Source organism: Tinamus guttatus, unplaced genomic scaffold (assembly GCF_059628265.1).
Source record: "Tinamus guttatus ecotype Peru unplaced genomic scaffold, ASM5962826v1 Tinamus_guttatus_pri_ptg000171l, whole genome shotgun sequence".
Taxonomy (NCBI): domain Eukaryota; kingdom Metazoa; phylum Chordata; class Aves; order Tinamiformes; family Tinamidae; genus Tinamus; species Tinamus guttatus.
The window spans coordinates 2,965,937-3,067,378 of record NW_028288705.1 but is presented as its reverse complement, the minus strand read 5'-3'; the positions used below and the strand labels follow the sequence as shown (position 1 = coordinate 3,067,378).

At 44.9% G+C, this 101,442-nt stretch overlaps 1 protein-coding gene across 2 annotated transcripts; it reads left to right on the top strand.

Moving 5' to 3' along the window:
- The first annotated feature begins 14,816 nt into the window (after positions 1 to 14,816).
- RASSF3 (Ras association domain family member 3) lies at positions 14,817 to 89,160 on the top strand. Of its 2 annotated transcripts, XM_088522976.1 has the most exons (6): positions 14,817 to 14,937; positions 29,758 to 29,882; positions 84,852 to 84,959; positions 85,810 to 86,077; positions 87,119 to 87,234; positions 88,289 to 89,160. In XM_088522976.1, the coding sequence occupies exons 1-6, from the start codon at positions 14,817 to 14,819 to the stop codon at positions 88,436 to 88,438; spliced, it is 888 nt and encodes a 295-aa protein (XP_088379102.1). In that variant the 3' UTR covers positions 88,439 to 89,160. The 2 variants fall into 2 exon arrangements, with proteins under 2 accessions (XP_088379102.1, XP_088379103.1); XM_088522977.1 differs by lacking the exons at positions 14,817 to 14,937; positions 29,758 to 29,882 and adding an exon at positions 49,603 to 49,779.
- The last annotated feature ends 12,282 nt before the right edge of the window (positions 89,161 to 101,442 follow it).

Genomic DNA, 101,442 nt, shown 5'->3' with positions numbered 1-101,442 from the left:
AGTAGTCGGTAAACTGGATGGCATCATGTTTCAGTGCTAAGGGATAGTAGAAAAATCAAATCCAGATCTTGTGTGGGTGTGAAGAGAGATCCCAAGGGCTTCTGACTTAGGACTGAGATACTAAATGGATGGAGGGTTCAGGGGGAAGGATTGGGTTGTGTGATTAGGTTGGAGAAATGGAGGATGAAACAGTCTGCTCCAAAGTATAGGAGAGTTAACAAGAACAGGAAAACAAACACACACTCAAAAATATAATCCCCCAGAACACCCTCCATGTCATGTTGAGTGCCACAGCTGTTTTTATCTTTGTTTAAAGTATAGAGCATACAAGTATTGCAGGACGCATTTAATATTCTTGTTCTTTCTGTGTGGAAACTAGGCCACGGATGCTCTCTGTGGTATCCAAGTAGCCCTGCTAATTGCTGCGCTGCACCTGTGGGAAGAGCTGCTTCCAGGATGGATAGAATTTTCCATAATTAATGGTGAGACTTCTACATGGAACTTAAGGAGTGGTAACCTTTGACTTAGTTCTGTGATTTTAGTCCATGCTTATCTGTTCGCAAAATACAAAACACATCCTATGTATTTCAAAAAAAATGTAAATGGAAACTTGTACGTAAATAGAAATTTGTACTTGGTTTTTGTATTGCGAAAAGATGAGGATACTTAGTGCCTCGGCGTCTCTGATAGCTGCGTTCCAGAGTTCTGGAGGAGGATGAAATATTAAAAGGAAATTTAGGCATTTGTGTGATGAACTTTTTTTAAAGAGGGGAAAGAAAAGGCTAGCTATGCAAAACTAATTCTGATGCATGTTCTTCCTTGGTTAGCCATGGCATTCTTTAATTATTTGCTTTAAAATACCTGAATTATGTCTACCTGGAATGTATTAATGCCTGGCTATACATTCATTCACCTGCGTCTGTAGTCTCACTGAGTGTCAGCAAAACAGATGCATAGCTGTTCAAAAATGGGCTTTTACTGTACATAAATCTTAAGGTTTTTTTGAACATAGTTCTGTAAAAAAATGTTATTTCAAAGGTTAATTTTGAAAAAAAATATTAGTTGAAATATATGATTTTCAAATTCCTTTATACTGAAGCAGTTTGAAAGGGCAAGTGGATTGTATTAGCAATATATCTGAAGTATGTACTGGCATTTTTTTATATGTTTGAAAATGTTTTATATTACTTTATATTATGTTCATTTTAAGCAGTGCTGGTTTTAATGTTGTCAAATACACCAGTGATCTTAACCTTGTTAAAGTTACTTTTTCTAAAGTAATTCTAACTAAGCATTGGTTAAGGAGCTTGAAGTGATCAGTTGCAAATCTACTGGTTACCTTCTTACGAAACAAATACATTACTCACATAGAAGCGTGAAGTGTTTTGTACTATGCAGCTCGTTCAAGTAAGTGTCCTGGTATTGTCAGTCATTCTGCTGGAAAAAAAAAAAGTAATAGAAAGTAATATATGGTCCGTCCTCCTGAAGCTGGTTTACTTGTTCTGGGGGGTTAGATTAGTATATTAATTATCTGTTACTTGAACAATCCTGTCTTTGTGTGAATTGTGAAAATGCATGAGTGAATGACTTAATTACATAAATACATCATCAATCACTTACTCTAGGATGTGTGCTTAGTTCTTTTAAGTCTTTTTGTAAGTTTGCTTTTTTCTTATTTTCCCTGTAGCTTTATAATTTTTATTTCTCCACAAATTCTCACAAAATATAAAGTCTGAAAACAGAAGGAGCAAATTGCTATTTAGCTTTCTGTAGTCAGTTGTACAGGTGTCCCCTACAATGGAAACATTAACATAGGCTATATACGGTAGAGCCACTAATCCTTTTTACTCTTGTTGTGTTTCAACCCGGTGCCAAATCGAGCTCTCATCCAAGTTAGTTCTAACAGTGATAAAATTCCTAGTCCCTGCTCTGTGTGAATCATTTCACTGGAAGAGTTGAATCAGTGCTAATTTCCTGCCCGTAGAAGGGGTAATCACAGAATAATTTTGGATATAGCGCTATGACGAGGATTAAAGAAGAGGCTGGGGAGAAGGGATTTTTTTTTTAACTTGACATGTATAAGGGGAGGATGAGAAGATGGGGATTACATAGACTTCTTTGGGTAAAATTAAACCTAGAATTATTACTGAGCAGCTGCAGAGCTTGCTGGGGAATCCTTCCTTTCTAGGAAGGGCACAGACGGGGCTTTGGGCAGCTGGGTTCAGTGACGGCTCCTAGCCAAGGAGCTGGGAAGGGGCGGCTTGGAATTGCACCGTGGTCTCTGCAGAGGAAAACGCAGGTTCCTCCGTCACCAGCACAGGCCTGGGGAGCAGCACAGGGACCTGCAGCGCTTTCAAAGGGGCCTGTTCATAAAGATTGGAAAGATCCTGGCTGCTTGATGCTAGTCTAAGGAAGAGAGTTCCCATCAGGTTGCAGGTGATGGCACTTCTGTTTAGGCACCAGAAGCATTTCTGGGCTACTTGCTTTGGGTAATCTAAGAAGCTCATGTTAATCAAAATCTACTGAAGACAGCTCAGCATCTCCTGTCAGTGCCCCAGTGTGTCAGCACGGTGGTTCCTCCTGCATCCTTGAACAGATCTGTGCTGTGTATCATGGATGTACGCAGAGCCACGCGGGTCTCGCAGCACCCGGGCCGGCACGGCCACCCGTGGCCGCCTTGGCCGTAGCAGGAGGAGCTCCGCGGCGGTCCCGGAGGAGCGCAGCTTGCAATCGGGGGGAAACACTGGGTGTTTCTCTGCCCCTTCGTGCCTTGGTACCGTGTGAATGTGCAGGTGAACCGCTCATAAATCCTTTATCTCCAAATCCTGAAAGCTTCTTGCAACAACACTAGCCTAGTTCCCGCAAGCTATTTTTATGCCATTTTAAGTTTTCTGAAAGGCTGCATTAAAATGGGCATTTCTAATGCCTGCGACGCGTGACAGTCACGTCCCAGTGAGCTCCCGGGCACTTGTCTGGAAGCGCAGGTTTGATAACGCTGGGCTGTGCGCGGGGTGGGGGCTTGGCTGCAGCTTTGCTAGGAAAAGCGCTGCAGCTCAGTGGTGTGGAAGCTGCGACGCGGGATGCTCCCAGCCCCGCTCCCGCCACCGCTGCCCGGAGCTCTCGGGGCGCGGGGATCGCCAGGTACCCGGCGGGCACCCGGCACGGCCGCTGCTGCGCCCTGAGCGCGGCTCTCCTCTCTGCGAGGTAAGGGATTTTCCTGAAAGCTTCCTGCGGGAAAAAAAAATAAAAGAGAAAGAAAGAAAAAGGAAAAGTAGAGGTTTAGTAAACTGGATCTTTGTAATTCTATCTCGCAACGTTCCTGCCGAAGTCCCGTGCTTGGTAAACGCGCTGAGAGGGGAGGCGTAAGCGCCGGCTGAGCCGGACCTGCTGCCGCGGGCCGGCTCAGCGCGCCCCGGGCTCGTTTCCTCCCCGACACGGCCGGTGCTGGGGCCGCTCCGCAGGGGAGCGGCGACTGCGGCAGCCCCGAGCGGCCGTTACGGGCGGGGCGGCGGCAGCAGCCGGAGCGGGGGGGGCCGTCCTGGGCGCTCCCCCGTTCCCGCCGCCGCCAGAGCCCCCGGGAGGCGCCGGGGAAGGGACGGGAGGAGCGCGCCGAGCTCCCGGCCGCGGCTCCCCGCGCATGGCGGCCGCGCACAGGGGCAGCCGCCCCGCCGGCTCCCCGCGCCCCGCGCGCGCCCGCCGCCGCCCGGCGCCGCCGCGGCCCCGCCATGTCCGGACCATCTTCCAGGCGGCGGCGGCGGCCGAGGAGGCGGCGGCGGCGCCGGGGCACGGGCACCGCTTCAGCCCGGCCGCGGCGGCAACGTGGTGCGACCTCTGCTGCCGCTTCGTCCTCTCGCAGGGCCTGCGCTGCGCGGGTGAGCGGCCGCTGCGTGTCGGGGCGGCGCGGCCGGGGCGTGTGGGCGAGGGGAGGAGGTCTGGGCACCCCGTTTGCAGCCGTGTTCACCGGCCTTAAGGAGAGCCTGTGTATGTGTTTGTTTGTTTGTTTATTTATCCACCCCCTTCAAATTAAAAAGTTGGCGCGCAGTGGCTTGTCGATTTGCCCAGTGCTGTTGAGCCCTGAGGAGGCCCCGTGTGGCCAAGGTGTAACCCGTGAGGAGGGAGGCACAGGCGAGGGGTAACCTGCAGGGAAGGAGGCGACAGCAAGGTGTAACGGGCGAGGAGGGAGGCACAGGCGAGGTGTAACCCCTGAGGAGGGAGGCACTGCGTGTGTGCGGCCTCAAGGTGCAGCCCCATGTGCTGGAGGGCTTCGTGCGGCTTGGCAGGTTTAGTTTTTACCTGCACGCAGCTTACTCAGCCTTGGGATACTCAGTGCTGCAAGCAGGTACTGTGTGCCACCATCTGAGTATCTTTTGGGGCTTTCGGGTTTGATTTGTAGTAGTTCAGATTCATAGTTTGATTTGGCTTTTTCTTCGCTGCATGGAAAAGTTGAGTTTTCTGCTTGTTTTGGCAGTTTTCCGGTCACTGAAATGCTCCAAGATGCAGTGATTTCACTCACCTGCTGGCTCCTTATAGCAAGGAAATATAATCTAGGCCTGGTAAATGATAATGCTCACTTGTCACCCCGCAGCTTTAAAAGCGTTTGGCCCCATTCGTGGTCATCTGGGGGTGAATTTCCCTGTGCTGCCCAGCAGGCTCATCCCCATCTGCAGCTGAACCGCCTTCTTTAAACCCTCATGCTCAGGATGATGCTGTCCCGCCGGTGGAACTGAGTGAGGTCCTGGTATTTTTACCAGTAAGTTGAGTAATATTTTTTTTCCTCAAGGCCATCAACTCAAAAATCATGAGGAGTAACCCCTGCAGTCTAGTGCTCGAGCTCTGTGTGCTGGGACCAAAGTGGTATTTCCATTACTGGGAAACTGTAGAGAAAAAGGCTCATGCAGAGACGAGCTGAGCTCACAACAAGGGCAGCAAATGGCTCTGTATCCATCAAGTACCTCTGCTGTTACTGCTTTTGTAGCACTTAAAAACATTATGCAACCTTCTCAGTGCTTTTATAAAATGTATTGAGGGAGAAAGATTATCCCCCATTAAGAACTCCAAGACCCATTCTTAATAGTTTCAGTTAAAAAAAAATATTATGTTGTTAAGGATAAACTAGTGCTGTCCTTAGTGGAGTGACACATTAAGTTGTGCGATTCGCTCTGGATCTATGTCACTAAACCTTCGTTTAGTAGATGATATTTGAAACCCAAGGAAGGACAGAAAGGTCAATCTTCTTTCTGACTGTTTTGTTGTGGCTTAAGGAGATGTAGTAACCTCACATTTTCCTCTCCTGGCATATGAGTTTTCTCTTAGGGTATTGTGCTGTTTTCACTGTTACGCCCCTCTTCTATAGCTCTGCCTTTGCAGGTTCCTAGCTGCAATGCAAATACTTTGGCTGTGAGAGTAGTGTGATTTGTATTTGTAGTTTAAGTTAGTGCAAAGTTTGTTCCGAGAGGGCACATAATATGCTTATATGGAAATAGACCTTAAAATCATGATTTTGCTTTTAAGATCAATTTTTCAAGTGGCAAGAATTTCAAATTTCATGTTAGATTATACATTATACAGTAACATTTTCTCAGAACAATTACAGTTTGTAGCATTTTTCATTCTTTTCCACAACAGCTCCATTTTCATGAGCACTTCAAGCTACACTGAATTAGGAGCGTTCAGCATTTCTAACCCAGCATGAATACAACATTTAAAAGCAACGGAGCCCTATGGAGATGAAAGGAAACAGTAGCTGCAATGCACAAAGATCACGACAAGGAACTCAGGTTTTCCTGGTTTGCAGGCACAGCAGTGAGCAGACTGGTGAAAAATTGGCTCAGGGCAACAAAACCAGTAGCCTTATCAGGACAGCCGTGTGGCTTGGGGGAACAAGGAGCTCCGTGTCCTTGCGATCTGCAGTTGCCAACTCAATGCTGCGGCCAGATGTCAATCTACACCCTTAGTCACAGGCCTTTGTGTGAGTGTTTGAATACAGAAGATCATAGAATCATAGAATCATAGAATGCTTAGGGTTGGAAAGGACCTCTAGAGATCATCTAGTCCAACCCCCCTGCATACGCAGGGACACCTAGAGCACGTGGCACAGGACTGCATCCAAGCGGGTTTTGAAGATCTCCAGAGAAGGAGACTCTACAACCTCTCTGGGCAGCTTGTTCCAGTGCTCTGTCACCCTCACTGTTAAGAAATTTTTCCTTAAGTTCCTATGGAATTTTTGATGTTTCAGTTTCCGGCCATTTCCTCTAGTCCTATCAGTGGCCACCACTGAAAAGAGACCATCCCCGTCCTCTGCACTCCCTCCCTTGAGGTATTTATATACACTGATTAGATCCCCTCTCAGCCTTCTCTTCTCCAGGCTGAACAGGCCCAGCTCCCTCAGCCTCTCCTCATAGGGCAGATGTTCCGGGCCCCTGATCATCCTTGTAGCCCTGCGCTGGACTCTCTCCAGCAGCTCCACATCCCTCTTGTACTGTGGAGCCCAGAACTGGACACAGTACTCCAGATGTGGCCTCACCAGGGCTGAGTAGAGGGGCAGGATCACCTCCCTCGACCTGCTAGAGATGCTCTTCTTAATGCACCCCAGGATCCCATTGGCCTTCTTGGCCACGAGGGCACACTGCTGCCTCATGGTCAACTTGTCGTCCACCATGACACCCAGGTCTTTCTCCGCAGAGCTGCTCTCCAGAAGGTCGGTCCCCAGCCTGTACTGGTGTCTGGGGTTATTCCTCCCCAGGTGCAGGACCTTGCACTTGGCCTTGTTGAATTGCATGAGGTTTTTCACCGGCCAGTTGTCCAGTCTGTCCAGGTCCCTCTGGATGGCAGCGCAGCCCTCTGGGGTATCGGCTACTCCTCCCAGTTTGGTATCATCAGCAAACTTGCTGAGGGAGCACTCTGTGCCTTCATTCAGGTCATTGGTGAATAAATTGAACGGGACTGGACCAAGGACTGACCCCTGGGGGACACCGATAGCCACAGGCCTCCAACTAGACTCCGCACCGCTGATCACCACTCTCTGGGCCCTGCCATCCAGCCAGTTCCTAATCCACCTCACTGTCCACTCATCTATCCCACACTTCCAGAGCTTGCCCAGGAGGATGTTGTGAGGGATGGTGTCAAAAGCCTTGGTGAAGTCGAGATAGACGACATCCACCGCTCTCCCCTCGTCTATCCAGCCGGTCATTTCATCATAGAAGGCTATCAGATTAGTCAAGCAAGATTTCCCCTTGGTGAATCCATGCTGACTACTCTTGAGCACCTTCTTGTCCTCCGTGTGCTTGGAGACAATGGCCAGTATGAGCCGTTCCATCACTTTCCGGGGACGGAGGTGAGGCTCACTGGCCTGTAGCTGCCTGGGTCCTCCTTCTTGCCTTTTTGGAAGACTGGCGTGACATTGGCCTTCTTCCAGTCTTCTGGCACCTCCCCTGTTCTCCAGGATCTTTCAAAGATGATGGAGAGCAGCTTAGCTATGGCATCTGCCAGCTCCCGCAGCACTCTGGGGTGCATCCCATCAGGGCCCATGGATTTGTGGGTATCGAGGTTCCTTAGGTGCTCTCTGACCCAATCTTCCTCTACCCAGGGCAAGTCTTCCTCTCCACCAGCTTCTTCTCTTGTCTCTAGGGCCTGGGGCTCTAAAGGGCTGCCCTTGGTAAACACCGAAGCAAAGAAGGCATTCAGCAACTCTGCTTTTTCTGTGTTATTTGTAACCAAGGTGCCCATCCCGTCCTCCAGCGGACCCACGTTTTCCCTGATCTTCCTTTTGCTGTTAATGTATTTGAAGAATTTTTTTTTGTTATTTTTAACGTCCCTTGCCAGCTTGCCTTCCAGACGTGCCTTAGCTTTCCTTGTCGCATCTCTGCACTCCCTGACTACGTTCATGTATTTCTCCCAGGGGGCCTGTCCTTTTTTCCACATTCTGTATACCGCTGCCTTCTGCTTGAGCATTGCCACAAGCTCCCGGCTCATCCACGCAGGTCTCCTGCCCCCTCTGCCTGACTTCTTACACACAGGGATGCACTGTTGCTGGACGTGGAGGAAGTGCCGCTTGAAAACTAACCAGCTCTCTTGGGCCCCCCTTCCTTCTAGAGCACTAGCCCATGGGATTCTACCGAGGAGGCCCCTGAAGAGGCTAAAGTTGGCCCTCCTGAAGTCCATCGTCGCAAGGCTACTTACAGCCCTGCCTCCTCCTCGTTGAATCCTGAACTCCACCAACTCATGGTCACTGCAGCCGAGGCTACCCCCCACCTTCACATCTCCTACTAGGCCCTCCTATTTGATAGCACGAGGTCCAGTAGCCCACCTCTCCTCGTCGGCTCCTCCACAACCTGCGTCAAAAAGTTATCGTCGACGCTCTGCAGGAACCTCCAGGACTGCTTGTGCCTGGCTGTGTTGTCCTTCCAGTTGATGTCGGGGTAGTTGAAGTCCCCCATGAGAACCAGGGCCTGTGACTGTGAGGCAACATCCAGCTGCCTATAGAAGGCCTCATCAACCTCCTCGTCTTGGTCAGGTGGCCTGTAGCAGACACCCACCACAGTGTCTCCCACATTAGCCTGCCCTCTAATCCTTACCCACAAGCTCTCAACTCGCTCATCCTCGACTCCCAGGTTGAGCTCCATGCATTCCAGTTGCTCTCTCACATAAAGAGCAACTCCACCACCTCGCCTTCCCAGCCTGTCCTTCCTAAAGAGCACATAGCCTTCCATGGCAGCGCTCCAGTTGTGCGAGCTATCCCACCACGTCTCTGTGATTCCGATGAGATCATGACGCTGGGACCGCACACAGATCTCCAGTTCATCCTGCTTATTCCCCATGCTTCGCGCATTGGTGTGCAGGCATTTCAGGGAAGCAACAGAGGCCACAGGTTTCCCAGGAGGGGTGAAAGAGGACACTCCGGGATCATTTCCTACCCTCACTTCCCCACTACCATACTCCCGCTGGACGCCATCTGACCTGGGCTGTGCGGTACTGCTTGCCGTGTCAGTGTGCCACTCCCCTTCCCCCTTCTTGCCTAGTTTAAAGCCCTCCTAACCAGGTTGGCCAGCCTTTTTGCAAAGAGACGTGTGCCCCTCTTGCTAAGATGAGTCCCATCATTCCCCACTAGCTGTTGGTCATCAAACAGAGACCCATGGTCATGTATCTGAGCTTTTGCTGGATTCCGGAGTTCTTGCTGCCAGGTTTTGGATTGCAGTTTGTTAACAGTTTTATTTTCCACATGATCTGGTCAATAGACTAGATTTACGCTGGTGGCAGGGACAGTGAATGACTTAATGAATTTATTTGCCCCTGAATTTTGAGACTACTATTTTTTTAGATGCACTTTTTCTGTGGAACCAAATAGAAGTGTTACTGCAACTCTTCAGAAGCTTAACCCATGCTGTGTGTTATTTTGTATGTCTACATATAAAGCACGTATACCTACAACAATTTTTAGGCCAGTGTAAAATTCTCTCGCATGAATATAGAGAAATTACAGAAATTCATGTCTTTCAGTTTAAGCTTTCTAAGGATCCTTAATCAGATGACATTTAGAGAAGGAGAGAAGCCCAGGTTAGTGGATATGGTGGCAAGTTCCCTCTTCACCCCCAGTCTGACACTCCTGTTGTCTCAGCTTTGCTCAGTGAACCATCTCTTACATCTTTTTAACCATTTTTTCCCGCTTCTTTTTCTAGACAGCTTTCCTTTATTGTAGAGGGCATAGCAGTTTCAGGGATTATCCAGGGCCTTCTGATTTTCTTCTGTCAGAAATGGGTGTTTTGGAATTTCAGGACAGCCTTTGTTAAGGGGCCTCATTTCATTTTAAAAAATACTCTTTTGATACTGGTCCTGAATATTCAGTAGGTGACTGCTACTTTAGTGCAGTTAAAGGACTGAGGGGTCCTGTTTTAGTGTATGGGATGTATCTACCACAAGAGGACTTTTTTTTTTTTTTTCCAAAATATAATTAAAAACAGCCCTTGGGACAAATCAACATGTTATCTAAATGCATTCCAATTAGCAGCAACATTAAAGAAAAATATTCCTCTTTACAGAAATGAAGGTAAAATGCAGAGGAGTTGGGAAGAGATAGGGTTTAATGAGGTTTTTTTTTCCTTCAGAAGGATATATTTTGATGTTATTTAGAAAGTGGATAGACTTTATCAGCTATGTCTGCAGTAGGAAGGTGTTTATATTTAATGACGTGTAATGAAGGGATTCAATTACTAGAACTACATCTCGAGTTACTGCTTCAGTTACCAAAACCATTCAAGCTCCAGGAGTGTCTCTGGTTTTTCGCTTAGGAGGGAGGACAGTGCATCAGGTTAGGAACAGCAGGGCTGAGAGTCCTCCTCTCCAAAGAGATGTCTTAGGATACACAGCTTTCAAACCTGCATTTGTTTTGTTTTAAATCCCAGGTTTCCCAAATGGGTTGGATCTGCAGGGGCTGGACGGCCAGGGGCCCGGGCTGGGCTGGCAGCCGTGGAGCCCCCGTCCCGAACGGCTCCGCGGAGGAGCCCGGGGAGCTGCTGCCCGCGCAGGCGCCGTTGCCAGGCCCCGTCTCGCGCTCTGTGCTTAGCTCCAGCTGCAGGCAGGCCGGGACCGTGCGGCCGCGTTCCGGGTAAACGCTAGCTGGGAGCTGCTATGGCGGTAGAAAGGAGGCTGCTGACGAAGTAGTGGTGAAATAGATGTTTCTGCAGGCAGCGTGCATACCTGGCTTCGAGTTGTGTAATGAAACATCAAAGCAGAGATCTATTTACGAAAGCAAGAAGAGCTTAGTGGTAGAAATGTTACTCTTAGTCACCAGTGTGGTACCTTCTGCTTGCTGAGAGAGCCTTGGGGGAGCGCAGAAGGCCTCGTCGCTTGCCAGCCTTGCAGAACTTGCTGTATCTTGAAGTCAGTTTTATGTATCTAATATTGCCATGCTCAGAGTTCAACATGTGCTTAGTGGTGCTTGTCCAGGAGTTTTATGGGAATTAACAGTGCTCGTGCTTCTAAAATACTGGGCAAAAAGATAAAGTTGAAGTTTTCCCTGATCGGTGCATTTTTGGATGAATTGATGAAATAGTTTCTTGCTGGAATATTTGCTATTGTATTTCATTTTTTGCGTTATGGTAGCAATAGGATCTCTCAGCCCAACCCTGGGAGACCCTGGGAGGCAGTGTGCCTGCACAGTAAGAAGCAGACGTTACTTGGAGGTGCTGGGGGCGAAGCAGCCGCGGATGAGAGCACGCGGAGGTGAAATGACTTTTTTCAAGGTTATCTAGGAGGTCACTGGCCAAGCCGGAATTAGAACTCACTTCTCGTCCAGTGATCCTGGTCATCTCTTCCTTCTGTTGCTAAGTAGCATTGACCAGAAAACTCCAGTGTGATTGGATGGATTTCCTTTTCCAGACAGTTAAATGCAGGTCAGCAGTGTGCACGACATAAAGAAAAAAAAATAGTGATGCTGTTTTTGGCTGGATGGCATTATGAGCTGCTAGACATGTCTGTTTTCTCTGCACTGTACCGAATAGTGACAAATGCCTTTTTGATTTTGCTCAGTGGAGTATCAGAAGAGCGCTCGTCTACAGCGTCTTGGGCACAGGCGCCTGACAGCCAGTGTAGGAGCTTAGTAGGAGCTTAGGAGAAGCTTAAAAGCTACAATGAAAGGTGAGCTCTGCAATGCCTCTCTTGTGCATTTTTCTCTTACACTTCAGATCTAAATATTATCTTCCACCTCATAACTGCCATGATGAAAATAAAGCATGGGGAGGAGGGGGCAAAAAAATGACTTTTGCTCCCCTAGGGAAAATAAACATGCAAGGTGCACCCTTGTTAATCTCAAGTGTGTAATCACTCTCATGGCATTCAGAGCTCTAAAGAAGGATGTCCCTGCTTTATTGTATCCTGAAGAAAGATCAGGTTATTTTTGTCTTAAACAGGTTAAATTAGGGTGACCAAACTGATTGTTTTAGCAACACACTTAACACCTTTCCTTGTTTTTCTGCCCCGACCCGATTTCCTTTATAGATAGTTCCGTGCAAACTCCCAGTGAGAAATCTACTAATTTTGGCACAAAGTCACCCAAAGCCCACAGGCAAGTTGGTCTGTCATCCGCTGAGTCAAACTCTTTGTGTCAAACTGTGTTACAAGGCAACTCAGTATCTTCTCTCTACTTTTAGACTTGAGGTTTTTTTTCTCTATTCTAAAGTATATACAAAACTGATTTTCCTAAAGACCATTGAATCATTTTTTTTCATAATTTTATTGCTACAAGTATAATACCTCTCTCGAGCCTGAGACAGAATCCACTCTCATGTACAATTAACAGGATTGAAGCTCGTGTTTATTTCCAGCTAAATACATTTCACACAGGAAATGATGTCCACTGCATAGATACAGTATTTTTCTGCAAAACCCAGTCCGAGGTTACTCATCTTCTTAAAATCCTTTGGTCTGTTTCAATGCTCTTGGGCAAAGACTGAAGAGACACGGTCCATGGGGATCACAAGGCAATCGAGGAGCGCAAGCGAGGCTCCCACCACACCGAAGGGCCTTCTGCTGCCTCGGAGAGCGGCCCGGCCCAGTCCGGCCTGCCATGGGGCAGGTTGAGCCTGGTGTTACACCCGCTAAACACAGAGAATCTCCAGCTTTCTGTCACCCTCCATGCAGCGTAAGCAGAGCTGCCTCAGGAGGGGCTGCGCGAGCTCTGCTTCGCCCGGCCGATCGGAGCTGATGCAGGCTGACAAGCGGCCCCTTACTGGGGCACGTGTTCCAAAGCGAAAAGTTGAGCTTAGCAGGAACCACTGCAGTCATCACGGTGCCCTGATGTGATGACCGGGGCAATACAAGCTCTGGAGTATCATCCGTCCATTCAGCATTTTGGTTTGACTAGAGCCTAAAAGCTTAAAAGTGATGGAGGACTCATGAAATTATTGCAAGGTTAACCACGTTGCTGTTCAGTTCAGCCTGAATTCAGGTTTGTATTCTTGTGCATGTTAGCTCGTTTACTGTGTAGTGTCATTATCAGATTTAACTGACATTTTTATATATAGATTGGGTTCTGTCTGTGTTAAAATAATATACAGTGTGGTATGCTCTTGCATATGTTTTGTTCCTATAAGGCACTAGACATTGTAAGATATAAGCCTCCTTGGGTTTATTGTTCTCATCAGAAAGCTCAGTTTACCATTTTAAAATGTTAAATTCTGGTGTGTTTTGTTGATTAGTCTTTAATCCCTGTAAAATGCTACTGTAGCAAAAATACCCTTCTATTTAGGAAGCAAAATCTTCCTGTGCACTTTCTATCTTTAAAGGTAATAGTGGCGTTCCACTGCTGAGATTTTAAAAAGTTTATAACTGTGTGGGTTCTTCATAAAACTAAGTATGCAAATGTATTCATTTTTAGTCTGAAATATCAAGTGTTCTTCTACATGTCCCCTTTATTTTCCTTACACTTTCTTATGTATAGTTTTTAGTGATATCTTTGTTATTTGATTCAGTAATTGGTAGATGCTGTTAAATCATTGAAAACTGTGTCATTTCCTCAAAGCAGCGAGTCAGCTGTTGGGTTTTACCTCTGTTCCTTGCCCTTGCTGAAGTGGGTGACAGACCTCCTCCCTGTGCTAAAACTGTCACTTTGCTGCTAGCTGCCTGCTGGTGCCGTGGGCTGGAGCTGGAGGAAGGGACGTGGCTGGCCGTTTAAGTCCTGACTTCTGCTTTTTAACTGGCACTGACTAGAGAATTGTAGCAGATCGAGTGGAAATGGAAATGTTTATTTTGTTTTCAGAGAAATATTGACTGGGGGAAATGCAATCTATCCAGTGTAGTCCTGAGAAGTGGCAGTGTGTTAAAAATGTCTGATGTATAAAATGGGGTTAAATATTTCACATATTTTAATGTAGAAAAATACATTGTGAATGCTGGAAGAGTTATTAACTGTGCACTGTGAATGTGGCTAGTGTAACAAAGCCCTTACTTACTGTAGTTTAAAGGTTGATATAAAAGATCTTTGTTTAATAATGCCATTAGTCTTGATTTTCAGTATTCTCTACCATCCATATTCAGCAGAAGAAAAAAGTTGAATAAGCTATAGAGAAACTTGTGGCATAGTTGAGATCATACAGAGCTTGGGAAATGATTAAATCGCGTTGCTGTTAGAAAGTGAATGCTGGAATTCATGATAAATGTTACTTCATAACATCTCTGGATTTATGTTTAAATATATGTTTTGTTTGAAGCATGTCGTCTTGGTACTGAGATAATAATAGTTTCTTTTGATAAGTATTAAGGAAAAGTAGACTTGAATTGTGGCAACAAATAATTTGACCGTTATGTGTGCCTTAAAATCCATTGAAGGTAAAAGTTGCTTTTTAAAAACCCTATTTATCAATAGAAATCTCTGTTAAATTTATTGCTAAGAACCTTCATAAGAAGATCTTTAAGTCTCTCTCTCTCTTTGGATAACATCCCAGTGATTAAAATAGAGCTTTTTTAAGGAGAATTACTCTGTAGGGTTTGAAATGTATTTGTTTTCTGACTGGAAAAGGAAAGGTAGCTGGAGATGAACACCAAGCCTTTCAAAAACCTTTCTGTGGAAAACATTTCTGGTTTTAGCATTACTGGAAATACAGTAGCAGGTCAAGATTCTGAAGCGCTGGTCTTTCTTTAGCCAGAGCATCTATTAATATAGCTGCTCCTCGTAATGAGAGGGGAGGGCTGGAGGCCGCGGGGCTGCGGCCGCGAGGGAGGGGATTTAGGGCTAACAGGTGGCTCGGGCTGCGCGGGCGCCGGGGCCTTGCTGCCGCCGTCGCTGCCGCCGTCGCGGCTCTCGAGGCTGCAGCGCGCCTGGGGTGATGGCCATAAGAAGCGACCTGAGCAAAACCGTGAGGAGGATAGCGCGCTTCTTCTACTGCTTCCCCAAGGCGCTGGGCGGCTCGAGGAGGAGGACGGTGAAACTTCTCTGGAAGGCTGCTGGTAAGTCTGCTGCTGCACCACTTAAGATGCTTTTTCCTCCTCTACAAAGAGATTCACGGGGAAAATAGTTTCTTTCCATTTTGCTGGGTCACTTTTCCAGCCCAGCATTGTTTGAATTATTGCATTTTGTGAGGCTCACTTGAACAAAACTGTAAAGATAATTTGGAAACACAATGGAACATTAGGATTGCTCAGATGAGGAATTCTCTTGCAGCATTGTAATTTATACAAATTAATATTCATTTATGTGATTTGGTGCCCATTTCTACAGACCTGAGATTAATACCCTGTTTTTTCCTTAAGTCTGTACATAGAAGCTCTGATATGATTCAAAGCTCTGCCAGAAAATGGTATGCAATTGCCCTATCTATTAGTTTAGCCAGAAGGCTACGTGCAGCATGAATCGCCTGAAGCCCTTTAATTCGCTGCTGGGTGAGCTTGAGCTCCGTGTTCCTTCAGTGATGAGCAGTTCGGAGGGGCCTGGGGTTTGGCGGCGATGCCCCGCTCCTCATGTCCATTTTATTGGCTGAAGTGCAGTACCAGTCACCTCGCCAGTTAGTAAAATCATTCCTTCTAAAGGCAATTCAGTGTTTTGATCCTTGGCCAGTCCTAGTGGAGAAACGTTTGCCTCTCTAGATATATCTGGAGAGTATATATTTTTTTCGTAAATATCCCTGAAGCTGAAAGACGGCCCTTTGCCTTTAGAAGTGTCCTTTAAGACTGAGGTTGAGGCTTATGAGTATTTGAGTATCAGAGATAGGCTGCAACAACGACCGGGCACTGGACCTCTGCAGATACCTTAGATTTGTGGCTTGCCTTCTGCTTCCGTCTCAGAAATCCTTGTCCTCTCTGAGCTGGTGACAAAATCTGCTGAAGCACAAAATGAGTATTTATGTATAGCAGTGAATTCAGGGCTGTTGTAGGTATGTGTAATCAGAAAGCTGGGTTTGATAATTCTGCTCCAACAAGATCTACCAAAGCATAATTAGGTTTCTGTTGCTGAAAATCTGTAGCTTTACAACCTCTGCTTGGATGGATATGTTGACATTTTTGGCCATGAATTATTGCCTACTGCAGACATACTCCTTTCTAAATAACACTAAACATTGACAAAATTAGGCACAGTTTTCCATATGGGGACATAATTCAAAAAACCTCCTTTAGGAGGTAGATTCTAGGGTGGTTCTCAGTAACTTTTTTGGTGAAATTACTCACTGAAGGAACAAAAGTAGGCTTTAACTGTAGTTCAGATTGTATGAAATGTAGGTCCTAAAATTTCAAGAGCATTTAGTTTAGCCAAGAATATGTAACATTATTTACAAGAGTTCAAACCTGTAGGTTGTATTATTTAAGGTTTTTAGCCTGTATTTCTTTGAAATAGGCTTATGTTTCTTCCTACAACATCTTCTTCCATGGTACAGAGTATAGAAAACAATGATCAAAAAGACAAAATAAATGTAACTCCTGGTCTCTGTTTCATAGCAGTACATTACATAGATGTGACAGTTAACAAACATAGAGCTTTCTTTTATTTCATTCAGCGTATAATTAAATTGTCGGACTTACTACCAGAGGATGCTGCTGAGGTCAGGAATGTAACAAGGTTTAAAGAGGGTCTGGAAGAACAAGAATATTCACTGTTCAATACAGAAAAAGCTTTGGAAGAGTCGAATCTTTTTGCTCCAATGTTTAAACTAATTTTCACGATTAGGGATTAGTCTGAGATAGTTTTGTGGTTAAGGTCCACAAGTGTTGCTGTTTCTTGCGGTTTGTGCAGTTCAGCACTAGCAGAGACAAGCTTGTGATCCACGTTGATTTAAACCTCCAGGACGCTCTTCAGCCTTGTACAGAAGAAAAGCAGATTTTAGACCTGTTCCTCAAAAAAGCATTCCATTATATCATATGGAAAACATAAAAAAGCATAATGCTTGCAATCATTTTTTTACTTGCACTAAAGACGCCCAGTAGTAAACCCTGCTTGCTTTAAAGCTCTTATAATAAATAACTAAGGCAATTTAAAGCAATCTCAGGTGGATCATTTTGCTTGGTCTTGTTTCTCATCAAGTCCTACCAGCACATGAAGAGCTCCCAGCTAGTGAGGGCTTTCGTAACTTGAGCTGCTGCCCCGCTGGATGCGTAGGAATCTGAGTGCAGGTGGGGAGATTTATTGACAAAATCTCAAAACTAGCTGGATCTTTCATGTAATTATAAGTTGGTGATTATGTATCAATCAGTGTTGGTAGGGACTTGGTGTAACTGCTCTAGTGTGTTACTCTTAGTTCTTCTGTAACACTAAAGCTAATAGGTTATTTTTATTGATTTGGAAGAATTTTTGCGCAGATGGTCAAACATCTGCTATAAAATTATGTTTATGTAAAAATGTATGTTTTGAAAAGCCCATGGAAAAGTGCAGAAATGTAGTGCTATCTCTTAATTTGGTTTCCAGCTGAAAGAAAACACATACAGGCTTAAAATTCTCTGCAAGCTGCTCACAGAAAAATACAAGTCAGCTTTTCAGCTGTCTCTCTAAAATGTGTTCAGCCAAAAAAAGAAATCTATAACACGCAGTTATAGAGAATATATAATTATTTGTGTGATATGTCAACTTAAAGAGATTTAGTTTAAAATATTTGTGAATTAATTCCTTATTTTTACATTTGGCCAGTTATTATGGCATAAGTGCATATATTCTTGCATAAACTTTTAAACTATGTTACTCCAGAAGTACATTGGGTGTGTAGAGGTAGCAGATTCTTACCCGGCATTTGTGAGAATACACTACTGGAAAATGAATCAACAGATAATATCACTATATTTCTGTATTCTTACCTAGACACAGTTGCAAAAGTAACTGGAAATCTTTGCAGTTACGGATCTGCTGCACTCCGGAGAAGAGGTGTGGGTGGCGCGGAGAGGCAGCCATGGAGCCAATGGCCACGGTGTCCTGCACTTCATGCTTGCTTTGGGCTTGGGAGGGTGGGGGCAGTTAGTGCCAGTCCTTGCAGAGGAGAGAGCAAGGAGAGCTGCTGCCCAGCCCTGGTGATCAGTGGAGTGAAGGGCTGTTCAGGAACTGTTTCCTTGGGGTGTTTAACCTCAAAGTGGTGGATGAGGTGGTTACCTCCAAGGGAAGATCATTTGAAGGATTGCTTAGCTGTATTGGGAGGGGGAACAGACACACATGTTCAGAGCTTGCTCAGTGGAAACTGGGTTGGATATAGATCAGTTTGGTTGAAACTTAGTGCGAAGCAAACAAGGTGGAGTGACGTGACTGCAGATGGCCCTTCTGTGCCCGACATGCAAAGACCCAAGTTCTTATCTCATAGGGACCTGCTGGGGTAGATGACCAAAACCTGTGATCCAGCTTTTCCCGATTATCTTTTTTTTTTTTTTTTCCTTTCTGAATGTCTAGTTCATGGATCCCAACTATATAATGCCAGAGATGCATTTAATACTTCAACAGACTGGAAGAACAGTGGTCATTTATGCTCATACACTTTTTCTATCTGTAATAGTTAGGTGCAGTCTTTAATGTTAGGGTTGTCCGGCTACTTCAGATAGTTCAGTCCTGTTGATTTGAATGTTCTTAATCATCGAGTAGCATGTATGTCTAATTTTCATTTAAATATACATAGATTATTAACGGAAGTATTTAAAGATCATTTGTGAAAGCATATTTTTAAGTTTCTGGTCTTAAAAAAATAACTATATATGTGCTTTTTCTATTTCTTTTTATTTTAAGGATATGTGTAATTTTTCTTGCATCTTTTGCTTAGAAATGTGCTTGCCTTCTAGAGAAAACTGTGCAAGGATCTATACTGCACAAAATGTATTTATTAATAAGGAGGATAGTTCAGTATATTAGTGTTTGCAGGTCTTCAGGATAGGTTCAAGGTGTTCATCATATATTAAAGAAGTTCATCATACTTAGTGACTGGACAAAGAAACAGAATTAATTCACTATTGATAAATACGAGGTATTGATAAATACAGGGCAGAAACGCTCTGACAGCATGTATGGAGCAGCGGCTTCTAATTTATTTTTTACTACTTGGAAGACTCTGAAGAAAATCATGTCGATGTTCAGAATGAAAACTCAAACCCTTCTTTCACTGTGTAGAACCGTGTTGTGCCTACCCTTCATACAAAGCGTAGTTTAGGTCACCCTATCTTAAAGAAGATACAGAAGAACTGGGAGATACAAAAGAAGGCTTTGGATGACTGAAGAGATGACAGTTCTCACAGAACCAAGGCTTTCCAGCCCGGGTAGGAGGCGGCTGCTGAAGAGCAGCTCCTGGAGGGAGTCGGGCTGCGCGGAGCGTTGAAGGAAGCCGGGTTCCTTGCTGCTGCTCAGAGCACAAGAATGCAGGGACCGGCCGTGAAATGGGCAGACAAGAGGCTTGAAACAAACTGCTCTCACATGCATGCACACACATACACATAATTGAATTGTGGAGCTCATTGACGCAGGATGTTTTGGAGACTAGTAGTATAAATGTATTCAAGAAATGATTAGATAAATTCATGGAGGAAAGAGCCATCAAGGCATATTAAATAAGAAGATGCAGATGCAGCCTCTGGCTCATCTGTTTTAAACTGCAGGGTGGTAAACTCCAGAAGGGTGTAAGGGAGAATGTTATTCGAAATTCCTCCTCTTCTCATACGTTTTCTCTAAGCATCTGCCCGTTGATTCTACCTGAGACAGGATTCTAGCCTAGATGAACCTTTGGTCTAATCCAGTCCACATGTGCCTGTGTTTTTCTAGTGTGTTGCTAGTGGAGACTGGAGCAACCCAAGCCTCTTTCATTGTCACTGATTTTTATGTAATTCTCCACCCATTAATTGTTCAGATTTTCCTTCTATGTTTTCCCATGGGAGGTGGAAAACCGTATCATCAATGCACTGTTTTATTCCACCTCTCAGATAATTAAATGAGTCTAATGTAGCATCCCATTGAACTCCCTTTTCCCTGACTGTAACAATCTTAAGTGCAACAAGGCAAATCTCTTTCCTTTTTCGCAAGGGAAAATCCTAATTTGCATCCTGAGATTTACCAAGATCTTTGTAGCATGTAATAAATGTCAGTTAGAATTCTGTACAGGTGACCATGCAGACCCCCTGCTTGGAGCAGGGTTGCAGATGTGACCATCCTCACCAGGTCCTAGCTCTCAGCATCACCAGTAACTGCTTCCACAACCTGGGCCTCATGTGGATTTACTCTTCTGAACCTTCTCTGCAGAAAGTACTTTGGAAGTTTTAACTCCGCTTTCTGTTTTACTACTACCGCGCTGCTTTGCTTTACCAATGTCAAGCAGTAGAAGCAGCCAAGTGCTCCCTGCTGATTCCGGGGGCTCCCGTGGGCGCTAGTAGGGAGAGAACAGGAGCACGGGAGGACGGAGAGGACGGAGCGCTGCGTATGTTAGATGGAGCAGCTTCCCAGCCTTGTACTTCAAGCTCCGCAGGCAGGGTGGGAATGACGACAGGGCTGCTGAAAGAAAAGCTGTGGATTGGTCACTTATGAAGAGAGACATTAATAAATCAGTAGGACAGAGTTACCTGTTTTACAGGAATAAGGTAACATTATATCCTGATACGTGCAGTTAGCCTAGACTGGCTGGATGCAGCACGCAACGAAGCGCCCAGGACTGGACGGCGCTCGGGATGAGAGATGACTGATCCGTAACACCCTTCTGAGCAAGCACAGGCATCAGCGTCGCTTCGCTTCAGCTGACGGGTGGTGATTCCGCTTCCTCATCTCATGTTTAAACATAGCCAACTCCAGGCTTTATTAGCTGAAAGTTAAAGAATTTAGATGTTATTGAAAGCCATCTTTCAGTTAAAGGCCTGGCTTTTGTCCTACTAGAATATATATTTTTTTTTCTCTGCTAATAGAGTGAGCCTTGGTTCTTCAATAGAGATTTAGAATGAATGCCCAATTTTCGGGTCAGATAGACCAGTTCTGCTCTGAGTTCTCAGGAGGCTTTTCCTTAATCCACTCCAACTGCAAATGTTGCCTTTATTGTGCTATTAATTCCACTATAAAAGGGGAATATATTAACGCAAATTTGGTCATTAACTTGTATCTCCTTGACATGCAGGTAGCTAAGGCTAAGCCATACTTTTAATTCCTTTTTTTTTCTTTTTCATTTTTCTTTTTTTTTTCCTTTTCTTTTTTTTCCCTTTCTTTCTGTGCAGATTTCTTCTAGACAAAAGGAAAACTAAAAATATCCATTTTGTGAACTAACTTCATGCTGTTGCAGGTATGCAGCAATAGAGGGCACTGAAGTAAATGCTTTCAAGGTGTTTGTGTTGGATTGGCACGCAGGACCAACAGTTGACTTTTTTTTTCTTTTTTTATGTATAATTTTTTTTCCTCCCTTTAAAAAGTTTTTAAATTGCAAAAAGACTAACAATCAATGAAGGAGAAGTCCTAAAGTGTCGGCATGAGACATAACTGAATTAAGTAATTTGGACCAATTTTTGAACTTCTAAACAGAAATGCTTCCGTTATTTCCAAAGCATTTTGAGTGCAGAAATGTGTATACAGCCTTGTCTTCCTGGGGCAGATGTTCTCCAAACATAAAGTCTTGTGACTTCAGGACTCAAAAGTGGATTTTAAATGCATTTTATGAAACAGCCACAAAAAGACAGGCAGATGTTCAGAGCTGATATTCCCCAGCTCCATTTTATTCAGGTTCTTGGTGGAGAGGGTTTCAGTAGGCAGCTTTTTGTAAGTTTTATATGAAGGTGTAATTTAATTGACAGATGCTCTGGACTGTTTTGGACCTTCCGATGGCACACACAGTGCGATGGGTTTGCAGCTGGGCTCCATGTGCCACGGGCAGGTCTGCGGGGGCAGCTCCCGTTTTCCTGCAGCCGCCCCGCGGTGCCACGTTGGTGCCGGGACGCGGAGCGCACGCGACACCGCGGATCTCCCCAGCTCTTGGGCCCCGCGTGGCGCAGGGGGACGGTTCCTCTCCTCAGCCTCCGTGCGATAGCCTGGGCTTCGCTGCCGCATGTGCCCGGCAGTACAAAAGCACTCTCTGAAGTCTGTTACAAAGGTGAGGATAAGACGATATATCAAGATGTCTCCGATCCTTTGTTTGAAGTTCCTGCACAGAAGAAATGAGCCTCCCCGCCCCAGCTGCGCGGGGAGGTGAGGACGGTGGTGTCTGTGCTCCAGCTGTAAGGAGCGGCCGCTTCTCGGAGCGCTCATCTCTGGAACAATGGGCATCGTTTTCACGTGTCCTTCTGGCTTGCTGCAAAGTAGGGGTATAATTTATTAGTCTTTGCACTTATTAGCAGATCTAGCCTTACCATGTCTGGCAATTTTTATGTTGTGCTAATACAAAACAAGGGAAGGTGAATCACAATGTCATGTTCAAAGCTTTGCTACGTCTGGAGGTTTTTGGCAGAACATGACAGTGTCCCCAGAAGGGCACTCCAGAAAACTAGCTGGGTGCATGGGGACAAGAGATTACTCCATTGAAATACTCATTTCATGGTTTCATACTTGGTGTTCAGCCAAAGCTCACAGGAACATGGGTGTTATCAGCCTAAGGAGACTTTTTCAAGACATTCAGTTCACATAGTTTTCAGGGAATTGCAGCAAGAAGAGGAAGCGTGAAGCTGTAGCTGGAAAGTTCAACTAGAAAGCACAGGAGACCTACATAGAGAGAGACCATAGGGAGGAAGGAGAAATGAAGCATCTACTCTCCTTCACACGCATGTGCTCCTGTGTGGTGCTCTAGGGCCCAGCTTGCCCCGGGCCAAGGAAGAAGAATTTCAGGTGGTGGAAGGAGAGCTTTGGGCTCTGTGCCCCCGGCCTCCCTGCCAGGCAGAGGAGGTCGAAGGACTCCCCAAAACACGCGTGTAACCCCGGGAGGGGAAGCAGCCGCCTTGCAAGCCAGCCCTGATGCCCAGTCAGATGAGGAAGGTGGCATTTAGTAAATACCATCTAAACTTGTCTTGTCTTGTGCTTTTCTTTTTAAACTGTTTCCATTATGGCAAATTAATGTTTTAATCTTTAGCTTTATTGAGGTAATGGGGTAAATCTGTGAGGTAAATCTATTCAGTTTTGTTTGCAAAGGGATTTTAGGATTGTTTCAGGGTGGTCTGGCAGGCGCTGGATGCTTCCTACTTGCAGGAGCGGTGGCTGCAAACAGGCCTGCGTGCAGAGTGTTGCCTACCCACAAGTACGGGCGTTTCCAGGAGCAAGGGTTTGTCTGGAGGCTGGTAACTCAGGAATTCAGGTTGGTGAAAGGACCTCCCGCCAGCAGTGCTGGCAGGCGCTGGAAAGAGGGAGGGGACCCAACACTGAACTGAACTAAGGCTGATGGAAATACACTGGGCTTTACAGAGAGATTTAATGGACTTTAATAGCTCTGGAGCGATTCAATGGGATTTATGTTCCTGCGCCACTCCAGGGCAGGTGCTAAAAGGCATGTAAGCATCTAAGCGCCCCTGTTGAATTTGGTAGTTCACGGTAGGCATGAGTCAGGTGTGTGTTTTGCAGTTGTTGGTAGAGTGATTGGGCAGTCATAGTGTCATAAACTCCCTCAATAGTGAAGCATTTTCTGTGGCCTTTGGCAGCAAGTTTATGTGGCTCTTGAATATGCTTCTTCCATGCAGGCACCTACGTTATCAGTTCTTAAGTGCACAGCTAGATGGCAATGTCCCCTTCCCATCCTTGGGTACAATGGCGACCTGTCTTGGGATGTGGGTCCTGCTTTGCTTCGAGGATGCCTGAACTCTGATGTCTTGGAGTTGGCAGCTATCTAGCAAACCCTCTAGCACGAGCCAGGTAAGGTAAGATCAGAATAAATAAGGTAGAATCAGATAAAAATAGCTTTTTGAAAGCTCCCAAATAGAGTATGCAGTCTTAGAGGTCTTAAAGTACCAAGGACAGTAACTGAGGAAAATCTGTTTTTGTCTGTTTAGTGCAAAATGCCTTTTCCTCCGTCCTGTTTTGCAGTTGCTAGGCCAACAACGTTACTTGATGCAGGTGGTCGGAGATGGGTCCCTGTGCTCCTGGGCAGCAGGGATGTTAGAGAAGCCAAAGTTCATGGAGCTGCTGATTTTTATACCTCAGGGCTTCCCCCTCTGCTTTGCAAATGTCATGTCCTTTGGATGTGGCTACGTCGGGTTGCTGCCTGCCTTGATGTTGAACAGTCATGTAAAAACTTTGAGCCTTTAACTGATCAGTAATAGAGCTGTTCTGGAGGCCTTGACATTCTGCTTCTCTCATCAGCTTCCAAAATAGTAATTCTTGGTCGTCTGAAGCAACAAAGATATAAATCAAGCAACATCCTCAAACTGGAATTCATGACAATACTGTTATTTTCATATATTTATTAAAACATTGCAAGTCATATGTTTGTCTCATATGGACATAACATTCTTCCTCCTTATAAAAATTAAACTAAGCATATTTTAAATTGTCATGTCTGGGTTTGATTTTTATCTTATACAAAGCTTGTTGTTACACCTAACACATCTTTAAGAATGGGCAATTGTTGGTGCAGTTAGCTCCTTGTTCCATTTTAGTTTCTCAGTATGATTTTCTCTTTGTTCAAAATGATTCTGTTCTCTAGGTCAGTATTCAACATAAAGAGTAGGGTATCACATCCTGACTTTCATGGATTGGTATCAATAAAGCTGCAATTATTTAAATGACAGATAGATCATGGTTTAACATTTCCTGAGAAATCATTTATCTGCAATTATATTCCATTGATTTTTAGCTTCATTTTTAGAGCTTTACTACCGATAATGTTTTAAAGTCTGTTTTATAAGTAGTAAAATGTGTGAATACGTGAGATGTAGTGATGGATGAGAGTCTGAGAGTTTGTTGTTAACCCAAGATGCTAATCCAGTTTTTATTTGCGAGCTGTACGTAAGCAGAATGATGATTCCAAGTCTCGTGGATTCTCCAAGGGGGAACAGCCCCTAAGTTTCTGGGTGAAACCCTGCGCGATTCCTTCCCGCTGCCGCAGAGGGCTGGAGGAGCCGCGCGGCTGCCGCCTTCCCGCGTGCCGGGAGCGCGGTCGCCCTCGGAACCGCCGGCCGTGCGGGAGGGGGGACACGGTGGAAACACTGACACCGGGCTGGAACCTTCCGAACATGGCACTTGCACAGGGACCGCTTGCTTTTATCCAAGATCCTGAGCATGAATCCTGTGTAAGCAGCGAGCAGCACTGCTGCTGCTGGTCACTTGGCTTTGGAGCAGGTATTTCAGTACGGATTCTGCAGCCTCGCTTTGGCAGCAGCGCTTTGCCAGCCCTGCTTCCCTCGCTGTTTATATTCCGCTTGCCCACTAATATTTTCAAGTGGGCTGTGACAGCTGTGGGGAGCAGGGACCAAATGGGAGAGCTGCTGCTTTCCGGCAGGGCGCAGAGCCCCGCTGCAAGGAGCAGACACATCTGGCCACAGCCACCGGGCCGGCAGGGAGCCGCTTTGGAGAATGTGCAGCCGGCGCCTGGAGCTTTCGCTTCCTTCCCTTTTGCCAGGAAGCAAGTTAAGGTAGTTCTGTCATCTCTCCATGCCTTGGGAGAAGGGCAGCAGGCTCTCGTTGCCTTTGGTTTGGATGGTTGAAGCAGAGAGAAATGCTGCTTATCGGAAGACCTCAGCTAACGGAGTGGTGAGTGTGGATGGATACAGCTTTACAGGAGCTTGGGAGATGTGTACAAATTAAAATAGTAAGAGCTGATATCAGTGTGCTGTACAAATACAGCTGTCTTGCAGAAGAAACATTTCGGAGTGGAAATATCATCCTCTTCCTTTCTGTGACCTTAGGGCCGTGTGTCAATTAAGAATTAAAGTATTAAGCACCTTAGATGAGTTTTCCCAGAACGTTTTTCCCGGAAGCTTTGGAAGCTCGCTTTCCTTTGTGCGCTTACAGCAGTAGTCTCCCGTGTGGCACTGAGAGCCAAGCCCCAGGCTCTCAGGTAAAGCTGATTTTATGACTAGCTTCCCCGTGCAAGCAGTAGCAGGACCAAATCATGGACCCCCCGCAACATCCAGGCTTTTTCAAGTCATTGCGGCTGATGAGCAGTACAAACGCATGTGATGCAGCCTTGGCTTGGTGCTTCCCTTGTGCGTGAGCTGCTCCGGCACACGTCCATTTTTGCATTGCCATTTGAAAGTTAAATTTGCCCGGGCAGCGCAGAGCGGAGCGTGCACCTTGCCTGGGCAGGGAAGAAGCCCATGGAGGGATGGAGAGATTTGGCTCTGGAGCCTCTGCCGGCCTCCTGGTGACTCGGTGACGCTCCATTAGCAGGTCGGCTGCTCGGCGCGTCTGCCCCCCGCGCGGTTCCTCCCGGAGCAGAGCGGGGCTGGGAACGGCTGCTCACAGGCTATCGAGAAAAATCAGGGTGCAGGTGAAGAAAACCCAAGCATCAGGGAGGGGCTATTCACATACAATCAATGGGTTGCAGTCCTACAGGTCGCCCTCATGAAGACAGGGTATGAGCAGTCTCGCTTTCATCTGATTTTAAAATGTACTAAGAAGTTATTTTTTTTTGAGGACTCTGGTCAAGCCAATGTTACAGTAAAATATAAAGTAATGACATTTTAGATTGTGCCTCGGTAGCTGCCGACACAACTTTTAAAAGGTGGTATTTGTGTGTTTGATACATACATATTTACTTGGCATTAGCCAGTGATGCAGTAAATAAATATTACACATTCTATATGCATTCTTTTTGTAAATGGGTGTGCAAGACAGTCTTAGAATAAGGAAAATAGACCTGTTAGCTTTTCTAAATGTCATGAATGCTTTTATCAACCACATCTAGTAGCCCAGGTTTTTAAGTTTTAGGATTTGCAGGCCAGCATTCATTTCAGAGCACATCAGAGGAGCACGCCTGGCTCAGGTCACTTCCCAAGCCATCTGCCGTCTACCAAAACCGGGTGTGCAGAACAACAGAAATTATGGAACTCTTGTGCTTTTGGGGTAGCTCTGCTGAGGGGTCACCTAAAAAGGAGGGTGTTATTTTAAATCTGATGCTATCTGCATGTTCGTGAAACACCTCATGAATGGAATAAAACAGTAATTTTAAAAGCAAAATACATGTCTAAAGATTGTAATTGTTGCTCTAGAGAAAAAAAAAATTGCCATCCTCATTGGACTTACGTTCAGTATACTAAAATCTAGTTTCTGATCAAAAATGTTTCTGGAGTTTCAGAGATAAAGCTTTCACATTATTCTCAATTATGTCTATAATAGCTAGGAGGAAATTATGGGCTAGTCTTACAAATGACATTACAGACACACAAATTAAAATTAATATAAATGACAAACAGAATTGCATTGAGAGAAAATGTTTCCTAACTCAATTAGTAATCCTGTCTTTGAACACTGTTTAAGGAGCAGATTTTTCCTAACATTATTTATGAAAATGAATCTCTAGCATGGGTGCATTCTATGTATAGATGTTCACATTACCATAAAAAAAAAATAGTTGAATTAGTGAAGCCTTTTTTTTTCTCTTTCTTTCTTTCTTTCTTTCTTTCTTTCTTTCTTTCTTTCTTTCTTTCTTTCTTTCTTTCTTTCTTTCTTTCTTTCTTTCTTTCTTTCTTTCTTTCTTTCTTTCTTTCTTTCTTTCTTTCTTTCTTTCTTTCTTTCTTTCTTTCTTTTCTTTTTTTTCTTTTTTTTCTTTTTTTTTTTTGACAGATTTGTGCCTTTTGTCCGTTAAATCCTTCCCTCAACCATCCCCATTCCCTGTCACCTCCTCACAGGCCAGGAGACACCAGTAGCAACTGATTGTCCCGACAGTGCAGAGCAGCTGCCCGGTGGTCGAGTTGTGCCGGCCTTTCCCTGAGTGATTAGGTTGGGATTAGGTTAGGTAGGATTAGGAGGTCGCCCTCCTTTTCCCAACAGGTAATTTGCATAAAACTGATATGATCTTAAATATCTTCTGGGCAGTGCTGGATTAAAATAGGTCAAGTCTCAAGATTGCAGGGGATAGATGGAAAGATAGACAAGCAGTGCAGTCCCATAAGTATTTTTATAAGAAGCCAAGACAAAAAACTATTAAAAGATAGCTGAACTTGCAAAGAAAAGAACTCAGGAGTTAAGAAAAAACAAGAAACTCAAGTAATGCTTTAACTTGGCCTCTGCACGTGGGTTACCGTGTCACTGAGCTGCGTGCTCACATCCCGCGTTGCCCCGGGGCGCTGCGTTGCGTGCGCACGCCGTGTTTCACTCAGTACCACGGGAAAGGGATGAGGCTTCTCAACGTCAGCTTGCTGCGTCCCTTCCCGAGTACAAAACTGCTCTTTCCCCTACAAGGCCTCGCACAAATGCGAGTGTCCTTTTTCTTCTAGACCTCCTGGGAACCAAGCGAAGGGTCCAAAAGATGGTCCCTGCTGCCCGCACACGAAGCAGCGTCGCGGAGGAGGCTAAGACAGAAGCAGTCACCTATTTTGGGAGGCCTGTTGGGAAGAGCAAGGACTCTCTTTGTGAGACTGACGCAGTCAGTTGGGTTTAGACCCTCTGCGTGTCCTGGTTGCAGGATGCAGAATGCGGATCTGGGATAAACTGGCCCTGCTTGGTTGCAGGCTCAAAGAGTTTGGACAGGCGAGCTTTGGGTTGGCAGACTTTGTGCCACATAAAATGTATTTCACGTTGCATTAGTGTGAATATAGCATAATCGGGCACCCTAGAGCAGAGACGTGATTGCGTGCTTAGGCCTGATCCCACATCAAATTTTTGCTTTTGGATGACCTGGCTGTGCAAGGATTTCGAGGATTTTATAGTACAGATTAGTGGTCTAGTCCATAGCCAAGTGGGGTAGTGTTGTGGGAAAACCCCTGCTGTCTTGCCCCAAAACACTGTGCTGGAAAGTATTCGTTGTAAATGGGAACCGCAAAGAATTTATTCTTCAGGAACTGTAGTGGGACTCTAAGCCAACATGTAGAGAACGGGGGTTTTTCAAAGACTGACAAGGGAACAGAAAGCACATCCAGAATCCAAACGTTTGCTCCAGCCCAGGAAGCTGTACACCTTCTAAGAGAAAGGCATTTGCAAGAATAGTTTAGTTTGGCAAAATCAAGGCATTTCCTCCTAAATTCATTCTTGGAAATGGCCTTAGAAATGTTTTAGCTGAAATGTTCTAAAACAAACAGCATGACGCTCCCCAGCATGGAAACTTCAAGTACAAGCAGTTACGCTTTGGCAAAACTATAAACAATTTAAAACAGAGTCTAAAAATAGGAAGTCACATTCAAGGCTAGACAAAAGTGGGATAATGAACTCTACCCAGCTCTGTGGGAAACAGCATGTGCAGCAGCGCTTTGGAGCTGAACACCGGCTTGTTTTACAAACACCATTAAAGTGCTTCTTGTGTGTGAAATCAGAAAATGGAACAATATCCATGTAGATATTCTTAAGAGACCTCAAGTTTAACCCAGATGCAACCCTGTGGCAGTGGCTGGGCTTCTTACCTGTGTCCCCTCCGAGCGCAGCCCCTTTCGTGGCTACGTTGTGACAGCTCCAGCAGTAGCGCCCGGCGCGGACCCTTTGCTGAAAGTTGGTGCTGGGGCAGCTCTGCCCTGGCTAGAGAACAGGATCCCTGCGGCACAGCAAGGTGCCTGTGCTGTCCCCTGCACTCCGGCGTACCCACCTCTGGAATAAGTTGTAGCTACAGTTATAAATTGTAACGGTTATTTATCTGTGTTTCAGCCCTTCGATCATGAGGAGGGAGTAGTATCCTGGAGATCAGGCAGCAAATTGGCACGCGGCCCCCTCCTAAGGCTCTGCCTGCAGCAATTCCTTCTCTAACCGTCTCTTGTGCTTTGTTTCTGTCTGTGTGCGTGTCGCAGATTGCAAATACACCTGCCATGCCCACTGCCGGGACCTGGTGCACCTGGGCTGCCGGCGGAATGGGAAGTTAATGGACTGCCTGGCTGCCCGCGACGCCTTCGATGGAGCCAGCGGCCCCGGGCAGGTAACGGCGCGCGCTGCCCCTCGCTGCCGCTCCTCGGAGCGGGCCCTGCGCGCTCGCCCCGCTGCCTGGCAGGGGCGTCTCGCTTAGAGCAGGGCAGCAGAGCTGAATATTCACCCACCGCTCTCCTTGTGCAGGTAGGGTCAAGCTGTAGCCACTCGCTGCCAGCCGGGGCACTCTGGTTCCCCTCTTTTATTTTTTTCAGCTAAACTAGCTGGAAAGCAATCCCCCAAGGAAAAGTGAGCATTCTGCTGCTTTTTCAAGTACCTGTTATCATCCTTGAAAGTCCAGACAGATTTCAAGCATATGAAAAATTACAGCTGACTAGTAGAAACTTCCTCCGTGTCCTTGCTGAGGGCGCTCCCGGCAGGGCAGGACGTGCTGGGCAGCTGCAGCGCTGGTTTTCTAGGGGAGGTTCTTGCTCCAGCCACCCAAAGTGTCACTGAGGACGCGGTGTCTCTCTGGGTGCCCTGCGCTTGGGAATTGCCCAGATGCTGAAAGGGGGAGGGCTGGGGTAGGAGGGCACCACAACACAAGTTTTGGCAATAGGGGTGGCTACGAGCAAGAAGATACTGAAAGCGCAGAAAGAGAAAGCCACTAAAAGCTATTTACAGTCAAACAGGCATTATTGACAGTGCAAGAGCTCCCAGAAAGAGCCAGTATTCTCCTGGGAGAGAGCAGCTCTGAGCACTGAGCAAGGGAACTAGCTCTGGTGTTTGCCCCCCAGGGAAGCAGGGCTGCTGTGCATGTGTCTGCGTGCAGTCAGAGTGCCGCAAAGCAGCGCCGTTCTTTTCTACGGATTGCTTCCCGCTGGGAGAAGCTCCGGGCTGGCTGGTTGCTGTTGATGACAGTTGTTAGCGAAGCTCCGTTTTCCTCACTGTGCTCCCCGGTCCATGTGTGCCTGACCATTGACACAAGTAGGTTCAAGGGCTGCTTTCAGCTTTCATCATCCATGGATTTTGAAGCAAGCAACAATCATTTACATGTACAAAAGCTGAAATGCTCACACAGATACCACTGGATGCCACAGTGTTTGCTCTTGCTCTCCTGCTTACCTGCTCCTACCACCCTGCCCTTCTAGCACTTAGATTTCATTAGGCTAAAGTTACAATTTTTTAAAAACACTTTTAATATCTCTGAATGAAAAGAGCTTTTACGAGAGCTGTTACTTGTTATTGTTATTGAAATGTAACTCTTGGCTCAGCTGCTTTTTGAAAATCGCTTTTCTCTTCTGGGCTAAAATTTTCTGGAGCTGGTCTCAGTCTGAAGGAGATTTTTTATTTGTGTTTGAAGTTCTTATCTCCCTCTCCTCACATGCACAGCTGAGTAGGTGTTCAGGATGAGATAATCAAGGAGGTGGAGGCTGTGAAAAAGGCTGAATATTTCTCCTTTACAAAGTTATTCTCACGTTGCTATTCTGAACAGCTCTAGTGGCTGCAGCTCTGCTCTGCAGACCTGCTCCTACTGCACCCGGCTGCTTGCTAATGTAGCTGGAGCTACGTTTGGCACAGAGCAGCCCCCAGTGAAGAGCAGAGTGATGCGTGTTCCAGTGAAGGCAGCTGTTGCTGCTGCCACATCCCGGCTTGCAGCATCCCTCCTGTGCAAAAGCAGGGCACACGGCACCGGTCTCTTTGCTATGGTGGTAACTGCGTAGCTGCAGGCACTTGCCTTGCACGTGTCCACACAGAGGGTGGGGATTGCAAACGTGAAGGGCTTATGTAGAACTGCTGGAGCTTCATAACACTTATGGAGAGGAACATCTTGCTAACGGGCTTTAGTCCGAGGCTCCAGACACTTATTTTTTTCTACTGCGATAACCGTTTTGCTTTTGGGTCTAAAGTGTTTTGAAATCAAATGCTTACATGTGGGCAAAGCAGCCCCCGGGGGCAGCGATAGCGGCGCTCGCAGGGGCTGTGCTGGAGTCCTCGTGCCGCCCGCCGTGGGATTAGGTCTGTCCCTGTGAGGGGACGAGGCAGCTTCTACTCACACAGCTTCATCCGCAGCGGGTGCCGCTGCCTTAAGGGTAACGATAGACAAATGTTAACTCCGCAACACCTAGGACCACTTCACACTGGTCTGGCTGTGATCCAGGGGGTGTGAACTGCGCTTTGGACTGCCGTAATGACCTCGGGCTGCCTTCGTTGTAGCAGAGCTTGTTTCAGGATCTGGAATATAAACATGCTGTTTGACTCATTGGGACTTGAAAGCCCTGAAGTTTGAGCTCTTTTCTATATATGCATGCACATTTTTCATTATGAAAAAATCTTGGAAAATTCTATCATGGGTCTATGTTGAGAGAACAGCCGGACTGTGGAGGTCAATATTTGTAAATGAAGCTGTCACACTTTCCCATCTACTGCAAGTCCTTGGTGACAGAAGTGTACGGCTCAGGTGAAAAGGTATCCTGCTGATTCTGTAGCCTTAGATTTTTCCCTCCTGAAGAGGTTTCCTACAGAGATTAAGCAGGGGAAGGGATGGATGTAAAAGTTCTTTGTGATATTGCAGCAGAGCTCCTGGAAAGCTCTCAGAAAGTACAAGCCTCCCAAGCTCTTGATAACGTATAGAAGGGCATGGATGTCGCTAAAACCAGCCACATTTTTCTCATGATTACTTCAGAGTTCATGGACCTTCCCTGAAGAAGCCTGACAGTCTCACAGTGCAAGAAGGGAAACTTTGGGATCTGGATGAGCACTGGGTTTGTAATATAGATGTAATTACTAAAATTGGAAGTAATTTCAGCTCTTCCCAACCAGAGGTGAGGCAGTTTGACATCAAAATTAGAAGGACCCCATTTGGGGGAAAAAAAATGCCAATAGAGAACAAAATATCACCAGGGAGATGATTGCATCTCGTGAGTATTAACAGAAGCTACTGCAGTGCTGTTGATGGCCCTCCGTGTCAGCCTTGGTCGCAGCCCGCGCTCTGCACAGCGCGCGCGGGCTTTGCGGCTCGCGCATTCCACATCACTGCTAAACCAGACTGTGCTCAGTGGCAGGGGAAGGGAGAAGAGGAAACTGAGGGATGTTCATTTTGGCAGGCTGAACACGGTTTCCTTTTTGTCAGTGACTGGGAGTGATTATAAATCTGGAGCTGATTTCAGTTCCAGTTGAGTACGTTGCTCAGACGACTTTTAGAAAAACCCTCTTTGCATAGACAAAAGCCATGATGAATTGTATAGGCTGGAAACCAGTCATAAGCTTTCAAAAATATCTTAATAGGTATCCACAGTAATTCTCCTGTCAGCACCATCTGCAGCTGTCCTTCACGAGAGTATTACAGTTACACCTTCACTGGCCTAAAATCTTTTAATTATAGATGCATTGCAACTTCTACAACAGCCCCCATTACTATATCTGATATTTGGAGTTATTAACTTCCTAGCTGCCTGCCAGCTCTCTGGAGTAGGAAGCATGAAATGGTCTGGCAGATTTACTAGTATGGACTGGGTGAACTTGGGTCAGTGATTGCTGAGGAAGGAGCAACACGTGGCCCGTAGGGGTCATCCCAAAGAACCGTTTAAACAAGGAGAGGGTTTTTTTTCCCTCTCCTTGTGTATGTGTCTCCTTTTGTATATTACAAAACCGTATCTTTGACCTTACTTTTTTTTTTTTTCTTGAAAATGGTCTGCTTTCTCCAGGAAATAGCACCTTTTTTTCTGCAGATATTTTTTTTTCCTTTTGATAAAAATTTAAATATTTTACACAGACAATTGTAAAGCAAACTGGATTTTTCGTTTTCTTTCATGTGCATTTTCCACCAGGGGGCAGGGAATAATCTCTAACCAGCTTTAGCTTCAAAGGAGAACCTCGGTCTGGCTTTGATCATGTTCCTGTATCCTCTCTGTGGCCGCAGTTGCTTGAAGCCTTGAGCTCTGCCATAAAGTTATATGTTCCTTCTGCTGCCAGAGCAGCCCTTGCAGCCCCCAGCTGCCTTCCAACCGAACCTCTCAGCAAACCTGCAGAGAGCCAGTTACCACATGCTGGAGTCATCCCGACAGCCTCTTTCGAGCGGCAGGTCAGGGCTTTCCCATCTTGTGCCACAAAGCATGAACGAGAACCTTTTGCTGCAGTTACCGCGAGTTCAGGTGCCTTGGAATTGCCTCATTTTCCCGTGCGGCGTCTTTACTTAGCCCCAGCTGTTTCATCGTGGCCTGAGATTTCCAGGTGCCTGGCAGCTCCGGCAGAAGTTGCGCTTTGCTGACCCTCTGCAGGATACAGCAGCTCCTTACAGTCTCACTGCAGAGCGCACGTGTTGCGAGCCCGATGCATCCAGAAGGTTTAAGGAGGCGCAGCTGGGTCTGATGTCTCTGTGCTCCTCCGCAGGAAACTCTCCTCACGCACAGGGATTTTATTAAACATAGCCATCCTGGTGCACTCTTCCTATCAAGCTTTGATCTGCTCAAAGCCAAAGAAGGCTGGGTCAGGAACATGGTGCGTGGACCTGTATTATCCAAGTAATGTAACACTGCGAGTCATGGATTTAACAGAGCAAGCTTCAACTTATGGCACCTGATGGGAATTTTCAGGCCAATGATGCAATCAGAGTAAACACTGACACTCATGTTGTAACAGCATTATGGTTTTACAAAGGTATTTTAAAATGACACACTTCCGTAAGGAAATCTCTCTTTAAAACTTTTCATAAGATTTTTTTTTCCCTTTAGAGCACTCACATTATAATATACAGGCCTGACCTTTCCAGCAGTAAGGTAGCAAGTCCTCTGTTTAAAGAATACACTGTTGAAACCCAATGAAGATCAATTAGGAAGATCAATTACTGGTCGATTAGCAAGCAGATCAACGCCAGTCAAACAGCTCTGTCTTTCTAGTTACAGAAAAGAAGCAGGCAAGGTTTCCCATTACAGGAAAATACTGCTATTAGAGCAGCAGAGCATTTCAAATACACTTTTGATTTTTTAAGTCACGTGTTTTCATACTCAAGTCATCCGTGCAGTCCCCGGAGAGCACAACACACAGTGCTCCCCTAATCCAGCTTCAACCTGAAAGACTCTCAGTGGTCATTAGAGTCTAAGATCAATGTTATTTTTCCTCCATTTAGTTCTAATACTGACTCTACTCACCGTGACCATTTTCCCACAGTCCCTTCCAGTTTGTGCTCTCAAGGTTGTGCTGTGTATTTCGTATAAAATGTTAACTGTATCTTTTTTAATTCTTTTTTTATTGGGGCACTTTTTCTTCACAGTATCTCAGCAGGCCCAGCAGAGCAGAGATGATCACGTTAGAAATTAAATACCAGGAATAGGGAACTGTGTGTCCTGTGAGTTCCAGGTGCTTCTCTGCTATGCAAAATTCATTGCCTGGGCTTGCTGGAGAAAAAAGAAGAGTTCCAGGGGAAGCAATGCCCTGAAGTGTTCAGCCATGTGTGCTGTGCACGTTATCCAGGGCGGCATTTGCTGCACGGCAGTGCGAGGGGTGGCCAGCCCTGCCCGAGCGGGGAGGGCTGGCAACGAGCCGGCATCCTCAGGGTTGGGTTCGTGATAGTTTGGAGCAAGGAGATCAGAGGGCAGTTTCGTTATTTTATTCAGGGCGGATTTTCAAGGTGCATATCAGGACAGCAGTCGCTAGACAATTGTTTTTGACGGGGTGTGTGTGGGCAATTGGTTCTTGGCTGCCTGCATAAAAATGTGCGTTAAAATCCTTCAAGAGAGGTAATTTGCCATTATATGTCATACACTACATGACTGTACCTGCAAATTGCCCAGTTGCTTGGTGATAAACCACTAACGATCATAGTGTCTTCAGTGCCTTAGTGAACTGAGGACAAATATTTTGACTTTCAAAGCATGCAAACAAATGGGTACTGGGTTGGGGAACTGGGAAATGTGGCATCAGAGCCAGTCCCTGCAAGTCTCTGCTCTGTGCATTCCCAGCACTGCCTCTTCCCAAAAGTCCATGCGAGGTCAGACAAACAGCTAAATTCCCCTTCCATGAGGAGATGGGTAGGCTGGTGAGCAGGGTGGCAGTCCCTTTCCTTCCTCCCTTCACAGGCTGCTCGAGGTTTCCTTTTACACCCATAAAATACCTTGACCAGAATGGAGCTACCCGCAGCCGGGGCAGGGCTGTCTGCTCACCCACAGCGGTAACTGGGTTCCAAGTGCCACGAGGGCTCACAGAGATGTTTGCTGTCACAGCCCTTCTCGCGGTGCCTTCATGAGACTGATTCTGTTTTCATTTGGGTGTTCGGACAGGAGGCTGGCCTGAAATAGTGCCTGCAGGCTACCCCTTGTAGGCCTGCTCTAAGCAAATAAGAAGGTGCCAGGCAGAGTTGATTTAAAAAAAGAAGATTGTTGTGAAAGTCGTCTCCCATTTTCTCATGCAGATTTGCTGAAATCCTCTTGGAGCTTCACGCAGCTTTTTCTTTCGAGGGTATCAGGCTGCTTTTGTGGGCGACAGTGTTGGCGGCTGCTGGACGTGTGGCGGGAAGGGCCTGCTGCTGCCTCTGGGCTGCAGGAAGGGCCCGATGCGAAACCCGCCCTGCTGGGAAGGAGGGCCGGGAGCGGGTTTGGGGTGTTTCTAGTGATCACATTGCTAGGTGAGAGAGGAAAATGTTTATTCCTGTTCTTTGATCCAACTAGTTTGCCAACCATCAGTGCCGCAGACAGGTAGGAATAGAGCCCTGTGTTCTTCCGTTTATCACAGAGGAGTGAGAAACCTCCTTTCCCAAAAGGAATCAAACGAGGGGAGCATTTCTGCTTGCTGGCTCACGGCTTCCTCCAGCTAGGACACTGCCTAGGAGCTCCCTTCTCAGCTTTCCCCTGGTGTCCTGCTCTTAGTCTTTGTCCCGATGGCCTCCCAGGAGTCCTGCTCCTCATGTGCGCTCCTTGCCAGACTGTGGATAGAGGAGTCCTCCTGTTTCTGTAAACTCTGTTTCTCACAGTCTTTGTGTGTGCACTGGGTGGTGGGGGGCCTGTTCTTCCAATGATCTTGATCTATAGTGAAACTCTGTTCTTGTATGTACTCTGCTGTCAGTCTGCTCTGCGGGAAATTTGATTAAGGAGACACCTATTTCTTGTTTACACTACAGATAATGCGTATGAATGTATGCAGTCAGTACATCCAGCTATGCAGTTAGTGTTAATGCTTCAGCGTATTTATTAGGAGGAAGGAAACTGTCCCCATTTACTGTGTCACTTGGAAGCCCTGGCGATGAGGTCGTACAATAGCAGACTTCTGGGGAGTGGTCCTTTTTCTCACCCAAAGCCTAAAGAAATATCCCTGGGCCAGAAAGTACTGGATCCTCACAGCAACTGTGAGAGCTCAGGCCACAAGCACTTTGCCACGTTGCATTCTCTGCCTTTATGTGGCCTTTTGTAAGCCTCCCTTCCTACAAGCTTTTTAGGTTTGATTTGTTCTAAAAATGATACACTGGTGATCAGCTATTCATCTTTTATTTCACTCAGTGTTCATTTCACAAATGATAAAATAACCCTTTCAAAAATGAGGTAAAGACCCTTCACCACTTTATTGAGGATAGACATGTTATGGTTGTGATCTTTAGCATGAGATTTTTGATCCAGAGGTTGGTTTCCCCTTGATAGCCTTTCAGCTTTGACCCTCAGATTTCTGCGACTCCCATTTCTTTTGTATCTACTTCTGTTCTGTTGTGCTGACAAAAGAAAATCAGCTAACATAGGATAAAAAAGGGGAAGAAATTATGTGTGAGTGGGTATGACATACTTAACAAGTAAAATAGTAATTGGTTGAAGCATCTCTTTCATTAGGCACATCTTCTGCATATTGTCTCTGCACACGTTTCATGTATAATCTCCAGACATTCCTCATCTGGGATCATGAGGAGAAACCTAGATGAGTGTTTTCCTTCGTGTATATATGGGCAGCTATTTCCATCACACTTCCCATCTTGATACAGATCTGGACCACCTGCAAAGTTGGGAGTTGGTAGGTTCCTCATGTGAAGTGGGGATAAGGAGGCATGTCATTTTTCCTGTAAAATGTTACAGCATCCTGCATTTTCCATTAACTTCTCTATTCTCTGGCCCTGTTTTTAATTAAGGGGCCTGCTCTAAGGGTGATTTTTGGAACAGCTGCTGGCCTGGAAGGCTCTGGAGTGCTGCGGCTTGCAGGTGGACAGTGTCCTGAGAAGCTAAATGCAGTGGGGGTCCCCTCTGCCTGCCTTGCTAATCCCAAGAGTCCCCTCAGAGAAAATGCAAACGTCTTCATCTTCCCTGTGCCTGGGAGAGGAAACACTGATGATGGGAGCCCGAGAGATCCTCTAGCAGATGTCTAGTCCCACAAGCCAGGGGGGCTGTGGATGCCCATTTGAGATATTTTGCCTCCTGCTATGCTGCAGTGAGTCCAGTGAGCCACAGCCACCTGCTTTGCCTAAACCCAGTCCCATGGGTCTCAATCTCTTTCTCTGTCAGTGCTTGCAAGTGTGTAGGTAGCCCCTTCAACCCCTTGGAAGGCTTTGGCCTCTCTGACAGGGCATGTGTTTACAAAAAGATAAGATACATATGGTCAGTGATTACCTTGCTTTAAAATCTGAAATGGGAACGAAGTGCTGAGGCAGGATGGGGAGCAGCCTGGGGCTGGCCCTCACCTAGGTGGCTGCAGGGTACACGTATGTCACAGAATCACAGAATGGTCAAGGTTGGAAGGGACCTCTAGAGATCATCTAGTCCAACCCCCCTGCTCCAGCAGGGACACCTGATTTGTTCCTACTCCTTGACCACTTCTCTGTCCTCTTGATTGCACTAAGCTGTGGCATCACACTGACCTTATCAGGCCCCTCTGCAACATTTTTATCAGGGGAGGAAGACTTGTGTGCAGCGAGGCCGCCTGCTGCGTTTGCATTTCCCATGGCGTGTTTGGAGATGGGCTACTCCATGCACATGCTCCTCTGAGATTCCACACTGTCCTCTTCCCTCTTCTTCCTTTTGCCAACCCAATTAGTATTTTCCTTTGTGGTAACCTTGGAGGGAGGTTTCTTTATCTGCATATATGACTAATCAGAAAGGTCTTATGATAATTAAAAAGCAATTTGTTGGAGGTAGGAATTAGAGCATGAAACTGGGAGTGAGGAAGCCGGACTTGCAGTCCTTGCTCTACTAACAAGTGATTAGATATGGCCTTCAACAAGTCAATTTGGACGCAGTTTTCAGATACACTGATTTAATTTTTAGCGTCATCCCTCCTGCTTTCCTTTCTTCCTTTTCAAGGGAGAGGAAAGTGCTTGTGTAATACAAACCTGATATTTCATTCTACCTCAAAAATGTCACGATTTCAGGAGTCAGAAATAACTGGAGTTTTTGGAAATGGTAGCATTGTGGCTAATGCTGTTTGCCTATTGACTGCATGGAGGATGCAAACTATTATGGGCAGGTAAGGGTTCCGGGTGGCATGGCTATGCATCAATAGCAAGTAGGTTAGAGTCTGAAAACTTTATTTTTCTTCTTCTCTCCCTCTGTCTCCCTTCCTGCACTCTGGACCAGCCCATGGCGACCCCACTCTTCAGGATGAAGACCACCACAGTAGCTTATACAACGAAAAAGGAAATGCAGAGGCAAACAGAGCCAGCCAGACTGGAGTTTTGTAACAACACATCCAGTTTCCCCATCAGTCTGTAAATACTTGTGAACTACTCTTTTTTTTTCAGTCCTCAGCTGATATTTTCCTTAGACCGAGGTTGCTGGCGAGTCAGCACAGTTTGTCCCGGAGTCTTCCTGGAGCTGGGGACAGGAATGACCTCTGCCTTTGGCACCAGAAGGAGACGGTAGGAGGCATGGGGCGCTGCGGCCGGGAACGCAGCCCCAGGCTCCTGCAAGTTCCAGATTAGTGTTGGCAACTGCCCATAATATTGCGGACTGTGGCGGCATTTCATAGGCCAGTGCTCCATATTGTGTCGAAGCAAAGTGCGTAAGAGCAGCATTTCCTGGTCATTCCACACTCTTCCTCACACTTTCATTTCTTTTGAGTCACCTGTGGTTTTTGGCTGCAATTAAGAAGGAAAAAAAAATCTCTGGCACTTTTGCTGTAGTCAGATTTGGCAGTTTTCATTTCAGCTACTTCCAGCAATTATCTCTATGTCACAGATATGCCCTCAGTGCCCATTTGAGGAAAATCGTCCACCTTTCTGGTGTTTTAATTAGGAAATGGATTCTTCAGGAAATTGCTTTTCTCCAGGAGCACCTCTTTGCGAATGCTCTTTTGGCTGCATGCAAAACTTAAGAATATGCAGATCTGAAAATAATTCCTATAGGTGACCTGCGGAATCTGCTGGTAAGGATACCGGAGAACGGTCACTGCCATCCGCCCGCTCCGCTTTGGCAGCCAAGCCTGCTCGGCCCAGACGCAGCTGTGCCACTGTGGCAGATCTCAGCCTAGTGTATTAAAAAGAGGGGAAAAGCGTATCAAAGTGAGCTCCCGTTGATCCCAGTGTGCTACGATCCCAGTGTGCTACGCGTTCAACTGAGGCGGCTGGGCAGCTGCTTCGCCAACAGCTGAGGCGTCTTTGCAGGGGCAGCGGGAACCTCTGGGATGGGCGGATCGGATTCCTCGCTCAGGGCAGGGATGGGTCCTCGTGCCAGACATTAAGCTCCAGTCGTGTTGTTGGGTGCCGAATCTCAACACGGTGAAGAAAGTCAGAGATGTTTTCATGAGCCTGGAGAGGCCCTTTTTAAATGTCAGTTACAGAAACAAAAACATGCTGAAAGAAAGCACTCAAATGTAGGGGAAAAAAAGCTATATTTAGCTCTTTTAAAAATTGCCTGGGGCTGTTGTAAAAGAAACGGCTGGGGCAATCTAAGTTCTTTGGGTTTCACCTGTTGCGGTGTTTCTTAAGCCTAGGAATATCCATAAAATAAGTAACCAAGCAGTAAAACCTTCCCCAAAAGAGGTGTAAACAAAGTCAATTCGCTCGCTAAAGCAGCTCTTGCTGAACTGCAAACTGACCTTGAAGGGTGCCGATTTGCTGTAATTTGAGCCAGCTGCTCCAGCACAATTAAAAGCCTTCAGATCTCAGCAGAGTTTCCTTCCTCTGATTATAACTTATATGCTGTGGTGAAGCACAGAGGTAAACAGCTAGTTAGCGTGAACTTGTGCATCTGTGTCATTTAATGGTGCAGCTCATACAAACACATTTCCATCTGAAGTGAGGGCTGGCTTTCAAGTAGAAAATGTCATCTGTGCTTTGCCGTGAGCGCTGGGGCCGGGGCCTGCACCATGGCTGCAGTTAGATGCATCTGCTTCACTTCTGTGGGTGCTCTTCCCCTCCAGGTTCTCCTGGGGACATAACATTTTCTGTGATTTTTAAAGGCGTTCCCATCCAATACAAGGCATTCTAGGAAGGCAGTGCTGAAATGCAAACTCTTCCTTTGTAAAGGCCTCGTTCCTCTGTATAACTTAAACCCATGGGATTTCTCGAACAGTGGTATGTAAATAGTGCTTCTCTGGAGTGAGTCTGTGACCATGTTTGCAGAAAAGGGATTGGATAACGATTACAAGTGAATTTTTTAAAAATCCCTTTGGATTTCCTTAGTTTACAAGTAAGTTTTAATTCAGTTTCCAGAAGCCAGCAGTTTGTACCTCTGTAAAGGTTTAGGAGAAATCAATCTTCGGTTGTGACATCAGCGTTTGCACATTATGGTGGTGGGAAAACACCAGAGCTATTCCGCTCTGTGTAGGGTCTCCAGGAGATGTTTGCTGCATGAGGGTCTCGGCTGTGGCACAGGCAGGTGTGTGGAGGCCACCTTGGGTTCAAACAGGCAGTCACAAAGCAGGGCCTTTTCATTAGTGAAAAAAATAAAACCAAGCAGCATGATGGACACTGCGCGTGGGCCCAACCTGGGGCTCTGCCTTCTCCACCATGGCACGAGCAGCCGTGGAGGGCAGCGAAGGCTCCTCCTGGGCTCCCCAGTGTCCTTCTTCCACCTGGGCCACAAAGGGGCCCCTGCTGCAGGGAAATGTTGTTTTCTCCCTCTGGCCATTTTCCTTTTCCAAGCGTCGCTGGGGCTGAGTGGTAAAGCGCGGGCAGAGGAGCAGGAAAAGCAGGAAAGCAGGAAGCCGGGTCAGTGCGGGCCGGGCCCTGCTGCGCTTCCCGCTAGTGTCAGCCACGGGCTTCCTCCTGCCCTCTTCCCTGGGGATCCCAAGCCAGGAAGCTGATCTGGAAGCGCCCAAATTATGGATTCAAGATGCCTTGTACATCGTTCCACGGTTTGAGAAGAAATGAAAAACACCACCATATTTTTCTTGTTTTCTCTTTTCTAGTTCTCCGGTATCTTCACAACTCTAATACATACGTATTCTTCAGCTGTCTTTTCATGTGATCTACCTGTCCTACAATCATCCTTTTTATTTTTTTTCCTAAATCTTTCCTAAGAATTGTAGTACTGCATCCCCACTTTCCTAGATGTGTGCTGTTTCTCCAGCCAGCAACCCATCCGGTCATTTTGATCTATGATTCCCTGAAACTCTGGATAGAAAAATCAGGTTTTCCTGTCAGAAAATGTTCCCTTTCTCCTGGGGGTTTCTTTGTGACTCTCTGAGGTAATTTATGTTGCATTAGCGCGGGGCAGCGCGGCCCAACGCGGAGCCGCCCTGAGGCAGCTCGGGGCTGGCTGGCAGCGCGCGACGCGGCCCTGTCGCACCGCGGGTGACGGGGGTTGGACGGGTGCACAAGCTTCTAGCAACACATTTTGAGGCCTGTTGGCCTCTCAGACTCTACTACCTCCGTGGGATGCCTGTGTTCACCTGCAGTTGTCTGGTTTCCTTACTAGGATGTCCTAAACCCGCGTGGAGAGTCTCCAGGGAGTTTCTACTAGATATCTACTACTACCTCTCTGAGGTAGTACTACTACTACTAGATATCACTACTATATATCACAAGTAGGCAATTATTAGGAAACAGAGCAAAAATGACCTCCCCTGCGTATCTGACGTGAGAATTCCTTGTTCTTTGCGTGGGAAATAACACTGCGGACTCAATTGCTGATGAGAGGGCCCCTTCCCCCACCAATTTACTGGTGTTAGGACAGATGCCAGAAATCGGATTGCAGCTACAGTGCATTAGGGCTCACATTTTCCTGGTATTCACAAGCACGCTGAGCTTCCACAGTTGTGGTTTCTATAGTTAAAACAGAAGGTCCTAGTTAATTTTACTGCCCCAAGTGTTTTTTTCATACTGTTAGCAATTGGGAAGAGAATTAAAAGTAGGAGAATGTCTGTTTTCTGTACCCTTTATTATAGAATATTTCCTTAGGATTGTATTTGCTCTGCCACGCATCCTGATAGGGCCTGGTGCTTACAGGGAGTTAGGTGACTGTGCTCCTTAGACCTCTAAGCTTTCTTTATGTCAGTCTTTGCTTATGGTTGAGTTTGACCGTTCCCATCAGTGGGAGGATGAGCTGGGGCTCTCGAACTGCGCCTGGCTGCTGACAGCCTTGTGGGCTGACGTTGCGAGGACTGGCAGCAGTATAAGCTAAAAAGGGCATTGCCGAGGGGAGCAGATTTCCAGATGTAATAATGCTGCTTCCAGCTTTGGGCTCCATGTCACTAATATTGGCACATGTACTGATCTCTCTGTGCCGCAGAGACCCAGCCGTTGAAAAGAGAGTGAGGAGCGTGGCAAAGCTCGCTCAGTATGTTTGCACAGCCCCCTGGAACTCTCTTGGAAAACATACGACAGGCATATGAAATATTTGTTCATAATTTTTATTGTAAAATCTACCTTATTAGTATTGGTGACAAAAATGTATCTGCTTAATAATTCTGTTTATGGTCAACAGGATTGAAATAAAGAAACATGACTAGCAAATGTCTCAGTTATAGAGAGCGCTTAAGCCTAATTGGAATGCAAATACATTTTTTGAGAAAGTATTAAATGAGGAAGAAAGCACATGTGCTTGGCAAAGGCTTGCTTTCTGAGCTTTATCCAAATCCTGCCAAAGCCAATGGGATCGTCCAGCTGGTCCCAGGGGATCTGGGATGAGGGCAGGATGTTGCGGTGGCAGGCAGCGCCCTTCCCATGTGCCAAGGCGGATTTCCTGGCAACGTCTGCAGAGTGCAAAGATATTCCCAGGTGAGAGGAGCATTTGCAGCCGGGCACTGGCAGTCTTGGGCCACACTGATAGCCTGGATCCAATGGCATGCCAATCTTTTGGGGGTAAAAAGGCTTATTTCTTGAACATTCTGGGAAGCTGTCAAATCTCAACTAGAGAGGATGGTAATTTCAATACTGTTAAGGGGGGCACAGCTGGATCTTTCTCACTTTAGGCTGGAATCAAGACAATGTTCCCAGTCCTCAAAGCTCTGCACATGTTTAAAGTTATGGGTAGCTCGGCAGATTTCAGTGAGACTGTGCACGTGGTAGGTGGCCACATTTAGCAGCATCGTAAAAAAGGGGACAAGCACAATCTCCTCTTTCTGCCCTCTTTTTAATGTCTGTTCAAGGTAATGCAGCCTGATGGCTCTGGGCACAGCCCCAAAATGGGGACAGTGGAAGTGAGCTTGTCCTATAAGCTTGTGTTCAACTACTTTGATACATCAAGACTGTGTGGGACTGCAAGTGTGTGAATATGTGAGTAACAAAGAGATTACACAGATCACTTCTAGTTTGCAGCTACCCCTTTTTGTTTTTGGAAAATTCTGAATAAAAGAGCTGAGGAGCCTTAGGGCTTGAGCAGAAGTACGAATTTTAGGAGCTAGAGAAGGATTTAAGGCTGTCTAGGGTTGTATCTGTCACATCAAGGACATGTCCCCATCACGTTTTTTCACCAGGAAATGGAGAGGCTCGGGAGCGGCCTCCTGTTTGTTTTCAGCCTGCACTCATATGTCTGTGTGGTTGGAGTGACCTTGTTTGAATTAACAAGTCACTGAGTATGAATCAAAGTGTAATTGTCACTGCTGGCAATGCTACTAAGCAGACCTGAGCTATTAATTCAAGACAAATGGAAGAAATGAGTAAACAAAAAGTTTACTGGTCTAACAAAACTACAGGCCTGAGTGGCCTGTTCTGTGTTGGGTGTATTTCAGATTTATTGCTTTGCTTTGATCATCTGAAATTACCACTTTTCAGCTGGAATGTAGAAAAACTGAAAACACACAGCCCCAACATTATTGATTCTGGTTTTAAAGGGGTATCCTGTCACAAACTCTGTATTTCCTCCTCTGCAATTTGCCTTTTGGGTTCTGTTTGCTATGCAAACATAATTTGCATCAGGAACATCATAGAAAAAAAATATTTCATTGTAAAATGTTACAAGCAAGCCAAATGCAAAGCACTACTAGATATGAACATCTGCTAGTTGCACTCTGGGGCATGTTCTGAGAGGTAGTATGTCCATATGGGCTAATCACAGGTAAAACTAGGTGCATAGTTAAGCCCCTATGGGATTGGTGCCAGTACCCTGGAAGATGTGTCAGAGGTGCAAAATGAGATCGAAGGTTCCAGCATCCAGCCCCAGGGCCATCTGCTTCTCCCCAGTGCCGGCAACACGCATTCCCATTTCAAAGGCTAACAGGGTTTGAAAATATTTAAAATTTAGGCATATGTTTAGTTCCTTATTATCCTTGTGGCTAAAAAGATGGAATGAGATTCTCTCAAGATCTCTGTGCTACTGTTTTCACTTAAGTGGAAACTGAGTTTTATGTTACAGCTCTCTGCAACCCTGTGCCATATTTTGCTTTTAGCTTTCGTGCTCCTTCCATGCGGTGCTTTTGATGCACTCGGGTGAATACGTGGGTAAAAGACTAAGCCTGGGGTGCAGAACTGATCATCATGGGCCGGGCACTGCTACTAGCCCGGTGACCGTTTGGTAAATGGCCATTTTAATGAGCTCTCTGAGTTTCTGTGTCAGAGGGCTGAGGGCACGTTTCAGAAGCATGTAAACACCATGCAGTTGCTGATGGGATTAATGTAAACTCTATAGGATGTTTTATCAGTTGTCTGTGTGTTTAGTCTGGAGAAGAGAAGAATGGGGGAACAATAAGGCTCCTCAGATACCTGGAAGGGTGCTATAAAGAGCAGCAATCAGCTCTGTTAATACAGTTAGACAAATGAAGCCAGACCCTGTGAAGCAGGGGAGCTTTATTAAGTTCGATACCTAGTTCTAAATGTTATTTCAGTTATAGTAGCTGAAAGACCCAATCCTTACCAGATTAATCAATTTATTCACACTTGTTTTGCCATCTGAGTTCATCCTTAATTTTCACTTTTCTGGACGCTGAACCTGCTGTTTCCTTTCTCTGAAGTGAGTCTCCAAAACCACAAAGTAATGTAAAGCCAAATCTTAGCTGGGAACGTAAGAATGATTTTTTAATATTGTTTTTCCTCCCTGTATAGCAGTAGCTGAACATTGCATGGTTCCTCTTTGCCTGGGATTGCCTTTTATTAAGATTTTATTAATGAGGTTTTTTTTCCTTCTTTGAATCACAGAGGGCCCATTACTATTTTTGGTTGTATTACTTGAGTTACTGCTTGTAATTGGCTTGGGCAGGCTATAGTTTAAAAATATTCTGAAATTATATTTCTGTGTCATCAAGGTTTAAAAAACAAGAAAGTTTCTTCTCATTTTCCTCACAGGTGCATTAGAAGAATGACTTGCTATTTGAATTTAGTTGCTCTTTTAAAAAATGTATCCCCTCTTCTTGCCAGTTGCCTGTGTGATCATATGGTAACTGGTAGCCAGCAGAACTCCTCACTGGATTGAATTTTTATATATATTATAGATGACTGATTGAGAGCCTGACAGTGCTTGTGTTTGGTTTTAAATCTTTCCCTTGGGCCACATTTATTTTGGCACTGAAATTCATTATTTTTACCTAATGCTTCATTCATTCTGCAGAAGAAATAGTCTGCTCTCAGAACGTACAGTATTTCCTTTAGAACATACGGTATTAACTTAAGTTTGAGATGTGGCTCTGTTTTCACTACGCAGTGTTGTTTTTTTCACTAATTAAGAGGCTTGTCAGATCGGATCAGAAACAATCCCAGTTTGGTAGTCTCAAGATGTGATGCAGTACCTAATAAGCAAATGAAAAGCCACGGACAGATCTTACTTAGGTAAGATTAAGAAAGCTATCTAAGAAGAAGGAAAAGTACTTGAGGACGGAGACCTTAAAAAATATGCTGAGAGGACCAGTAAAATCCATTAAAGGTCTAATCCATTACCCTGAAGTGTAATCCACACATTAGTGTATTAGAGAGCCCTCCTTCCTGCATCCCGGAGCCCCTTGCAGCCTCACACCAACCTAGCCCTGATATAATGTGAAAGAAGAGTAATCATGGACAGATGGAAGCTGGGAGGGAATGTCCAAGGGGGAGTTATTTTTCCTTTTAAAGCTTCTTGAAATTTTAGCGGGTACATGATACTCACTGTAATGGAGTCTGTGTTTAGAGCGGGCAGGTAGTGGTGTCTCAAGTGACAACATATGGCTGTGCTTTACAGGGAAAATCTGTACTTGTGGGTGCTGTCATAAATAAAATATAGGCCTGATAAATAAGCAGATTTTATCTGAACTTCATTAAGTTGGATTGCTGTCCCAATAATGCAGTTTGTACAGTCACCGTTAGTTTATACAGCCTTCCTGACACATACCTCAGTGGAGAGTCTTCCAGCTCTGACTTCAATGTACTGCACTTAACCAATCTACAGGCTATGAGATGAGCTGCATTAGTTTAAAGCACGTTAGAAAAAATATGCCTGAATTATAGCAGTGTAATGGTACTGCATACTTTTTGTGAAGTATTTGGCAGGATTTCAGCATCTTGTTTGCAAGCACTATGCAAAACAAAATTGAAAAGCTTCACTGCTTGTGTCTTTAAGTGAGTTTTTTGATTCAGAATCACATCTCAAAAAGTGAAGAGGAAACTGTCAAAGTTAGCAGGTTTAAAAATTAAGGTGTACTTAAGGACTGAACCCACTGAAAGGTTTACCATGAAGAACTTGGACACACATTCTTTCCACCAGTTTTTATTGCAGCATGAGAAAAAAATACTTGAAATCTTTCAGGGATCCCAGTACAAATAATTCTTTACAGACAAGGTAAATATTATGCCTTGCTGCCAGAGAACATGCAAACTCGAGCCGAGCACGTGCGGTTGATGCTGCTCAGATGGACCGAATTTCCCTGGCAGGCACGTCGCCCCGATGAGCCTCCTGCCAGCGCCAGGGTCCACCCAGACGCTATCAGGCCTGAGGCTGAAAGTGAGCAAACAAATGAGCCACACGATGCCTTTTGTTGCTGAGGAGACAGCAAAAACACTGATGGAGTTTGGAAGCACAGGTCCCGCTTTGCAGTGTGCCCAAGTCACTTAAAAACCCTAATCTACTTAAATCATGGTCACCATTTGGGGTATCCAAAAACGTTATGAACTGAGGTTTTGGGGTCTTGAGTAGGTGATACATCCTGGCATGGCCCTGGGCTTGGAAAGCACATAACACAGTGCTCATCTGTCTAAAGCAAGCACTTTAATGCTCCTCTAGGTACATCCAAGTAACTCAGCATCCAGTTTAAAACTATCTCGAATATGTGAAGCTTGACAGTCCCGACAAGATCTGGTGTGTTCACCCCTGCCCTGTTACCCTTGGCGGAGGGGGTTTACAAGCTGTGCTACCTCCTAACATGCCGGATGCCAAGCCCAACACAAAGAGCTGGAAGTTCATAGGGAAAACAAGGATTTAAAAACATCCCTCCTCACTCTCCAAGTGAATAGCTGACTTTAGTCCTCAGTGTGTCCTGCTTAAGTTGAGGCGACTTTATCAATGTATGTAGCAGACTAAATGCATGGTGGTGGAAGAGGAGCACCACGGGACAGGAAGGGACCCAGTCCTCGTTGGGAGCGGGGACAGGGAGAGCAGCTGCCCCGAGTGGCGGCCAGGACGGACAAGGGACATGGGGACAGCAGGGAGCCGTGGAGCGGGCGCGTGGGAAGGGCCTGGCTGCCGGGCGCCTGCCGGAAGCGCTACCTTCATCCCGGCATCCTGTCTCCAACCATGGCCAGCCCTGTGTGTACTATGGAATATATGAGAAACTCCATAGCAGGAGATAAATACGGAGTGACTTAGCCTTCAGCAATCCGCTGTCATTTCCCCCATTCGTCACCGGGGATGATTTATGCCTGACAGAACTTTTGTGTTTTACACAAAAGTTTTACGTTTTCCACAGCTGCAGCTATCCCTGCCCTCTGCGTTATCCAGGCTCCGCGGTCGGAAGCTCTGTGGCTCAGCCACATCCCAGGCCTAAGCCTCATCCGAGGGGCAGAGGCTGGTGCCGAGCCAAGTGCTGAGGATGCGAAGGGCGAGCCAGGAAAGACGCTCAGTTCCCTCCTGCCACTCGTGTTCCTTCTGTTTTGTTTTTTTGTAACGCTCCCGCACACAGCGGGGCGCGAACAGAGACCTGCGGGAGGAGCGGCGGGAACTTTCCCCCCAGGTGGCCGCAGCCGGGGAACGAGGCCCCTTCCCGGGCGGCTCCCGCAGCAGGACGCGGCACCGCCGCGCGGGACGGGACGGGACGGGGCGGAACGGGACGGGACAGGGCGGAACGGGACGGGGCGGGGCGGAACGGGACGGGGCGGGGCGGCCGGCTGCGGCGCGCGCGGGCAGGGCGAGGGCAGCGGCGCGGGCGGATCCTCCTCCCTCCGCCTCCTGCAGCTCCTCCCGCGGCGGCGGAGCGAGAGGAGCGGCCGCGGCGGGGCCCCATGCGGCGGCCGGCAGGGCGCTCTCCGCCGCCGGGCGCCAGCAGCAGCAGCTGCCGCCGCCCATGAGCAGGACGAGCAGCATGAGCGGCGGCCGCCCATGAGCTGGACGAGCAGCATGAGCAGCGGCTACAGCAGCCTGGAGGAGGAGGACTCCGAGGAGTACTTCTTCACGGCGCGCACCTCCTTCTTCAGGCGGCCCCCGGGCAAGAGCAGGGCTGCCCCGCAAGTGAGTGTGGGCGAGCGGGGCCGCCGCGGCGCGGCGTGGCGCGGGCCTCCACGTGTCCGCTCCCCTCCCCCCCCCGCCCGCCGGCCGCGAGGCGGGGCCCTAACGGCCCTAACGGCCGTAACGGCCGAGCGGGGAGGCGGCGGCCCCGGCGCGCGCGCGGGTCCCCGCCTGGGGTTTGCGCCGCGCGGCAGCGCCGTGGAGGGATTTATCTAAAGTGCTCTTTAAGTTTGTTAGTTTTGTGTGTGTGTGGAGGAGGGGGTCTCGTTATCACCTGTTGAAAACCTCAGTGGAAGAACCGATTTGCAAATATTCACCACAAATCCTGTCAGGCTGGGATGTGGTTTTATTAAAAAGGCTATGCCGCGTTTCTGCTAGAAGGGGATCCCGCTGTCGCAGCGCTCTCGGCTCTCCTTTTCGGTTCGCCAGCGTGGGCCTCTGCGTTCGTTTGCGCTGGTGTTGAGCAGGGTCCGGAGCGGTGCTTGAGCAAACGCCAAAGCGAACACTCACTCTCAGGAAATCGGGTGCAAGCGGAACTTTGGGGTGAAGATCCGACTTAGGGGAAGAAAGCACTTTCGTGGTCAGCGTGGAGGATGTTAGTGAAGTTACTGCCAGGTTGTGTGGGCAGTGAGAAGTTTAACATTCAATATTTCCTATTCAGGAAAGCCTTCAAACCCAGGATCGTGCCCAGCCTGCTTCTTCCCAGGAGTGAAATCCTCTTTAGCAATGCTCTCCAGATGGAGCAGTCTGCTGTCAGATGGGTTAAAATGGGGGCTAAACAGCCTAGGGTTAAACTTCATGGTTCTTGAGCTAAGTCATGCAGCCCTCTCGCTTTTCTCTCCCTGAAGCACCGGATCTCCTTCTAGAGAGTTTTTTGTTTTGGTTTGATCTTTGGAAGCCAATGAGCTACTGTGTCTGTTTTCTTTATACTAGCTCTTCCCCTGCTGCCCCCACTGCTTCTTGTTAGCGTTTCTGCTTCTAATTCTTTGTACAAATTATTGGTGTTTTTTTCCCTGCTGCACTTTCGTGTTAGTAATACTGCTGCTATGGAGACGTAGTAAAAAACTTGCTTGACTAAGCCTGGATACCTGGGATGCCTCCTGGTCACCCCAAGGTCTTGCCAAGACTCTCCTTTGCTGCCAGCACTTTCCTTTGGTTATGTTGTGCTGCAGAAAGCCCACCTTGGTTTCTCCAGGGTGCTCCCACTGTTATTCCTCATCTGAGGTTTGCTTAAATTTTAGAACGCTCTCACTACCCATCAGGTAAGTCCTGCCCCCCTCAGGGAAGTGCGCAGAGCTTTCTTGATCTCCAGGCTCCCCTGTCCAGTTTGGGACAGGGGGTCTGGGTTCTCCCAGCACCTGAGCTCGGGTGCTTGGTGCAAATTGCCTGGAACCTGCCTTTCTTCGCTGCCTCCTGAGGATACTCCTCACAATATCGTTTCTCCCCCTTTTCTCATTCATTTTGTGCTCCAAAATCCCACTAATCCGAGTGACGCTATGGGGTTCAGCAAGCTCTGCGCAGTGTCCTTGAACTTCATGTGCTCACCTATCTGGCCAGGCTTGGCCACCACCTGGTTGCTAAAGAGGAGGACCGACCTGTTACGGTGTCATGCCAAACTAAGGAGATGTTAGAAGGCTCAGATCTTGATGAAAAAAATACTTATGTCTTCATAATGCCGTTATATGAACGGCCTGCTGGTTGTGCAAGTAGCAGATTGTGCAAGTGCCTGAGTCGCGTAGCGTTATGTTAGCTGCTCTAATCAAGTGTGTATGGGGGGCGGCTTAAAATTTGATACGCTGCAGTAGTAGTGCTGCTCAGCGCAGCGCCGCCGCGAGCTGCGACGGGGCGCGTGCTCGAGGACATGCCGGCTTGCCCGGAGTAAATCTGTGGTACCGCTGACGCTGCAGCCTCGGAAACGCACGGCGAAGCGTTCCCAGTCGTGAAGCTGCTTGTGCTCATGTTTGTGCTGCTGTTACAAAGGAAAGAACCACCCCCCCCACAAGCAGTGCTGAATGCAGACTCCAACCGTCATGTGGCCAGCGAGAGGGAGCTTCCCCTTCCAGCAATAACAATCTTAATAAGACTCTTTGTGTGTGCGAGGATGTTGCTTTTGGTTTGTGTTTGAGGTTTGGGCAAAAATGCATACTATGCCCCCTGAGCTAAGAGGGAAGAGTGGAAGCTGTTAGTTGCTGCTTCTCTGTCTTTCTCAACTATACAGATAGTAAACTTAGCAGTGTGGCTTTTGCTTGCAGAAGATTTAAGTGCTGGTCACTGCTTTTATTCCTCTTAGTTTCCTCTCCCCGATTTCTCATGGGAGAAACATATAGTTAGAAGTTCAGCTTGCCACTGTGCTTACAGACAAGCACTATAGTACCTTTGGGGCTTCTTTTGTCTAGATTTCCAAAGAAATGAGTACAGGTAACTTTGATATACTTAAGTATTTAAGAAGAAAAAAGTGAAGTAGCTTGGTGAGAGTTTGTCTTCTGTTGAAGTAGGGGAGGGAAGAGAACTTATATACTTCATTTGGAAGCGCCATGGAAAACCAACCCCCTGTCCTGCAGAGGCCCCTTGAGAGAAACACTTTTATTCCAGAGCAAGTTGAATTTACATGGTTTCATGTGGTGGAAGGCAGTCTTGAAGCTAAGAGACTTCATGTTTGAGTGACTATTCACATATTGAATGACATGTCCATGGTCTGTTGCCTCTCTCTCCTCAAAACAGTCTCCTTTTGAAGTGTATCATTTAGAAATAGGTGTCTTATTTCATCACTGCCTCAGCTCCTGTCAGTAAAACAACGTGGGGGAACAAAAAGGTAAATGAAATCTGGGATTCATTAGGTGACAAAAATAGTTTTCCTTTTTTATTTTTTCCTAATAAAAGTGGTGTGTATGGTTGATCCAAAATATCCTTTGGGAAGAAAAATGAAGCAAGGAATACTTCAGTCTCAGGGCAAAGTGCCTAGAAGGCAGGTTGCTCCATGCTGTGTTGTGGTTCACAGAAGCTTAGCTTCACACTTTCTTTCCAAGTGTCCATTCCCCTTGCTCTGCTTTGAAGAAAACCACACCGTTCCCCCTCCCTTCTTATAGAGCCATCACTTCTGGAGCTCTGGCATCTGGCTTGGTTCTCAGCCTCCTTCAGTTCCTGCCTTCCCTCAAGAGCCCTCCAAACACGCGGGGACAGCCCTGCCTTGGCTGTGCCCGCTCCGTGTTGTGTTCTGAATGGTTGGAAAGGTGAAGTGGCATTGCTGGGGGAGAGAGGGTGGCCTCTGCTCGGGAACCGCTGCTCAGAGCCCGGAATTGCTGTGAAGAGCCGGGGCCTGGGCGCTCCGGGGCACGCATCTGGGGTCTTGAGTCGTTCGCACTCAAAATATGTTTTGTGGCTAATGTAAATGAGATTGGAAGTGTGAAGTTCGACCCTTGAATATCACTGTTATAATTAAACAGGAAAAAACACATGAACAAAATAATTCATGCTTGATTTTTCGCTGTTTCACATTTGGTCCCTGAAAAAGTGCTTGCAAGAAGAACGTAGTGGCTGCTGTTGGATGCTAGACATGCATGTTCCCCTTCTGGTCCTCAGAATATTCTCATTTCCTCACTCTCAACTTCCTCATTTGAGGTCAGATCTCATCTCATTTCTTCTCTTCATTGGTCTCTACTGTTTCACGTGGGCACAAATGAATGCCACAGGGAAACTGAGGGATGAGCTGCAGGCCATGACAGTCTGTGTAGGTTCCTTCCCCCGCAGCCTGCTGTGTTGTTGGATCCTGCTGTGGCACTGCTTTTCTGACTGCATCTTCATGCCCTGGTGGCATCCTCAGGGATGGCAAGCAGGATGGGAGGGGACAACAGAAAAACGCTGGAAATGAAAAAGGGTTGAGGAGGGCGAAGGCCGTAGGAGGAGACGGGACAAAAGGCAGTGGGTGAACGTCTCATCCCTAACTAGTCCCAGGGAGGTCTCATTCTGTTGGCAGAAGAGATGGTTTGTAGAGAAAGGTATAGGGTGGTTTTTTATGTGTGTATTTGTTTTTAATGGTCGAGCTATAGGTAGAGAAGAAATAGAAACTTTTGTGTGCAGAACTCCCTTTTTAGGTTTGTTCTGAAAGACCTTGCTCTATGTCTTGAAGGATTTCACTGAGAGGAGGATAGCCAAAGGCATTTTATTTTTTGGGGAAAAAAAATCTGAGGTTAAAATGCTGTTTGCAACTAAGCTTAGTTAGCCTAAGTTTTGTGTTAGTAATGTCCACTATTAATAGGCTTCGTGCAGTTTGGATGTTACAGTTCTTTTTGTTTCCTTTCAGTTACATTCCCCAGAGAAAATGGCTCTCCTGATTCTCAGAGCAAGTGAGGATTCCAATTATAGGCTTTGTTTGGAGCCAAGAAGGTTAATTTTTTGTTTGACGTAGTCACGAAGCTTATTTAAAAACAAAACTAAAAATACCTAGTAATGCATTTCATTACTTTTTACTTTCCTTTAATCCATTTGGCGCTTGTTAAATATGCTGGGATAAACATTGTTGCAGCTAAAATAATTGAAGGTTACCACTTGGAGGAATGAGGCTGGTAGACTGTGCCTATTTTAGGCGCATGTCACTGTTAGAGTAAACTAGCATGCCTTATTTCGCTTGTGTTTTAACTGGAGCTCAAATCACCTCCAAAAGTGAGACAGGATTTATGCCCTTGTACGGAGGAAAACTACAACTTGGTCTGTGCTGATTATCACCACAATCTGTTCTGATAAATGTAGATTTGTGTTTTGGGGACTTGCCTAATAGTCAAGCTTATGTCTTATGTATGAGATGGAAACTACTAAGGCAAAAATTAAGACATCCCTTTGCAAGAGGTGGATTCATGTCCTGTCCCAAGAAGTGTTTAAGTCACTGAGATTTCTAATGAGTGCTGTTAATGTTCAGCAACTTAAGTGCCATGAGTGCAGCAACGCTGGCAGGTAATACTCAGACTAGGTAATTATTAACTGTTTTATCTTTTCACTTTGTCCTGCAGTCTACTGTGTGTTAGGTTTGTTTCAGGCAGTTGTTTTGCCATTGGTATAAGAGTTTGGAGTTTCAGCACTGACTTTCTTATTGAGGTTCACCTGATGACCAAATAATCATTAATATTTCTTGTTTTTCTTGTTTTGCTAGGGGGAAAAGACTTTGAGTCACATTTTGGGCCTTTGGAGTACAGCAGCGAAACTTATTTCTGTTAAATTCAGGAGTACCTAATATGTAAGGGTGTTTTGAGATTTAAGTTTCAGTAATGTAATTGAGTTTGGGGTAATCCTGAGGGGCTTTATCTAAGCACTTAGGCAAAAAGACAGAACTATTGGACCTTTTAATTGCCACTCATGTCAGAAGGTATTAGGAACCTGTATATTTTGTTGTCCAAAATGTTTAGACTTAGAGCCTTGTTTATACTCATGTGAATTTACATGCAAGACACAAGGAGTTTTGTTTAGGTTGAGGAGCCTAGGAAATTGAGAAAAATGCTCTGCAGAGCATGTGAGCTCAGAATCATCTGAACAGCGTCAGTGGGGGGTGTTGGGGAGGATTTTTTTTTTAAGCTCTGTAAGGAATGAGGGGGAGGATTAGTACCCATTGTCATAACTTTTTTTTGCTATAGACTTTTGTATAAGAACAACATCAGAGCAGCCATCTTAGAGGAAGTTGCTGGTTAATGTTTAGCTACTGTGGGAACAAAAATACAAAGAGAAACTGAAGTAAAAACGAATTCCGTATTTTTGCCTGTTGTTTTTAAAAGCCAGTGACATGGGTATTGGATTAACAGTTCAAGGTAAACTGATTAACAGAGGATTTTAGATGAAACAATAGATCTGTAGTGCAGCATCTGCCTGTGACAAGATATCTGTGAGCTAAGCCAAGCAACATAAGTGTCAGGAAGAGATAAATCGGGATGATAGATCCTGTAGTTAAACTCTTTTTTTTTTTTTTTTTTTTGATAGCTAAGTCTCTTGTGACTTCAGCCGCACACATCAGGACAAAACTCTTTAATACATACTGCACTTTTCCTTGGAGATAAAGGTAGTGATGCTTTCATATTTACAAAGTTCTTAAAACCAGAAAGTCACATGGACTTTAGGGAAATGCCTCCTTATGCCTGAAATTAGAGCAGGGTGCTTCCAGTTTCATCAGTGCACTGGCTTCCAGTTTCATCAGTGCACTGACCCAGCTATAGTATTGTTGAAGTTTTATTTTTTAGGTGCCTGTAATAAAGCATACCAATTTTTGTACTCAAGAGGGGCAGTAATTGACTTGTGATGAGTAATTGCCCCTTTCATTTTCTCCTTTGGCATCCTGGCTCTTTTGCAAGGATGATGAAATACTACAGGCAGTTGTAATGAGAGAACTTCCTATGCAGACGTGTATTTGGCTATGCTAAGTAGCCACATGTGATTTATGTAGCAAATAAGATGATCTTCTAGTTATTCATCTGTGCGTGTGCTGGGGACAAATTTGTGTTCCTTCCTAGGGAGGCCTCTGTGCTTTCCAGAAAGTAATAGTAACAGCAGTAGTAGTTCATGTGCCTCTCAGAGGAGACGTTGAGTATTAATTTTGCTTATTCTGGAGTATTTACTGTGTTTTTTTGTCACATTCTCTGCCTGGTTCTCTACTTTACCCAGGAAATCCTGATGAGTCCATGCTAAGTAATTATGGAAAATGCTGTTTGCAAAATAACCAGCACTGCCTGTGTTTCTGTTGTTTAATTGATCTTAGTTGTGTGCAGGTACGTAGATATAGAGCCTAACTGTGCTGTACTCTTCCTTGGGATGCCTGATGCCTGTATTGCATATCTGCATGCCCAATCAATACTGTCTCTCTGAAACCTCATTAGGTTTCATCATTTCAGTGATGAAAACTGAAGATAAAGTTTAAAGCTGCTTAGTAGTAAGCCTGATTGAAGATCAAATTCTGCTGTGACTGAAGATGATAATTATTTATTTAATAACTCAACCTTGCTGCCGCTGAAGGAGAGGATTTCAAGATTTTGGATTGTCCTTTTTGAAGAACAGTTTGGGACAGGTTAATCTGTTGACACTGCAGGAGTAGCTTCATGCCTTCATGATAAAGGGCAACCGTTATTGTCGGGGGCTTCACAGTATCTTCACCAGCGGATTGATTTCATGTCTTTGCTTATAGACGCATAAGCAAAGATTCTGGAAATCATTTTCTCCTGAACCGATTAATTAATTACAAAATGCCTTCATGGCCCGTTTGAGAAGCATCTGGTAAAGCCCTGTAAGATGCAGTAACTGCACTAGAAATGTCAGCGTGCCCCCTAATGCTCGTGTACATGCTGGTACGTCTCTGATCCAGCATAGGAGACTAGAAGGATGGCGGTTGTGTCCTGCAAAGGAGAGACTTGACCTTCACTGGTCGTGGCTCCATAAGGAAAAATGGAGACAAATGTCAGCATGGGCTGTGCTCCCGAATGTACCGAAAGCCCCGGCTCTCCGAGGTGCTGTCCTGGCAGCTGGAAGCTTGAGGCTGGTGGTGCTTCCATTTTGATGACGGGCAAGGGAGGAGGAAGAAGGTGTTTGCTTATGCTGGCTGCCTTTATTGCAGGTGACACATGGGTCACTTGTCTGCCTCTGAGAAAAAATCAGAGTGAATTATCGTGGCTGCCTGTGAAGTGCAGGAAAGGCCTCACTGGAGATGGGGAGTGCATCTGTAGCACTTATGATCTTCCTTCTTTCAACATGAGCTCCTGAAAGACAAGGCTTTGCATTCGTTCTGCTATATGTGTAGGCTAAAGTATGGCCTAACCATATTTGTGCACCAAGGAATATTGTCTAATGTCCTGTGTAGTAGTGGGCAGTTTAGTTAGGAGTTCATCCTTGGAGCAGTTGCTGCATCAGGTGCCCATATACAAATGTTGAGCCTAAAAGAATTACCAAGTGCCTGAGCATGGGAACATCACTTGTGCAGGCAACCTGATGCAAACTGTAATCAGACTCCTATATAATCAGCACAAGACAATTATACTTTTTAAAGGGGAGCTTAATCTTTCATTAAAGAAATTTTGCTCTTGTCATAACATTCCAAGCCTGGAGGGAGCCTAAAATAATATGTTTTTTTTTCTTCTTCTTCCTTTTTTTTTTTTTTTTAATACAGTGTCTGTGTAAGATGTAACCTTGAACTCTAAATTCTTGGTTTTTGTATGTAAGTTCTTTGCACTAAGTTTAGTATAAAATCTAATAAAGAGGCCAGTTTATAGTTCTTGCATGAGTTAGCAGGTCAGGTTACAATAAGCCAAATTCCCAAAGCCTTTAGCTTGATCTTTAATGTTTAATTAAGAGCACACCATTTTCCCCTTTAAAGAATACATAGCTTAGGCTGATGGCTAATGACCGTGGCTGATGGCTGAAGTCTCCATATTCTTTCTGTACTGAAAATCATTTATCTCAGGATCTGAGCTGATGGATGCAAAGTAGCTAGATGAGATACTGGCATAGGGTCGACCATCAGTTGGAGGACTGTGTCTATTTCTGCTCCCTAATGTGGCTTATTTGCAGGGAAAAGCAACACTTACTGAAACAATTCAATGCTATATTTATCTTTTAATTCAGTATAGTGGCCAGAAAAGAGACTGAAGTTTTGGCGCTCTGGGGAGACAGTCAGTGCTTCTGGACGGAAGTCAGATAGACCTCTAAATTAGATCACCACATTATTTTTGACCATGTTTTTCTGTTCCCTTTTAATCTAAAGATAAATAATTGCCTTTCTTAAGTTGCCTAATTTCTGCATTTGTGTTGTGCTTTTCTCCTGATGCTTCCATCGTGGCTGCATTACTGACATACCCTTGTGTTCCTCCTTCAAGGTCCTGGCCATCTGAGAACGTGTTTTGTTCTTTGGGGTACAAATTACTTTCTCATTTGACTTTGAGGCTCATTTGCACTGATGTGCTTTACACCAGAATTGCTGACAAATCTAATACCTTCTATGTCTGCTCTAAAGTTTTGCTTGGGGGCTGACTTCTGGCCTTCATGAGAACAAGTTTGTTTTTATAGAGTCTGAAAAAAAAGGTGTTAGTGTTCAGCCGACCATATGATCCACTGCTTTGAACTCTTGTTGGTCACGTATTTGTGTCATTGTTTTATGAAGAGTAATGTTGGCAAACTTCAGAGTGCCTCGACTACCATTTTTTAACTTAACTGTAATAGCGTAGATAGTTTTAACAGCTTTTTAATTCCATGCTGTAGTTGCAACTTGTGCTCTTAAAAAGAATATTCAATAGACCATATCATTAGAGATTAAAAAAAAAAAGAAAATCAAATACCAGAAAATGCTTCTATCACACGTGGCTCGTGTCTCTGTTGGCTTGCAGAGGGTGATGTGAGGTGGATTTGGCTGTGGCATCTCAAGCTTTTTGTCAGCCAGTTTTTTAATTCTCGTTTCTGTAAAAGGAAGCGGACAGCCCATGCACTTAGTATAGTGGGCTTTTAAATTCCCAGGTAGGCTGGGTGCTAATTAGCCAGTAGCCAGTTCTCCCATTCTAAACCCAATCAAAGCATATGCAACGTTATCCCAACTACATGTCTACTTGAAGGAGGAGCAAAGCCAGTGACACCTTTTAAGTGCTGGAAGTCAAATGTGAAGTGGTTTACTTCCCGATCCAACGTATTTCATCAGGCTCTCCTCTCTTTTGATTTCTAAGTCTTAGTACATTTATAGTAGCCTTGATACTGTAGTGGCAAGTGGGTTATAAAGCAGCAGAGAAATAATCTCTGGTATGTGCCTGGGCTCAGGGTGTGAGTAAGAACAAGCTCGTCTATAAATCGGTCATGGTGCGGAAGCGCCTGGCTGCAAGGAACCCATTGGGTCTGACAGGCTGCAGGTGGCGTAGTGCATGTCAGCCCCGTGGCTCTTTCATCACAGAATTGCACCCACGTGCCTGGCAGGTTAATCCCGGGTTTTGCCACAAAATGCTTTGCGCTCACCTGTGCCCAGGATGAATTTGGGAACAGGGTGTTCAGGCACAGGAATTGTTGGCAGCACCCTCAGGTTTTGGCCCATTCCCATGGGGAGTCTGGCTTGTTTGTTGCTGTTAACCATGTGACTTGCAACAGTGGGCAAAGGTGTGTGTTTTTTTGTTTTTTTTTTTTTTACATGAATATTTCAGTAGCTGAGTTAAATTCTAGAAAAGACTCTATTTTCTTCTCTTAACATGTTACCTTGAGGAGAGTCCTGACACTTCTTAAACCTCAGGGACTGTTCTGAGACTTTTAGTATGAGGATTGTGGGAAGCCTCTTGGTGTTTCAGCTCTCCAGCCTGATTTTCCATTGCTTCTTGATGCCCCTCACTCTTGGGAGATGTGCCTTAGGACAAAGGTCAAAAACTAAGTTCTAGATTATTCAAGTAGCACAGAAATTACGAAATACCTTTAGTACCTTTCTGTATGACCTCCGTTTGCAGCACACATCTGCCCAGTAATGGATTTTTTTATAATTAGATGTTGGTAGAATTATGTCACAGGTTATTTTGTTTTGCGAATAGAGTTGACAGCCCTGTCTAAGTTGACAGCTGCTTTTGATTCGATTGCATGTTCACTTGGTATGAAGCTTATCTCAAGATGGGGGAACATGATTGTTTATACTGTGCTAAAAGGTTGATAGTTATATGAAGTGAAACATCAAAGTAGTTTCTGGTGCTCTGAACTTTAAAACTCACAGCTGATTTAATTAAAAAAATAAAAGGAACATGTTTCCCCACCACCAGAAACAGACCCCAAATATTCTTCAAAGCATATTTGATTTTAATGATTTGTGATTTTTTTTCCCCCCCGAGGCATTTGTAAAGTTCTAGTTACCACTGGAATATGAAGATGTAGTTTTTGAGATGTGAAGATAATAGACCTTCAGAAAAGTAGCTGCTTGCATCACAAGCTGATAAAATTACATGTTCTGTAAAAGCAACCCTGTGTTGCAATAAAAAAGAAAAGAAAACCTGGTGATTTTGTTTTGACAGCCCAAGTTGATTGGAGGCTTGGGAGGCTTCTTGGTGATTCACAGCTTGATGTAACTTCTGAGGCAGCTGCGGGAAGCAAGTGCTAAAGATGCAAAGATGCTTCCCATTGTTGTTGTTTTTTGAATTTAAATTGAGTGTTCTATGCTAAAATTACAGTTGGACCCAAGCCTTTATGGCTGCCATCAGAAAAATGTTGTAATATGCATTAAAGCTTATAACATCTTTACAGCAGGACAGTGAAGTGTGTGGAGAACTCAGGAAAGGTTCTTCATATGTTATGTTGGGATTTAACCTGCTTCTGTAAGTAATAGACTATTTTTGATCTTTGGAGAGAGAGATCTTGAAGACAGAGGAAGAAACCATCTTATAGCAGATAGTTTCACAGATGGTAGTAATTGAGGCAGAAACAGAAGACAGCAAAGTAGTATTATTAGAAGTAGCACCGTGACCACTGGTGTTGGTATTTCGTTATCTTGTGGGTATGGTGTCACATGAAGCAATGTGCTAAGTGCAGTCAACGGGAATGTGGTGCTGTTCCCTAGGATGGAGCAGAGTTTTTGGTACTTCCAGAGGTCCGTTCTCTCTCTGCCCTGTTCCCTAAGTATGTGCTGCCAAGTGAACCTCAATTTTACCTTCCTGTACAAATCCGAACCTTTTGTATTCCTTTCATCTGACTTTGCAATGCTCAGAAGCACCTCCAAACAAGCCAAAAAAAAAAAAAAAAAAGGTTGAAGTATGTTGGGAATGACCCACTGAAACTTAGAGCCACAGTTCAAGCCCATTTGCCTTCAAACATGAACCAAAACAAACATCCCTGGGCAGTGCTTGCTCTGTCACCTCTCTCCTCTACTTTCTGCTTGGTCCGTGTCTACGTTTTCACAAACTTCTAAATCTGCTCTAAGTTATCATACCCCTTATTTATTAGACTGCTTATCAGCACAGGCTATCTGCAATTCGGTATGTAGTATTTTCCTCAGAGTTCGTCACCATGCTGAATATTGCTTCTATTTTTTTTGCAATGTCCATATAGCAGACTTGCTGGTGAAAATGTGTTGCCGCGCACCCAGATTGGCTCCCAAGATGTAATTTATGTCAAAAACAAGCCTGCTGTGCCTCGGTGTATGTTTTTGTTCGGATACGCAACCAGCCGGCCCTTCCACATCCTAGATTTATGCCACCAGCCTTGAGGAACAAGTGACCTGTCACAAGACAAAGCATGAAGGACCTGTGCGATTCCCACGGGCTGTGGCTGTAGCGTCTCAGCAACGCGCCGGTGACGGGGATGCTGCGGCGCTTCGGCAGCGTGGCTGCCCGCACCCGAGCAGCAGGGGCGGCTCTTCGGCAGCGCCAGGGCGTAGTGAGGAAGTCGGCTCCCAGCCCCGTCCTTCCCCTGTCCCAGCTGCTCGCAGTCGTGTGAGGAGCAGTGCCGAGGGGTGCCACGGTGCATGGAGCAGTGCGCGGTGGGCAGCGTGGCCAAGAGCCCCTCGTGGTCGTTGCTTGGAGGACGGGCCTCAGCAGATGCTGCAGTGAAGCCTCAAGAGCTTTTGGGCAGGCTTCCTGGCTGGTGGCTCCATCAAAATGCTGTAGGTAAACTTGCAGGGGCAGTCCTGGAGCTTCATTCCCTTACTCATTGATCCGTCCTCTTCTATGAGAAACGGTACTGAAAGGAGACGAGCAAAGAACAAGGTGGTGGAGTTTACTGCATGGAAAAAAAGAGGTCCCACTTCAGGATGTGATGGGAAGTAGCGCACCAAATAGGATTGCAATGTAAACCTTGGATTTACTTGGATTTATAGATTTTTGGTTTAAAAAATAAATGTATTACTGTATTCCTAGCACTTATTCCTCTTTTGTTCATCTCTTGATTGTTCCCTCAACAGATTTTATAAGTCAATTCATCCATTTAGAGATTAAAAGGGAGGCCAATGTTTTAAATACATTGCAACAAACTTTTTGGTGTGGCATGACATTTAAAATAGCTTCACTGTTGTTGCACTCTTTCCTGTGGCTTGAATAACTTCAGTATCAAGAAATTGTAAAAAATTTCCATTGCAGTCATAAGCCTATAAATAGTCTCTTGTTTTTTGTTTGCTTTTGAAAACGGCAAGTAGGTTCTCCTGCTTCCTGGTTTGGGTGGAAGATCGGAAAGACTTTAATCTGCTGGACAAATGTGTCATCAGTATTTATTTTCATGCCACTCCATACAGAGGTTTTATGATGGAGCCACCTGCCTATGGTAGTGGCTGCCTATGGAGTCCACCTTGTTATTTTAGACTCCTGTTGGTTATGGGAAGGTGATTAGTGTTGTCTTCACAAGTGTGAATGTGGGCAGCTTTTGAGGCACCGAAGTTGCTCAAGGATTAAAAAATATAATTTGTTCTTAGCAATTGCATGGAAGGCGTACGAGAAATGTCAATGAAGAGGAGCCTATAGCAAGAGAAGGAGAGGCTCCTTTTTGCAGATCTGTCTTTCCCGTTGGACTGCTGAAAAGAGAGAAGACTGGCTTTATGGTCCTTCTACTTTTATCTAATTGTTAAATGGGGGTAGTTAAGCATCTTGGCTGTTCAATCATGCATTCTGCTTGTTTCAAAGAGGGAGGGCAGCACCCATTAAGCTCCTGCTCAAACTGTAAGGCAGCATCACTTACTCTGTGAGACTGGAGATGAAAGGCAGGACAGGGCTCAGTAGAGTGGTCCTAGTCTAGTCAGTCATGAGAAACAGTGTAACTGCATATGCTTTCAGTGTGAGAAAAATGAGAAGCTTAAAATGTGCAAAATGACTCTTGTTGGAGCATGCCCTTCCCAAGCCCCCTGTGACATGCCAGCATTATCAGGGAGGCCTGGCCGGGGTTTTGCTGACGGGCTTTGGAAAAGATGAGCCCGGTATCTCTGCGGTTGCGAAAATGCGTCTGTGCTGCTGAGCTGCTGGGGAGATTCCAGGGAGATTCCTGCCTGGGTGAAGGACACGTGCCTAGAGGAGGCTCGGAGTTTCCTGCGTGCTGCTGAGACGCTTGGAGTTGGGCAGCAGGACGCAGGGTCCTGTTGAGTGAGCGGTCCAAAGGGCCGAGGAGCAGCGGGCAGGAGGGCACGGAGCTCCCTGGGGACGGGAGCAGAGGGTCAGCTGGTGCCTGGCTGTTGTGGACACACAAACTCGGCCAGGTTGGTGCTGGCTAGTGCAGGGAAAAGGCACCTGGCAGCGCTGAGCGCAGAACCTAGCGCTCTGCGAGAGCCTCCTGGTGTGTGTGGGCTTGCCTGGGTTTGTTTTGCCATCTTTTCCTCCACCTCCTGATTTGTTTTATTTGCTTCTCAGGACTGGCTGGACCGGCTTTGAACCGATACCATCAATTCAGCCTGTATTATTTCGTGCGGCCTCCTTGGAGTCTGCGATGCCCAAGAGGTCAGGAAAGGGCCCCTGGCTGCACACAAAGGCCGGTGCCTTTCAGAAGATGCTTGCTTATACCGGTTAGCATTGGAGTACATTAAGCATATATTGAGTTGAGCATATATTGGAGCTTGGGTGTTGATGTACAGTGATATTGCATGGAAGTGAGTGATTGACGCTTGCAAAGAGCTGCTCCCCCCAGCTGCAGTTTTGTGTGGCCATTTTGCTGGTAGAAGTGCGTGGTTTAACTTGTGGCCAGACGACGCACGCCGAGCCGTTGCGTGGAAGTGTTTGCTCTGGCAGCCATACTTGCTTATGAGAGTCTGCTTATGACCTGAATTCTGGGAAGGTGTCCAGGCCGTGTGTGGCTGCAGTGCTTATCTCGTGAATTTTTATTATTCTGCATGGCAGACCTGCTTAGCAAATGCCCACTCAGTTGTGGCTCTGCTCTGTTGCAAATCCTTTCTCCTTTGTTGCAAAGGATATGCAGTTAAAAACTGTCCTTTCAGGGAGATCTTGTTCTTCAGTTCCTGTTTGTGCTTTCACCCTGACCGTAGGTGATGGCTTTCTGTTTTCTTTTAATTTGAAAATGTTCTATGTTAATGATACAATTTACTCCTTTTCGAGGTGAACTGTCATCTTATATTTATACTTGGAGGTAACATTAATTCACTGAGGAAAAAAAAATTGTTGTTCTTTTTAAGAAACAAACAGTCTAACTTCTGTAATTCTAATTCTCAGTAACAACTTAAACATCCGCTAGTCAGTACGTTAAATGACCCTTGAATACTTGCTGTGAACCTGCACGCAGGCCCTTTTCTCTGTATATGGCAGAAACCAAAGGGCTCTTTGCCAGGCTACCTACCCCCAGATGGAGCACACCCTAGAAAATCTTCCATTAGGAAAAATGGATCAAATCTATCTTTGCAGTTGTCTGACCTAAATAAAGTTTATCATCCCTGCCCTGACATACACATGCTTTTTTTTTTTTTTTTTTTTCCTTCTTCTTCTTCTGGCTAGACAACTGATGTAAGCAGGTCCCGACTGAGGACTTTGTGGCTTATAAACACGCAGAATGTCCTTCCATTAGATGCAATCGCCTGTACTTTAAGGGGGAAAGGGGAAAGTTTGTTGATATGAAGTGTATTTATGACCTACTCATATGCAATAGAGACCATATATATAGGGGTAAAGGTTGCTACTTTTTCTTTACTACTTTTATGACCTTAATCTTTGGAAACCCCCTTTGAATTCTTTGTAATTCTGAAAGCCTGTTTACATTTACATGGCCCAGCTAAGATGGGAAATGTTTGCTCTTAGCAGCAAGCTGATCAGAAGTGTGTGAAATTCCTGCCTTGTTTTTATTGTTCTCTAAGATTTTGGTAAACTTCAGAGGCTACCAAGTCTCGAAGTATCAGTAAAAATATGTTAAAACGGGAAGGTGGTTTTGAATAGAATAACAGAATATTCAAGTTTTCTGTCTAGTTGAATTTCAGTGTTTTCTGCATGCTTTCCTTTTATAAACGTGCTTCCTCTTGCGTTAAGGATGTGCTGCTTTACTGTCAAAACTTACCATTTGCATAAGAGGACTTTGGTAGTATGGGCTATAAACAAATAATTTATAGCAAATGCATGAAGCACAATAGGAAATTTGACCATTAAGTCTGATTGCAAAGGTTAATAAAGGAAATACTACTCCTCAATGCGGAAGGGCAGTAAGACGTTTGCACTTCTGTGCTTCTGAAATACTGACTGGGTAAGCATTTCCCATGATTTGTTTCTAGCAGCGGTCGTTTTTAATGTTGCCTGTCAAAGGCTGGGTGTGTGAGCTTGTGTTTAGATTCATTAAGCATGTCCCTTTCTGAGGGAGCGTATTAACATCTTGGAACTCGCAAAACTGATCCGGGCACTTCTGCAGGGCACGGGGGCATTCGCGTCACTTCAGGCAGCTTTCTTCCATAGGAGTGCGTCTCTTCAGAGGATGGCGCTTGTGTGGCCGAGGCGGCAGTTGCCCCTGGCTGAAATGGTGGTGGCGTTGGCTGGCTCTGGCTGCGGAGGAGCTGGATGCCCTGCTTGCAGGGGAGCTACGGAGGCGGCTCCAGGCTGCCCCAGCGCCTCCGTCCTCTGCGAGCCCAGCAACCAGAGAAGGTCGGGGCGAGCTCAAGTTCGGAGGTGCACGTTGATGTTTTGGGGCTTCCTGCTGCTTTCAAAACCCATGGAAGTGGCATGTGAAAACTGAATCCCTTTCGGGATCTGACCTCTAGGTTTAACCTAGTCTATGTTGAGTTTTTGACTTACTAATTTTATCAGGTAGCACTTTAAAATGTGCTCTCAGTGGAATAGAGACTGTCCTCGGAGAACACAGCTAGGTTAAGGATTCCAGTGAAAATTGGGACACGCTGCCTTTCCGGTTCCGTTAATATCTAGCTTTTAAGAAACAGCAAAGCAAAAACCCAGAAACAATGTTTTAGGGCATTTGACAGTGTGGCAATAGCTAAAGTCCAATCTGCTAAAGTCAACTCCCAGTGCTTCTTTCCGTTACTCACACAACCCCCGGCTCTCCTCCTACTCCCCACAGAATCATATTGACTATACAATGCTAAAAAAAAAATTTACAAAATCAAATTTATTTTCAAATGGTGGCTTCAAGTCATGTTTTACAGCATGTAGTACTGCCTACTGTTCTTAAGTTTTAACATTAATAAAATAAATTGTAGCTTCAGTTTTGAATTATTTGCTTTTGGGAAATATTAACTGGGATTCAGAGCTTCAAGTCTGCAAGCATTCGTTTTCGTCTGGAAAGGTTTAATGGCTAAGTGTTTCCCTTTGGAAAGTGAATTCCCTTGCAAGTCTGAATTGATATTCTAATACAGGGACTTAATGGGTCCATTAAAGTCATCTCATAAGCAAGAAAATTGATTGCACTTCCAAGAATCAATTTTCTCTATGGCTAGTCTTGAATGTCAGGCTGAAATAAACTATTTTAGAAAAATTGAACTGAGCATTGGTAATGTTGAAAATGGCAAGAAACCTATCTTTTTCATTTTAAATCACAACAACACGACACAGCTACCATGTAGTGTTTTCCATATATTTGTAGTTCATGATTGCCAATGTAAATGGCACTTACTAAGAATGGCACCTTATGTTGTTGTTGATGTCTAATGATTCATTAAACATAAAGACCGTATTTTAAGGATGAACTTATAAGTTCATAGTCCTTTTGAACTTAGTACTGTGCAAGTAAGTTGTGTCGTTTCTGGTTTGTCTTCTATGGAAAGGATTAAAGGATGTTTTTAATCTTTAGTGTAACTCTCTGTAGTCCTGTACCTTCAGAAGTTGTTGATGGAGCACTTATGAAAATTAGGCCTCAGGTTCTTCAAGTTTAAAAAGCCTTTTCCATATTCTCACTAGTTGAGTATGATGTTGCAATGAAAGGTAATTTGGAAATGGCATTTGAGCTGTGTATGCCCCAGTTTGGTCCTACACTTAGCTCTTCTTCAGCAAATGCACTTCCTAAAACTTCTGAGCTTTAGTGACAGAGACTTTCAAATAAAACTGACTTGGCAGTGCTGCTTTGTGGGAATTTGGCTTTGTGTGCAGTGGTAGGAGCGCCCTTGCTTGGGACTGCTCGTGTTTGAAGTGAGCCAGTGACAGCTGAGCAGGCTCTGAGCAGGTACGTGAACTGTAGGAGTAACGGCTGCCTTCAGGCTTTGGGAGCTATTGGATGAATTTGTGCACCTCTGTTGCAGAAGAATCTGCTTTCTGATCCTTTTGACACGCACCTTTGATACCCTTAACTCTTACAGCTGTAGAAAGGTGTTTCTATTTTGTACCTCTTGGCTTCCACGAGTGAGGACAAAGAGACGTCTCCGTCTTCATCAGTTAGTGGAAAGCAACTGAGCTGTTTTTTTTTTTTTCCAGTGCCCCAAGCTTTGCTGCCTGCACTTGTCTTTTTACCTAATGTATTGCAGGACTGAGCAAGCTCTGCTACTTGACCTGCCAGCCTGCGGACAAGTTGGAGTTGGCTCTTCTTTTTCTCCCTTCCTTTTTTCTCCTTGTTATGCAGTGTGAATCCTCCTTAGGGAAAGGAGGAGCACTGTGATGTTTTTGCAGGCTGCTGTAGCTACCTCCCATGTGTGCTCAGGGGCAGTGAGGCAGGGGCTGCTGGAGGGACAGCAAAAGACCTGGTGCAAAACCAGGCAGCTCTAAGGTCCTTAAACTGAGTGAAGGAGAAGCATCTGCTGGCCCTGGACTGCCCAGCATTCATTCCCGTGTCCTTGGGCCCGTGTCTCGCTCCGTGGGAGCTCTTCCACCCATGTCATGCTGCAGACGCGGACGGCCGCCCTGCCCGAGCGCCGCCCGTCCTGCTGCACTGACTCAGCTGGGGCGCGGATCTGCCGCTCGCCTCCCTGCCGCGCTGCCCCTGAGCTGCATCTTTATCATCCCCGGCATCTCTGTCATCCCCGGGCACCTCCCGCAGCCGCTCCTCCTCCCTGGCAGATAACAGCCACCGACCTGCTTCCCATCTCGCTTCTGCCCCCCAGGCAGGTTCTCTCTCTAGCTGCTTCCTTCACCCCACGTGCCTGTGATTCTGTCCGACTCCCTGTGGAGGTCTCCTTGTTGGGTAGGGGAGGCCCGTCTGCACTCTCTTTCTATCCCCACAGGCAGCAAGCTAGTTCACTCTCACAAAATCTGGCTTTCAGAAGTGTGTGGGAGGCCACTAGATTTGCTTGGTTGTTTTTTTTTGTTTGTTTGTTTTTTCACCCAGAAATAGTGGCAGGAGCCTCGTCTCTCTTACAGTGTTGGTGCAGCCGTATTCGAGGTTTAACTCGTCTGCCTTTGGGCTTCCCCAGTCCTGCTCTGAGTAGCCGGGAGTAGAGCTGACTACACCCAGGGTGGCCATGAAATGTGAAAAATGGTGTTTCCATCTCCCCTTCCCTCCCCTGCCTGCAGGTGGGGGGCACTGCCTTTCTGCCCTGCTGGCAGGCGCTTGGAGCAGCATTCCCCCCTTGGCATTGACCCTTCTTACCTCGCAGGCCTTCAGGGTGGCATTCCAGCTCCTGCCAGGCTTGTCTGAGCGCAAGGCTTTTCTGTATGACTGTGCCCAACTGGGATGGGAGCAAAATGAGGGCAATGGCAGACCTTGCAAAGTGCTCGGGGATGCTCACTGACTGGAAGATGCAGGAACTCTCATGTCTTCCATTTTATCTAACTCCCTGGGGTGCAGCAGGAATCCGTGCTCCTTGAGGCTGAATTCTTCGAATCAGACAAGAGGGGCCTGAGAGAGGAGCAGCGTGCCCGGCGGGGGGGCGTGTGCTTTAAAATAGGTCTCTGGTGTAAACTGCAACAGATGGTGGGAACCTTTAAGGCAGTTCTTATTCCCATAGTACTTTCAAACGAGTATTTTTCACTACAGCCTCCTTATCAATAGAAATTTCTGGAAAAAAAAAAAGAGCAAAGACTGTTTTCCTTCATATTCCTTTTTCTGGGGTGCTCTTTGCCTCTACCAGTAAAATTATTTTTATTGCTCAGGTTAGGGAATTGCTGTAAATGTCAAGTGTCTAAATGGGTTTTTATAGAGTCTTATATATTTTAACACATACCATATAACATTGCAGGATCTGCACTCGCTTTTTTTACTAGTACTCATTTCAGTGAGAATGCCTGCCTTGCAAGAAAGGAATGAACTCTGCTGACTAACTGCAGGCTATGTATATGTGTGTGTGTTTATATATATATATAAATACGTGTGTGTGTATATACACACACATATTATATGCATATGTGTGTATATGTGTGTGTGTGTGTGTGTATACATAAATATATATCTATATACATGCAGAGTTGAGCCCAGGTCAGGTGTGGTCCTTGCAGCACCCAGCAGCACCGGCACTGTCCTGTTCGCTTCCAGCCGCTGCTTTCGACTTGCCCAGGAGGGGTATCCCGGCACGTTGGGTCCGTGCAGTATCTCGTTACCCCAGGGAACCTGAATGCCGTTGTGAACTCTGGACGGGATAGTGGCCGTTGAGATCTGCCTGGGCTGTTGTTATCATCCTTCTTTCCCACCCTTGCAGCAAGGGATGGCAGAGGTCTGTCTCTATCTGCTCTCTCCACTTAAGTAAGGCTGTATGTGTTGTGGACTTCCTGTGTTTCTTCCTGTTTCTGGCAGGGCTAGCTCCTCTGGAAGCTGCTGCTGCTCATCCCAGTTGAGTGGCAGGCTTTAGGGAATACGGATCTGTCCCCCTTGAAAGTTTGTAATGCAGGAAGCAGTTCTTGCTTCTTATTTTGCCCAGACCAGATACGTGCTCTCACGTTCCCTGAGTGTGTGATATTTGCAGGTCTCTCTTGACCTGCCAGAATGAAACTCAGATCAACTTTCAGAAGTTCCACTTGGCTCTCGGGTTAAAGCAAGGGCTGGTTTTTGCGCAGCTGGTCGGGTTACTTTGGATGCCGGGGTGGAGAGGTCTGTCTTTGCACTGGCTGTTTGTGCCTGGCACCTCTGAACTGATACTCTCCAAAATGTTTTCTCCAAGAAACCGCTTCTCCTTGGCAGGACAGGAGAAAGCCTGTGTAACCAGCTGCTCTCTGGGCCTTCTGACAGAACTCTGAAACAAGTTGAGGGTGTTTTTTGTAGTAAAGCCGTTACTCTTAAATACATATTACTGTTAAATAGAACTATTATCTGAATCTGACTTCGGATTCAAGAGCTGTAGTGACAAATTGTTCCTGAAACTGAAATAGAAGAGGAAAAAGCGGAATGGTCCAGCCCAAGTTGAGGTGGTGACCGTCCTGTCTGGCGGTCGGAGGACGCCCTGGTGCTGCGCTGGAGAGGAGCAGGGCGACAGCCTTGGTGCAGAGCGGGAGGTGGCTGTGTTTAATCAGAAACAGCTGTGTAAGTATTAACTGCACAAAACATCCTTAGTAAAGTGTTAGTATTTTAACATTGTCCATGCAACAAGCTGAATAACCTCTTCCTGCAAGAGAGTTCTTGAAAAATATCTGTTTAAAACAATGAGGTACGTTGCAGTCTATTTTAAGAAATACTTGGTTAGGTCTATATATACATGTAAATATATGTGTATATATGTATAAGCCAGGGCATGGTTGTGTAATGTGTAGCTATTCTAATCTGAAAACATCCTGGCCATTTTTTTTTTTTTTTTTGACGAATCCTGGCTCCACAGAACTTGAATTCTGGATTGGGCTTTCCACACGATAAAGTAATTCTTAGTATAGGTGACCACAATAAAGTGAGTATTTATTTTCTTTTTAAATTGAATTACTAAGTCGAGTTGTCACTAGTTTGGAAATGCCAGTTATTCCTTCTTCTGTCTCTTTGAGTTAAACTGTGTTTTTTAATTACGTTACTGCTTGCCAGCATCCCTCCCACGGAGTTTTTGCCTCATCCACTGCACAGAGCGTATGATGCTAATCTTGATGAGTCTCTCCACTTTTTATTATTGAATGTATGGCAGAAAGCCATGATTTTTCCTGCTCAATACTCACAGTTTGTTTTAAAAGAAACATTAATTGTTTCAGCGTGGATATTTTTTTCCCCTATGGTATTTCACAAAATGTTTGTGAATATGCCTTCCAATAGCAACGTGTCAACAGCTTCTCCTCCTGTGCAAGTGCGGGTGCTTCTGGGGTTAAGCAGTTGCTTTTGTGCCGGGGTTGGATCACCTCATTCGTAGCTATTTGTCCCGGGCTTTGTGCTGGTGCTGCCTGCAGGCGCCTTGGATAGCCAGGCTTAGCTTCGCACTCGCACCTTTTTTCTCTGTGATTGCAGTGAAATTGTTCCCGTTCTGTGCTGCAAGCTGAACATAGGGACTGACTGGAAAGAAAGGTCAATTGGAGCAATGTCTTGTGTAGCAGATGCCCAGAGAAGAGCAGAGAAATTGGGGGTTTCCAGCCTCCCATGACTTCAGTTCAGGTTACTTTATTCTCCGAGTTACTCTGGTTGCTTTTGAACCTAGGTGAACCGGTGGCTGACCTGGGGACTGCTCGTCTCGCCGCCAAGGCCGTGTGTAGGGCGAGACTTGGCTGTTTAAGCCTCTCTAGGTGCCCGTGTCCCTTGGGTAGCGCAGGCTGTGTGTCCTGCCAGGGCTGCGGCTGCCGCCCCGGGAGCATCCTGCCAACCCGGCACAGGGACTGCTCAGCTACGAACAAGACGGGCTCCTGCTCCTCTTGTCTCTTCATGTTGGCCAGGTGGGAATGTGGAAGCCTCTTCAGGTGTTTTCATCTGTTTTCATACAGAATCCCATATCTGTGCAATTGAAAACAGCAGCAACAACAACAAAACCCTTGTGGTTGATGAGATCTGTGGCTCTGATGTGACCTCTGAGCACACTTTGCAGCGCAGGGAATGTGCAGATCCGTCTCGCGCTCACTTCAGTTGCACGTGGCCAGGACTCAGCAAATCCTATTGAACAATTTTGACGGGGGCTTTGAGAGGGGAAAAACATCTTTTTAATATATAGTATTGTGAACCTCAGCCCCAGCATCAAAGTTGATTGAAGTTAGCTGATCAAAGTTATGATCAGCTGAAAAAGCAACTATTGCTCTCTGCTGTGCTTTTTGTCAGTACATCTTGGTGTGCTTAGGTTCAGCCACAGAGCTAATGGGTTGTGTTCTGCTTGATCTACTTTCAAATTATTGTTGCCAATTTGACTCTTGAATATGGGCTATGCTTGTGTCTAGAAAGCATTTTTAATAACTTGCCATAGCCATGTTCCTAATGAGATTTGCTTAAAGCCCATACTTAGTGGCAGTATTCAAATTCTTATTAAAGCTTAGCACTTTACTCCCAAGGCATGTAATTAAAGACTGCCAGATTAAACCTCTTCCCCTTAAAGTTACGTGTGTATTCTCAGCAAAATCTGTGGTGGCTGTTCATTCCTGATTTGAGTGGAAAGTGGAAAATACAGTGTTTACCCATGATCCAGCTGCAGAGAAAGTAAATTAGAGGCCTCTTCAGGGGCCAGGTGTCCCGTGGCAGCGTTTTTATGGCTCTAGTTTTGAATACAAAAGCTGCATGTTTAGAGTTTCTCAGCTTGCTTGAATGTGGAGAAGAGCTGTGTGCTACAGAATTTCTAAATCTAAATGATGATTGTTGAGCTCTCCCGACTCCTCTTCCTTATATAAATTTGTTTTCAACCTTGCTATGCTGAATTTGCTCAGTGCTTTTTTGTATTCCAGAGCTACCTCTGCTTGCAGAGCTACCAGGCATGGGGCCACCGAAGCGGTTTGGATCAAGACAGCAAATACCAGGGAGGCTCTGGCCACGAACACACGTCACGCTCTGTAAACAGCTGTTGAGATGATGGAAAGCAGCGGCACCCCTGTCTGCAGGGGGACTGCTTTGGGCTGAAGCAGCCACAGCTGGAAGGTTTTGTAATGAAAAAAAAAAGTTAAAAAAGTTAATGCTCCCCTTTGGCATCCTGTTACCAGCATTCCTGATAACTAGGCAACATTATCTCTGCACCTGGAATCTCGGCATTCTCATGTTTAAGTTTACAGTCAGTCTCGGATATCTGTTTTAAAAGAATGTTATAAAATACCGAATTATGCGTGGCCTTTTATAAAGGTTTGCTAAACCTGCGGTTTACGGTGCCATTGCAGGTTATTCCCAGGAATCTCCAGTCAGATTGATAGATTATCCTCTTAGCCAGTAGCAGTTTGCAGAGAGAGTCTAGAAGGGGCAGGAGTCCAGATTACGAGCACTCGTAAGAAAATACGAGTGTGTTTGGTAACTGCAGGTCAGTATTTGATAACTGCGAGTTCTGAAATAGCCTGGTGGCTGGAGCTCAATTGCCTCTTACAAGTCCTTGTCTCTCCTCCTCACGGAGTATCACACGATCACAGAGTATCTGTTACAGCAGTCAGCTGGTTGTGCCTATTATGCGTTCTCATTACATTAAAAAAACACTTCTGCAGTGAGAATCAGTTGCCTGTTTGATTGGCAACAACTGAAATGACTGAAATAAGAGCATGCCTTTCGTGACAGCAGCGTGCCTCCGTGTTTACATGCAGAGGGTTTCCATTCAAAGCACTTGAGGGTCGGGTTGGATGTAGGCGCTCTGCGCAGGCGGGAGGAGCAGCCCGTGGTTGCGAGCGGGCTCCGGAGATGGGAGGTGAGTGTGACTTAGTCACGGGCGCTCGGTGTGATTCACGGTGCTGGAAGATGTGAGTGTTTCTCGCCCAGTTTCGGTCGTGGCAGCTACGGGCACCCACGTGGCGCCTCAGCAGCAGCCCGTGGTAGGTGGTGGTGCCTGCACCGGGCCGGTGTGCGGGGTGGGAGTTCACTTGCATCCTTTGTAGTTCTCTTGTTTAAAAACCTCTGCTCTTTCCATGAAGTCCTGAATATATAATATTACAGCGGGCTGCGGCTGGCTCCTTCCCAATTTGAATTATAAAAACATTGGATTAAAAACATGTAGTAAGCTCCCTTTAAGTCCTAGTGTTTCAGCACTTTGATGTGAAGCGTGTTTTTTTTTTTTCTTTTCTCTCTTTTGTTCAGTCTTTCCTGCGTGTGCATGCACACACGTACATCAGCGTGTGTCACCTTGATGAGTTTATAGAGCCTCTGCTCCGTGAGAAACTGCTTGCTTCATTAGGGCTTACTAATGAGCACTCCTACTTCATTAGGATGAATAACTGTGCTGATTTCATTAGGATTTACTAAGATTTATCTTAATAATCAAGGACCAAGTTCTGCCATCTTGAGAGAACTTTATCTGAAGCCCAAGAATGCCTTGAAATGTACATGTGAAAATGACTCTTTTTGCTGTATTACTTATCTTTCAGCATTCCAAATACAGCTCAGGGAGATGGAGATTGTTGTTTGGATGCTAAATGTAGTCAAAAAACCCAAATAGCTTCTCTGCACCCTTCCATTGCCTTCAGGGTGCTGTGCAAGTTTACCCATATGACAAATGCTCAGTGGAAGAACTGAGGGATGTCTGCTGACCCCTCTATCTACAGCACTGGCAGAACTCGCAGATGAGTTTTCATGTTTTCAAACGCTGCTCGAAGTGTTTCCTGCCATGTGTCGCATCTAGTGTGCACGTAGGAATCTGCATGCTGATAGTCGCTGCTGATCTCGATTGTTTGCTAATATGGACAGTTTTCACGAGTTCAAATTTTATAAGCACACATGAATATACATGCACACACATTCGCATGTGTATGCATCTGGGTATGTCCATAAAGTAAATGCTGTGCTTCCAGTCAGATTCTTTGATGCTTTCATTTTGTTGTCTTCTGTCAAATTGGAGCTTACATCAGGTTTCTGGTTTTATTTTAGGGTTGCCCCTGCCCCTGCATGGAATCATCGAGGTTCTTCCTAGTGGTTTAAATTTAAATTTAAACAAATAGAAATCTGTTCTAAAGGTCAACAGTGATGTTTTAGGAGCTCTTATTTAGAAGTTAATTTGTGGCTTTGTTTTGTGGAATTTGCTGTCTATTTAAATGAACTTTGATTCTGCTATTTTTTTTTCTTTCTTTTTTTTTCAAGTTATCTCATGTCCCCCTGTAAGATAACCCATCTTTTTAACATTTCCTGTCCTCTAGGACTGTCTCGTAGTGTGTGGGGGTGCAATTTCCCCCTGAACAAGCTGTTCTCTTTAACATTAGCAAATGTGTTCTGTTTCTTTTTTTTTTTTTTTTTTTTTTTAGACCCCTTTGGAAAAATTTTAGGAGACTGTCTTCTCCTGCACCTGAAACGTGTATCAGCCGTGTATCAGCTGTAGCAGATCTCATGTCCTCATGAGCTTCATGATTACATTTCCTGAAACGTAAGCTGGGCCTAAGGAAAGGTGGAGTCGCAGCAGCGTTTCCTTGTGCCTGCAGCTTCCTGCCCATAAAAGCAGGGAAATAGCTGTTTGGAAAGAAGAAAGAACAACTTTTGAACTTTCTGTTGTAAAGTCAACAGGTTCTCCCGTTAGCTGTTTAAGAACAAAGCCTGTATTTTCCCCCCTCCCCTTCTTGAGTTTCCTGGTGGCCGTTCTCCAGCATGGCAAAATACCTTGTGCTTGGCCCTGGGCCACAGAACCAGGTTGGGAGCAAGCAGGCCCTTTTCCCCACTGCGGCCAAAGTGTTCTTCTCTTGACCTTTCCTCAGAAGGAGAATTTGTTTATCCAGCTTTTCCACTGACATGCCCGTTAACCATGTTTTAAAGTCTTCTGTTCACACCTCCCCTCAAAGCCTGCCTTTTGTGACCTCCTCCTCCTCCTCCGTTCTCGCTCTGCCCTGTCCTGCTGACGATGATCTGAATAATACTGATATCATCCCACTCCGATTTGTTGATGGCATTAAAAAAAACCCCTGATCTCTAGAACTAGAGGGTATTTGTTGCAATAGCTCACTGTGACAGACTTGTTTGCCCTGAGATGGAAACTGTGAGCTGGTTGAGGAGGAGCCGCTTTCCCAGGTGTCAGCGCTGCAGTTATTAGTGTGTTAGTGGCATAGATGGCTCAGGCACTTGATCTTGGCTTCACCATCTTCTCAAGTGAGCCCCTCGTGTGCAGGGTGTGAGGAGAACGGCGCTGCTGCAGCATGCGAGGGGGGCAGCGCGGGAGCGAGGGCTCCGCTGAGCCTTCCCCAGCGCCCGTCTCCTTCTTGAAGTGTGGTCAAATCTGAAGCTTGGATAAATTCCAACCTCAGGTTGGAACTCAGCTTGGGAAAGACCCCAAAATCCCTGCTTGCTGCAGCCTTCAGATAGAGATCTAATGGACTAATGGGCTTTTTGATTTATTTTTGAGTGTTTGACATCTTATTGGTGAGAATATTAAAGAGAGATGAAGCTTTATCATGAAGGCCAGTGTATGTAACACTGTTGTGGTCTGTGGTGGTGGTGGTGCTTGGATGCAGCCTAGTCCAACCCCTACCTCTTTGCTCCCCTCCGCAAAATACAGAATTTTGGCCAGCGCAGATGGGATGGGAGTAGATGAAATTAATGATCCTACTGAGCTTCTTCAGAACTGTGTTTTAGCTCCTCTCCCGTTTTCAGTAAAACATGCTCCTATCGAGGGAGTAGCCAGAACTCCACAACCTCTCTGGGCAGCCTGTTCCAGGGCTCTGTCACCCTCACAGTAAAGAAGTTCCTCCTCACATGGAGATTAAACTTCCTATGTTCAGTAGTGTTAATCATGCAAAGTGCAATGAGGTACCTAGTATTGGTGTAAAAATATTTCTTTTGGGCTATTTTGTGAGAAATTAGCTTTTCTTTTGAAAAAGAGCAGTAGTCGTGGAGAAACATTGTGTTTTAGATGGGTTAGCTTTTAGCTCTTGCCATTAGATGCACCTCTGTAAAGCAGCAAACTCTGCATTGGCTGTAAGTGCCTATGAATGCCAATTTATCTCTGCTATGATAATATTCAACATGCTAAGAAAATACATGGGCTTTTAGGCTTAGAGTATATGTATTTTTTAATTATACGAATAATATCTTGTAATGGTCTTTTTATTTTAAATAACCATTATAAATGGCTCAAGCACTTGCAACCTTTAAAAATGCAAATTTGATTTGAAAAATAAATAATTGTGCTTGTTGGTTTTTTTGTTTGTTTAAATTTTTTGGACTTCTTTTGAAGAGCATATGTGGTAGAGAAGGGGCTTTTTTTCCTTTGGAAAGTTTCAAATGTGACGTCAGTACCTGACCCAATCCGAAAGAGATCCCGTAACTTCTCCGAAGCATTTAGGGAACCGTGCCTTCCCCAGCAAGGAACTTACCCTCATAATCTGTATTTGCTTCAGATGACTCTCTTATCTTTTTAAACAACATCTTTTTTGTTCTAGCTATCCGTAGTCAGGGAAACTGGCTGTCAGGAATGTGCTGTATCAGAGGAGCCTGTGTATTACATGATGCTTCCAAGATTAAAATTGTTACTGTACCATATTTTAAGATTTTTTTTTCCAATCAAGGAGAATGAATCCAAGCAAAAATGGCTGAGGTTGGTAGAGTCACAACCACATACACACTGACCATTTCTAACATAAAACCTGAAGTGGGGCCTGGTAGAAAGTAGCTACTTTTCTTGATATGAGCAGGTTTTGGGGTGTGCGTGTGTGTGTATATACATATATATATATATATATATATATATATGTATATACACACACACAAATGTATTTGTGTATGTGTGTTGCCTAATATATATTGCTTAGACTAATATTCACCTCCTGGGTTTGGCTGCAGGAGAAGATGGAATTGCACATGGCAAAGGGCCTGCACGTAGATACCGGCTTCTGCTCATGCAGGGCTCATGACCGAACTTGCCCCAGGCTTGAGAAATATCAGCAATGCTCATGGGGCAAAAAACTGCCTGTCACTTTCTTTGCTGAGCACGTGGCTTGCTCTCCCGACCCTGTACTTCCCTAGGAACTGCTGCTTAGTTTCCGGTTCCAAGTTTAAGCAAAGTGGAGATAAATGTACTCGAAAAGCAGGGCATTTGCCCTTGCAAGCAGTGTTTCCCAGCTTTGTGTTAGATTGAGAGCATTTCAGGTTCACATCCAAGTACTGTGATATAACGAGGCTCCTAACGTTACCGGAGTGTCACATTGCTAACTGGATGAGTAACTGGGGCTTCCGAAAACACTTCACCTTCTCTTCAAGGCATACTAATTAGATTTCTAGATAATATCTTGTGTAAGCTTGTTTCCTAATGGCATGGTAAAACCATGTCTGCTAAAAGCTAGATTTTGATGTGGGGGTTACAAAGAGAGTGCTAATCCATTTTACTTCATTAAGTCCCCTATCTCTCTAAATAACCAGTTTTCAAAGCTCACGTTCTTTCTGCAGGCTACAGGAGCTTATTATTTGTTTTTGGTTCTTAGATCTTGTTTAATTGAAAGTTCCAAACAGAAATGGATGTGAAATGTTGCTTAAAGTCACGCAAGGAATTGCTTTTAAAATACATCAGAATGTGAGAAAGACCATAAATCTGCCTCCAACCTGCTGTGTCTTTGGGGGTAAAGTCCGACGCCGGTGTCGGGTTTTATTCCTCATACACTTGGTTTTCAGACTCCAAACAGACGACTGACTCTTTAAAACTGGGTCGTGTGCCAGTAGTTAAAGTACAGCCATATAGGGTATGGCAAGCTTTGTAACCAGGGGTTTTCAGAGGTGAGATCATGATAAACTTAACATTGCTGCTTAAATTTCATTTAATGGCACCAACAGAGAGGTTCCTTTTTCTAGCCCTCATTTCACAGTACCTGCCCGTAGGCCGTGTCCAGGTTGGCTGTGTTGGAAGGAAAGCAAAATGTTAAAAGGACTAGAGAAGTGGGTCATGGTGGCGATCATGGTGCATAAAATCACAGAGATGGGGGTAAGCTCAGTGTGCAATGCAGGGGCACCACGTGCTGTTGGTTTAGAAGAAGGGGGCCTTGTCTCTGCCATACCCGGGTGGCCGTTTGTGGAGGGACATTCGCAGTGTCTTCACCTGGGCACAGGCTCATCCTGGACTGGAGGCAGCAGTTGCCCCTGCTCTCGAGCTGGCACGGGGGCAAAGTGTTTGTTTCAAAAAAATTTGATTGCAAGGTTTCGACTGCTGGCCTGTTGGAGTGCTGGTGGGCTGTAAGGAAACCAAAGCCTTCCTTCTTGGGGAAGGAGCAGGAACTTCCTTGGGACCAGAGGGCCCTCTCTGCCTTCTTCCTCTTGTCTTCTCTGCTCCCCAAATTTTGTTTTTTTTTTATGGCTATGATAGCACTCTTAGTTATGTCATGTTTGCATTAAAGAAAGGATTTAAATAAGACACATTAGCTGTCTTGTTCACTGTGTGTGTGTGTGTATATATATATATATAGAGAGAGAGACAGAAAGAGAGAGATTAGGCTGAATTTCTCATTTGTCAAAGTCTCGGCACTTCACATGAAAAACACTTCCCGATCCCTACTCGGAGCAGGATCAGTCCTTCTTTGTTGATGTGACTGAATCAAGGGTCACTTTGTCTGGGATGAGTATGGAGTGTGAGGGCAGAGGTAGGAGCAGACAGTGCTTAAAAGTTGACTTGAAGCTCTCTGGGTCTTCAATTTCTTAGATTTCTTACCAAAACACTTTCATAGGTTTCTTTTAGCCTTATCTTTACTAGATATCTAGAAGTTTTATAGGAGCAGGAGGGTAGATAGAGGAGAGAGGCCTTTGTGTTATCTCTCCTGAATTGAAAGACTGTAGTAGCAGCCTGGGGGAGCCACGCATCCCTCCTGAGGAAAACAGTATTTCCTTGGGATTCTTGTGCGACCCTTCGCTAGCCTGGCCCCACAGCAGCTTGCTAGCTGCCTGGGGCTGGGCTTTGGCAACAACCTCATAGAAGTGCCAGATGTGGCGTGAGATTCTCCTTCTTTGAGACCACAACTTGATTTGCAGTTAATTTAAATTGTAATTTATTTTAGCTGTGGTCCTTGAGAATTTGCAGTGAACCCTCCTGTGGGGGCCTTGGACCGTCCATAAATATAAAAAGAGCGTCTTTTCTCTAAAAGTGTACGATAAAATAAATGACGTGTGGAGAAGGGGGACAGAGCAAGTAAGAGGGGAAAATTATTTTGTTCTTTTTGTGGAGAGGAAGCTCATGTGTGAAGAGCTATTGCCTTGAGAGTTTAAATGAAAGACCAGCTACCCCCCTGGGGAAGGGAAAGTCCTTGCCTCATTTCCCTCTCTCTGGCAGCTGTTGCTTAGGAATTTCATGTGCGAATCCAATGGTGCTCTGGGTGACCTGGGGAATGGTTTTAATACAAATGGTCATCGGTGGCGTGTGCTCTGTGTGTTGGAAAGTACAGCATGACTTGCACAGGAAGGCGATAGTTTTGACTAGAGCTGGTGTTTTGGACCTGAAGGTAGCACCCACACAGATTCTGAGGCACTCGGCTGCCTTTTGAAGATTATTTTTGTCTTCCACATCTGTGCTGAGCTGAGGAAATGCCAGATAACATGAGAACGGGGAATGGAAGGAGAGCAGGAGTTCTGCTGAGGAAAATGCACGTTCTTCACCGGGCTGGGAGGCGGGAAAGGTGACGTGGTGGCGGCCTGCGCTGAGCGTGTCCTCTGGTGCCTCCTCTAGTGCTTGCCCATGGGGAAGCCTCCCCAGGCTTGGGTTTTGTGTTTTGAACAAAGCAACACGGAAATGTTTGAGTGCTGGAGAAACTTCTGTTCTCCAGTGTCAAAAGTGCCCTTCCTGCGTGTAGCAGCACCTGGGACGTGTCTGAGGGAAGGAGGGTGCAGCACGGATACCTCCCTCTCCTGCCACAGTGAGTTGGGATCTGCGCTTAGGAAACTCGGCAGCAGCACTAACTTCTGAAGAAAGAGTGTTGCAAAGTCCATATGTTGCATATTGTGCAAGGCCCCCACGCTGGGCACTTCCCGGGGAGCTGGGATGTGAATCTGCTGCCTCTGAGCTGGCGTGGGGAGGACTTGGTGGCTGCACGTACAGCGCATCCTGGTGCTCCTGCCGCGCGCCGGCGGTGGGAGCAGCGCCCGGGTGTGTGGAGCGGCGCCCAGGAGGTGACGCAGCGGAGTTCGGTCGGCCGAGCCTGAGCAGGGCTAGCAGGGCACCTCCCTCAGCGGGTCCTGTTAGGAGGCGACTGGTGGGATAGGAGCGAAGAGAACCGTGAGAAACAAGGTTTTTGTGAAATTTCCCTCTCGCCTGTCTTTTAAGCACACTGGTCAAAGAGGATTCATTAACTCGTTTTGACTCTGAATATGACTGGATCAAGCTGTGATGGCAAAAGTATTCTTGAGGAAAATTGTATGCCGTCTTATCAGCAAGTTCATTTGTGTGCTGGAAAAGAGTAATTCGGAAAACTAAAACACCCGGGTGCCTCGAATCTGGGCCTGTTATCTGAGAGCATGACGTTTACCAAGAGCAACTGGCTTAGTGACTCATCGTGGTCTGAGTTCTCTTGTTCGTAGCAGAGTCAGGGAGATATTTCCTGCCTGGCTGTGTCCCCTGACAGCAGCCACGTGGGATTTAGGCGCTTCAGTCCACGTGAGAGCAGCGGGATTCTCTGCAGGCCCAGGTGTCTGCCGGCCAGGGCTTCGCTTGGCTTGGCTGGAGCATGTCCTTGGTGTGTGTGTGTGTGTGCAGCTGGAGTTTCCCTCGCCCCCCTTTTCGGTTGGTTTGCATACTCTTCATGCTATTAAAATAATGTGCGAGGCTCTGTTGGTTAAAGAATGAGTTATAGCTGCATCTGTTGCCGGTGTGCTACAGACTGCAGTTCTCTAAGCTGTTGCATAAACAGGGGTCTGCGTTTTCTGTGTGCTAAATTGGACTTTGCCAGAATTCCCTGGCCCCTGCTGTTGATGCAGGATGCTAGAAATTCCACCAGTGCTTTCAGTGAGCAGTCACATCTGGCTGCAGGAGGGGGTGATGCACGCCACAGAGGTACCTGCACCAACCGAGAGGTTGCCCAGCAGAAATAAACTGTCTTGGGCGTCGTGCTTGCGCTTCACTTATAGCTCCTGCCTCCCCGGCAGCCCGCGGGCCTGGCTGGATCGCAGCAGGTTGTGTCTGTTCTCACCTAGGTTAGTGGTTCCTGTTGATGGCAGTGGATGCTGTGGGTGACCTCAGTCCTCGTGATGACAGTCAGCAGGGTGTGACAGTGAGTGGAGCCATTCTGCTACTGCAAGTGAGGTGTTGTTATTGGGAGTTCAGCATCAGTAGTAGGAGCAGATGGGAGAGGCACAAACTCCCCGACTTGCTCAAGCCTCCGGAGAAGAGTTTTGGCTGGTATTTGTGTGGCAGGGCTTGGCTGCAGCCATAAAGACCAGGGCCTTTCCAGGTAGGAGCTGGGTTTCCTCAGCGTGATCCTACCCATTCCTGTGGGCAGTGCGTGTCCGCTGGTGTCCACTGCTGAGGTCCCCTCAAGCACCCCCCATTATCTGAAGTAGCATTTAGAGGGTTCCTGCTTCTGGGCTCTTACTGGGGATATTTTAAGTGTGAAAGCAACAACAGCATTTAATTTTGGAGAAAATACTGTTTGGCTTGGTTTCTCTGTGCCTTTTTTCTTTCTATCTATTCAGCTGGCCCCAGATAGAGTGCTGCAAAGCTATGGGAGCCTCTGAGGAGATGAAGTGAAAAGTTCAGATGAAGCTGTGTTTGTGGCTACTGTGGTAGTGCTGGGGAGTGGGGAGAAAAGAAGAATAAGAAAGCTTAATTTCTCTAGGGAGAAAGAAGACTGAGATTCTTAGTGATCTGATATTTTCTAATAGATTGGCAACGTAGGTTTGTGGTGGGGCTGGCTGCTGTGCAGGATGCTCTGGAGTCGCAGGAAGAGTTGTGCTTGCAGGGTTGTGTTTCGCAGGTCGTCCTGCTTGCCTGTGTTTCCTAGTCTGTGGCGTAGAGCAGAGCATTCTGCATGCAAGACAAACACACACAAACAAAAAACCCGTATTTGAGCCCAGATGGGAATTCGAGTTTTCTGGCCTCCAGCTCCCCATGCAGACCACGCCTGCCTTTTTATAGCTCTGGGAAAGTGAGCTCTAGCGTATCATTTAGCAAACTACCATATAGGAAAAGCAAATCTAAGCCAAAAAGAGCTAAAACTAGCTGAGTTTAAATTAGGAGACCAAAGCAATTTTTGCAAATTCTTTCCGACAAATGGAAGCTAACGGCTCCACCTGGGACACAGATCCTGCAGGCTTTGGGGTCGGCTCTGGTGGCCCGAAAGGCCTTTGGGGTGCGCTGAGAGCTGCACAGCACTCGCTGTGGTTTTGGAGAGGCTGCTGCAGCCAAGGAAATCCTTTCTTAGGATGAGCTCCACTAGGATGTGCTTGTAATGACAGGCTGGAGTGCTGTCACTTGGCAGTGTCTCCTACAGCGAATGTGTATTCCTGTGTTCACATGTACCCTGAAGGCTTCAAGCCTCCTGAGTCTCCCTTTCTAAGCGGTGTCTTAAATCATTAAAGCTGAGAGCTAAAGCTCTTTCCTACTATATAAGGCATTTGTGCTAGTGGTAGAAATCAGAGTGTATTTATAACGCAAGTTTGCTGGAGTAATGTGGATTGGGAACAAATGTTTGTTTGGATAAAGTCCAGCTCCAGGGACTGGTTTTACTGCTGCATGTAAAATCTGTAGCAAGCTCATAAAAGCAGCCGCTGAAAAATCCGTTAGGGTCTTCCTTGTTGAAAAAACATGAATTTGGTGTGATGTGGTGTGGCTAGAGACATGACTTGTGAGGGTTCCCGTAGCTGTTGGTGACCCGTGTGTAACGAGCTGTCGTGCTGGAATGGAGAGATGCTCCTGCATTGCTGGCGTGCTTGGAGATTACTGGTGTCACTTGTTAATATGTGCTGCTATTCTGGTGTCTGTTCTTTGTCTGGTTAGAAATACTTGACTGTTTGTGCCCTAAGTAATTCTTCCTGAAATTTGTAACCATATTCTTAACAATATTGAGCAGCAGTGGCACGAGCAAACCCTGCCATGAAATGAGCTGTGTTGTTTTATAAACTGCTGATAAATATTTGAACAAAAACAGTTGGCAAAAAAATGACACAAGTGTTTTGAGTGTGTTGATTCAACTGCCTCCATTTGGTTCCAGTGTTTCCTTAGACTTGTCTGGCTTGTTAATCCATTCCATTGCTGAACAGATGATTATTGTATGTCGAGCCTCTGTGAAATAATGATCATTTGCACTAAGAATGCTCATGTTCAAAGCCACATGAATTGGTTTTTATTTTGTTTTCTAAGACTGCTGTCTTTGTTGTTGTTGAAGGATGTTCAGAAGGAGAGAGAACCTCATGTTTATCTCAGTAAAGAAGAAGTTAAAGAGAAGATACAAAGCTATAACTCATCTGTCACTGATAAATTAAAGATGACCTTGGTAAGATTTGCATGAAAGTCCTGTGATTTATAGTAGGAACATTGACATGTAGTCCTTTGTAGTGCATGAATCATTTTATTCTTAGCATCTTTCATATATGCTGTCTGTAGGTTAATGACTTTGCAGGCTCTTTTTTAGATCTGCAAGTTAAATTTTGGATCTGAAATATTTGTAATCCATTTAGTTTTTTTATATGGAATTAATGAAACTAGGAGGAACAAATCCATATATGATTTGAAATGCTAATGCACTTAAATCCACAGTTGACGCTAAAATATGACTTAGCTGATAAATATGAAGTTATCTTTACCTTTTGGATAAATAAATGCTTGTCAAGTATTTCTCTCATAAAGATGTTCAAGTGATGAGAAAATTTTAAGCATACAATATTTACTATAGGAGGCTTAATTTGCAGAAGTCTTGCAGCTTTTCAGCACAATGAGAGTTTTTTTCCCCTGCGCCCCTCCTGCATAAGGCACACAATGGAATGTGTGTGTGGAGATTTTTCTGACAATTGTGGACCAGGTCTGGGACTCATTTGAGCCAGACCTGCTCCTGCCCATTCTAATAAAATTCACATGCACCTGCCTACCAAACTGGCATAGAGTAGATTTTTCTGATGCTGCAGGTATAAGCAAATTTTAAAAATACATTATGTCCTAAACCATCTGGGAATGACTATCTACTGAACAGGTCTTTGCTATGTATTTTCGTATAGTCAGGGCTATCCAGGGTGCTTAATGTCCTCTAGCTCAGTAATGTTTCTGTGATTTTCTTTTTTGAGACAGTTGATACATGATAACTGGTCACTATTAATTTTAACTGTTTGACACTTGTCTTCCTACTGCAGAACTCAAATGGGATTTACACTGGCTTCATCAAAGTTCAGATGGAACTATGCAGACCTATCACTGTGCAGTCTCCCCTGAACCCAGGAAAATGTGCTCACAGCAATAACGAGACTGCTTTTTACTTGCCAAACGGCTACGTGAATACACTTCACATCAGCAGCACCAATACTGTCCGTGAAGTTATTGAGGCCTTGCTCAAGAAGTTTTTGGTGGCTGACAACCCTGCAAAGTTTGCACTTTATAAGCGCTGTCACAAGGAAGACCAAGGTAGAGGATAAATTGTGGCGTTTTGCAGGTGGAGTGGTGAGAATTGGGAGCTGTGTTATGGGAATGCTTGAAATAAGCAGGGCGGGAATTTGAGTTAAAGATGGGACAGTCTTGCTCTCTTCTCTCATATTCAAGCCGTGTCATCACTTTATAGTGAAAAGTAGTGTGAGGATAAGTGCAAATGAATGGGGGATATTTCACAGAGCTGAAAGCAGGAGTGACCATTAAATCATCCACACTGATCTCCTGTGCCTTGCAATCTGTTATATTTTGCTTTAGACACCCCCCCGTGTTGAGCCCTAAGACTTGGGATAGACTAACACACTGCACATTTGTAGGATTAAATCACAGGACAGATTAGAAAGAGAAACTCGTGTTGCTTATCCCTGAAATCTGTGCGCTGGGGGGCAGCCCTTGGTGGGCAGGCACACAGGCCTGTGCCCGACCTTCGTGTGCTGCTCCCAATGCTGCTCGGTGCCTGCTGTTGTCCCTGTGCTGGCTGGGCTCGAGTTTGGGATGGCTGAAAATACCATAAGGTGCAAAAAATACTAAGGTAGTAAAAAGTGCTTCTTCAGTGGGCACTGGCAGCAGTCAGCTGCTAAACATTTCTGGCTTTTAGTCCTGCCAGTCACATAAGGCAGGCAGAGCTCTCCTCTAAACTTTGTATATGGGATCTCCAGTGAACAGGTTCCAGAGTGGTGGTGCTCTAACTTTGATCTTTCAAACGCTTGTTTATAGCAACAGATGTGTTGTATTTTCTTCTCTTTCCTTCCTGTGTTAGATATCATGCTGCATGGACTACGAGTCATTCCATTCGTATTTGAACATGCTGTTGCCTTTCAGTGTTGCGCTCAGCTTCCCTCCAAACAAATTTCCGAATATTTGTCTTCAAACCTTTACACGAATGCAGAGTTCATGTAAATTTTGTGGCTACAGATGCAGGTCTTTTAAAATTTTGAACATTAGCCAGTATTAGCCACTCCAAACACTTGAAACATCTGGTTTCTGGGGATGGCAGTAACTGTCCTCCTTTCCCTGCAGTTTATACATGCAAGCTGTCAGACCGAGAGCATCCGCTCTACCTGCGCTTGGTGGCAGGGCCCCAAACAGAGATGCTCAGCTTTGTTCTACGTGAGCATGAAACTGGAGAAGTTATGGTAGGTTACACTCCCGGTTTGCTTGTTCTGGGGGAAGGAGGTTGTTTCCAGTCACGGGTGAAGGGGCTGCTCTGTGATCCGTGCTGAATGAGGGTCCATTTTTGCACACTTACACAGCATACGCAACGGGAACGCATCAACCAAAAGCAACAATAAATCTGCTTGAAGATTACTTTCAAATTCTCAACGTGTCCTGTTTGGTTAGTTATTTATTTTGAAATAAATATATGAAAAACTATGCACAAAACTGTTTATTGAATTTTTTCCCTTATAAATGCCTCTACCCCAGTTACCTGTAAAATGCCTGTTGAATCAAACATGTAACTTGGATCACAAAGATGCTAATGACATTGTGTGTTAGGATTAATTTAAAATAATAAAAATAAAATAATAAGGAAAACTTGATACAAAAGCTACTCGATATTTAATGCTTGAAGTTGGAATGGTTAAGAAAGGTGTAATTTACTGTGAGAGGAATATTACATCCTTTCTGTTTCAGTAGTTTTCTCAGAACGTGATAGAAGAGAAACTTTTATGAAATGTGGCCAGGTTGCAGGTTTTGTAGGAAATTTTGTTTTCCAAACACTGCTATGTTTGTTGTCCGATAGTTGTTACAGGCAGTATAGGACCATGGTTACTTGTGCGCAAATGAAACTCCTCACAAGGTTCAAGGCTGTTTCCTGCTTTTGATATTAAGGAGTTCATCAATTTAAAAATTGCCTGCTCAATAACTGTTCTGTGTAGTACATTAAAATTTTGGAAGATTTCTTTTTTTCTTCTCACAGTGTTTATTTTGTGCCTTTTGTAAACCCTTTATCTGCAGTTAGATTGACCCAGTGTTACAGAACAAAAACCAATTTAAAAGAGAAAACATGTTTTAAGGTCTTTGAGATTTTCAAGGAGGGAGATGCCTGATGCTGTTTCAGTTCTGCACTGAGTGGCTAGCTTTTTGTTTAAACAAATACTTTGTACTGTGTGTATAAATTACTCTTGTATTTCTTGCTGACCTCATTTGTCCTTTTTTTTATTTTTTTTTCCTCCTTTTTCTTTCCAGTGGGAAGCTTTTAGTCTGCCCGAGCTACAGAACTTCTTGCGCATACTGGACAAGGAGGAGGACGAGCAGCTGCAGATGCTGAGGAAGCGCTATGCAGCTTACAGAGACAAACTTGAAGAAGCCCTTGGAGGGGTGTGGAAGCCTGGTTAAAAGGGGGCCAAAGCACACTCAGGAAAATGCACGCTACCAAATGCCATATAGCATGCCAAACCCAGTGTACAAAGAGCAGTAAAGAGTAGTTTTCTTTATTCGGAAGACTGTTTTGTGATGCTAGGGTACCTGAATTTTGCTATAGACTTAGTTCCATAAGCCAGGTCACTTAGCATCTTGCACCCATGAGTAAGGGATTCTGCATGTTTGTACATCAGTTTGCAACCCTCTATGTGCCTAGAGAGTTTCCCAAGTTACCTTGGTGCAGGCTGTGAAACTGTAATCAATTTTCTAGGATGCTATGAAATAAGATTTTTTTTTCTTCTTTGCTTTAATGGTAGCTTCACAAGTAAGGATGTGCAAATTGATCAGCTAAAATGAATAAAAGTGTCAGGATGAGAATCATTTGGAGCACTATCTTTGAGATAAATTTGATTTGCACTACCTTTCTGTTTTCAGATAGTTACTGTATAATTTTTGAGAAAACTGTTATAGGTGGGAAACGTGAGATTTTTATGGCTTAGTCTGTGAAATTTTTGGAAGGCTTTAAATCCTGCAGAGGGTAAAGAGAAAGTTGAAAAGAAGGTGAGAGCTGAGGAAGGACTGCAAGAGCTTACAAAAAAGGACTGGTTTTAAATGGAAATAGTATTTATACAGAGGAAAGTTAGAATACTAATTTTACAAGAGTAAAGTTTTAGGATGTTTTAATATTATGAATAAGTGTTTTTTTTTTTTCATAAATCCACACTGGAAAAGTAATAATTAATAGACATAGTGGGAAGGAAAGAAAGAGGAGAACTAAGGGAGAATGGGAGTGGAGCGGCACGTACAGGTCATTATTGGAGAAGCCGTTTCCTAAATGCAAGGAGGGGGAGCCAAGTGCAGCGATACCAGCAAGTGGCTGTTTACTTGAATTCCGAAATACGGACGATACGGAGTCACGGGTAACTCCGTGAGAAGTACCCAGCTCGTGGGAAGGTTTGGGTCAAACTGTAACTGCAGACGTGTTGGTCGTCGTGGCAAGTCAGATCTTTCCTCTGGCTCTGTGATCCCTTTTTAGGCTGGACAAATTCAAGCTACCGTCTTTGAAAGACAAAAATATCTTCCTCTGCTTCCTTGTTTGCGAAAGGCTCAGTCAGGCAAAGAAAGTAGAATTTTTTTATTCATGTTCCCAGCTTAGCATGAAATTAGAATTTGTTAGCTGTGTTGGTGACTGAGCTTAGTAAGTTTTGCTTTTAGTAATTCAGACTTTTTTCCTAATGGTTTTAAAATTCTTATTTGAACGACTGATTACCAAATTCTCTAGACTGCTGATTTACTTGATTTAAAAGTAGGAAAAATGTAGCAAGAAAAAGAAACTTTTTACTTCTCTGTAAATGTAATTGTTGTTATTTCAGAGTTATTTATCTAAAGAAGCACGTTCAAAGGAAACCAAAGAAGTGGGTGTGCAATAGAAGCATGAGGCAGATCTGAGTAACTGATACCTTTAGTCATTATGCCAGAAAGGAAACTAATGAGTTAAAAAGAAATAGTGCTAAAGATTTAAGAGCAGCAGATTTTTTTTCAGTCTTAGTAAGTTCTTTGTAAGTTCCCAAGGAATTGTTGACACTTTGGTGACATCTAATGGATACTGTATGAAACTCCAAGGTGCTTCTGTTCTTCCTCTTAATTTGATGTAATTGTGCCTTTGTTTCCTTTTCTCAGTAACAGACTTTAAAAAACAAAACAAACAAACAAAAAACTTCAGTTATGTTTCTCTTCTGCAGAAAGAAATTGAAAACTTAATGAGACAATCATAATGTGCTAAGAGAAATTAAGAGTAGAACTAACTATAAAGTATATATATGGCATATCTTGTTTGTTTTTTAATGTCACATGTAACATTGTAATGCATGTGTGAATTAGTAACATTATCTTCAAGTGAGACACTTTATAATGGTTCAGGGAATGCTTTTATATTTTGTTAAGAGTTCGGTTTTTTCTATGATTACAACAGCATGTTGATGGGTATTCTGTTAAGATCTACTTAATTTATGTATCTGCCCATAACTATGTTATCATTGCATTATCGCTGTTAATATTGAACCATTTGTTGCTCAGATTTAAACACTGTTTGAGTCTAAAAGTGGAGTATATTAATATGTGAATTTTGTTTTTACTTGAACTAAACTATCAGTCTTTTTAAGTGGGCACATTTGCATTTACTTTAGCCAAAAACCTCAATCAGTGTTGTATGCACTACAGGTTTTGATTGGAGGGGGGAATGACCAAAACAAACTTACTACATTTTAATTTTCTTAGTCGACACTTAATTAGTGTAACCTGTCATGTGTGAGGTTTATTATTACTATTTTTTTACACACTGGCGATTACAACAGCTTCAGTTTAAAAGTGGTCATGCCTGACCAGTTTTTCTCTTTTTAAGTTTAGCATCAAATTAAACTACGAAAGCTGTGTTGCAAAGCTGTTTTCATTTCATTGTACGATGGTACCAGAATGATTAAATGATATGGGGGGAAATGCAGGGAAACATGAAAATGTATGTCTTTTTAAAAAAACAAGCAAACATTAAACTATTTATAATTTTGACAAGTTTAGTTTTTATTTTTGTAGGGAAGATTGTCTTCCCCTTAAAGTTATTACTGAAAGGGCAAGTGATGGTTTCATTATTAAAGTTGAAGTTGGCAGTACGTAGCTGTGTGGTGTGTTTTTCTTTTTCCTTCTCCCCGGGGTTGCCTGAAGTTCATGTTGCCTCGAAACCGGCGCATGAAACCACCTTGTCCCTGCCAGCCTGGGCTATAACCCTCAGGAAGTCTCCCGCGCTGAATGGAGAGGAGCCCATCATTTATTTTAGTAATTTATCCCAGCGTCGGTTTATTAATGCAAAATACAAAATAAAAGCAGGAGCGTGGAAAAAAGCCCGCTTTTCCCCCGCGCTTTTCCCCCTCGCGCCGCGCCCCTCCCCGCCGCTGGGCGCGGCCGCCGCCATGAGGCGGGGGTGGCGGTTGGCGCAGGTAACGGCCGCTCGCGGGGGCGGCGGGGCCGCCGCTGGGCGCCCGCCCTTCCCGAGCCGCCGTCGGGGCGGCCCGGCCGCCCGCCCCGCTCGCGGGACCCCCCGCCGGGCCCGAGAGGCCGCGGCGGCAGCGCAGGGCGTGCGGGGAGGGCGGTGGGGCGGGGAAATGGCGGCCGCGCAGCCGGCGGTGCTTTGCGGGGGGATGTGGCGCGGTTAGGTAGCGCGAGGACTGTGGCAGCGCGAGGACTGTGGCTTCTCACAAGGATTGTGTTGGTTTTAGTTTAATTTTACTGTTTTGGGGACGGGAACAACCATCCGGTGGTCAGATAGGTTCCGGGGCTGACAGAAAGAGGTGACAGTGCTGCTGGGGGAGGAGCAGGGAGGTTCTCCCAATCTTAACTTTTAGCCTTTTTTTTTTTTTTTTTTTTTAATAGATTGTCTTTCCCTTGTCATCTCCCCGTGTGTGTGTGGTTGTTTATATAACTTCTGCTTCCCTCCCATGTTCCAAGCATGGGCCTTTCCAGTTGCAGTCATTGCTACCTTTGCTAGTGTTCACTTTTCACCGTCTCCTATAGATCCGCAGCCATTCATGCAGATTCCCTCGCTTAATTTTGTTTCTCAGTTCAGTGACGTGTTTGTCGGGAAATACATGTGTTTTGAAAACTTCTCCAGTGTTCTTCAGGGACAAATAAAATGTGCTACGTAAGTTCACATGCAAGAGAAATTGTGTGAGGTGTAAAGCTTCTGTAAGATGAGAATTTAAAGGAGACAGTGGTGAGTAGTGCAGTATTCATGCATGCACACATACATACAAGGACAGGTCTCAGACTGATGATTGGGAATAATGCTCATTCAGGATGATGACAGTTTTGTCTGTGTATTGATTATAGGAGGGAAAAAAGTATTCTAAAATGTCTGATCTTTTTTTAACCCTGTTTTTGCAGGCTCCGTATGATCATTAATTTAGTCTGAAGCAGTATTTTTGATGAATTATTTTGAGAAAGAAAGTGCTGAGTTACTAACTCACTCTCTGGACTTGTTCTCTCTGGAACGAAGTCCTGTTGTTTATTTCCCTCAATTTTGTAGTGCAATGTTATCTTGTTTCTTAACATCTTATTTGTAATTCGTTTGGTGCAGATTTAAAAAGCCACCTTCTGGTCTAGTGGGATCATTGCAAGTGAATAAAGAGCTTCAAGAGTGGACAAAGAATCTTTACAGGATGACTGAAAGGGCCTGAGGTCTCCTACTATTGATGATGAAGGCAAGTAGGTAACTTCCAAATGGGTAAAATCACAGAATGGTTGAGGTTGGAAGGGACCTCTGGAGATCATCCAGTCCAACCCCTGCTCAAGCAGGGACACCTAGAGCACGTGGCACAACCTGTCTGGGAGACCTGTTCCAGTGCTTCAGCCTTGCATGGCCTCTCTGGTGTCTCTCCAACAACTGGGCTAACCCACCGTGTACATAAAGCAGGCTGAAAGCTCAAGGAAAACAGAGATCTCTTTAGGAGAGGCTTAGTGCTGTAGACTTGGAACTTGCTACTTGGGGATGTTTTTTTGTTTTCCTCATGTGATGTGGGTGAGACAGATTCCCTCAGAATTCAGGCCTGAGAAGTTAGCAACTCCAAATGCAGTGCAATTTGAGTCAGGCCGTTCAGATACCCTCTTTCTTTAGGGTATTTTTCAATGAAATGTTGGCTAGCTCAGGACATTTTTATCTGAAAGACACTGTTTTTTTGCTGTGTTTCACAGAACTAAGAGGTTATTGCCTGGAACACTCTTGCTTACCATTATGCAAACAGGAATTAAACTTTTTTTCAGTCATAGCAGTTTGGGAGCAGAATGGACCTTAACTCAACACTTTGCATTGAGGCACCCCTTCCTAGCAAATGGCCAAATGGTTTGTTAAAACTGTTTCCTTACTTCAAGAGTTGTATTTTAAAATGTCTTTTTAAATCATACTTTTTATTCTCCCATCCCTACAATGCTACCATGGGTATTCCCTACTAGGGATATTTTAGGAGACTGGATTCAGTCTGTTAAAATTGTACAAGATGATAACCATGTTTGTAATAATTAATTGTTATTGTGGTGTTGCCTGATTTAGGAAAATGCTGTTTTCCATATGTGTTAAGATGGACTATTATGGGTAATAACTAGTATTGATATATTTTGCCTTTATTTTACTACCCATAAGACAAGTCTAGTGCAATACCCACTTGTGCTTTCTCTATAAAATTTAAATATAGCATCATAGCAGAGCATGCTAGGAAATAGCACTACAAGTTTAACATTTCTCTCTTTAAATATGGAATCTGGTATGTGATGAGAAATTTCAGCTGTTTCCAACATGCCTAGGGAGGCACTAGAATGCCAGGATATTTGATGACAGCAAAGTCCATTTTTTATTTTTTTTCCCAGGCAAAATACTGTGTTGAGCAGCAGTTCTGAAGCTCTCTCGTTGGATAAACAGGTGCCTTCCGTATGCCACTAATCCCAGAGAATCCTTTTAATCTACATCTGACAGCTGATACCTTGAGAATCTGACGTGTCTGCTCATAACATTTTTCCGTGGATGTGAATGAGTGGATGCTGGACATTTTTGTATCTGTTTATCAGTGCTCACTGGATAGAGTTGGAATCCATGGTTTTAACTGATATTATGTCAGAATGGCAGGATATCTTTTGTGCCAGTTGCCAAGTAGCAGCTCACATTTTTTCAATATAGACAAGCCTAGGGTGAAAATGCAGCTCACCTGCAAGCAAATTAATGTCTCCTTTACCTCAATCTCTGGAATCACAAGCATATCAGAGGACAAGTGGATTTTGCTGGACAGCAAGTTTCGGATTAGTCATGTGCCTTGAATTGCTTCAGAGCCTGGACTAATCAAACAATTGGGGAAGATACTGGCTTTGTTTTTGAAAGCTGTGGCTTAGTCACTGGTGGTGTTTCTCCTGACGTTCCTTACAAGAGTTTTTGGAATTACAGTGAAACATCTTAAGATGTTTTAAACATTCTGTGATGTTTTCCATTGCTAAATTGTATATTGAACTTTTTCAAAGGAAAAGCAACTACTAAGCAGACATCCCATAAAAAGAGACCATAGTCCTCTACTGCAAACTTGCACTTTTTGTATTATTCCAATGGTTAACAAAGAAAGCAAAACATCACTGCTTAAAAGGGGTTTTTTTTGTGTGTATTTTTTCTTTTTTGCCTCATATTGGATATTTTCTCACATTGGATCAGTCATTATAATGTTTTCCTTCTGCCTGCTGTGCATCCTGGCTAGTTGCTAACCCAGCAGGACCCTCCGGAGGAAGGGTAGGCGGTAGGAGCTTTGCTGTTGCTTGCATTGATGCAGATGGACAGTGTGAATCTGTGCAGCCCAGGCCTTGATAAGCCAGAAAATGGGTGCAGTCCTTTGTTAACCTGGAATAATCTGAAAACAGATGGTTATGATGTGATGTGTTTGTTTAAAATAAACATAAAAACAACTCGGATCTTTGCTCATCCCCTGTTTCTCCTTGTGTTCCTCCTCCTGCTTTAAGAAAATACTAAAGAACGAGCTGTATGTTTTCCTGACTGTTCTATTGCTTTACATGGTTCTGTAAATAAACAAGATGCGAGAGAGGAGAACGAGATCACAGTAATGGGCAGTATCCTTTGTTATGGTATCTTTACTGTAGCCAGGATTAAGGCATAAAAGCACACTAATGTTGTCCATGAGAGTGATTTGGATAGACTTACTTGTCATGGATTTCCATTTAAATAAAACAAATTTTATAAGCCCATCTATATAAAGCTATCATCTGAGGCTGGTCTATAGACACAGTTGATTTATCCAGTTATTTTCCTGCATCAAGATCAAAATCCAGATCAATTCAGAAAGTGTTTTACCTGAGAAGTACCTCTAGGACTGTCATGTGACTTGTGGAACTTGGGACTCGCCGTTCAGGGAAATAAATAGTTAAATCTTTTCCAAAATTAGTTTTATCCCACCTTTTCCCTGTTGATACTACTAAACAGCAGCTTTAAAAATGTAAATAACTCAAGAGAGATTTTGTTCCCCTCAGCTAATCAGTTTTTCTTCAGTCATTTTTCAAGGTGTATAGGAAAAGAGAGTAGTGCTGAATTTGGAGTAATTTTTTTTTGTTTGTTTGTTTTTTAAGTAACAAGAAACAGAACTAATTTGACATTATCCTGTTGCTTTTGTGAGGTAGTTTTAGAGACAATGCTCTAAAATGAGCAGGCGACCGACGGCTGCCCAAAGAAACTGCCACGTCAACGCCACGGTCTGGGTGTTTTACTGCACGGTGCTTCCTCTGTGTCAGCTGTCTACAAGAACGCTTCTAGACTGCAATGAAGGCAAGGTAGCTCCTTGCTGCTGTACTTGGAAGTATCTTTTCTGTGTAATCCTGTAAACAAAGATTTATTAAGCAAAAAATCTGTTTGCAAAGCTGGAATTCAATGAGATCACAGACATGAAGTTCCTGCTGAGTCTCATCTTTGCAGAGCGTTCTGGATAAAATTAGGCCAGGAGAAGCATTGCCCAAAGAGAAACACACACAATTTGCTTATAGCATGAAGAAAGGACAGGACCTGAGGTGCAGACTATTAAAGACAGGGGGAGAAAAAGAAAAAAAAAAAAAAGCTGAAATCGCTTTTGTAGCTTTCTGCTTTTTAAGCTATGAGAGTTATTGTGGTTTAATAGTGCATCTTGCCTAGTTCAACTTTGCCTTTTAGGACTTCATTATTGACAGGGTGCTGTCAGTATAAAAGACAAACATAAAGCCTTATTTCTGTGTCTGCAGCTGTCCTGCAGATCTTCTAGCAGGAGACTTACCATCATTATTTCATCTCTGACAAAAAATGTTTTCTCTTTCCTTGCAGTAGAAAAACACTCACGGACACTCTAGTTTTATTTTGAAAAAAGTTGCAACTGTAGTTGCCTTTGTAGTAGGCCTTAACATTTTGCTAAAGGAGGAACTACAGAAGAAAAGATGATGTATTCCACCCCTGTGTTAAGTTTTTGAGGAATGATGGGATCAGGTTGGGAATTCATTTCTGTACAGTGTTTGCACCTTTTGTGTCATGAACCTACTGGTTTTGTAAAGATGATGCTGCTATGTCTAAGATTTACTTTTGCCTAAGTCATGTAACTTACAGCTTCTGAGTATTTTCTCATTGAACGCAGGTATCTTGTCAGATGGGGTTTTCACTAGAAAGAGTGGTCAAGGTGAGAGAAACAAAGCAGCTGGGACGCCCCGCGCTGCGCTCCTGTAGCAGGAGCTGTGGCCGGCAGGTGACACTGTCCCATGTCACAGCAGGGAGCAGTGGCTGCAGGGCCGCTCGCTGTGCCAGAACTCCCCCTCCTGAGTATCAAACAGTGCACAAGAACAGAGATGCACTCTTTTTGATCAATTTGCACATGTGATTTTCATGTTTTCTTCTGTCCTTTTTTCCTCACTTTTCTAGAATTTCAGCTGAAGATAGGCAGTTACCAGGGTTGCTACTGGAAACTTCTTGTAGGGAAAAAATTAAAGGCAAGAATCTCAGGTTTGAGTTAAATGTAGGTAGATAGAGCACCTGCTTATATCTCCTGTTGGTTAAAAGACATTAGCAGGCCCTAATTCCCTCAGTCTTCAGTATAGTTACCTGATTATTCCTGTATTACAATACCACCTTAATTGCCTAAAACGAAGCTCAAAGGGCAAATGTCATTAAATGATTATGGCAATCAGAATAATATCACAGTTCTCCCTCTTTTAAAGGATGATCTTCCATTTGTAACATTTTATAATTTTACATTTCCTAATAGCTCAAAACAAAGCCCAATATAGTATTAGCCTTAATTTAACAGGCATGGTATAAGTAACAACACTATGTGATCCTTTTCAGGGATTCTGCTTATTTTGCATACAGAAAGTTTATTGGCAAATCATCGCTATTCAAATTCAGTGCCACTCAGCCTTTACTTAGTACTTCCTGCAGAATCCCTTCCACTTAATATTGTGCTAACCGTGAGAACTCATTTATAAGGCAGAATAATCAGTTTTGACAAAAGCAGTCCAGTTGTGAGCTCTCAGCCTTTTGTTCATAGCAACACTTTTTTTCCAAAGCAGGTAAGAACCACTTCTGCCCAACACAGGCCTTCTGCTGTAGGGAGTAAACTCTTCAAAAGCCCAGACAAAGGCATTCTGATCCTGCAGGTGTCAGGTGCATAGTTATGACTAAGCACAGCACTTGTTTTTGGAACAATTTTGCTTTTTCCCTGGAATGGGTATTGGAAGAACAGAGGTAGTTGATTCAGTTATGCTCTGCTAAGTCCCTTTCATCTCTGTTTCCAGACAATGGGCTACTGGTGGCAGCCCAGCTTCAAACAGCAGCCCCACTCTTGAGCAAGCAGGCACTGACTGCACTTTCCAATTAATGAGCTCTTATGAGGCTGGCAATGAGACACAGTCCAGTGGATTGTATAACACAACAAAGATAGCTGAGTGACTAGAGCAACATCTGGAAAGCAGCAATCAAACAGCTTTTTTTTTTTCTCCTCCTGTTGAATTAAATGTTAACATTTATTTTTTTTTCCCCCTACAACAGGTGACTCCTGTATCACTCTACAACATTTGTCTGCATAAGCACCGCTTGCACTTAAAAATTAGTGACAAAGGAGACCTGGTGCAAAGCTTCCACAACCCTGATGGTCATGTCACTCGGGCCATCAGTGATGCCTTTGAGCAGAAGGGGAAGATATAACCAGATAACACAGAACTGCCTCTGCTGATGGTGGTGTTTGAGCTAAAGGCTCATATATAAATATATATAAAGGCTATATATACACACACACACATATATATATAAAGTAGTATTCATTCAAGCAGCTATTAAATATTTTTCCTACTTAACAGGAGGCTGGTTTAAGCAACAAAGTAGAATAATTGAAATTAATATCAAATAACTGAAGTGGAGCACAAAAAGGCTTGTTTTAGAAGCTTGAAAAAGCTTCAGCTCCAGCTATGTTAGATGCAAGTCACTCCCTTCTGTACTTTAAGGAAATAGTTGTTTTTGAACAGTTGCACTAAGTTTTTTTGAGGAATTCAGCTCTAGCCAGGCAGCAAGGCACAGACTACATACACTAGTCTTACCTGCAGTTCACTTTTTGAAAGACTCCTCATTCCTCTTCTCTGGGACTGAGAACATAATTAAAAGCAGTTAGGAACAATAGTTCCTTTTCTTGATGTAGTAGAAGATGTGGAAAACCAACAGTCCCCCCCCCCCCCAAATATTTCTGAATAGATGCAGCTTATATTTAAGTCTTCTCACCTTTCACTGTTTTTTCCCCTAGCGCAAGTAAGTCAGGTCATGCTTGGCTAGACACTGCCCCTAACCAACCGCAGGCTGGGTCAGTAACTGTGACCATAAGGAAGCAATAGTCACAAGTTACATAATAGCACAACAGGCAGAGAAGGGCTCAAATGATAAACCCAGGCTCTTCGCTTGATCTGTGGGAAAGGTTTAACTTTGGTTCAGTAACAGGAGGATCAGGAATTTGATAGGCAGTTTATTTTGTCTTTACCCAAAAGTGCAGCAGTGAACAGGGTCCTCTTGAAGGGCACTTTCTAAACAGATATTCCAAACAGCAGAAATTAAGTATGTTTACAACATGCTACAAAGTATGCTCGCATACAGAGAAGAGTAATACAAATAAAATACACTTTAATTGAATCAAAATAAAATTTGACAATTATTTAATTATAATTAAATCTTATATTCAGTTTAGGTAATTGATCAGACTAAAATGTGATAATTTGAACAGATTTTTACACCTGCTTTGTGTGTATGCATATGTGTGAGTTATACAGATTTGTTCCCAAGGGACAAGAATGACAGTTCTTGTGGCCTATGCTGACTAAGGAGAGAGTTAGCTGTATTTGCTTATACTGAAGTAATGGTTTGAGTAAGGTTTTCAGTTTAGGTTATTGTAATAAGGGATCTGTTAGCCATATTTCTCACTGTAGAGTGAGGCCACCTCCTTTGCTAGATCAGAACCAGGTATGAACAAACAAACCAACCAACCATCACATTTCACTTGCATCCAAACGCTACACCTGTAAGGTCCCTCTGCTTGAATATAGGTGCTTTCAGTAACAGGGTACTGAAACAGCCACGGTCGAATCATGTATCAGAGGGAAAGCGAGGAATTTTAAAATGACTTACTGGAGAATTAGATGTGGCTGCAAGTTAAAAGTTCCTTCATAAGATTCCTTTAATTGTCAAGGATAAGAATTAATACTGTCCATTCAGGGCTGCACAAAATACCCCTGGAGTTGACTGCTTCTTGCAAAGAACCCCAAGCCACTTTGCAGCAAGCTCCAAAAAGCTGTGGGACCCGGGTAGGCAGCAAGGCCTGCGCTCCCTGCAAGGTGCTTCTGCTGGAGCTGTAAGTCTCCCGTCTGTGGCAAAGAGCAAGTGAAGCAGGTATTTTCCTGAACAGCTTTTCTCTTTTGGTGGAGTAAGGGCTGAGTAATTCTATTCCAAAATTTATTGCCTGTGACAGATTGCAGGTATAGGGTGGTTCTCTGACCCTAGTGTAGGATATTGAGCCTCACTACAGACAAACACTTTTACATCTCTGCAGATAGCAAGAGTGTTAATTTGAATAAAATCTTCTCTGATGTCACTTCTGAACATTGTGTTGATTCTATTCAGTTAATTTTCATGTCCATTATTAGCACATTATTTATTAAAAAATTGCTTGATATGGCTTAGATCATTTTAAGACAAGATAACATTAAATTGATCAACTTACAAATTTATACTCTGGCAAATTTTCCTCTTAGGAAGCATCATGACACAGCTTGCACAGCAATTCAAGTGTGTCATGCCCCATTTCTTAGATAGGGCAGAACCGGTGGTTAGGGTTTAATTTGCAGCTATCAACTTATTTCCCTCTAGCCTCTACATAGCTACCAGAACAAATTTAAGTTGCTAAAAATAGCTGAGCAAAACACCACTTAAGTGAACTTTAGGCTTAGCTCAGTGTACAAGAACAAACACTTGAGAGCATAGAAACAACTTTGGTTTTGTTTTTAAACAGAGGCCAGGGTGTGAAGGGTATCAATGAGCGGCTCAATGAAGAGAACAGGATAAAGCTACAATTGTAGCAGAGGGAAAAGAACCCAAATCTTGAGTATCTGAGAGCATGCAAGTAGACAGTAACCAAACTCCAGCATTTATACAGATACTCCAGCAGAAGAGTTCTCCCTCAAGCTATTTTTTCCTCCAAAGGTTTGGTCACTTTAGAGATATACACAATGAGCTAGATTTGAGACAATGATGCTATAAAAACTTAACCTGTATTCCATCACAGAAATCTTACAGCTCTAAGCTACATGAAGGTCAACATCTGTCCTTTGGAAGGAAAAGGGAAGAAAATTCAGCTGCTCTGGACAGAGCCTTCCTTTTAGCCAGTTTGTGATGTATGCACTGGAGCACGTACCTTTGTGGGCTCGGGAAGAGTCAGAGCTTTGTTGCCTGCTTGGTGTTTATCCGGCAGGAGGGTTCATTAGCTGGGCTGCGTTTCAGGTGACATCACCCTTCCAAGGGAGACAAGCGGCTGCGTGCTGCAGTCACGGGGCTGGCGCGCAGCCCCGCGCTGCGAAGGCCACTTACTGCAGGCTCCCAGTAGTTACATCTCAGTGAAAGAACAAATCTAGAAAGTGCTTAAAACTGCCTAAAATAGCTCTCTTGCTATTGCCCTGCACATTTGTATGCTAGTTTGCTTTCAAAGTTTACCTTCAAGCATCTAAATGGCTTAAGTTGTTAGACAGTTGGAAACGTTTGGAGGTTAGAGAAAGATGAGCTCTATTGTGGTGCCTTGCTCTTGACTTTCCATGTTCCTGTTCACATATCCAAGCTTACTTAGATCAGCTCAAAGCAGGCACACACTTACTTGAATCCTTGTTAGTCTCAACCCTGTTCTATCATAACT

Bases quoted from the DNA above. Each gene is read 5' to 3' on its own strand.
- RASSF3 (XM_088522976.1), top strand. From the start codon at position 14,817: ATGGCCATAAGAAGCGACCTGAGCAAAACCGTGAGGAGGATAGCGCGC. The intron at 29,883-84,851 runs GTAACGGCGCGC...TTGTTGTTGAAG, and splicing joins GAGCCAGCGGCCCCGGGCAG to GATGTTCAGAAGGAGAGAGA. The intron at 87,235-88,288 runs GTAGGTTACACT...TTTTCTTTCCAG, and splicing joins ATGAAACTGGAGAAGTTATG to TGGGAAGCTTTTAGTCTGCC.